Raw genomic sequence first — 116637 nt, forward strand, 5'->3', positions numbered from 1 at the left:
CAGGATGACTTGCAGAAAATCTGTGGACAAGAATGGAACCTATGATATCATCTAGTTTCTCCCCAGAGTTCTGGAAGGATAACTTCTGGCCTTCCTACACTGACAAGATTGGCTTTTTTCCTTGACACCTTAAAGTTATTGCACCCCAAGGAGCCAGCTGTGTGTCTGGAAGAAGAACACATTCCTGCACTTCTCTTGCTTCCTTGTTCCATTCCGATATGGTAGAAACTTCCAGAGCCAGGAAAATGTAAGACACACATACACACTCACACACTCGCAGTCTAGCTGCATTGGACTTGGATCACTGATGGTTGCTGTACCAGTCTCCCGCTGCCCTGATTGTCCCTCTACAATCTACTCTCAATGTAAGACCAGAAGGACCCTGCAAGAGACAAAATCTTGTCTCTCCTCTGCCCCAAACCCTCCAAGGGTTCCCAGTTAGAGTAAAAGGTAAAGTATTTCTCTTGGCCACAGGCCTGCAGGGCTGGGCTCTTGTTTTCTCACATTCTCTGCTCCCCTCTGGCCTTCCTATTTCACAAGCCCACTGGGCTGGATGCCATCTCAGGGCCTTTGCACTGGCTAGAGTGTTCCTCCTGCAAGTCTCTGCATAGCTCACACCCTCTCCTGTCAGATATTTGCTGAAATAGTACACATAAGCAATCTTACTTGATGAACTTTGGAAAAAAATGGAATATCTGCACCAAAATCTCCTCTATTTCTGTGCCTTCCCCCCCCCCCATTTAAATCTGACTTTTTAAAAACATTTGCTGTGCTCATTGTCTTTCTCCCCCCACCCCTCTGCCGCCCTCTGTCTGTCCCCACTCCTCTCTGTCCAGGAAGGCACAGTTTTACAGTGTTAAATACACGGTTGGCCTAGGATGTGGCTCTGTGGTAGAGCGCTTGCCTAGCACATGTGAAGCCCTGGGTTCCATCCCTGGAACTGCAAAAACAAAACAAAAAGCAGAAAAACTTGGGCTACATCCATGGCACCCATACACTAGGCACAGGGAGGGGTTTAATTCATATTTATTAGTGACTGTATGAATGAGTGAATTTTTCTCTTTGCCCCAATTTCACCTTGCTCTCCATGGAGGGGCCTCTTCCCTCGCTTTGACTGATCACATATTTGACTTGATCCCTGGTCCCTCAGAAGGTGACTGTCTGCCATATGTAATCTCTTACCTGAGCTAAATCTGTCCTGTGCTCTTCTTTATTATTGCACATCCATGAGGTGTCTTTGGACCTGGGATACGGGATCCCCTGGATAAGCATCGTGTCGTTTGCTGCAGCTTTGCCCCTCCCTGCTTTACACACATGTACCCTCTGAGCGCTCGAAGAGCCTTCTCAGAGAGCCCAGTCGGTGTAAGCTGTGGAGGCCAGCGATGTTAAGCTGTCTGCCGTGTTGCAGTGATTTCCTTGGGAGAACATAGCGTGGCATGGTGGCTTCCCAAGTGCGGTACCTGTGCTCCATGGAGAATGGTTCAAGTGGGTTCAAGAAGATTTTAGTTACAGGCATACATTTCTGGTTTTGTATTTCCTTTATATGATTTAATAAGCAATCAAACCCAAGGTTTTGTTGGTATTACTGCTTGGGTATGTTAGGTAGTAACTAACAATGGGCAGTGAAATGCACAGCGATGTCACAAAATGTCCTTTAAGTTTCTTTTAGGGTCTTCTTTAAACTACTTTCAAAGTGGATAAGAAAGCGAAGGGTGGTAGTTAATTTGTAGAAAATAAACAGAAGCAAAGGAGCTAATGGGAAAATATGTCAAAAGAAAAAGGATTAATGGGACTAACTCTTGACAGGGTCCATTGATGTTGCTGTGACGTTAGGAATTATGGCTCTAGGTGTCTGGGTTTGTCTGGGAAGGGAGATTCCTTTAGTACCACAGCTGCACTAAGGTAACTTCTGATCAGTTACTGGCTCCAGTGTCCACATTAACATGGGATTGACTTGTAGATGAAGCACCCCCCCCACCCCGGAACCCCGTAAATAGGAAGGCCACCATGACAGTTCTGGAGAGGACAAACTAAGTTCAAAGACCCCACCTCCTGACGTGAAGGAGGAGTTGAACACCTGATTGGCAAAGAGTGCAGCAGGTGGCCCCAGGTCTCCTGGTAAACATCGAACAGTAATAAACTTGGAGACAGTGTCATCTCCTTCATCATTCTCTGCTCAGAGACGGCCCACTCTCTCTCCCGAGAGTGCTCTCTGCTTGAGCCTCACTCTGCTCTTACTTTACTTTCACCTCACTTTCTCTTTACTTTCACTTATAATAAAGGTCTCCTGCATGACTTTTGGTGTCTGCCTTCCAATTTTCTTGTGCTGGAACACCAGAATCAGGGTAGAGTTTCAACTCCCTGCTCTCCTGTGACAGGAATACTTGTAACGTCAGTTTAAAGAAAATCACACATAAGTAACAGTATACATGTTGTGACCTGAAGAGTGTCCCCAAATTCAGGTGCTGGTGTCCCCCAAATTCAGATGCTGAAGTCTTGATCCCTGGTCCCTCAGAAGGTGACTGTTTTTGGTGATAGGGTCTTTAAACAGACAGTGAAGTTAAAACTGGGTCATTCTGGGGGTGGGGGGGGGGCTAGTCCTATGTGGCTGATGTCTTTATAAGAAGAAGTGATTAGGACCTAGATATGTACAGAGGGAAGACGGAAAGACCAGGGGAGGATGGAGCCCAGGGGATAGGCCTCAAGAAATAACCCCGACGACAAGTTGATGTTGGATTTTTAGGCTCTCGGACTGTGCAGCAATGAACCTGCTGTTGAAGCCACACTGTCTCAGCATTTGTTACATCAGCCCTTCAATTGCATACAGCATACAGCGTCTGATGAGCAGCTGTGGGGACGGCTGAGAAGCTGTACGAAGCTCCTGAGTTTGGGGAAAACAGCACTGGGCAGACAGGGGCTTTGAGGGAACCCCAGCTTTTCCAGTCCCTAACTACATAGCCTCCAGCAAAATCGGCCTTTCTGAATCTCAGGGTCTTGTTTTCGAGAATGAGGCTGGCGGTAGCCCCCTTGCCAGGAAGCTGTAAGGCTTGAAGGTGAGGTAACGTGTGTAAACCCCTTGGTGCTCAATACATGGGGTGGGGTGGGGGGGTCTCATTGTGGGAAAGCTGGCTCCAAGGGGGCTGAAGGGAAATGTCCTTTAACTGCAGCACTCAGGAAGCAAAGCCTGGCCTCCTTGCCCCATAGTCCAGGTCACAGAGCCAGGCGGGTCAGTGAACCAAGTGCTTCACGGTGGCTTTAATCTTCCAGGAACAGGCAGGCGGACACGCTTAACCTTTTGTGTTTAGGGAGGTGGAGACACAAGTTGGAGCCATGACTTGTGCTAGGCCACCCACAATGACAGGCCCAGAGTCACAGAGAGCCTGCAGCCCATGGCCTGGCCCCGGCAGCCAAGCTCTCTCCCTGTGTCCTCCTGCTGCAGAGCCGCAGCAGTTAGAAGCAGGCTCCTCCTCTTCCTCCGCCCTCCCTGCCTGCTGGCTCCCAGGGAAGGGGAGGAGTTCTCGCTGGCTCTGATGCCACGGTCACCACGGCAACGCGGCCATACTGGGCCCAACGGACTAAGGGGCCTGGGGCTGCGGCCTACCGTGGCCTGGTGGGCAGAGCTGGCAGCATGGACACCCTCTTCGTGGAAGAGGTGGCAGCCTCCCTGGTCAGGGAGTTCCTCAACAGAAAGGTAACCCCTCGCCCTCTCCAGAGCCCACGTGGTGGCTCCAGTCCTGGAGGGCAGCTGGGGGGGCCCCCCTAGTACCTTTGGGGAGGGAGCGTTCCTGGCCTGCTGCCTGCTTCAGGGATGCCCCCAGGAGAGCGCCATTTTCCCAGGATGGGGGAAACTACATTTCCCAGGAGCCATTTCTGTGGTGGTCACCTGGCTTCAGCCAAGCAGGGCTGGGTCCCCCTGTCCTCTGCCCTCCCCTGGCATCCACTCTCAGTGGGTGGGCAGCAGCTGGGTGGGGAGGGGGGGTAGTTCCAGGGCTGAGCCAGCTCCTCCTGCAAAGATGAGGAAGCGGACCAGAGCCTGGCTGCCCGTCTCCCTGGCCAGTCACCCCCAAGTCCCCCTAGGTAGGAGCTTTCCACAGAGGAGCCCCAAGGGCTGAGGAAAGTTCTGGACAGTCAAACCTTTCAGCCATTTTAAGTCCACAGCAGGAATTCTGGCTGTGGCCTTCATTTTTTCTTTTTTCTTTTGTAGGGGGATTGTCTAAGTTCCCTCCTGTTTTGTCCCAGGAGAGTTTGCAAAGTGTTTACAAGTTGAGAAGGTCCTTAGTCTAACCCACCCTGACAGTGGAGATGGAGATTTGGGTGAGGAAGGCACATGCTGATGTGTGTCTGTTTTTGTGCATGCGTGTATGTGTGTGTGCGTGTATGTGTGTGTGTGTGTGTGTGTGTGTGTGGTGGTGGCGGTGTCAGAGGCATCCAATAGTTGATTCTGCATGAAGTGACTGAGAGCTATATGCTGCTGGTTCTGTGCTTATAGGGCACCTGTCTGGAAAGGAAATACACACGTACACACACACACACACACACACACACACACACACAATGTGTCAAATAGAGCAAACAGAAAGGACTTTGAGATTAGATGGAAGAGGTTCAAGTACGTGCTATTAGTTTGCAGTATGACCTGGGCACATTACTTGTGGCCTCAGTGTACTTATCTATAAATGGGAAAATTAAGACTCATGTTTCACAGGCTCATGATGAGGGTTGACAGTAACACACAGGCAGATCCTAAGCATTATATCTGATGAGTAGATACAATGCACACATAGGAATTTAACTTCATACCTGCTTCCCCATCTTTGATATCCGCCTGTTTTGAAAGTGATTTTGTGGGCTTTTTATAATTTGCTTTATTTTGAAAAAAAACTTAAATGCATTTAACGTCATTGTGTCTGCTTTGAGCTTCCATCACCAAATCCTGGCTGCCCCTTGGATTATCTGTGGCACACCTTAGGAGGTTGACCACAACCATCCTTTAAGTTTGGACTAAGCGAAACCTCACAGAAGGCTTCCTCATGCCCTTCCTTTCCTGGGTACAAATGAAGCCCATAGTCCTTGCTGACAGCCAAGGGTGCCCTATAGCTGGACCCCAGGTTACCCTCCAACATCATTTCTTCCTTCCCCTCCATGTTTTTCCCTGATCTACTCAGGCCCACCCCAAATTCCATTTCTTCCTGAGCGCTCCTCAGCTGACTCTAGCTGGACCGATACTGGTCTGTGTTCTCTCTTTGGTGCTCGTATTATAGTCAATAATCTGCCTGAATCACCTCCTAGGTGGGGCCACAGAGCTGACCCCCAACCCGGATGGCACCTTGGGGATTGTCCAGTCCTCCCAGATTCCTGATTTCCATGTTTTATCTGTACACACTGAGGTCCTGAGAGTCGTAAGGTGTTGGCCCCAGTCACTCAGAAAGTCACAAGAGCCAGCTGCAGCCCAGGGCTGTGCTTTTCTCAGCTCTGTCGGCTCCAGGGCGGAGATCCTGAGCTCCTCACAGGGCTCTGTGTAGGCAGGTCCCCAACAGTCATGACCAAAAGAATTCCCAGGGTGCCAAGCACCTTCTAGATGCCTGTTTGTTTTCTCAAACCTTTAAGGCAGTCCTGAAAGAGAGGGAGTTACAGCATTCCTTTCCATGCAAGACTGCTGTGAGACCAAGAGGCCGAGACACTTGCCCAGGGTGAGTGGGTCAGACCACATCACTCCTCTTCTCAAACACTCCACCAGCTTCCCAGCCTCAGTAGGCCACATGGCACCCCATGTCCTGCTGCCCATGTCCTGGCTGCCCCTTGGACCTCCTCTGCCATGGCCTCCACCACCTTCCAGCCATGTGGGCTTGCTTGAACTCATCAAGCGTGGTCTTTCCTCAGGGAGACTCATCACAGTCTTCAGGTGACACGAGCATCCTTAGAGTTGACACTTGGGTCTGTGGCCCCGCTGTGGCAGAGATATGCCTCCCTCTGACCTCTGTCACCATTTCTCACAGTCATACCCTAGGAGTGTCTTTACCAGCCCAGCGTCCTTTCCATCATCTCAGTTCCAAGCATCCCACCTGTTCTACGTCCAGCTCCTCCCCCTTCTCCAGCCTCTCCTGCATCTGATTCCATTGCTCTTGGCAACCTTTCATGGTCCCCCAGCCCTACCGCCGCTCCTCCCATACCTTACCCACCTGTCATTAAAATTGCCTGCTCTATGATAGGCTGGACCCCCTTGATCTTCTCTCCCTTTGTTGTACTCCCCTGGTCTGGGTAAAATTCAACTCCGTTTACTCCATGCCTGCACCTGCAGAGCTGAGTGGGATTGGAGAAACACACCTCCATGTTGATAGCATCACTCTAAATCCACAGCCACTCACCCCTGAGATTCCTCAGAGGTTCTGGTCCTTACAGGGACCTCTTTCTCTTACACCTTCTTTCCTTCAAACCCCAAGCTCCTTCCCCATTTAATTTCTCAGAAAACAGAAGCCGTCATGAGAAGTGAGCTATGTCCCGCAGGCTCCCACCCCCACACTTCCTGACCTTCCTGAGCCACGCACTCCATCCTGTTCCTGTGAAGAGATTCTCCAGGCCCGGGGCAAGGACATACCTGCGAGGGAGCCTGTTCCCTGCCGAATCTCAAGAACACAGCCCTAGTGATTGCCACCGTGCTCTTCTCCACACACATTCCTTCTCTGCTGAGTATGCACATACTCCTGCAGGACCACACCTTAACCCCCAGTCCCCCCAGTCTTTTTCTTCTCCCTTTTATAATGGAACCTCTAAAAAAACTGTATGCTTTGATTCTAACCCTTCTCCCCACTTTTCCAGACTCATCTGAATCAAAAGTTTTTCTCCCACCAATTGATGGAGACCACGGTCAAGGTCATCATTGACCTCTAAACCCCTTGCCTTTTTTTTTTTTTTTTGGTACCAGCATTTGAATCCAGGGATTCTTACCCACTGAGTCATATCCCCAGCCCTTTTTTATATTTTATTTAGGGACAGGGTCTCGCTGGGTTGCTGAGGCTGGCTTTGAACTTGTAATTCTCCTGCCTCAGCCTCCTGAGCCACTGGGATTACAGGTATGCACCACCCCACTGGGCTCCTTGCCTTTCTTTTTAAATATTTTTTTAAATTAATTTTTTATTTTTCTGTGAGAGTGGAATGCATTATAATTCTTTTTACACATGTAGAGCACAACTTTTCATATCTCTGATTGTATTCAGTGTATATTCACACCAATTTGTGTCTTCATACATGTACTTTGGATAATGATGTCCATCACATTCCACCATCATTTCTAACCCCATGGCCCCTCCCTTCCCCTCCCATCCTTCTTCCCTATCTAGAATTTGTCTATTCCTCCCATGCTCCCTCTCCCTACCCTACTATGATTTAGCCTCCTTATATCAGCATTTGTTTTTTTTGGGATTGGTTAACTTCACTTAGCATTATCTTCTCTAACTCCATCCATTTACCTGCAACTGCCATGATTTTATTCTATTTTATTGCTGAGTAGTATTCCATTGTGTATATATGTCACATTAAAAAAAAATCTATTCATCTATTGAAGGGCATCTAGGTTGGTTCCACAGTTTAGCTACTGTGAATTGTGCTGCTATAAACATTGATGTGGCTGTATTCCTGTAGTATGCTGTTTTAAAGTCCTTTCAGTATAGACAGAGGAGAGGGATAGCTGGGTCAAATGGTGGTTCCATTTCCAGTTTTCCAAGAAATCTTTATACTGCTTTCCACCTTGCCTTTCTTGATTTAACAATTGTGCTTATTACAGTTGGTTTCAGCCTTCTTCTTGGCTTCTACTTCTCCTGTCTCTTCCTCCTCCTTCTCTGGTGGATCCTTCTCAGGTCTTTTCTGGTCGCCCCTCCTTTCTCTGACCTGTGCAGTGCATGCTGGTGGCTCAAAGACTCAGTCTGTTGCCCTCTTCCCTTCCCTTTCCTTCTCTTCTTCATTCATTCTTGAGGCATCTCATGCAGTCTTGTGCTTCCAGTACCATCAATGTGCTGACAATTCCCAAATGCCTATGTTTAGCTGCTCTCTCCCTGAATCCTTTGAATTCTTTCCAACTTCGAGTGCTGCATTTCCACTTAGATGTCTAATTAGCATCTCCACTTGATATGTACAGTGATGTTCCCACTCACAACATTCCCAACGCCAAATTGTGAGTTTTTCCCCCAACCAGGTCTTCAACTTTTCGGACACCAATTGAGTTTCCCACAATTCAACTGCATTCTGACACTAGAGTTAGTGTAGACCCTATAGTAAAGGACTCTTATTTTCCTCGTGCCCCTCACATCCAGCCCATCAGCTCATCTGTTGGCTTTACTATCAAAGGGCATAGAGAATGCAGCCACTTCTTACCACTAATGATGCAAACACCCCGGACTAACCCTCTCCCACCTTTCACGGGAATGGCACTGTTCAGTAGCCTCCTAAATGGTTTCTGCTTAATCCCCTGCCTCTTATATTCTATTTTTAACCTAGCAGCCAACATTCCTTTAAAAATGTTAGTCCCCTATGGTCCTCTTTTCAAATCCTCCTATGTCCCATCAGAAGGACGGCGAAGATGATCTTTGCTTTCCAGGCTCTGGGTGATCTCTCTGATCTCACCTTCTGAGACTTCCCCCCTGGCTGTGAGATGCTAGATGCATTGGCACTTGCAACTGTCACAGGGACTTTGCAGCTGCTGTTCCTTGCCTGGAACACTCTTCTCCCAAGTGTCTGCATGGCCTGCTCTCTTGTTTCCCTCCCATCTCTGCTCCGTTGTCATCTGATCAATGAATCCTTTCCTAACCACCTTTTATAAAATAGCAACCCTTCTCCATGCCACTCACTGCCTGGCCCTTTCTGTCTCACTACTCCTATTATATATGTCCCACCCCCAGCATATTAGACTTGTCTCTTTCCCCTATAGAATGCAAGTTGTATGAGGGTGGGACTTTGATTTGTTCACCTCTGCCTCCAGCAGTTGGACTAGTAGACTAGGGTTTCCCTTCAGTTCATACATGGGGAAGTCAGGAGACAAGAGTGAGCTCAGGAATGATGCTCAATGAAACACTGTGCCTTGTCTTTGCATTCACCCTCCCTGTTCTATTTCCACAGTGGTGCGGTGAGCCGCTGCCCACGGTGCGCGTACCATTCATCAACGGTCTGCTTCCCACAGACTGTGAGCTCTCCCTCCTTCTGTACCTCCTGCATCCAGGACAGCCTGGCACATAGTAGGCTCAGGGCAAATGTTTGTTGAGTGAATGCAGATTCAGTGGCTGGATGGGACTGAAGGCTAGTTGACTCCTGAGAGCACCCTGGGACCCTACCCTAGTGGTTTTCAAATGTTGGTGTGCATCACAATGGGGGAGAGTAAGTGAACCTGGATTTGGTGATTGGAACTGTTGCTGAACATAAAGAGATATCCATCAGAGAGGAAGGCTCATATAGAACGTTCTTTATTGCTTTGACCAGTGGGGAAGCCATGGCGCAGGCCTGATGAGATGCAGTGGTTGCTTTGAGGCCTGCCTCTCCCTCCAGTGGATACTCCCTCCTCATGCAGCCTGGCCACCTCTTCTCCACTGCACACATCCATATTTCTTTGGCCCTTCCTAGGTGCTCCTTTTCAATCTTTGGTTCAAGGTCATGTGTGTACCTCGTTTTCCAAAATTGACCGTCTTACCTAAATGCATGGCAAGCGGTGGGGGGGGGGGTTGGTCTTTTATGGTGCTTTCCCAGCAGGTAGAGCACCAAAAAATTCTGAACACAAAGGCTGGGGGAAGTCGAGGCTTGTCTAGCGCTGGGGGGTCCGGGATCCATCAGGAGCAAGAGATGCTCTTGACCCAGGCCGTGCCCTTTGTGAGGATGTCCTCATCCTGCAGCCATTCAGAGGTCGTGGTGGCTGGTGAAGAGGCAGGCAGCAGCACCAAGGAAGAACCCAGGCTCCTGCTGGGGACAGGGCTTCCCCCACTCATCGTCTCCAGAACCTAGGTTTCTGGGCATTCAGGGTGGGATGATGGACAGCAGCTGTGCTGGTGACCCAGTAAAACTTTCACCCTGGGCTCCCCATGGGCCTGGGTTCCAGAATCATAAGCTCACCGGCTGGGGGAGGGGGTATCAGACCTGCTATGTGATTCCACTGTGTGGTCATGGGTCCCTCAACCCTGCCCCCTCCTAATCCATCTCAGGGGTGAAGGGAGTGAACGTTGGCCTTTTGTGATGTTTTTCTCTTTCGTTTACTTTTGAAGTTTCATATTCCATAGCCACATATCTTACAGCCAAACTCTGGGCCCCCTGAGTTGGTCTTGGGTGAATCAGTTACCTGGATGTCACTCCTTACCTGCTGTCCAAAGGGCTTGACTGGTAGGGAATCCGTGGTGAAGCCCGAAGGACCCACAGGGCCACTGTAAGGAAATAATGGCTGTGAGGCTGGGTTACGTAAAAATGAATTCTTAACTTGCAGTCACCTCATAAAAGCTGGCCAGATGAGGATGATCATAATCAACATCAGTTGGTTTTTGTTTAAACCCTGCGTCAGAGAACGGAAGGTTTTGATTTAACTTGAAGAAGAGTGATTCAGCCTTCTCCCCTCAGGGCTTAAAGAAGACGTGTGTGATCATGGACCAGGAACGCCCACGCTGTGATCTCAGCATAAACAGCAGAAATGATCTCCGCAAGGTTTTGCATCTCGAATTTCTCTACAGGGAGAACAAGGTGCGTGCTTTTTAAGGCATCGCTTGGAGCTGTGGAACCGAGCAGCACTCATGGGCCTGCAAAGGTGACAGGGGTCTCAGGGGACTCCTGACCAACCTCCCCGCCCCCAAAAAGTGGGGAGAAACAGCCAAAACCAGTGCTGGCAGGGCCCACGGCTCTCAGCCTGGGCAGCCCCGTGCTGCCCAGGGGCGTGCTATGCTCCTGTGGTTGTTTTGCGCTCATTTGTTCCGGAGCCTGTGGCTGTGCCCAGCTTCAAGTCTTCCCCTGTGCTCCCTCCTCCCAACATGAGGCATATGAGGCTATTTTTAGCAAGACTGTACTTAATAATATAGTATTCGGTTATACTAAAAATTTCCATTCCCTGCCGGTGTAAGACTTTCCTTCTTTGGTTCTGAGTAATGCCTTAGTCTGCAGTGTACTGTGACATATCATTCAGGCAAAAGTGGGAGTTGGGTTCAGCTTAACCTAGGTGCGTTGGAGTTGGGACAGCAAGTGGCTGGCTCTTCCTTGGGTGGGAGGGGGCTTTCCTGATTTCCCCAGCCTCAGTCCTAGGCACCTGCTGTTACTGGCTTTCATGGCGCCCCTTGGGTTTCTTTTGTGTGTGTTTGTCTCCTGGGTAATAGAATAGTCGAGTGCTTCTTTAATTAGTAACTGTTTCCCCAGGCAGCCAAGGTAGTGACAGCCTCTGTTTACTGTTATGTCCCTGAACTTCATGTTATCATCTGATGATGCAATGAGGCATCCCTTTGTGTTTGTGGGATAAATGAATGAGTAGATGGAAACGTGTCTATATGAGGGAATGAAGCCACAACCCCATCTTAATTAGTAGAATCTTGTAATTCAAAGAATGGGCTCTCGAGAATATGTTGCTCCGTGGTTGGGTGGAGTCAGAAAGAAACTTTTGATTGATCATGTATCAGAATTTTAAAAACAAGGCAATACAAAGACATCTCATACAGAAGCCCAATATACAAAACAAAGAAAGGAAGGCACCTTATTGGAAGTGGAGAGGGAGGTCCTGCCTTCTGGGCTTTCTGGGTCAGACCCCCAAGGCCCTGTTAAGCAGTTTTTAAATCAGTGATGTAATGGGATCCCTCCTGCCTCCAGGGGGAAGCTGTGAGCTACAGAAAAGTGGCTGTCCAGGTTTCATAGTCAGTTATGGGGTACAGATTCCAGTTCCCAATCCTATCACAGCAAAGGTGGTCAAGCATTTATTTCTTTTTAATTTGTAATGCTTTTTTTACAAACAATATCTTAGCTGATTGGATTGTTATAGGGATGAGATCAAGGCTACTCCTGAGACACCTAGTGGGACCTCCGAACCACCTGGAGACCATCTAAATATGTATCGTGGGCCAGGAAGGGATGTAGGCCAGGTTTTCCTCAAAAGAGCAAAGAACAGACTTTCAGGAAAATCTGTACACCCCAACCAGCTGGCCTCAACTCACAGGTGCACCCGGTTGCCAGAAATTCTCATGTTTACCTCTGAGGAGCAAAAGGTCATGGCAGCCAGGTGAAGTCACATCAGAGGCTCAGTAAAGACATCACACAGATGGCCTTCATCCTCTGCATCTGGGGTGACACTTCCCTCCCTTTGTTTCCTGTACGTTCCTGGTTACTCTCCTGTGAGCCATTCTGGTCAAGAAAACTGCTCACCCAGGCAGCAGATATCCCGCCGTCCTCCATCTGCTGGATTCTGAGGCAGGAGAGTGGACTGTGCAGTTTAAGATTTTGCACAGGGGTGAGGTTTGTTGCCCAGAAAACACAATTGTCCCTTCTGGTACAGTGGGATTTTATGGAAAATCACTTTTACCTAATTTATCAGAAGTATCTGTGCGATTGAAGTGATTTCTATTTCCTTACCATATTCAGCCTCCCTAAGATAACTGTTGTCCCAAGCTACTTAATATGTTTTCATCACACTTTGGTAAGTGCCCTGATTATTTGATTTAAATAGTAGTCATTAGCTGGGATACAATGAATGAGAGTCTATATTTTACAGAAAAAATGTGCTCATTAGTCTGCTCGTTGCATGCTAATTTTGACATTCACTCAGCCCAAAGCTAGTGTGATCCTGGAAAGCCCTATAAAGTTAATGTTAATATTCCAAATAACTTGCTTTTTCTCCCGTTGGGTATATGATAGATTAAAATGCCATGGAAAATTGAGGTTTTGAGAAATGGTGTCTAGATTCACATAAACATAGGGTGTGTCTGTTGTGAGCCAAGTGATGTGAAAACCCTGATGTATAATTCAGACCCTCCAGGGCCCTCAATCTCCCTGATTGAGAGAAAAAGCATGCAGGCCGAAATAAGTTAAACAGATTAAATCTTTCCCTCATCTCTCTTCATTGTAAGCTTTAGACTTTGACAAATAATCTTTTTTTTTCTTTTCATCTTTGGTCTCCTACTAAAACAATGAGTAAACAAATGCCATGATTTCATTCCTCTGATATTAACCGTCTGATAAATCTGTTGAGTTTGGTCCTGGTCCATTGGCTGTGGGTCTGAGCATTCTGCGGCATGGATCACAGGAACAGGCAGGAAGGAGCTGACTTGCTCTGAGGGCGCTCTGGGCTCCAGGTGCCTGTCACATGGCTCACCACTCTGACTGCATGACCACTGGGCCCAGGTCAGGCCACCGCTCAGCAGGGCCTGGGTGGTTCCAGGTTCATGGGGTGGTGACTGAGGCATGGCAGCTGCTGAGGCCATCCTGTGGCTTGTGGCCATGTCTGTCCAAATCACTTGAGGGAATTTTAGGAGAAATCAGGGCTCTGATTCTGGCTATTTTGGCTTAGAGGGCCTCAGTGTGTCATGAGAATCTATATTAACTTTCAAAGAGAATATTTTAGTGCAGGCAGTATCATTTATTTACAAAAGCTGCCACTAAAAATCTCATTTGTTTATTATTTTTAGCGTTGGGTTGTAAACTGAGTCAATCTGACTGCCTCTCTTTGCTTTTCATATTAACCTTCTGTTCCAGTGGTCTCTAATCGCTGGCGTTTGGTGCTAAAGGGTTAGGGTACATACTAAGAACCCCAAGTTCTTATGAATCTATTAGTTAGTGTCCCTATGGATTAAGACTTTGTTTAAATTGAAGAATATATATTTTTCTTCTTTTTAAATTTTTATTTGTTCTTTTTAGTTATACATGATAGTAAAATGTATTTTGACATATCATACATATATGGAGTATAACTTCCCATTCTTGTGGTTATACATGATGTGGAGTTCCCCCGGTCATGTGTTCATATATGAATATAGGAAAGGTATGTCCAATTCATGCTACTGTCTTTCTAATTCCCATCTCCCTCCCTTTCCCCTACTCCCCCCTGTCCAATCTGGTGAACTTCCACTCCTCCCTCTCCCCACCTATTGTGAGTCAGCATCCGCATATCAGAGAGAACATTTGGTCTTTTTTGGGGCAGGGGGATTGGCTTATTTCACTTAGCATGATAGTCTCCAGTTCCATCCATTTACCAGCCAATGCCATTATTTCATTCTTCTTTATGGCTGAGTAATATTTCATTGTGTATGTGTATTACATTTTCTTTATCCATTCATCTGTTGAAGGTCATCTAGGTTGATTCCATAGCTTAGATATTGTGAATTGAGCTTGTCACTGTAGTACACTAATTTTAAACCTTTGGGGTACATGCCGAGGAGTGGGATAACTGGATCAAATGGTGGTTCCATTCCAAGTTTTCTGAGGAATCACTGCTTTCTAGAGTGGTTGCACCAATTTACAGCAATGTTTGAATATACCATTTTCCCCACATCCTTGCCAACATTTATTGTTACTTGTAAAGGAATGTTTTTTATAAAGTTATTCCTAGGAGAAAAATACCAAAAGATTTGCTTGGGTAATCCTGGTATAACTGTTCATTGAGTTTCCAGAGCCATGTACTGGATGTTAGTTTTTCTGGGATAGAAATGTTGTCTTCACCTCTGTATCCCTGCCCCCCTCGGTGGGTGCCTGGCGTATGTTATAGGCAGCCAGCTCTTATTTTCTGAAAGTATATACAAGCGAGTGAGAAGTTGATAAGCTTATTTCAAAGAACTGGAGTAGCTACTTTCCCACCCTTCCTTCCCTGGAAGCTGTTCACATAATTAATGTTTCTTTTCCTCTTTCAACGATAGGCAAAAGAAAATCCTCTAAAAACAAACCTTGAACTCATGACCAGATATTTTCTGGATCACTCTGGAAAAACAGATAACAATTTAACTCAAGAAACCCCGATCCCTGCACTCTCAGTTCCAAAGAAAATTAACAAATTGCCGTTGAGATGCTCAGAGACCAAGCTGGTAAATATATATGACCTTTCAGATGAAGACGCAGGATGGAGAACATCATTGACAGAAACAGGCAAAGCCAGGTATCTCTTCCCATTTACTCTGTGTATGAGTTTCCTATTGCTGCTATAACAAATCACTGTATACTCAGTGGGTGTATTGGTAAGGGTGGGCCCACGGCATATAGAGATACTCCCCAATTTGCAATGGAGTCACATGCTGATAAACCTGTTATGGTTTAAAAAAGTCCTATCAAAAATGCATTTAATTCACCAAACCTACAGGACATCATAACTTAGCAACACAGCACACTGTGGAGTGTTGGTTGCTTCCTCTTGTGATTGATTGTGAGGCTGACTGTGAATTGAGCCTTATTGCCACTGCCTACTATTGAGAGAGCATTGTACTGTACATTAGTAGCAAAGATCAAAATGCAAAAATTGAAGCATGGATTCTACTTAGTGTGTATCATTTTCACACCATTATTAAATTGAAAACTTATAAGTAGAATTGTTATAGGCTGAAGACCATCTATCTATCCATCTATCTATCTCTCTATCTATCTATCTATTTCAAAATAGCTTTGTTTTAAGGAGCTGGCTTATGCAATTGTGGCAAATTTATAATCTGCAGAACAGACCTGAAGGCTGGGAACTCAGATGAGGTTTTGTGTACAATCTTAGGAATTCCTTCTTTGGGAAACCTCAAATTCTGTTCTTCAAGTCTTCAATGGATAGAGCAAGGCCCACCTACTCTACTGAGAATGATCTGCTCTCCTCAAAGTCAAATGGTTAGGAATGTTAATTGCATTTACAAGGCACCTTCAGAGCAACATCTATACACAGACGACTCAACATCTGGGCACCAGAGCCTAGCCAGATTGACATAAAATTTAACCACCCCAGTAGCATAAAGCCATAGGAATGTATTCCTTCACAGTTATAGGGGTCAGGAGTTCAAAGTCAGTCTCTTTGGGTGAAAGGCAGGGTGCCTGTGGGCCCAGCTCTCTTTGTAGGCTCTGAGGGAAATTCCATTGCTTGTCCTTTCTTAGCTTCTGGAGGTCACCTTCATTCCTTGGCTCATGGGCCACCTGACAGCATGCCACTCAGACTTCTTGCATCATTACAGCCCCTAACCTCACCACTAACTTTGATTCTCCCATCTCCTTCCAAGAAGAACTCCAGCAATGACACTGGGACCACCAGCTAATCCAGGGGGATCTCCCTATCTCAAGATCCTTAACATAATCACTGTTGCAGTGTATCTCCCGACATGGTAAAGGGGCACACAGACACACACATACATATGCATATGGGCCCTTTCACCACGTCAGGTGACAGATTAATGGATTCCAGAGGTTGGGATGGGGACACCTTTGGAGTACACATTATTTAATTTCTCACACTCTGTTTCAGATATCTCTATGATGGGACCCTGCCGTTTTCTTCTAGAGGCCAAGAGTATGGATCACTTTGGGATGGAGAATACTTAAGCTTCACAAATTGCCTAACTGAAATTCTGTGATTGATTAGGTTCAGGGGCTTTCTTTGTTACACTAACTTACAACCCTCATACCCTGCATGCAGTCAGTTTGATTTTTCTTAAGCACAGAATATAGCATTCTAAAAGGCAATTAAACCCTGTAGAATTAGAGAGGATCTGAAAGATCAGGTCTCTTGGAACTCTTTTATTTATTTATTATAATTAGTTATCCATGACAGCAGAATGCACTTCAATTCATAGCACACAAACGGAGCACAATTTTTCACTTCTGGTTGTACACAAAGTGGAGTCATACCATTCATGCCATCATACATGTACCTAGGGCAATGATCTCTTGGAACTCTTGAAGAAAGCGAATTGGCATTCTTGATGGAACCTCTATGTTCTGGAGAACAGTTACACTCACTTACAACCTTCATACCCTACATGCAGTCACCAATAGTGGATTTAACACTACTACAACGGTCATATATGGCACCAGTCATGATTTCACTTCCAGGAAATGGGTCTTTTGTTCTGATTGGCAGAAAAGCATTTCCTTTCCTAAGAAAAGCTAAATCTCTAGGCCTGGGTGTCAGGCTGCCGAAGGGCAGGGACCATCAAAAACAATTCATTCAAGGGTTCAGATGTGAAAGGTTGTGATGGTGGAATGAAGAAGGTGGCCTCTCCCTCAAAGGCATTTATTCAGCTGGGAAATTAAAGAGTTCTGGTACAGCAAATAAATAAATAAATAAATAGCAGCAAGAAAATGGTTGGAAAGTAGTTGAAGCTCCTGAGTCCACCCAGGTACCCAACTCAGCACCTGGGTGTTCCCCTTCATTCCTTCTTGCTTGCCATTTTCTTTGAGCTCTGTCAGCAGGTCTTTGTCCCTGATAATGTTAGATGCTTTGCCCCTTCCCTGCCCAATTGCAAGGGTCTCACTTCACATTTCCCATCCCCTTTCCCTGCATAACTCCTGTGGGCTCTGCCTTGGCCTCTAGGCCTCTGGTCATCTTCTCCTTGAACTGAGATAGTGAGAGCGTTTTCCACCAAACAAGTGTGGCCAGGCCACTCCCCACAGCTTTCAGGAGAAAACCCCAACTCCTTAGGATAGTTTGCAAAACCCCACCCATGACCAGCCCCATGGCTCATCTGAGCACATCCCACAAGCTGAGGCCTGGGGCTCTCTCTTGGGGGGTCTCCTGTTTACTCAATCCCTTGACTCAGGGCTACCCTTCCCTGAAAGCCCTTTTGCATTTCACCAGGTGGGTTCCAGTCCCTTCCTCTGCTTGCTATGCCCCAGTCACAGCATGCACGACTGTGGCTGTCATGTGTGATCCAGGGCTTGGCATAGAGTGGGTGTCAGTACCCACCCAAGCCAGTACAGTAAATAGGCGAGCAGGAAAGCACTGGCTTCGGAGCCGTCCAGGGTGAGGTTCCTCTTCCCCTGGGTTTCTTGCTTTGTCTTAGTCTTTCTTGCTTGCTTTGTTCTTTCTCACTCCTTGTTTGCTCTCAATGTCACCTTCTTTTGTTTCTTTCTCTATCTCTCGCCCTCTGACTCTCTCTCTCTCTAACATACACACACACACACACACACGCACACACACACACACACAGACATACACTACGTACACACATACATGTTCCCTCTGTCTCTCAAGATAAGGAGCCACAGGCACACCTGCCTACCTTCCCTTAACAGTTGGGGAATGCCAAGTTCACCGTGAGCTTCCTCCACCCCCTCAGAGGACCACAGTGGGGCTGTATCCCAGGGCTCTGGTTTCCCCTATCACACAGGTCCTGAAGACCACGGGTGTTCTTTTGTCTTCCTATTATGGATCATCATCTCTGGCTTTATTTGTTTGATTGCTGGTCTTATTTTGTAAGCTGAACTTGTCCTGATACCAAAGTATTTCCTATTCTTGACCTTTCATGAGAAGGCTAGGGATCAGCACCTATTTATGCATGGGCTGGCTCCAAGTGACTCTTGACTGTGGACTTTCTTGTGGTTAATGGTTCCTCCTGGGGCCTCTGTTTTAGTGGAAATATTCCTTTTCTGCAGACATGACAACCTTGACGGGGATGTCCTTGGTCATCTTGTATCATCCAAAAGGCCCCACCACAAAAGCAAGCCCGTGCACTTGGTTGCAGGTGAAAGCCCCGCTTTGGTGTCTGCGTGGGAGAGGATGGACAAGCTTCACTCTTCAGAGTCTTCCGTGGACATGAAGAAGACTGGAGAGAAGACGAGGCCAAAGTCGGGTCTGATCGTCCGAGGCATGATGGCTGGGCCCGTGGCCAGTTCCGCACAGGTGGGGCTGCTGCTTTTTCTCCTGTTGTTAGAATGGGGAGCGAGAACTGGGCCTGAGGCGCTGCCTGGGCTTATCAGGGCAGCCGCAGGACAGCCCAAGAAGGGGGAATCTGTGCGCAGGGCAGGCAGATCATCTGCCTCTGTTCTCTCCCTGCCTTTATAGTCAATGACCCGTGGGTCCTTAGACAGGCTTCATCTCCTTCCCATCCCTCAGTTTATCCCTCTTGTCAAGGATACCTCGGTTTCCTGTTTCTTTACAGAAAAAAAAAACCACACAATCTCATTTCCATCTTTGGAATCCAGGAGGAGGAACCTCCCCACCTCCAAAGAATATCTTCTTTAAAAAGATGATAGCTCAAAGGGAGTACAAACCCCAGTCCTTACACTCTCAGTTGTTCTGATTTTATTTTTTCTCTTTTAAAAAAGTCTAAAAAGTTGCATCATTATATTAATCTCCTTGAAGGAAGGAACGTGTTATGTTCTCATTAGACAGGGAGATGCCACTGAATGAGAGCACACATGTAAGAGGAATCTGCAAAACATGAAGTAGCAGAAAAGCAAAGCAACATCAAACAAGCGGACTCCAGGGGCAGCATCAGTCACGTCCGGGAACCGGAGCAGACTGAAAGAGCACCCATGGCCTGTGCCCTGCCCGCTCACTCATCTGTGTGTGTGGATGTGGCTGGACACACTGGCTCTATTCTTTTCACCCCTTTAGGATGAGGACAGAAAGAAGCAGGTCCTTTCCCTGCCTCTGCCTGGGTCCTGTGGGATCTTTCCTCAAGGCTTGTATTTCTCTTGTCAGGGAGGTGTCCAAGGCCCCCTTGGGCTCTGGGATCATGCATCTTGGTGTCCAGATCAAGGGGTTCAGGCCACAGCTTGATGTCCTAGTGACTTGTTAAAGAGAGAGAGTCATCAACTGCTCTGTGTCCAGATGAAGGGGCTAGGAAGGTGAAGAGTTTGGAGAAAACTCTAAGATGGTGATATTTAATCTCCAAGTCTCACTGGCAGAATGGAAGAGATTTCTTCAAATATGGAGGCAGGAATAGCCTCCTGCTTAGACCCCGGATGGCAAATATGTGGCTTTTGGACTAAGTCTCTGTGGTGCTGTGCCTGCAGCAGACATTACTAGTTGACCTCAGTTCTCTCTTTCTCTTTCTCTCTCTAATCAACCATAGATGAGACTTTAGGACCTCCTTGGTATCTGCAGGTAGCGGCTGGCTCTCAACGGATGGATTGGAGTGGCATCTTTGATGAGCCTTATTATCCATCTTGGGTTTAGTCCATAAGCCTCCTGAGATCAGGGAATGCCATCACAGGTCCGTGGAGCCCCAGGTGTGTGCTTGCTGGCCTTCGTGGAATTGAGTGGTGTAGACTTGCTTGGTGACTCCAGAGAACACAGTTGGCCCTGTGGATCTAAGGATCTCTATCTCGCTGGAGCTGCTCATCAGTGGACCAGGTTGTTTTGGAAGAGACTGGACTAGTCGTGTTAAGGGCAAGCTACTTAGTTCATGAGATAGGGACACGGATGGGGACTTGTCTGGTTGCAAGTTTAGACCACAGCATTAGTTCTGAGACTTTCCAGCCTCTTATGCTCTTAGAATTACTGAGGAACACAAGAGCTTTTCTTTTTTTCTTCTTTTTTTTTTTTAATGTGGATTGTGTCTGTTGACACTTATTATTATTAGAAAGGAAAACTGAGAAATTAAAAATGTCCACTTATGAAATCATTAAAATAACAGTAGTGAACGTATTATATTTAACACAGTGTATTTTTTAATGAAAAAGTGATATTTTCCAAAATGAAAAATTATTGAGATGAGTAACATTGTTTTACTTTTTTTTTTCAAATCTCTTTAATGTCTGGCTTATAGAACATAATTCAAGCCTCATTTTTGCTTTTGTATCTGGTCTGTTGCAATGAAGTGTTTTAGTTGAAGTATATGAAGAAAATTTGGCTTCAGATAAACAGTTGGAAAAGGGAAAAGGTATTTTCATAGCTCTTTTGGAAAACTAAGATATTCTTCTTTGATACTACCCAAAAACTATACAGCTTTAGTTTCTTTTCTTTTTTGGGAGGTACAGGAACAATTTACTACTGAGCTACATCCCTAACCCAGTTTTAAAAACCTGGCCTTGAATTTTCGACCCTCCTGCCTAAGCCTCTAGAGTTGTTGGGATTGTAGGCATACACCACTGTGCCTGGAAGAACTATAGATTCTTAATATGGAATCTTAACCCATATTCTTTATCAATTTCCATTGATCTTTCTTGCAATTTGAATCTTTGTCCCTGCACCATTTAATAATGTGATGCACTAGTCATTTGGAAAACATTACTGAGTTATACAGGTCTTCCAATCAAGGACACTTTTAATTATATAAAAAAAAATTGCATGAGAAGAGTTTTTAAGTACTGTGAAGACCTCATGCTCACAGTGGCAGATACAAGTTTTCCAAAATCCCAGTTTTTACCTGGCAGCTTATATTTCATCACTGACAACAATGTGCCATTTGTTTGCCTTGATGTGACAGGCTCAGTTTTTTTTTTTTTTCAAGAAATGCCTGCCAAATACCCAAATCTGAATCACTAGTCTGTCAGTGATTCCATGAAAATCAGCGAGTTTGCTCACACTTTAGAAAGCTGCCCAAGCGCTGACCACCATCCTTCACACTTTAGCAGAATGTGTAGGCATAGTTCCCATTTGGTCATACAGAAGATGGAAAAGGTGTGTGCTGCTCTGTCTAAATTGAATAAAGTCAACAATATTTAGGTTTCACCATGGATATTCTTAAGTGAAATTTGCATTGTGTTTAATCACTTTTATTGCAAGCAGGTGGTGATGGAGAATACCTTGAACACCAGTGAAATTTGATGTTGTTGCCTCGATTCATGCTCAGGGACAGCAGTTTCCCTCACTATTGCTTTGTGTGTAAAGTCAACACCATAGAAAGGCCCAAACATTACTGTCTCAGTCAGTTTTCTATTGCTCTAGCAAAATACGTGATGCCCGTTAATCTATAGAGAAAAGAGATCTGTCTAATCAGCTCACAGTTTTGGAGGCTGGGAGTCCAAGGTGGGGAGGGCCTATCTGCTTGGGCCTTCTGGCTGCATCACGGACATGGCAAGTGGCATTGTGACAGGACCACATGTGAGAGAGGTTGCCATCATGGAAGAGGGATTCAGAGGAGGTGCCAGGCTCCCGTATGACAATTTATTCTTGCAGGAATTAATCCAGTGCCATGAGACAAGGGTGTCCATCTCTTACAAGGGTGGTGTCCCTGTGACCTCATTACTGTTAAAGATCCGACCACCTCAATACTGCCACACTGGGGACCAAGCTTGAAGCCCATGAACCCGTGTGGGGGGGCACACTGAAACCGTAGACAAATCACAGTAATTAGTATGCAGGGGTCGGTAGATCCCACTTTGAGGACCAATGGACCAGGTGGTCACCAAGATCCTGTCCCACCACCACATTCCAGCCAGTCCGTTTTGTGCAGTTGAGATGCTCTTGTAACTGTGAGGCGAGGGAGGTGGCTGGACTCACCTTACCACATGGTGTTTCTGCAAACTTCTCCTTCTAGTAATTGTTTTGGAAGGTGAGGTTTTCTCCTGGGGCTTCTGAATCCCGTGAAGGACATGGAAGGATAGGTTTCCAGATTTCCTGGAAGGTGTTTTGTGTTTGGGCCATATTTATTGGTTGCTTAAGAGAAAGAAGCCCAAGCGTGCCAGGCATTTCATCATTTTTTTTACTCCTACATCAGCTCTGCACTGAGGGATAAAATAAAAGGCCAGAAGGTTTGAGTCTCGTTGGGAATGGTGACTAATGTCTCGCTCTGTGCAGGGGAGGATGCCCTGGGCAGCTTTTGGAGCAGGTTTATAGTGTCTGGTAATTTCCACTAGGTCAGAATGTGACAGAATTAGCTCTCCTTATTCCAGCCCAGGCTACCATTTGGCCCTGAATTATTTCTGGACGTGCCGAGAGGTACTAAAATCAAAATCAAGGAAAAGCCCCGTAGGTTTATATTTGTCTCTCCCCACCTAATGGATCATGACAGGAGTTTCCATTTCCTTAGTCAATAGGGAAGCAAGGAAATTTCAGTGGACTCCTTTGGAATTTCTTCATTTTAAAAATTAAGTGCACTTTGAATGCTTGCGAGGCACTGGCGACTGAGCTGAGAGCTCTGTGGACGCCAGAGAGGAGTGAAAAATGACCTCTGCCACTCCTGATCTACTGTCAGGGGTTGTTGACACCAGATGGAAATGGGGAGGGGGGCAAGAGAGGGGGCACTCCTGTGGACTGCTATAGTACAAACTAGAGCCTCATTTAATCCGCACCATGATTTCACAGGAGGTAAGTACTGCTGGCCGAACATCCCTCACCCAAAACTTGTTGGCCTGCTGGGTCTTGAGATCTCGAGTGCTTCTTTGATTTCAGTAAGAAAGCTCAGCGCCTGGATCACAGCCATGTAACGCCCGTGGTAGCGGGATCTGCAGTAGTGTCCCATAAGCAAGTACACAAGGCTTTCTGTGGCTAAGCATTCAAGTCACCCCCTTAAAAAGACTAGAAGCAACCTCACAACCGTGGAAAAGCATTTGCCACGGGAATCCAACAGGAACTTTCATTTTCTGAGGCTTTAGGATTTAGAAATGGCAGGTGATGTACTCTGGACGTGAGGGACAGAGAAGTTCCATAACTGTCACAGGTGATCCAGCTGGTAGGTGGGGACGCAGGAATCAGAAACTAGAGTGGCAGCTTTCCCTGTCCACCCACCCGCTGTCCATCAGGGGTGTGAAGGAGGCCTGGGTGCTCTGGGTTTGTGCAGGTGGGGTGTGTGAGCCTGGGGATCAGGGCAGGAGTGGGGGCCAAAAGATAGGCAGGATTTTAGGGAAAAGAGTTGGTGACGGGGACAGACGTTCCTGGGAGAGGGACCATTACGGGCCAGTGGGTGAAGTATTTTTCCAACTCCCTTGGAAGGGGACCCTCAGTGCCTCTATCCTTCCCATCCCAGGATCCTTTACGAAAGCGCTCTCTGAGGAGGTCCCCGGCCCCCAGCAGCAAGACCCACTCCCAGGAGGAGGAGAGTGAGAAGGTGCCCGAGCTCTCCACCCACACCCCAGCCAGTGCAGCCTCACAGAACAACTCGGCTTCCAGCAGAGGCTCCGTCTGCAGGAGCCCCCGGGGCCCACCCAGCGAGCCATCTGTGGAAAAGTGCAAGGCCACTCCCAGCAGCCCTCCCCAGACTCCCCGCGCAGGACTGTCCCACTGGGACAAGACCAGACCAAGAGGTCTTTCAGAGGACAGCCCAGCAGAGAACGGTCCCGTCGGTCCCATCGAGGAGGAGAAATCGCCCATGAGGTCGCACCTGCCTGGTGGGTTTTCCAGGGTGACCCAGGAGAGGCTGCAAAGAGCATTCAAGCGGCAGAGCAGCCAGCCCCCGCTTCTCAGGTGAGCACGCCTTGCAAAAAGGTGGCACCTTTTCAAAAAGAAATGCCACATCTCACGTGTCGTCCAGCCCCTGATGGCTTCCAGGGGCCCTTCTTTTTTTTTTAAATTTCTATTTTTCGGGTATCAGGGGTTGAACTCAGGGGTACTCAATCACTGAGCCACGTCCCCAACCCTACGGTGTATTTTATTTAGAGCCAGGGTCTCACTGAGTTGCTTAGTGCCTCAATTTTGCTGAGGCTGGCTTTGAACTGGCGATCCTCCTGCCTCCGCCACCTGAGCTGCTAGGATTACAGGCACGGGCCACCGTTCTCGGTTCCGGGGGTCCTTCCTGTCCTAGCCAGTCTATGGAGTAGGCAGGGCAGGGTTGATTACAGTCAACCAGGAAAGGAATGGAGCCCAGAGGTTGCACATCTGGGGAAGCCTCAGGGCAGGGTGGTCTCTCTGGTCCTTCTCACCTCTTCCCAGAGGTGAAGAGCCTTCAGCAGATGGTCCCCAAACATGTAGTGACACAGACGGCTGCCTGAGATGAGAAATGTGGCCTGTGTTTCTAGATCCAGCCACAAATTATATCCCATCAGGCTCCTTTCAGACATTATTTCTATTGATCTTACCCTATCCTTTTTATTTTTTTTCACAACAGGTCTGGATAATTCCTACACTGATTTTTAACGTTACACCAGACTTACACTCACGGAGTAAACCCCACTTGGATACGATGATCTCTTCCTTTATCATTGGGTTTGATTTATTGATAGGCTGTGTAGAGTTTTGGTGCACAAGTTCAGGAAGGAAACTGGCTGACAGTCTTCTCTGGCAGCAGCCTCCTGGGATTCTGGCACCTAGGTTATGTCCTCAGTGGTCGCTGCTCTTCTGTTCTCTTGGGGCTGGGGCCGTGCCTCATGGTGGAGTGCTCTCCTCACATGGATCTTTAATAACTGATTCTCAACTTTCTTCTTTTGAAATATACTTTAAGGCTGCAAGTTTCCCTCTACATAATGCTTTGTCCATAGCCCACGAGTTAATATGTTATATGTTCATATAATTTAGCTAAAATATATTCTCATTCCCCTGGTGATTTCTTCTTTGACCCAGGGATTATTGATACATGTATTGAGTAATTCTAAACATTAGGAGATATTTTTCTGGTTATCTTTTTGTTTGTTTGTTTGTTTGCTTCTAGCTTGTTTCTACTCTGGAGATATAAATGTATTTTTTAACCATTTCAGTTTTTGGATATATCTGTTGAGATTTCCTTGTGGAATAGTCTATATTTAAATCTTATTTCATAAGCAGCATATGCTTAAATTTTTAATCTGGTGTGATTTTTAAAAATTTTAATTGGAGTAGTTATTATATTTACATTTTTCTTTTGCTTAAAAAACTCTCTTTAGTGCTACATTTTTTGAACTAGTTTTTGTTTGGAAGTGTTTTTGTTTTTATTTTTGAAGGTACTTTTAATGGGTATAGAATTCTAGATGGATGTTTTGGTTGTTGTTGTTAATACTTTATGTCACTCCATTGTTTTAGACTTTCACCATCAATGTTGGTAAATCAGTTCAGTTTTATTGCTCTCCTAGAGGTAATGTAACCTCTGATTATTGCCCTATCTCCAGTTTTTTCTAAAACTTTTTCTTTTACTTTGATTTTCAGTGGTTTGACAGTGATGTGGTTTTCTTTGATGTTTCTACTTGGGATAGATAGAGCTTCCTGAAGTTGTGAGTTGATATTTTACATCAGTTTTGAAAAAGCTTTGTCTATTATCATTTTATTTTAAAATTTTTTTTGTTTTTTTAAATCTTTTTTAATTTTTTATTTATTTTTTATTATCATTGTAAATACTGTTTTTGTTTCATCCTCTCTCTTTTTTCCTGGGACTTTAGTCAAAATATATAATAGATCTTTTTACTGTGTTTATGCTCTATAACTTTTAAATATTCTTTTCTTTTTTTTTTCATTTTTTTTCCTTCCTCTCTGTACTTCTGTCTGGGTATTTCTCTTACTCTACTTTCCAGTTCATGTTTCTTCTCTTCTATGATGTCGAATATGCTGTTAGACTTATCAAATACATTTTCAGTTTTTTTTTTCTATTCTTGAATTTTTATTTAAAAAGAAAGATTTCAGTCCTTTGTAAAATTCTCTTCATCTCTTTTATTTTATGGAGCATATTTTTTAATCTTAAAACCTCAGTTACCTAGTAACTCTGATATCTGGATCAGCTCTAAGACTGCTGTAATGGTTGACTTTTCTTTTGCATTGCGATAATTTTGTCCTGTTCTTTTGAGTTTCCCATCATTTTGATTGAATTCCAAATGTTGCTTATGTGTAATTAATTTAATATATTAAATCCCCTTCCTTAAAGGAGATTAATTTCCTTTTGGTAGGTAGGTAGTAATCTCTTGCTCATCTTAGACGCTGTAAAACATCTTCTCTCATTTTGTCATTTGTTTAATAACTTTGTCCGTCACGTCATTTAGTGAACAGAAATCTTTAACTTTGACATAACCAATCTCTCATTTGGCATTTGATTTATATTTTTAAAGTCTACTTTATGAAGTTCTTTCTAGAAGTTAGATTTCAATGATATTCTCCTGTTTCCTTTTTCTATTAACTTTGCAGTTCCAGCCTTCACGTTTATGTATTTCATCCTTTATCTGCTGGGATGAAAAGATTCTTCTATTTTTTTTTTCTCAAGTGAGACTGTTTCCCAGCACCTTTCCCATGGATCGTGAGGCTGCCGTCTGCCTTCACTGAGCTCTGTGTCTGAGCCCTCTAGTTTGTTTCCCTGGTCTTCTTGTCTTCTTCCCCTGCCCTCCTCTGCCCTCCTTTCTGAGCCACATGCCTCCACTTTTGATTGCCTGGCCTTGTGGTTACAGCTAGGTATCTTGATGGGGCCAGTCCTGCTCCTCCTGTTCTTCGAGGGTTGGCGTAGCTACTTGGGGTTCTGATTCTTTCCACAGACCTTTTTCTGTTTCAGTTGGCCCAACACAACAAGCTTGTTCTGACCAGAGGGAGAATCTGCTGGATCCCTTGCTGGGAAGCCCTTGCTCCCAACCATCTCACCACCATTCCTTTCTTGTCTGGACTCAGAGTGGTTTTCTTTGAATGTCTGGGCCTCCAAACTGTTTGACTGTTTTCATGTCACCTGTCATTACTGGAGATTTTTCGTCTATTTGTGACCTCCATGAATGACTACAGGAGTCAGGAAAGCAGGGAACTTTTTATTCCCTGCACTTAGACCCGTGCCACGGTTATGCTCAGTCTGACCTTGACCAATACCACCACTGTGACCCCTGACCATAGAGAGAGCAGCAAGACCAGGAAACTTCAATAGTGGCCTATTTTGTACAAAACACTGTCTTTTAGATAAATTTATTTGTTTAATTCTTATACATTAGTTCCACGTAGGAAATGCCATTATAACCTCCATTTTACAGAAGAGGAAATTCATTCAGAGAAGTGACTTTATTTGCCCCAGTTTATTTATGCATCTAGGAAGAGACAGGGTAGGCATTTGAAACTAGGAAACTGGCTCCGGAGTCTGTGAACACATGAATTAACGGTGCTACCTCTCTCCATGTGTAAAAATCCTCTGCACAGCCTTCAAACGGTGATCGGCTTCTGCTTGAACACCCTAAAAACAAGGAACTCACTGCTTCTATGGCACCTTTGCGTGATTCAAACTATTAAAAAGTCTTCTTCAAGTTGGGCGCGGTGGCTCACGCCTGTAATATCAGTGACTCTGGAGGCTGAGGCAGGAGGATCATGAGTTCAAAGCCAACCAAAAACAACTTAGTGAGGCCCTAAGGAACTTAGTGAGACTGTTTCAAAATAAAATATAAAAAGGGCTGGGGATGTATGTGGCTCAGTGGTTGTTGTTGTTATCACTTTATGTCATTCCATTGCACCCCCTGGGTTCAATCCCTGGTACCAAAAAAAAAAAAAAAAAAAAAAGGCTACTTTACACTGAGTCTTCTTGCCTCTGATTTCATTCAGAGAAGCTTGTTTTGCCCTTCAATGCTAGAACATGTTTGCTCTGGAAAAGGGAAAAACATCTTAAACCAAACAGGTGGGGGCCCATTCTCAGCCTGCAGGCATGTGGGAGAGTGATCCAGGTGAGTAGCATGACTGTGCATCAGGAGGCCTGTGGCTTTGGTCTTTACCTTGTCTGCACTTGTCCCCACACTGTAGTTGACACTGGTTTGATAATTTTCTTTCTGAGCATCAGTGTCTCTGGCTGTAAAATCTGGACAGTGGTAGATGATTTCCAAGCACACTTTCAGCTCACACATCTTGCTGGCCTGAGATTCTTACTTCCAGAGTTATTCTGAACCTTCTGTATGAAACATCAGTACCTTCTGTTTACAGGGCACTTAGGAGGTATGGCACGGGGGCTCTGGAGTCTGAAAGCCTGGGCTGGCAAACCAGCCTGCTGTGACTTTGGACCAACTGCTAAACCTTGAGAGATGGTATGAACTTTGCCTTCAAGGAAGAGGGTAGAGGTGAAAGTGCTTTCTCAGCAACTCTGCCAATCTCAGGTGAAGTGTGACCAGGGATGTTTAACATGTTCAGTAGTGTTGACCTTTGTGCTGATCAATCAGCACTCATCTCTGTGACTCCTTCTCTATTTGGTAGGCATCATGCTGAGCATGCATATATTTTATTTTCTCATTTGCTCTTTCTAATGATCCATTAAGATTATTATTGCTGTTGTTTTTATGGGGGGGTTTGCATTAAATAGTTTATTTTCCTCCTCCCAGGTTCTAGGTAAATTAATGAAACAAAGGATCTAGGGAGATTGGGGCTAGATGTGGAATCTTTGCAATTGTTGAAGGCTAAGAGAGAGGAAGAGCATGTTGTGGCTGGCCCAGGGCAAGGCAGCCTCCTGCAGTGCATCTCAGGCTAGGGCCGGTCCCCTCACTTGACTGCATGGTGGGAGCGCAGCCTGGAAGAGGAGCTCACTCCTGAGAGGACAAAGGGCCAAGCCTAGCCTGCTCTTTTATTTTAACTCAATTCACCCATCAGATAAGTCATACTTCCTCTCTTAGGGTGGAGTTAATGAAGGGGAGGAAAATGACCAGGAGAGGTAGACCCATAAAGCTCTCTCCAAGCTCCCAGAAATCTCTAGGAGTTGGCAATAATCCAACAATTGTTCTCTCTATTTCACAGAAACAGGAAACTGAGGCAGAGAATTTAAGGAACCTGACAAGGTTCTGACTGGGTGGAGGCAGATCTAAGGCTCACATTTTGGAGGGTAGAGTACAGAGTTCGCTCTCGTCCCTCAGCCAGGCATCTTTTTGCAGAGAACAGACTGCATAACGACACCCTGCGCCCTTGATTTGAAACCAGGGCTCAAGCAATCCCACTTGTTAAACATCTGCACTCCCTGTCATCCCCAGTCCCACCCCATCAGTGTCCTTTAACCCCCTGCTGTTTATTTAATCCAGTTTGGTAACCTGGGTCTGTCTGAGTCCTAGTGTGTAGTGGGTGGGAGAGCTCCGGCAGGTGAGACAGACACATACTGCTTCTAAAGCACAAGAAAGTACCCTCGACTTACCATGGTTCCCTTTGTGATTTTTTTTTGACTTTATGATAGCACAAAAGCAATATGCATTCAGTAGAAGCTGCACTTAGAATTTTGACTATCTAGCTTTTCTGGGCTAGCAATATGCAAGATCCTCTGACTCAATGCTGGGTGGTGCTGGTGATCATGAGGGGACACAGTTGGCGCTTTGCCGTGCGCTGGGTTGCTGTCCTGTGATGCTCTGTAGTTTAGGTGGATTAAATGCATTTTTGACTTGCAATGTTTTCATTCCAGGATGGGTTTCCTGGATGTGCCCCGTCGTAGGTCGAGGAGCCCCTGCACAGTGAGATGGCATTGGGACTGGCTCACACACACAGCACCTGCTCCATCTTGCTGCCCTGGGGAAGCTGAAGGGAAGGTGGCTACCTCCACCAGGCTGGGCCTTGCATCAGGCTCAGGACAGCCATGGAGGGCATACAGGGACAGAGGCGGGGGAGTGTGAGCCTTGTCCTGGAGGGAGGTTGCAGAGCTGATTGAGGACATGACCTGCTAAGATGTCAGGAGACAAGACTCTCTGTGAAGTTGGGCCTCCTGGTTCTCATTCATTAGGTCCGACACCAGGAACTGAAGGACCATTTTCTGGTTTGATTTTTGTTTCTCTTCTGTGTTCTTTGATATCAAGACATGCTAGAAAAATATGTCCCTTGGGCTCCCCACTCTGGGGGTTGTAGCTGTTTGGGGACATCTGTCTCTTGTCACTGGCTCATCAGGGTTGCCTTCTTGGGTTCCTCCCTCCACCTCTGAGAGCTGCAGGGGCTCTGCCCTGGCCTTATCCCCTCTCTGCCTCTTATGGTCATGTGGTGTGGCGGGCAGGGGCCTTCCTCTACACATTTATGGATCTCGCTATCATTCAAACACCTGGACTTGGAGTAGCCCCTCAAGAAACCTTAGGTGTAGGACCTTGAACATGGAGAGATGATTCTTTACATACAAGTCTGCAGAACCAGGTGTTCCTAGCCTGCTTGTTCCCAGTGGCGCTGTGTGCAGGTAGAGGTTGTTTGCAGGTGACCCCACTTATGTTTCTTGCAGTCCTCTTTTTCGACCTGCTGGCCTGTGATTGTCTGACAGTTCCTAAGTGTGAGTTCTGGACCTTCAGATGGCCAAGGGACTCTGCCGGGATCAATCTGCTGCAGGCCAGCTCCAAATGTGTCATGCTGGGTATCTGACAACTAGGATGGGGCTTCAGATAATGTTTGAAATTAGGTGCAGGCTGCAGGAGTTCCCGCCACTGGTTCTCTGCTCAACCTCCCACGTTCCAAAATTGAAAAGGCTTGTTGTCCTTCCTTGGGGCTCAACCTATGGGAGATGGCCTCCACCGCAGCAGCCCAGGGTCAATGCCACTGGACAAACCTGAACCCTCTCAAGTGGCTTGTGCCAGGTACCTTGGGACCCAGGGGCACCAAGATGTGATGTCTCAGGTGGGGACGCTGAGACTTGGAGAGGGGCATCGACCTCTCCTGGGTCACATGGGCCATTAGTTAGGAGAGGGGACCCGATGACCTGACAGCATAGGCAGATATGGGGTGTGTTGCTTTTCTATTGCTGGTGTTACAAACTGTCATAAACTTGAAGACAACACGCATCTGGTATCATACAGTTCTGGAGGGCAGAGGTCTGAGATGGGTCTCACTGGACTGAGGTCAAGGTGTCGACAGCACTGTGTTCTTCCTGGAGGCTCGGGGTAGAATCCATTGGCTAACTCTCCTCAGGCTTCCATCCTCTGGATCGCCCCCTTCTGCTTCCCCCTTCCACTGCTCCAGACCCTTGAGATGACACTGGCCTCCTGGAGAACCAGGCTACTCTCCCCATCTGGTCAGCCGACAGCAGCCTTGATTCCATCTGCAGCGTTGATATCTCCTTGCCATGCAGCCTAAGTGTTCAGGAATTCTGGGACTAGGACGGGGTCACTTTTAGAGGAGGAGATTATTATTCTACCTACTACAGAGAACAGCTGTTTTTTGCTGAATTAAAAACATTTTGTGTGTGTGTGTGTGTGTGTGTGTGTGTGTGCAGCTTTTAAAGTGTCCACCTTCTGTCCTCTCGGTCTTCCTTCCTACCACTCCCAGAGTGTTTTTGTGGCTTGACCTTTTCCAGGGTTTTCCCTCTGACTGTCTTAGCTACCTCTTTTTTTTTTTTTTTTTTAAATTTGGGCCCTATGTGGGCCAGGAAGCAGAGAAACCCACAGCCACGAGATCCTAGGGACAACAGGAATGGGCAAGGGCAGCCTTCTGGCTATGGGGCTGCCATGGTGGGTCCAGTGAGCTCAGGGTAGCTTTGAATCTTGTGAGTATTAAGGAACGGATTTCATCTCAGGCAAAATTGGATATTTTCTCAGAATGCAGCTCTCAATTCTCATGGAGTCCATGGAATGGAAGTTTAGCTTTGTTGGACTCCCCCCGCCCGCCCCACATTTTCAATGGAGTGCTGTAAAAAGCAGAATGGAACAGATGCTCCTTCAGGGTCTATTTAAATTCTTAACTTCCTAGGCTGCAGGGCTGGAGAGGCCCTGAGACTCTACTCCCTTCGTTTGGTGGATGGGGAACAGAGCCCCAGAGTGGAGGGGAAACCATCTGGGGCTTGGGCAGGTGCCGAAGGGGCCTGGGTGAGCTCTGTTTCCACTTTCCAGTTAATTACAGCCTCCGTCACAGCCGCCACCGGCCCCCGTGTGGTGTCCTGTTCATGGGACGGCTCTCTTGGCTTTGGGTAGACTTGCTTTCAGATCCTCAGTTCCTGAGGAAAAACAAATCAGGGAAGAGTGAGAGGGAGCCCTGGGTGGGGCTGCTGCTTTATAAAGGGGCAACCAGGGAAAATCCTTCAGCCAAGGGGACACCCGAGAGGAGGAGGGGCCAGGGCTTGCAGGGCAGCAGGTTGCAGCAGGTGGCTTGTTTGCTGTGACAGGAGCAGAGGAGAGAGTGAGAGAGGGAGCAGGGTTCAGGGTCAAGGGCCTGGGAGGCTGGGAACCTTTTGTAAAGGTTATACCCTGGAGCATACCCAGAGGTCATTGGAGGTGGAGCAGAAGCAGGCTGTTATGCAACCTGTGTTTCCATAGGATTCCTTTGGAATGGACTCCAAGAGGCAAGTGTGGAAGCAGGGAGACCTGTTGGAGAGGCCTCTGCCATAGTCCAGCAGAGAGCTGATGCGGCTAGAATCAGGGCAATGACAAACCAAGTGGTAAGACATGGACGAGGGTGTAGATTGGTAGAGGGGATTGCACTCAGGGTGCTCTACCACTGGGCTACATCCCCAGCCCTGTTTTAGTTTTTATTTTGAAACAGGATCTCACTAAATTGCCCAGGCTGGCCTTGAACTTGAGATCCTCCTGCCTCAGCTTCCTGAGCCTCTGGGATTACAGGTGTCTTCCACCATGCCTGGTTTAGGATGTAGCTTCTGTATCTACCCATCTCCCATCGGGATCTGCCCATGGATTAGATGTGCTGTGTTAAAGAGGAAGTAAAGATGACTCCACTCTATTTGTCTGAATAGCTATAGGAAGGAGGTTGCCTTTCCCTAGAAAGGTGAGAGATGGGGAGAAGAAAGTTTAGGCGGGGCTCTTGGGCTACAACCCAGCTCACACCTCTGGTCCATCATGCTGCTTGCTATTGGTCCAGTGGTGTTTGTTGACTGGCCTCTGTTGTTGAGGCCAGTGAGCAGAGAGCTGTCCAGTGGTTCTCTATGCAGGCACTACTGCTGCTGTTGTGGCAGGATGGTCCCCTTCTGGCCTTGGGGTCTTCCTGAGGCTGATCAGGGACTATCTCTCACACAAGGGCTGTTACTAAGGCTCCAGGTAATCAGATTTCTACGGTTCTTCTCTTAGGACAAGGAAAGCAATCCCTGCCTTGTCTTGAAGTCAAACACTTATTTTCCCTGACTGCCAGCTGAATTCTTCCTTGATCAGGGACCTGTGTCTCTCTGGGCCCCTGGGAACCTGTCTGTACATGAAGAATTGGGTGCACTGCTCTACAGCTCCTTCATCTTGTACATCCCTTACTCTACCTTCTACACATGAACTTGGGCATACCTAGGCTAAACTTCTGGCTTCCCTGTGACCCAAGCATCATGATCTTATCAGCCGAACTCTGAGGCTCATCTTGCTGAAAGATGAGCTCATACACCAAGCCTGTTGACTTTGGAGACCCTCCTAGACTGTGGGTGCCTCTGAGCTCTTATAGGTGTATAGTAAAAATGCTTTGGGGCTCAGCAGCCTGGCAGTTGCATAACCTAGAGCATGCGGGTGTGTTGCAAGAGGCCAAGTGACCTGTGTTCCTTGTTGCAGGGCTTTGAGTTGGGAGGCAGGCTGATGGTGCAATATTACGTTCTGCAGTCTCTGACCCTTTGCCTATCACTTGCTGGATAATTTCTGGCTCTGGTCAGGTTCCCAAGAATGGTGCTTCTCAGAATGTGGTCGATCCTGGCCCTGGAGTCTCTACCTCTCCTGGGAACTTGTTAAAGATACTCCTTGTCTGACTGAGTAAGAACTTTGGGGGTCAAAGCCAGAAACTTATGTTTTATACAAGGTTTTACAAGCCCCCTGGGTGACAGAATACATGCCAAGGTTTGGAAATCAATATCCTGGGAGTATATTCAGAGGCATGTCTGTTTCTGGGGGGATGGAGGAAAGTGGAACAGGGCAGGGTAAGGAGCTCAGCAGAGATGTGGGGGCTCAACCCAGTCCCATGGGAAGATGTGGATGGAGCATGAATTGTGCCAGGGGTGCTCCCACTTTTAAGCAAGGGGGTGAGTTTTCTGTCCTGCCATGTCAATCATTGGCTATGGGCTGCCTAACCTGGGGTGGGGTGGGCAGTATTCAGCCTCCTAGATGATTTTGGGGGAGAGTAATTCTCCAGAAAAGGGTGCAGCTCTGAGCCCTTGGCAGCTGATACCAACAGCATCTGGGTGTGCCAAGTCCAAGGTATCTTGATAGGACACCAGTGGTTTCCACCTCTGTTCTCACCATTTCTTCTATACTCATCCAACCCCCAGGTGTCACAAGAACAATAAACAAGCTTCAAACCCCATTTGTGGATGTCACCTTTGGTGACATAGAGCATAGGGTGCATTGGTGGAGGAGGTCAAAGGACAGGCCAGGTTTAGATAGCAGAGGGGGAGACTGGGACAAAGCCCATTTCCAAGTTCATTGCCCACTTCTCCTGTCATGACATGGCCCTATTTGCAAGAGTGATGTGTTTTATCCATCCCCGTCTTTGTGTCTGGGTCATGTCCCATTGTGTCAATCAGACAGGAGGTGACTCTTGAGCACCTCTTGGTGTCTCAGCTCTGCCAGGCCCTGGGGATTTGAAGTATGAGCCAGCTCCCTGCCTCCAGAATCCCATTGTGAAGCTCTATGGGATTGAGTGGTAAATTGCAGCTGTTCTGGTTTGGATATGAGGTGTCCCCCCTGCCCCCGGCCCCCAGAGATCTTGTGAATGCAGGATCACTGAGAGGTAAAATGATCAGACTATGAGAGTTGTGACCTAACCAGTCCATCCTAGTTTCGTTGGACTGTGTGGTAACTGTTGGCAGGTGGGGTGTGACTGGAGTAGGTGGGTTACTGGGAACGTTCCCTGTGGCTCTTTCTCCCTCCTCTCTCCTCCTCCTTCCTGGCCACCCTGAGCTGAGCAGTTGTCCTCCACTGGGTCCTTCCTACCATGATGTTTTGCCTCATCTGAGGCCCAGAGCAAGGGAGCTGGCCGACCATGGGCTGAACCTCTGAAACTGTGAGCCAAAATAAACCTTTCCTCCTCTAAGTTGTTCTTGTCGGGTATTTTGGTCAGAACAGAGAAGAGCTGACTAACACAGTGGAAGACCAGGGAGCAGTTAGGGGGTGTTGTTGAGGGGCCAGGAGAACCTGGGCTTGGGCAGTTAGTGTTAGAGGCAAAACAGTTCCTTGTGAACTGGTCACATTGAGTGATAAATTGCTGTACGTTTAGGTCACAGACCCAGGAGTAGGTTGATTTACTGATTCTGCTGGGGGTGGGGTGTCTCTGTAACCTTGAAACATCCCTGGCCCCAAAGCTTCAGTGCCTCTGCCTTTGTCCAGCCAACAGTCAATTCCAGGAATTTAAGTCCCTCTGACATTGAGACACCAGGCAGATTTTTTTTTTTTTTAATTTTTGCAGGGGACTGGACAGTAGGTGGCAGCAGATCCTCGTCCATCCTCAGGATTCTAGGGACAGTCTGGCTGCCCTGGCGTAATCTTATTCAGCAGCGCTCGGGAGGCCTGGTTTCATAAGCAGGGGTGGGTGGAGGATGAATGAATCCCAAACCCGCCTGAGGCCTCCAGTCCCTCCCAGGAGCCCCCAGATCAGGAGCAGAGGCCGCAGGCGCACGCCTGCCACCGTCCCGAGGAGGAATGAATACCACCACCTGGGGAGGCTTAGTGGAGGATGTGGCATTTGTGGTTTATCGATTGCTCCCTTTTCTGAGCATCTTGAGTCTGACAACATCTGTACCACATGGGAGAAGTAATGGGTAGAACTTCCATTTTAATTTGTCTCTATACATCATCTGGACTTTATGTCAGACTATGGAGGTTCCAAGTCGGCTGCCTTTTGAGGTACGCAGAATACTTGTTGCTGTCCCACCTTCCCGCCATCCCAGGGGAACACATGGCCTGCCTGGGTGCAGCCTCAACTTCAAAACATATTCTGGGGACCTCTCTTCTGTGGCAGGTACAGCTTCCCTGCACCACACATGTTTTGTGCTTGGCCCATTCATCTCCCCACTTCTCAGCCTAGGGCCACATTTTACCCTACACGTGTGTCCCCATCCATAGCACAGCGCCATTCCTCTCTGAGAGATGAGTGGGGACAGCGGGAATGGTATTATGCAGATCCTTTTTTTCTGGGTGCCTTTTTTCTCACTTTAAGATGCCTGTCTGCTGTTCTACCAGATAGCTTCCCCTGGGCCCTGGCTATTGGAGGTCCCCAACAGAGACCTAGATAGAGGTCAATAGGTGAAAGATGAGGGTGAGTGAGGCATGTAGCATGCAAATTTAAGGAGACTGTCACCCCCAGTGTTCTTGGCTGCAATGGGGAGGGAGCACCCAAGAAGGAGGGGCCCTTGAAATTCTGCACCCCAGGGTCCTTGCTTGTCTTATCTTCATCCAGGCTTAATGCTTCTTCTATATTGTTCCATCAGTATCATAAACAATGCTCAAGGTAGAGTACTGATTTAATAACTCATCTTTGCTTCTATGAATTTCCTGAGGTCTGGAATGGGGCCTCATTACAATAGCCCTGAGCTTGGCAGTAACAAGCACTGAACAAATGAGAGAATGCACCTTAGCAAGGAGAGTGGAAAGGGAAACTTTGCTGATCTGTCTGGGACAGTATCATAAAACCTAAACTGGCACTCTCTTTAATAGAATTGGAGCAGTTAGGACTTTATCCTTGGCCTGCTGGTTGGAATTTCTTAATTTATTCATTTTCTTGTTCATGCATTCATTTAGTCAACTCATCCAATTAACCAAACTACCATCTCTCCATTCAACCAATGAACTAGCCAACCAACCAACCAATCCACCCACACATCAAACTGTGATGTCCCACATTTAAGTCATCTGGAATGTTCCCTTCTTCAGGAAGCCTTTCCTGATCACTTCCCTGTTTCTATACTTGGATTCTCGACACATGTCATCGAGAGAGAGTTGACAGGCTACTTTGTTTCTCCTGCTGGACTGTCAACATCTGAATATGGGGATGAGTGGTCATTGACTCTACCTCCTTCAGTGTGGCTCAAAATTGTTCCAATAGATAATGGTGGAGGTGCATTACTGACCTCGCTCGGAATTGTGTTGGGGAGTGAAGTATGAGGTCTTTCCCTCACTCAAGAAGTTTACAGAAGAGCAGGATTTGTGACTTAGCAAATAGGAAGGGTCATCTAAAAATGGCGGCAGTATCTGTCCCAGATAGATAATGCTACTTGAGGTGCTATAGGATCTTAGAGGAATTGGTTTCCTGGATGAGGCAGGGCTGAGCTGAGCCTCAAAGGCCGAGTGGCATTTGAAGGTGCCAAGAGGCGGCCAGTGACAAGTCTTTTGCTGGGTCTGGAACATACTCATGGCTCTTCTCCACTTCCTCCTAGCCTAAGATTTGGGGGAGAGAAAATTGGGCCTATATCACTGGGGTCTCATCTCTGAAGACTGAGGCAGCGTTCTTTTTCTCCCTCAGCCTCTTCTTGAGGGCCTGCCTTGGATTCTGCTACCTTTGCAGGCATTTGTGGATGATGTATAGTTATGGTGGGCCATGGAGAAAGTGGCTAAACTCAGAGCTCCCCACAAGGATCGGAGAAGGGCATTGGAATTAAAAAAAAAAAAAAAAAAAGATAGACATTCTTGTTCCTATCCTGAGCCTAACAGATGGACTGGATACCCTGGGCTCTGGGGTGAAAGGAGCTGAACTCTTTCCCCTGGAAAGTCCTATCCCATCTTGCCGAAGTTGACCCCTTCTCTCACGATTCCTAGCTGTTTTTCCCAAATGGTCCTCCTGGGATGGAATTCTGCCGTGACTCACCTTCAAGGCCCTACACTGGAAAGACGGCCTTTGAAGCCTACTTCTGTCAGGGGCGTTTGGGGCAAAGTTCTTCAAATCACAAAGATGGGCTGCCAGGGCAACTTCCTGTAGAGCTAGCTTCTGCATGTGTGCCTCATTCCAGAAAATTCTGCTTTGTTTTCTCTGCTCATTCCAGAAGAAGTTACTAAAGCCATGGGATTCCTTTCATTTCCTGTTGAGGCCAGTTTTGTGGCCATGGGGCTCTCAGAAGTGGGGCTTTTTCCCTGACAGAGTAAATAGTTTTTGATCTCAGTCTGATACATGGTATTTAATTTTGTTCAACTCAACAAAGCATTTATAGAGCGCCTCTTGCTTGTTCAAATGGTGTTGGGGAGCCCTCAGGAGGCTGAGACAACGATAGACCTGCATGCCACAGGATTGGGGGGCTCGGGGGGAGAGGCAAGTGACAGGGGGACATGGCAGAACACCATGCAGAGAGTCTGGATTGCATCAGGAGTAGTAAAGCTCTTGGTTCTACCTCACAGGCCCTGTTAAAAGAGCTTTAGATGTAGTATCTTATTTCATCCTGTCACCAACTCCAGGTGGGGTATTGGATCTATTGGACAGGCGAGGAAACGAGGCCCGGAACCTCCAACAAGTGTGCATTGATGCAGGCTGTCTGGCTCGAGAAGATTTCTGAGTCCACCATGATCTTCAGGCCCTGCCTGGAGATGAAGTCCTCTTGGGGAGTGAGCAAGGACCTGGAGAGAGAGAGAGAGAGAGAGAGAGAGAGAGAGAGAGAGAGAGAGTGAGAGTGTGTGTGTGTGTGTGTGTGTGTGTGTAAGGACCTGGAGGAGAAGGGACTGGCGGCCTGGACAGGTGTCTTAGGAGCCAAGTTTTCTACTGTAGGTAACAGAAATAGAAAGGTCTTCTGCATTTTGGTTGTGCTGTGGTTGTTCTCTTGCCTGAGGGAGCCATGCTTCAGGAATAGTCATTTCAGGGCTGATGGCTGGCAGTGGGGCCCCAGCCTAGAAGGCAGGCAGGCTCTGATCTTACTGCCGGAGGACTGAGGAGGCAGGGATCTCAGAAGAGGCCACAGGATGTGTACGGGATACAAGGAAGTTTGTGGGCCTGGAGGAGAGGGGCTGGGCACACAGCAGGGATGGGGGACTGGAAAGGGGAGACACTGGTTGGATCAGGAAGAGAAAAGGAGCTTGTTTGTGGACACTTTCAGAGAAGGTTTTTTTTTTTTTTTCCTATAGGTCCCAGGGAACATCAGCTGAGATGCTGGGAGAGGAGGGCCTTTGAGAGGGGCTGGCTTGTGCTAATAGATGAAATACCTGGATGGGCACACTGCCACGAGGGACAGATAAAGGTGCCATGGCTAGAATCCTGCAGTGGGGGACCCATGGGCTTGGTGTGGGACAAGGAACAGTAGTGGTCAGAGTAAGAAGAGGACTGGGGTGTCCTGAGTGCAGCTCAGTAGAGGGGAGGGGAGAGACAGTCTCCAGGAAGCAGGAATTTGGCAACTTTGGATAGTTAGGGGAGGTTAGGAAGGTCACTGGGTTGGTGATGGGGATGGGTTGGGGGATCCTCGTTGGCTTTGGAGAGAATACTTTGAACAGAGTCCTGGGAACAGAAGGTTGACAGTCGAGTGTTGAGGAGTAGGAGGGACGAGGACACACAGAATGGGAGCCCTTCTGAAGAGCTTGAAGGAGAAGGGAGCCTAGGGACCGGGTGGCAGCTCAAGGTGGTAGAGTGTTAAGGGACAGGGCCCTTTGCTCGGGTGAGATGTTTGGCAGCCAACGTCTGGGCGCTAGCAGCGGAGCACAGAAATCTGCCATCCGCAGACCCTCTGGGGAGGCTGGGTGTGTGCTGGTGCAGGGTCCGTGAGGGAGCAGCGCCAACAATACTGGATCCATTATCTGCTGCCCGACTGTAATGATGGGCCTGGGGCATGAGGAATTCCCAGAGTGCCTTTCAAATTTCCAATGAAAGAGTCAATTCTGCTCAGCAGAGTTTCTGAGTCAACTCGAACTTCAGTTCAATTAGGCAAAGCTTTGTTATGTCGTTGGGAACTGCTATTTGGGAAACATGGCATTTTATTGTATTGCTGGACTTTGAAACTCAGCTTACCATCTTTAAGATGTTCAGTAATTCTTGGCACAGAGGGATGGAAAGGGCCTCGGATTTAGAATGGAACAGATTGGGGTTCAAATCCCAAATCTGCCACATATGAACAGGGTGACCTTGGGCAACTTGTTTTTTAACCTCCTTGTAACTGCGTTTCTTCATCTAAAGGATGGGATGGTAGCTGGGTATGTAGAGTGCTGAGCATGCTCACGGCTCTGGGTTCCATCCCAGAACTGGGTGGGAAGTGGGGCGGCGGGTGGAGAGGGATCTAATCTAATATATATATATATATATATATATAAAGTGTTTGGCCCACAATAGTTACTTTAATAAATGTAAGCCACCTCCCTTGCTCTTTTGTTAATCAAAACACCCATTAGAAAAGGAAAGGAGTGGATTCCTGAATAGAGGGGTATTCTAGAGGGAAGAAGCAGGTTGGCAGATCATGGAAGACTGTGTCAGTTAAAGAGGAATACATGTTCAGATTCACTGTGAAGCTGTGGGCAAGGGAAGTGACAGCCTGAGTTCCTCGTCCCTGTGACTCTGGGCAAGTCTCTCCCCAGGCTCCAGGCACACAGTAGGTCCTCCAGGAACATTTGTGGATCAAATAGATGGGCCTTCCTTGGGGCGTTAACTCTTCTTTGCAGTGAAGGTCAAGGGGAAGCAGGGTCTACTTGAAAGCTCTGGCCACTGGCACTGATGTGCCCCCTCACCCCTTCTCTTCCTGAAGGCCTGCCCCTGCCTCGGATACTAAGGCGTGGACCTCCGTCTGGCCTTACTGCTTCTGCCTCAGGTCCAGGGCTTTGTTGGCTTCTGTGAAGGGGCAGGCCAAATGGAGAGTCTTTGAGAGGAGGCTGGAGTTCCTATAAAGTGACAATTTGGCTCCCTGTGGCCTCTGAGTCACTGGGTCGAGCCTCTCCTCCTTTGAGTACGAGTTCTTTTGAATGGGAAGAAAAGACAAAAGTGTCAGGGTTGTAAAGTGGACCCGTACTCGCCCTGTTGGAGGCCCGGAGGCTGTGTTCCAAGTCTCAGAGTCACTTCATTTTTTCAGGTCCATCTCCTCACAGAGCAGCGAGACACTGTTCACATTCCACAGGCTGCTGTTAGGAGGGAAAATGAATTTACAAGGGCATTTTGAAAGGTGCCTAGGAGCCAGTCCTGGAGCTGCCAAGAAGATCCATCCACTCCACAGACTTCTACAACCCAGAGTCTCCCCAACTCCCCCACCCAGCTCCCCAGTAAATCTCAAGTTGCTTTCTAGCCTGGAGGTGGATGATCAGAGATTCTTAAAAGTCAGTGCTCCCCAGGAATATATTAAATGAAGAAAAGAGAAGTTCCAAAGTATCCACCGTAGATACAAAACATAAGCAGATCTGGTCAATTTAATATTTAATAAAGACATGACAACTGATTTATTATTCTTCTTTTTGAAGAAAATAACTCCCAAAGGGCTCATGCCCCAGTTGCAGGGACATGGGAAAACTCAGACAAGGCTCCTAGTTTGGAAAAGTGTTGTCATACAAATGAAGTCCACGTAGATTATGCAGGAGAACATCCTCGTTCTTTGGGGTTCAGGGGTGGAGTGTCATGATGTTGCAATTTGCTTTCAGATGGTTCAGTAGAGCAAAACCCCAACCCCCCACAACCAGTTTGTGTGTGTGTGTGTGTGTGTGTGTGTGTGTTGAAAAAAATGAGGCAGATATCAACTGTCACTGTAACTAGTATGCATTGTATTGTTGCTTGAATTTCCTTATTTTTTCAGTTTTCAAAATAAAGTAAAAGTAGAAAACACACAGAATAGATAGAGAAAATGAATAGTTCATGGAATCTTTCTCTTGTCTCTCTCTGGTAAGGATCATTAAGAGATGTAACAAGGTTAGAGTGTGTGTCATGAAGTGCTGGAATCTGAGTGGGTTGATGGAGTACAACATGGGCTGGCTTCAGAAACTCTCAGGAACCCCCAGATGAAGCCCAAGAGTACAATTATGGTAACTCCTTCCTTGGTTACATAGGAGCATCCATAAGTCCTGTGACTTCCAAGGAGTCAGTGGCTGTCAGAGAATCAACAGTGCTCACATATTTTCCAGATGCACAGAAAGCAGCTCTGTGTTGTCTGGTGCTGATTCCCAACCTCCCTCCCCAGATCCAGCACACCCCATCCACCCTGCTAGTATTGGAATCCTTTCCTGACCCTCTGGATGTTTTCTCCAAACCCCTGATCCTTTGATTACACCCACATCATGAGGTTCAGTGTGACATTTCCAACAGGAGACTGCCCGACGTGGTTCTAGCTGCCTCAGATGGTTTTATATTTGTTCTGGAAAGAGTTCCAGATACCTTTGGTCAAAGCTCTTCCTGTTGGCTGTTTTACTGGAGCTGCTTCTCACCCACATGATCCAGAAGGAGCTGCAGTCTGTAGGTCCCTGCACATGGCCCCATGGGAAGGGGGACCCTAGCGGGAGGGTGCAGCTTGGAGAAGCAAGGACTCCCAGGGAGTTTGCAGGTTGCTTCCGGCCTCAGCCCCTGTCACTTAGATCCCTGACACTTGGGAATCAGGGACAGCAGAACCTTGCTATGGGGTTTTATTCTGCTTTTTTTTTTTTGGAAAGGAAAAAAGGGGTTGTGTTGCTTAGGTTTGTTTTCCCCACTCTTAGGAAATCAGAATGTTGGGGATCTGGGAGGGAAACCTGCCCTTGTGCTAAAATGTTGAATACCTCTGTCTTGACACCTTCATGAAGTCAGTCCTGTGTTCCCCTGCTTTAGGGCTCATGGAGTTTCAGCATTGATTTCCCCCTTGAATGGCTGGATTCCCACCTGTAATCCTTGGTGATCCTCCCACCTGCTGGGCTTCCACTCATGAGCTATCTGTGCTGAGCACCTGGAAACCCTCTAAAGGGCAAGAGGCTGGTAACCTCAGGTGAACAGGAAGGGAAAGGACTCCCAGTCTGGGATGCAAGGACTCTTGTATCTCATTTCAAGTGAAAATGGCTGCCAGGAGAGGCACAGGAGGCAGCCTCGTTGGCTCAGGGACACATCTAATTTTAGTCCGGGGTGTGCTCCTCTCAAGCTGGCCCCCGGCTTACTCATGGAAATTCCACAGCTCTTGGGTTTAATGTGTGAGTGGTGTAATGCTCAAAGTTTGCAAAGCAACGCATTTCTCTCTCTCTCTTAAGAAATGCCCAGAAAACAGTCAGTCTTCTGTGTTTTGAGAGTAGGTCAAAATTTCCTGGAGATTCCTTTTCCTTGATGGGCAGCATGGGGTGGAAGGAAGAGTAGCCATAGGAGCCAGCCTTGGTGTGGCTTTTCTCTGTCCAAACTAGGGCAAGACAAGAGAATCCCAGGGTCTCCCTGTCTGAAAAGACCTTGGGTCATCCACTTGGTGAAATGGGTCATGGACTCTGGGGATTCATGGGTCAGTAGGATAAGTTAATTTAAAAAATGCCAGAGGACTAAGGTCAGGTTCAGAAACAGATTCAGACACCCATGAAACTTATGCATTAGGGGTGGCCTCTTTAAGGGAAAGAATAAAGAAGTATCTCATTTTTGCAAATTTTCCAAAAATGCAAGACCATGTGAATACATTTCCAGATTGTCTTGGAAGGGAAGGTCCCTGAAGTGTAAGCCCCTTTACCTTCCTGGTACAACAGAGATTATTCAGGTTATTATCTGCTGGCAAAGAAAGGACCTTGAAACAGTTTCAGAAAACTTTTAAAAGTTGAAGTAGGAATCATCTTTTGAAATAAAGGGCCAACTTTTTAAAAAAGTGAACCAATGAAGCTTTTTGAACTGTTTGGCCGTGTTGTTTTTTTATTTTCGTTATGTGGTTGTGACCAGTGTGCTGTGGACTGGTTTGTGGACCACCGTCCACTGGTGGGCATGGACACTCTTCCCAGCCTCAGTGTCGTCCTCTGTAAGAACAGGGCTAGCCCATCCCTGGGCTGCTCTCCTCACACGACGTTTGTGAGAATTAAATTTAGAAATGGGCTCTGCAAGCCCTTGGGAAAGGAGAAGGTGTTTTCCAGATAAACAATTAACTATTGTAAGGGCAAAACTATAGTATATATTTAGAACCCCCAGAATGTCACAAAAAGGGAAGTTGAAGCCCAGAGAAGGTGCACAGTTCCCAAGGCCACTTGGAGAAAGTCATGAGCTTCCAAAAAATAAGTGTGTTAAGTGCGTGCCTCTTGACCTTTCTCAGAGCAAAGGGGCCGATGCTCCCCTCTTTCTGGATGGCTATGGGGCCGGCGCCGGACCCAGAGAGTGCTGCTTCAAACAGGCCGAACACAGCTCTTTAGTGAGTGCAGGGTTAGGGGACTGTTTTGTGAGTTGGAAATGAAAAGACTTTATCCTTGAAGTTGTTCCATGTTCCCCTTTGGCCTGTTTCACCAAATAGAACCTAGATGGGTTGGATGTTGGGTGGGACTGGGAGAAAGCCAGCCTCTGTCTTGGTGTGGATGTCTTCCATGGATATCTGGGTTGGCCTTTATCAGGACAGCCAAGGGCAAGTGCCCCAACGTGGTTTCTCTTGGTGGCTCAGCAAACGTGTCCATGTAGCTCTCCTGTCCATGTGGCCACTGGTGGCCACTCTTACCTACCTTTTGGGCAGCCTGTCAGAATCTTCCCTTTCAAAACTCCAAGGATGACTTTAGACTCCTTGGGACAAGGCCAAATTCCTCGAGGCAATCCTTTCCATCTCAGGGAGGCAGGGCTGGGAACCTTTGTCCCTGGTACAGACATCCCCACTCCTTACTCCCTCGAGGCGGGAGGTCAAGCTTTCCAGGAGCCCCATCAGAAGCAGCCACAGTGGTCCTGCTGGCAGGGTGTGTGGTTTGGGTTCTGCTTGCACCTGGGACCTGCGTGGTATGGGTCACATCTCCAGCAGTGGCCATGGTCTTTAGGATCATCCAGCATTTCATGGTGGGTGGACGTGGTTGACCCTGGTAGCCCAAGCTAGCGGGGCAGAGGGGTGGTGAGACAAAGATGGAGGGAATTGATGGGCTTGCACCACTGTGCTTGGTAAGCTGCCTGACTGAGGTGGAAGAATGCTTACTCTATGAACTTGGCACTGTTTTAGGGATGTACTCTGCGGATGACCACTTTTTCCCTCAAGAAGATATTTTTCCTTGGGTGTGACATCACCTCTCCCAACATGCTCACTGTTGAGCAACTCCTGCCTCTGGCACTGGTCACCTTGTGGAGCTGGGCTTAGCCACACCCAGGAAACTTCAGAGATATGGGCTGGGAGGACCACAAAGTCCTGCTGGATTGCATCTGCCTCAGGGAAGAGCAAGGGACCTGTCCTAATGCATTTTGGGTCTGAAGGAAAATGCAAACAGTGTCTCTAATATCCAACCTGGGATGCATGGAAGTAAACTCAGCTGAGGGTCTGCAGCCTGAAACTGTCTGTCTGGCTTTGCCTCCTGCCCAGAGGGTCTTGGGAAAGCTCTTCCCCCTGACCCATCCCCACCAGGTCCAGGGCTGCTGGGTTAGACTCAGTGATCTGGATTGGCTTTCCAACCTTCCAGCTGGATGTGCTGCATCTCAGGTGAGCTCTGAGAACTCCTTGGTTTCCAGAGGGAGCACTCACTCAATACCAGTTGTATGCTGAGGCCTTGAGCCAAATTGGAAGAATGGGAGATTGACATGAGGGAAGGTCATACAGTCTTGTTTTGCAAACTGTGTGCCCTCGAAGGAACCCTCTGAATTGAAGCCTAGGGTAAATTTCTTCTGTGTTCCTGGAATGTTCCAGAAGCCTGCCTTGACTCACGGAATGGATACACAGGAAGGAGAAGTGTTGGACATGGCTTCAGATCTTGCTCTGGCTCTGCATACTTCTTGTCCAGGGAGTGTGCCAAGGCCCGTCAGGAGGGACACATACGGAAAGAGAGTTATGCTGAGAAATCATCACCCTTGAAGAACAATGGTGCAGGAGGCTGAGTACAGCGTGTGTTCTCTCCAGCTCGATGGCCCCAGGCCGATGGCTTTTCCAGGAGAAGGCAGGGAGAATGCAGGGCCATCAGTGGTCCCTGCCCCCCAATCTGTCCTCACCCGGCGATCTCTATCTTTGTCAACCTTCGTCATCATGGACCCGGATAAGAGACTTGGGTAGGCAGCGTAATTCCCAATTAGGGATTTTCAGTAGTTTCAGGAAGATAATTTATTTAGGTTGAATTGTTAAGGCAGATTGTTTTTACAGTATTCCAAGCAGTGAGCTTTCTCACAGGAAATATCAGACCAGGCAATTATAGTCAGGTTTTCCACATCCTTCAAGAGCAAAGGAAAGAGAGAGAATTTAAAAAAAAAAAAAAAAAAGAAAAAAGAGAGCTTCCTTTTATTTTATTTTATGAAGTTCAGCAGTCAACAGTTGGAGAACTGGCAAGGCAGAGTGTCAAACTGAGCTCTGTTAACGTCCCTAGGCATCATGACAGTGAGTGCCCACGGTGACAGCTCCGTGGCCTAACCCCTCATGAGATCTCATGGTCTTCATGACTTGATTTTAAAAATGCCTGCAGATTAAGGCTGAGGGGGGTGGAAGAAGCCCCCCCAGAAGCCTGGACACCTCCCATCTGCCGGGCTGACCGCCCAGAGGTGAAGACACTGGGGGGACTTCCTTCCTCTCCCCAGAACTTGGTATCCTTGTCGCTAACACCAAAGGTCCCGCTAAGTGACTTCCCAGCGCCCCCAAGTCTAACCACACCCCTGTCCCTTGTCTTACCAATAAGAGGTTTGGCTGGGGCTCCATAGGAAGCCGAAGAGAAATGGGAACAGGAAAGTGAAAAGAAAAAAAAAATATTGTTCCTTCTGTGGAGAACTTAGATGTTTTTAAAAAGTCCCTTTCCATCAGCTAAGCCTTCAGGGATGCTACTCAGAAAGGCTTACTACTTCTTCCAGCGTTCCTGAGGGCTGTTGAAATGCTGGGGGCTGTGCCTGGTTCCTGCTGGGAACACAGGGAAAAGAGCACCATCAGCTGACCTGAGGCTCCTCTGCAGTGCTCAGGAGGGGTGGGTCTGTAGGGCCCAGGATCACTGGATATCACGGTCCTTACAGCCTCTCAAAGATGGCCCACTTAAGGCAAGGGGAGACTCAATGGCCTGTTGATATCCATCTTCTCTGGCAGTCATTGGTCCCTTGCTAGTTTGATCCTCGGTTGGGAAAGCCAGACTCTGGCCTGGGGGCTCTCAGGTTTACTTGTCTTTTTGCAGTGCCTCAAGGGTATCTCCTGTATAACATTGAGCTCTGTGGGTACTGGGCATGCTTATCTCCTTACCACCTCTAGTGGGGGTCCATATTTATATATGCACATGTATCTATCAAGTAAGAAAAAGCCTTCCCCTCCCTTGGGCTCGCTAACTTCTTATTTTTCATTTACAGGTACTTATTTTCTGCATCTTTGGAGATTATTTTGCACTTTAAAATTTCCAAACTGTTGATATGTCAATAATATTATTAGATTTTCTACTGCCCTTTTATTTTTGTTGTTCATTTATTTATTTATTTTACGGTGCTGGTGGTGATCCAACTCAGGGCCTCACTCGTGCCAGGTTAAGACAAGAGATCCCACTATTGTACGGCCCCCTCTGCCCTTTTCTCAAATATTCTTACTCTACTCTTTGGTCACGATTTTCTCCAAACTCATGGTTGGTGCAGTTGTCTGTGGTTTTATTTCATATTTCGTAATTAGGTGTGCAAACATTAGGTTTTTAGAATGGAGGTCATACTAGAATTTTCTCAGCAGACCTGAAGCAATTATAGGGAGTTGAGTACTAGTCTCAGCGTGTACTTGGTTCTCACGACCATCAGAAAACTAATGTACAAAGGAGCCTGACCTTAACCTTCCCTGTGGCTGGTACTGCAGGCTCCAGTGTCCAAGGGCACTACATTCAGAATGCAAATTGGGCAGAGTTTCTTCTCCTTGGTGAAACATATCAGTAAAACTATTTGTGTGTATGTTGCATATTTTGGGGTGGGAAATGGGAGTGAATTTTAAATTAATTTTTTTAGATAAGTATAGATATTTTGTTTTGTTTTGTCTTTTTTGAGACAAGGTCTGACTAGGTTGCCCAGACTGGTCTCAAAGTCATGGGCTCAAGTGATTCCCCTCCCCTGGCAGTCTCCTCCTGGGTAGCTGGGACCACAGGTATGTGCCACCACACCTGGCAGTGATTTTTAAAACTGACTACAGATGGTTTCAGATTTTCTGTTTGTTCTTGAATCAACTTTATGATCCTTCTAGAAAATGGTCCAGCCTGTCAATTTTCAAATGCATAGTTTGACCTTATTCATATTCTCTCTTCTTACTGAAAACATTCTACTTTTAATGTTTGGTTTTATTCTTCCCTTGCACTCTTAAGATCAGTAATCATACCCTCCTTTTCTCGTAATCAATTTCATCAAAATTTTGTCCTTTATTAGTCTCTTCAAACAACAAGTTCTGAGGATTGCTGAATCTATTTATTATTGGAATTTTTTCCTCTTGTGTTTATTTTTCCTTCCTTTCTGTTCTCTTGGTTTGCCCTGTTGTCCTTGGGAGTTGGAAGCCTGGCTCCTCACTTATTTTATTTTTTTTGGTACCAGGAATTGAACTCAGGGGCAATTAACCACTGAGCCACATCCCAGCCCTATTTTGTATTTTATTTAGAGACAGGGTTTCACTGAGTTGCTTAGTGCCTCACCATTGCTAAGGCTGGCTTTGAACTTGAGATCCTCCTGCCTCAGCCTCCTAAGCTCCTGGGATTATAGATGGGTGCCACCACACCGGCCTGGCTCCTCACTTTTGACTCTCCATAATTACAGGCACCTCTGTGCTGTGTGTTCCCTTCTATTTACCACCTCAACTGCTTTCCACAAGATTTAATAAGTGTGTTTTTAATGCTGACTGCATTGAAATGTTTTCCAGTTTCTACTATTGCCTCTTTAAAGTTTACTGATACTTAGGTTCTTTTGGGGACAGTGTAGAGGAGCTCTGTCTTCATTGCCACACCTTTTTAAATGTCTTTACAATAAAAAATGCAGTTTGAAATTTTTAGAGATGTGATTTGTGTCCTGCTGTATTACCAACTTTCCTAGGTATGCTGTGTGTACTTGTCAAGAATATGTCTTATTTAACAGTTGGGTTTATTGGATCAAGCTTATTATTTTGATGTTCAAATATTCTTTATTCTTATCCATGTTTTTTTCCTACTTGATCTATTATTTGATGAGAGAGACATGGCTAAAATTTTCCATCATGCTCACAGATTGGACGGGTTCATTCTACTTACTTTTTGGTTCTATGTTTTAAGATTCTGCTGTTAGGAGCATGGAGGTTCATGGTGGCTAAATTTTTCTATTGAAAATTTCCTTTTGTTTTTTCTGTAATTACTAGAGGTTTTACTAATGTTTTAATTCCAAAAATATTTTAATCTGAATATTTAAATTAAATAATTTAATACTTAGCTATATGGGCTTCTAAGTGGCTGATGAAAATGTGGCATATTTCTTTCCCAGGCTTTCCAATGACACTTTTGTGTCATGTGTCTCTTGAAATAGCACATAACTAATTAGAAGCAAAAATCTCATCTGAGCATCTCCTTCTTTTAACGGCAAAATTAATTGATGTTTATAGCAACACAATTCAGAGGGGCCAAGCTATGGAGCCAACCTAGGTGCCCTTTGACAGATGAATGGATAAAGAAAATGTGGTGTATATATACAATGCAGTATTACTCAGCCATAAAGAAGAATGAATGGCATGGCTGGCAAATGGATGGAACTGGAGATTTCATGCTAGGTGAAATAAGCCAGATTCTGAAAAAGCAAAAGTCGAATGTTCTGTCTGATGTGCAGAAGCTAGTCCAAAATAAGAAAAAAGAAAGAAAAGTAAAGTGTGTATGTGTGTGAGGCAATTCCACCAAAATAGAAGAAAGATAAATGGGGTAGAGGAGGGGATTGAAAGAGAGGGAGGAGGGGGAGGGATAGGGCTGAACAGTGCGATGACTCTGACCTCACTTCTCTGTGTGCCTATATGAACACACCATGGTGAGTCTCACCATCTTGTGCATCCACAAGTCACAGTGGGGAAAAAAAAAAAAAACCAACAGTAAGTAAATAGCAGAAAGATCCATAGAGTAGAGGGAAAGGAATTGGGGAGGGATGAGGGGAGAGGAGGGGTAAGTACCGGGGACCGAGTAAGAGCAAATTTCATTCCATGCTTTTACAATTATGCCAGAGTGAATATTAAAGTCGTGTAAAACTAAAAACACCCAATAAAATTTTTGTCTTATCATTACTCATATACTTGAATTCATTTGTCCTGTTCCATTTTATACTTTCATTCTGCCACTCTTTTTCTTTTGTCCTCCCTTCCTTTTCTTTTGAATTGGTCACTTAAAAAGGAACAGGCGAGTGGCATTTAGTGCATTCTTCCTGTTGTGCAACAGCTCCTTCTGTCTAGTTCTGGGACATTTTCCTCTCCTCTGTTGGGCATTGTCAACCCGTCCCTCCTCCCATCCTCAACTCCTGGGCAGTCTGTGATGCTTCACAGAAAAGGAACCATCTCAGATAATATGTGGCCTTTTGTGCCTGGCTTCTTTTCCTTAGCCCTACTGTGTTTGAAGTTCATTCACATTGTAGCAAATATCGATTATTTCATTCCCTTTTGTGGCAGGGTAATATTCCCTTGTATGGATAGATGACTTTTGTTTATCCACTCATGGATCAATGGACGTTTGGGTTGTTCCACCTTTTGCCTATCACAAACCATGCTGTGAACATCTATGTGCATGTATTTATATGAGGCCTGATTTTCATTCCTCTGGGACTAGATACTTAGTAGTGCAACTGCAGAATCAGATGGTAATGGTTAACTTTTTTATGAAGTTTTTTTTAATTATTAGAGCATTATAGCTATGTATACCATTGGGTTCATTTTGAAAAAAATATACATGCATGGGATTTGATTTACTCCATTTCAGTCCGTGGTGCTCCCATTTAACTTCTGTCCTCCCCCACCCCCTTCTCCTTCTTCTACTCTGTTGATCTTCCTTTCACTTATTTGTTTATTTATTTATTTTCCATCTGTGCTTTGTGCATGTACATAAGGGTGGAATTCACTGTGGTATATTTACACATGCACATAGAGTGATTTTGTTAAATTCCTTCTGCATTTTCTTCCTTTTCCAGCCCTCCTCTCTTCCTCCTGATCTCCTTCCTCTACTCCATGGATCTCTCCTGTATCCTTATGATTTTCAATCTTCTCCTTTCCCTGTTATTTCCTTAATTTTGCTCCAGCTTCCACATATGAGAGAAAACATTCGACCCTTGATTTTCTGAATCTGGCTTATTTCACTTAGCATGATGTTCTCCAGTGCCATCCATTAACTGCCACATGGCCATTATTTCATCCTTCTCTGTGACTGAGTAAAACTCCATTGTGTATAGTGACCACATTTTCTTAATCCATTCATCTGTTGATGGGCAGTCGGGTTGATTCCGTAATTTGGCTACTGTGATTTGTGCTATCATAAATACTGAAGTGGCTGTATCACAGCACTTTGCTGATTTAGTTCTTTTGAATGTATACTGAGAAGTGAGATAGCTGGGTCATATGAAGGTTTCATTCCCAGTTTTTTGAGGAATCTCCATACTGCTTCCCGGAGTGGTTATGTAAGTCATTGTTGTTTATAGGTAATTGAACTAATTTGCAGTTCTCCCAACAATGTGAGTGTACCTTTCCCTGTACATCATCGCCAACATTTATTGTTGTTTGTATTCTCGATGATTGCCATTCTGACTGGAGTAAGATGAAATCTTCCTGTAGTTTTGATTTGCATTTCCCTGATTGCTAGAGATGTCAAACATTTTTTTTTCATATTTGTTGGCAATTTTTGTTTCTTTAGAGAAGTGTCTCTTTAGTTCCTTCTCCTGGTATTAGCACACTGTTTGAAGGAATGCCAAACTGTTTTCTAGCAGCACTTTCTTGTGATTAACTGGTCTGTATTTTTTCTTTTCTTTTCTAATTTGGAAATATACATTATGTTTTTAGGGTCTTAGCAGTTATTTTTAAGATTTTGATTAGGATCAGTTGCTGTTGTAATTATTCCTGTTGTTTTTATTGTTATCTCATTATCATTCAGGTTTTTTTAAGTGTCTAGAGTTTCTTTTCTCACCATTACTCCTATTGTAGGCTTTCCTTCTAAGTTCAATTTCCTTCTTCCTGAAATGATTAAGCCCTGTAGCAGTTCACTTGGTAAAGGTCTGTGAAAGTAAACTTCTTTTGTCTTTGCCCCCAAATGTCTCCCTCTGTCCTTATTTTTAAGGATATGTTGGCTGGGAATTTCCAAGTTGCCTGTTATGCTTTCTCAGTTCGCTGATGATGTTATTTCATTGGTTTACAGCCTTTATTGTTGCTACTGAGGTCTGTTATGTAAGTCATTGTTGTTTATAGGTAATTGACCTTTTTGCCAAGATTTTTCTCATTCTCTTTGATATTCTGGTAGTTTCGATATGACTTGTGTAGATGTGTGTTTATTTTTACATGTCTCATTGAGGCTCCGTTCGTTTCTGTGAGGATTCCTGTCTGGAAAACTCTTAGCAATTGTGTTTTCAACTTCTTCTTTTCCAAAATCCTCTTTATCTGTCCTTCCGTAACTCCTTATAAATGTACATTGGGCTTCGGTATTTATGTATTTACATATACACACATTTTTGATGATCGTTTGAAAGTGAAATTCGGGTATCATAGCATTTCACCTGCAAATATTTCAGCATGTATTTTTCGTGGACGAGAATATTCTCCTGCACTATCTCAGTATAATTGTCGCACCCAAAAAACTTCACGTTGATTCAGTAGCATCATCTAACACATAGCCCATAACAAAATTCCTCCCAAACGTCCCCTAAGTGTTCTCGGACTTATTTATTTTTCAATCTAGGATCCATTCAGCGTTCACCCATTATTTTAGTTGACTTGTATCTCGGGTCTATTTTAATCTCATATAGTTTCAGTTTTTTACCAAGAGCATTAACTTATTGTCTGAAGGATGCTTATATTCTAGATTTGCAGGTCTGTCTCTTCCTAGGTTTACCTTAAGCACTTTCTGGGCAGAGACAATGTGTATGTGCTGCTGTGTCCTTCCCATCATGTCACACTAGGAGCTCCTAATGTCACTTTGTTTTATTCTTGGTAATATTAAGTAGGACCACCATAAGGTGGTGTAGGCCAGTGTCTTCATTGTCATAATTTCCCCTTTGCACTTAGTAAGTAATTCGTAACTTTCAAAATACCTTGTTCCTCAAACACCTTTCATCTAATGGTCTATGTTGATGATCTTGTTCCATAAAGGATTAGATTGGTATAAAATGGTGACTTTTCCCATTTTATCCTTCCTTGTACATTTGGTGGTTGGCAGTGTTCTGTAGAGAAGGACTTTTCTGTTCTCTGTCTCTCGAACTCTCCCTCCATATTTCCTTCTCTCCTCCCTTACCTCCTCCTCCAGACTCATGGATTTTTTTCAATATTCATCATGTCATCCATTGCCATCACTATACACCCATAAATCAATTATGGCAGGACTGCATAAGCTGCTTGTTCTTTTTTCATAGTGTCTCTATTCCTTATAATTTCCATTCCCTTTTAAAATATTTTCTCTCATCTCTAATGGACAGTGTCTCTTAGATTGTCGTTCTATTGTCTTGATTTCCCGAGAGCTCTGTGTGCCGTCTGCTGGTGTTTACTCATGGTGGATCGTTCTCTTGCGTGTTTAAGGGTTTTTTAATTTAAGCACATTTTCAGTGGACTTTTTTTTTTTTTAATTTTACATTGCTTTGGTTAGGTGTGCTGGGGGTGTCACTGAATGGGTAAAAATTTATGTTGATTTCCTATATTCTAGATTTTGGGTCACACGGGTGGAGATCCATTTGAACTCCATTGACACTGGGTTCTGATACTGAATCGAGTTTGATAGTAAGTGATCAATATCTTAATTCTAAGGAGTCAACTTTCTTTTGGAACCCATAACTAACTCACCCATGTGCCCAGTGCCGAACGCAGAGGAACAGGGCCCTTCCTCCTGTCTGTGTCATGTTAAGAGCTGGTAGGCTCCTGTGGAGCCTGTCAGGAGACAAGGGCTTGAAAGACCTTCCACAAGACCGTGACCAGGGCACGCCAGTCCTTCAGAGTCCCTATGTTCCATGGTGAGTAGAGACCTCAGGCTTCGCCCATGGTACTACCCAAGAACCTGAAACCCACAGAGGGTAAGTGACTTGCTCAAGGCCATGTAGAGTAGGGGAGAGCAGGGACAAGAACCCGCTTCTCCTAGTGGCACTTTTTATTCAGGCAAGAACTTAGTCACTCAGGAATTGAGTCCTGATCCTGTGTAGGCCTGAACACGCTGCCCTGGCCCTGGCTTCTCTCTATGGGGCACAGAGAGGAACTGGAGTCGGAGGTGGAGACCTCAGACAGAGCAGGGTGTCTGCTGCCTGGGCCCCGGGGACTTTCTAGACACACACTTTGACACAAATCTCTGGGCCGTCTGCACAATTACACTTTGAAAGTGCATTTGAACCCCTTGATTCTTTTTGTCATTGTTGTTCATAATAGTGTTCACTCAAAGGCAAGAACATGCTTTTAAACTGACCTTCTAAACTCAAAGCTGACACCACAAAGGGACACATGAAAAGAACAATAAGCACAGTCTCCATGGGTAAATGTCACTTGAAGGCTCCTCCGGGGAGCTCTATGGGAAACAGGCACAAAGCTTCTAAGCTGCCCTCACAGCTGATGGATGGCCCTCTGGGTGGAAGTCTTGTGACCAGGGAGAGGCCCCGCTGTTCCCTCTGCGCCAGGAACATCATCCCCACCCTCTCCATCATGGCTCAGGGCCACCTGCCTGCCTTCAGGAGCCCAGGGAACAGTAGGGATGGTTACATTTTATCCCATGGAAGCTTCTGGGCAGGAGGAAGACATGCAAATAGGAGGAGAGAGGAAAGTGGAATATTTGAAGCCAGCGGCCTGACCCAGGGTCCTGGCTCTGTCACTTCTGAGTCGTGAGAACTTGTGTAAATCATCAAGCTTCTGTGAGAGTCACTCAGGCATTCAACACGCATTCATGGAACGCTGGCCACAAGCTGGACCCCCGGGGACCTGGGAGACCATGAGAGTTCTTTCTTCCTCCTTTACTTTCTCCTCGTTGCTGTAGCAGATTACTAATGACTTTACACTAGAATTTATTATCTCACAGTTCCAGAGGCTGATGTCTGAGATGGGTTCCACAGGATGAAGGAGCTGGCAGTCTGGCTGCGCTGGAGCCTTCTCACCCCTGGCACCTGCCTGTCCTCTTCTGCCTGTGGCCAGTTCCTTTGCCTGCAAAGCACAACACTCCTGTCTCTCCTATTATCATCACATCTCCTCCTCTTCTGTGTCAATCTTCTGCCTTTTTCTTATATGGGTCTTCAGGACTCCATAGGTCCCTCCTGGAGAATCCAGGATGACCTACCTCCCCATCACAAGATCCTCCACAATCCCATTTGCAAAATGGCTTTTGCCATGTGACATTTGCAGGCTATGGGGATTAGGACGTGTGTATCCTTGGGGGCCAGCCCACCACACCACGTCCTGGGCAGCTTATGTCTGTTCATCGTACACCTCCGGGTCTCCCCTGGGTGGGGAGATAAGCCTGCCTGATAACCCCACACAGATACTGGGAGGGTGAGTGCAGAAATGAGTCCCGACATGCTTTGGAGTTGAGAAGGAAGGAGGGAACATTCCAGGTAGGCTTTAGGGGATTAGTATGAGCTTGTCAAGGACATTCTACATGGAGTGAGCAGCTTATGGAAAGGTATAGGGGCCTGGGCTCAGATATTCAGCATAGAAGAAAAGCAGGTAGAGTAGAGTGGCCCAGAGGGCGATGAGGCTGGGCAGTAGGTGGCCAGGTCATGGAGAGCCTTGGAGGCTACCTTCATGGACCGGGTTTTATTTTATAAGGAAACTCTATGTGTGGTAGTTATTGCCATTACCTTAGGAGTCATTGTTTGAGTTTACACCTGTGCTGCCATTAATTTGCTATGTAATCCTGGAAAAATTACTAAACCTCTGTGAGATGCTGAAATATCTGCTTCGTCAAGCTGTTCTGAGAAGGAGGTGAATTCTGAGGTTTGCAAAGCACTTAGCAGAGTGCCTGGAACGGTGAAGGGAGCCAAGGGATTTGTTGTTGTTCTTATTTGCTTAATAAATATAATCGTCATTGTTGATGGCAATGGTGGCGATGATGGGGAACCCTTGGAGCATTGCAGCCAGGCTGCAGTGTCGTGGTCCGACGTGCTTCGTAGAAAGATGACCAGTGGAGCTCTGGGGGGCTGAGGGGTGAGCCACACTCATGATCAGAAGAGCAGCAAGGTGAAGATAATCCGGGTGAGAGATGGAGAGGCTGAGAGCATCGGTGGGTTTGAGGGAGACGCTGGTGGACGTGGGGTGGACGTGAGCAGGCTTTGCCCCTGTTGTCCCCCGCCTTTATTGGAGGCCATCTAGTGCTGTTGCCTCTGTGCTCACTTTTCTGACAGGGACACTGAGGCACAGCAAGGGGATGGTGCCTTGCCTTAGTCTCCAGATGAGACCATTCTGAAGGGACAGGTCAGGGGGCTCAGGTCCCCAGCCAAGCATGGTGCAGCTCAGTTCTTCCTCGTGGCCATGGGCTCCCTCCCCCACGCCCCCACTCCTCCATGCCTTAACCCCTCTTTCCAGCCCATCCTCCTCCCACACCCCATCAAGAGCACCTGTAGACTCCTGGAGGTGTTGGACTGAGGGGATTTGGGGTTTGAAGGGAGGAAAATGGCAGGGCTGAGTGGCGAGGTCTAGTGGAGGGTGGGGCTGCCGGGGAGGGAGGTGGCCCGGGTTAAAAGCAGCCCAAGAAAACAGGAGTCCAAAGCAGCACGTGCTCTCGGGTTGAGGACTGGACGTCCTCTGTGGTCTTCCATTCACACCCTCCATACATCTTCAGGAGGAAACCGGTTCAATAGAGTGTACTGTGGCAAGACTCCGATTGTTACTTCAATCATCTCTTACCCGGCACGGATGTTAGAGGAAGAAATATTTCAATGCCACGTTCAAAAGAGCCGTCATTTTGAAACATAGTGAATGGCTTTCAGAGAGTGATGTAATGATGTAATGTTGTTATTTTTAATGGAGTCTTTAAACAAAATTATTTTCCTTTAGTGTAGATGGATGCATGCTCCAGGACAAAAATAATCTAAGGGAGCGACCGACCATACAGGTGGACCATGTTAAGGAAGCAACAGGTATAAACTCAAATTTACAAATCAGAATCACAGGTCAAATTTTCAGGTAACAGAGGGATAGATACAGGGCAGGTTCCTTTAAACGTGTTGGTACATCTCAGAGGTCTCATACATGGCAACTGACGACTTTGCAAGGACACTCGGGGAGCGAAAACAAACAAAAAGCTCATAGAGATTAGATGAAAAAAGTCTGTGCAATGATTACAAGACTTGATCTCTTTGTGTGTCTCCCTGCAGTATCATAGTGACATCAGTGAAATGTGTTGGCATTCAGGGCTTGGCAGGTGTCAAATGATGGAGCTGACTGTCCTATGTCGGCTGGTGTGGTTGCCTCTTTGTGAGAACAGAGCATTGACAGGCACCTTGGAGGCCATTTGGTGGTGTCATTGCCGTGGAGCCTGTGCTGAGAGAGGGGAAGCCACACTCTGGGTGACCGGGCCAGAGCTGGAAAGAACCCCCACCACTGGACTCCCACCAGCATTCCTTCCAGTCTCCTCTACTGTTTGCATTTCTCTGTCATTCCCCAGCACATTGACCTTTTCTTTTTTCCAGGAAAAATCAACCACTGGCGTCTGACAAGGTGGATGATGACCTGGGTGCCCTGCAGCTTGGTAGGTGTGGCCAGTGCCTCTCTGCTGTGCCCATCAGAGTCCTCTCTAATTGCTCTGCCTGGGGTGGTGGGTGGTAGGTGCTCTCTCCTGGCTGGGGCGGGGGCCCCTGTCATGTCACCTGGCCTCAGGAAGCAGGGGTAGGCTTCTCTCCTCTCTGTTGATGTCTTCTTTGGCTACTGACTTTCTCTCCTGGAGAAATCCTTTTGGGAAAGCTGGTCACTTCTGGGTGCAGGCTGGGGTTGGGGGACCAGGGAAGCCCCTTCTGCATTTGCAGTTTCTTTTAAGATCATTCAGAACCTACTGAGGTTTTCAGAAGACAGTTCATGGTTAAAATATGAGTATTGCTCTGCCTGGAGAGGTTTATCCTTTTAAAAAATGTATAAACAAGGGGGAGGGAGACAGAGAGGGAAAGGGGAAGAAAGAGGGAATGAAATGGACCAAATTATCCTAGGCGCATGCATGAAGATACCTCAATGCATCCCAATTTTACATGTAACAAGAAGGCATCAATTTCAATAGAAGTGCCTGGTGTGGTGGCGCACACCTGTAATCCCAGTGGCGTGGGAGGCTAAGGCAGGAGAATCATGAGTTCAAAGCCAGCCTTAGCAACTTCGTGAGGCCCTAAGCAACTTGGCAAGACCCTGTCTCGAAATAAAAAATAAAAGAGCTGGGGATGTGGCTCAGGGGTAAAACACCCCTGGGTTCCATCCCTAGTACCAAAAATAAACAAAATAAATAGGAGGAAGACTATAGAGGAGAGGAAGGGAACAGGGGGAGGGAAGAGAGAGGAAAAGAGGTAGTCCTGGGGATTGAAATGGAAAAAACTGTGTTATATGCACTTGTGACTATGTCAAAATAAACCCCACTATTGCGTATACCTATAATGCACTAAAAAGTTTATAGACATACTATCGAGGTGTGAAATACAAATACCCAAGTGTATAAGGTGCACGTACCCTCAGCGTTCAGCCCTGGGCATTTCTTGTGAGGATACATCTGCGAAACTGCCCTCCGAGATCAAGATAGGGAACGTTTTTTTCCACTCTAGTTTTGAAGCAATTTTTTTTCTCTCTCTGCAATTCTGTACCCTCCAAGACTGAGGGCTTGGCAAAAGCCACTGTAGAACTAAGGACAACGGGCCAAGGACTGGACGGGAAGGGATGGACTCCCGTGCTGTTGCCGCTTGCTCCCCTCCTGGAAGCCAGCCGGTTACCTACTGGGCCATTCTGGCTGACGAAAGCTGTTCTCAGATGCTTTTCTTCTCCATTTTTTAAGCATTCCCTTTTAAGCTGCAGGAAGAGAGCAATGCCCCCGTCAGAAGTTCCTCGTGTGAGACGTGCGCCCGACAGTCTGCTTTGATCAAGTTGAAAGCCAGGGGCAGGCCTCTGAACTGTGCAGGCAGGGCTTTGTTTATTCTGCTTAACTCCCTTCAGAGGTAACGGAGCCTCTGAGTTTTAATCACCAGAAATGACTGGTGGGGATCACTGGGGCCTACCCAGGAAGGGCACGTTTCTGAACCTGGCTGTGCAGAGTGAAGGATGGAGACAGGAAGCCCTGGCATTCAAAGCCTTCTGGGAGGTGCTGTACTTGAAGATTTTCCGGTGAAAGCCACTCGTGTTTGGACACAAAGCACAGCAGCTTCTGGCCTTCAGAACCCAGAGAGCATCTATTGGAAGGAAGGCCTTTAGCATTCTTAGAAGCCAGGTGTTTGAAGTGTGAGTGCGTGTGTGCACGTGTTTCCTGAGACAGGCAGACACCCTCGGCTACTGACTCAGCTAGAGGTGTAGAAAAGGTAAAGGGAAAGAGACCAGTGGACCCCGTCACTAAGACAGTTGGTGGATTTTTTTTTTTTTTAAGTACTAGGGATTGAACCCAGGGGTATTAACCAGTGAGCCACATCCCTAGCTCTTTTTATTTTTTATTTTGAGACAAGGTCTTACTAAGTTCCTGAGGCTGGTTTTGAACTTGTGATCCTCAGCCTTCCTAGCTGCTGGGATACAGGTGTGCCACTGCACCGGGCCCCACTAAGAGAGTTTATGGGAGACAGAAGAGTAGAGTTGGCTTGGGGGAAGGGGTTGCCACAGTGGTGTAGAAAAAAAGTGTTAAATTTGGTTACTGGCAGGGCACCCCCTTCCCCACCCTGATGCATTTTTTCTGTGGTTCAATTCAGTAAAATTTTGCTAGCAACTCCTGCCTGCCAGGGTGGGGGCGAGGCTCCACTGAGGGCAGACCCAGCTGAGCGAAGGACACTGTGCCTTCTTGGAAGACAGAGTTGGGTGGGACCAAGGAGGAGAGGTGTCTTCTCACAGCAGCGCATGAAGCACATGAACAGTGTGCTCGGCTGCCTCAGCAGACATGGAAGCCAAGTCCTGTGGTGGGTTCTGGAAGTTTCCATAGTGAGGTGGCATTTAGATTGAACTTAAAGGATGGGCAAGGTCTTGCCACATAGGCATGGGGCAGGAACCACATGGGCAATAGCTTTTGGGGGGGGGAGAGAGAGAGAGAGAGAGAGAGAGAAAATGAATTTATGGCTGGAAGAGAGTGACCTGGAGGGAAGTGGGTGGTTGGTGGGGACGAGGCTGGAGAAGACTGGGGAGGCAGAGAGGACTGTTGCTGTGCTAAAGGGGTGCACGGGAATTTGCTGGGCAGGAAGGAGTCCTTGAACATCTGTGCTGTGCCTTTAGGGCTCTCTCTAATTTAGATATAGGATGGATTTTAGGGTAAGAAACCGCACACTGGAGACTGGAGAAGGGCTCTTGGGATAGTCTAGAGGTGTGATGAGGCCCCTATTCTTTCTGGGAAGACCTCTGGGTACTTCAGGGGTCTGTTCAAATACCATCTCTATGGGGCTCTTTGACCCTTTATGGCAGAATTCATCGTCTCGCCCCTGAAACCTCGCACTCGTTCCTATTTCTGCACTTGACCCTGTTTTGTTACAATTTGGCACTGTCTCCCTCCGGGTAGGGGTGGTACTTCTTCGTCTCTGTACCTCCTCTGTCCCTCACAGAGTCATCCGAGAAGCACCCGAGACACTGATTCCCATAGCATTGGAGGAAGGAAGGTGGAGGGCACACACAAGACATTCCGGAGGCAGAAAAATCCAGAGGCAGGAGCAACGCAGGGTGGGAGAGAGTTACAGTTTCAGCCTGGGGCACTGGTGGAGGGCGATGGGGTCCTTTATCAAAACCAGAGCCTGGCAGATGGCTGAGTTTCTGATGTTGGATGCTTCTAGAACATATCTTGACCCACTAATATAGATGTCACATTCAAATTGCTCATACAGGAAAAGAGCTACATAGCCCATTGTCTCTGTAGAATCCAAAGGATGAGCATCTTTCTCCTTGGTATCTTTGACTCCTACTTGAAATACCATATATATGTGTGTATATATACATATATACATATCATATATATACATATATCTATGTATAAACATACACACAAAAAGTTTTTATTTCATTTTTATTCCTCCGCCGGGTAGATTAAACGTTGGTATGGGAAAACAAAGACCCTTGCTTCTTTCCTTTTCCACCAGACATTTATATGAGAACCTTAAAAATAGCATTCGCAAACCACTGGCATTTGCAGCTGGTTCAGTCGGCTTGGCCAACATGTCATTCCGGAGCGCTTTGTTTTTCCCTTGCACAGCGGTCTCGCCACATCTGGGCCTGAGGCCTTCTATGTGGTCCTGAACCCGCTCCCTGCACTGGGCCAGTTCCTCCCCGTAGAAGCCTGCCCCCTCCTGCCTGTGCTTCATGGAGCCGGCTTCCCTGGGCTCCCAGCCTCCACCCCGGACCACTCTTGGCCTAGGGAGAGCGTGTTTCAGACCGGGCCTCCTCCCTGACAACCCCAGACTAAACAGAGGCCCCTCCAAATAGGCTTACATACCACCGCTTCTGCCGCTTCTGTGCCATCAGGAAGTAGCCTGGCCTGGTCACCACCAGGAGACCTTCTGGGCCTGGCAGTCACTAAGGTTACTCTGCCCCTTGTCTGGGGCCCCAGGTTCCCAGGGTGGAATTAATTACAGATCTCTGTTCTTCCAGCCAATGGTCTCCATGTCAACCTCTGCAAAATTCTGCCCATCCGCCTCCCTTCTCCCTCTTCCTTTCTTCCTGCTGATCTCTCTATCTCTCTTTATCTTCACCAACCACCGTCTCTGGAACTTCTTCCTCCAGGAGCGACCATTGCTCAGGCTTTGCCTGTGTCTTTTTCGCTTGTGTGTGTGTGTTCTCACACGTGGTGTGGCACTATAGCTACCTGGTATTGTGTGCCTTGCTGGGTCTCTGACTTTCTCCACTGGGCACCATGTTGTTAAGAGCCATTTCTGTGGCCGGGTGAAATGAAGACATCTGTTCTTTATTATTTCAAGTTCCTTTTATAAAGCTATGGTCACACAGGGGTTGGGGTTGTGGCTCAGCAGTAAAAGTACTTGCCTAGCACGTGTGAGGCCCTGAGCTTATCCCCAGCACGGCCAAAAAAAAAAAAAAAAAAAAAAAAAGAATAAAAAAGCTATGGTCACAGGATAGCTTTTACAGAGATTCCCATTAAGATGGCTTATCATTTAAATTCATCTTTTTATGTAAATTCCAGACTTTTTTTGGAGGGGCTGTACCAGGGATTGAACTCAGGGGCATTCGACCACTGAGCTACATCCCCAGCCCTATTTTGTATTTTATTTAGAGTCAGGGTCTCACCCTGTTGCTTAGCACCTCACTTTTGCTGAAGCTGGCTTTGAACTCACGATCTCCGGTCTCAGCCTCCCAAGCTGCTGGGATGACAGGCGTGTGACACAGTGCCCTACCCAGACAACTTCTTTTTTTTTTTTTCAGCCCAAAGGTAGAATCTGTCTCCTCATTCACCGAGTGTCAGGCATTTGCCTTGTGCTATGGCTAATTCTCCCCTACAGGAAATAAGGAGGCTATAGAGGAAGGTGTAAGCTATGTGTCCTGGGGATATTGACCTGTTGACACCCCCCACTCCACAATAGGCCCACTGTAGCTGCATGTGTAGGGGACCGCATTCACAGTGCCTAGCCTTGGTGGCCTCCAGGAGTGCATCCTGCCCAGATCTGCCCTGCTCAGCTTCACCAGCACACTTGCCTTGGGATGGTTTCTCCCTGGGTCCCCTATCTGAGTGCTCTGGTAGATACAGTGGCAGTATTAGAAGGGCCAGTTTTTTGGGGCGGGGGGGGGGCAGGGGCTCACCCAGCTAGAAATTTACAGGCTGGTGCTGCTGAAGACTTTGGTGGAGGCTCTCAGGGCCTCCATTGCTCCAGCTGTAAGAGGACTATATCTGAAATCTGGCTTAGCATCTTTTCTGGCAGGAGATCCAGGACAGGTAGGAACCTAGGATGGCTGAATGGTTAGCAGTCGGCCTGGGTCTATATCCTGTCTCTGCCACTTCCCATCTGCCTGACTGGTGGTCAGTGACTCCCCAAAGTCTGTCGTTGGGGGTATTCATTTTATTCTCTTGGGCTGAGGGTGCAGCTCAGGGGGAGAGGCTTGCGTGGTGTGCACGAGGCCCTGGATTTGATTCCTAGAACTTAAAAAAAAAAAAAAAAAAGCACGATTCCTTCGTTGGGCCATTATGCAGGTTAGGTGACACAATCCAAGAGGCCAATAATGTAAAGCACAACAGTAATAAACTATGACTAGAGTTATTTTTTCAGAAACGCTTCATTTTCTTTCCTAATTCTGTCCTCCTCGTGTTTTTCTCAGGGTGAGCGATGTGTGCATCGTGCCTGCTGTGGGTAGGAGTGCCTCTGAGCTAGGCTTTTTCTTGGCCGGGCTTGGGGGCTCGGGTCCTAGGCATCCATTCATGCTGTATCCCCACGTGGCATTTCCTAGTGGACCCGTTGCTAAGTATCACCCACCCGTCGTATCCTTGTGGCATAACCAGGGAGGGATCATAACAAGGAGCGAGGTTCCTCTTGATCTGTTTTCTTTCCTTCTGCTGAAGCCCTGAGGCCTCTAGCAGAGGCTGGGGTGGAGGCTGGAGGAGCCATCCTAACCCCCAAACCTTCTCTGGACTTGTCATACAGCACCACTGACTTTATGTTCTGTTCTCTGTGAGTCATGACGTGGTCTATTTTTCTCCCCCACCCAGAGGATGTGGATGATACGTCGATAAAGGAAGAGGTCATCCTGTCCCCAGCCCCATCAGTACTCAAGCTGCAAGTAGCATCAAAGCCAATTGACCTCTCTGTAGCAAAGGTAGGTGTCCACTTGGAAGTGTCAGGAGAGTCCCACGTTAAAATACTGATATGGGTGCGGTGATTTTGATCTTTTTGGTGCAGTCCTTCTCATTGTAATATCTTGGTCATTGTTGAAATGGAAATTTGGGTGTGATGTAGAAGAAAACCTTACTCAAGGGTCAGGAAAATGGTTCAGGTCCTGTCGAGCTTCCCCTAGATGGAGAAGGGTGGGTTACGTCCTCCCCGTCCAAATACCTCAGGACCCAGTTCCTCATGTGGCTCAGAGCGGCTTTACCGCATCCCTAAAGGACACCCCCAGAGTGGGGTGGGATCAGGGTAATTGTTCTCATGAGGTTGGTTCTGATCCCAAGCCAGCCTCCCACACTGGGCTCTGGCTGGGTTGCCATGAGGGAAGGACAAGGAGGGCAAACGATTCCTCAGCACGGTCCAGGTTCACGCCTGGGGCCTCCTGAAGAGGTCAGTGGTCACAGGACACAGGGAGCCGGTCCCTGGCCTCAGTGGCTGCTCTGCAGGCTGTCCTGGACTCCCTGCTGTGCTCAACCACCAGCATGATCTCACTGCTCCCCTTGGCCAGAGGCTGTCCCCCATGGGCCTTTCAGCCAGGATCCAGGAGGTAAAACAGGCCCTCCTGGGGACACAGCTGGCTTCCTTCTCTTCCCATTTACTACAGATTGACTCAGCAGGTCACAGGTCACAAAGTACAGGGTTTTCCTAGAGGTTTGTCCTTTCCTTTCCCGTCTCCCTCCTCTCTGCCTCCCTTTCCTTCTCTTCCCAGAGGATGGAGACATACTTCAGGAGCCCAAAGCAGGGAGTGGGTGCTCTGGCCTTATAACCACAAGGTCAGAATTCTTCGCAGAGGGTACTCCCTTTTGGGGTCAGACCTAAAGATCATGTCCAAAAGCAATGAGAAAAAGGGAGGCCGACAGAGAAGAGGGCTCAGGACACACGGCCTCCATGGCAGGTAGAGCCCAAATTGCAGGCTGTGGGCTACACTGTGCTGAGCCTGAATCATCTGTTGCTCAGACAATGGAGATGGAGTTTAGCCAGAAAATCCAAGTCCTTGTAGTTGCTAGGTTCTTGAGAAATGAGAAACGCAGTTTAAACACATGGGGGATTGTAGTTGGCACAAGAAAGGGAACTGGCCATGAAAGGCAAATTCACACATTCAATGTGTCATGGGCCCACATTTGGTGACACAGATGCTTCTGCCATAGAGATTTCCCTACACTCAAGGAAAGAAATAATCACCACTTCTAGTGGAAAGTATTTGGAGACTATAGAAAAAGCCTGACCTGAGAGTTGGAGAATCTACCTGTGGGTCCCTGAGGCTTCAGGGTCCCCTTGGATCTAAAACCCTGGCCATGAGAGGGCAGTCCAACATGGGGGTGGGGAGGCTCTGCCTTCCCCTCTGAGGGTCTGAGAGTAGAGAGGGGTGGGTCCTTCCTGCGTTCTGGATCACAGAGCTTGGGTTGATGGGAGGTGGACAGTGAGCTCAATATCATCTCGGAATCTAAAGACAGGACTCTGAAAAATGAAGGGGCTGCGGCGTTTGGAGCCCCTTCTTGGGGTGGTGGGATGTTCAAGCAGAGTTCACTGGGGATCACTCAGAGGTGGCCCTAAAGGGCTAGACAGTATATATTTTTTACTTTGCGTGCCCCATGGTCTTTATTGCAAATACTCATCTCTGCTGTTGTAATGTAAAAGCAGCTGTAGGCAAAATGTAAACAAATGAGCACCTCTGTGTATCAATAAAACTTTATTTACAAAAACATGGAGGCCAGATTTGGTTTGTGGGTTGTAGTTTGCCAACCCCATATCAGAGCACTGGTTCTCAGACTTGGCTGCAAAGTGGAATCACACGGAGGCAGTTTGAAAAGTACTGATAGTCGGGCAGGGGAGGTGGCTCAGCCTGGCATGTGGGGAGTTCTGGGTTTGATCCCCAGCATTACAAAAACAAAACCAAAATAAAACCAAAGATGCTGATAGCAGAGTCCCTCACTCAGGAATTCAGACTTAATTGGAGGCAGGTTTGTCAACTTCTAATCTTTCCTATGGAAGTTCAGAAGACTTCCAAGGTCCCTTGCAAAATGAAAATCTTGTGTTTCAAGTCCTCTGTAAGGCACCTATGAAGACCTTGGCCCATGTCAGCACAGCCTTGTTTGGCTTACAGATGTGCAGAGGTGAGACCCTTAGGGCCGGGTTTCTCTTCCCTCAAATATGAGAAGAATGGGCTTGCAAAATAAAGGGAGCCCAGCTAGCGAAGGCACTGCCCTGCTATAATTTGAGTCCAGCTGAGCACCGAGCACTGGAGCAGTGTTTGCTTTTAAAACAACCAGTAAGTCTTTCTTCTCTCCACAGGAAATAAAGACCCTTCTGTTTGGTTCTTGCTTTTGCTGCTTCAATGAAGAATGGAAACTTCAGAGTTTTTCCTTCAGTGACACGGCTTCCTTAAAATATGGCATTGTGCAGAACAAGGCAGGTTGACCTTCGGGTTCTCAGGGGGCTTTCCGCTGGGTCACTGTGGTCGGGGTGGGGACGTCCCCTAGCTGGGGTAATGCCACAAGCATTGGCTGGTTTATCCAGGGCTGGCTACTTCATGTTGGACAAGGTATCACTTGGTGCAGGAACTTCCCCGTGTGACTGGTGGGGTGAGAGCTGGAAACCCAGACCTTCTTCTTAGCAGTCATTCTAACCTAGCACCCACTTGCTAGGAGTGGTCCTGGGTGAGGGGGAGCAATAGGAGGCCCTCAGTCTGCTCAGGTGCACTGCAGGGGCTGTTGATGCTGCTCAGTTCCACAGACCCTTTTGGGAGGTGCTACAGGGGATTGAACTCAGGGGCACTGGGCCACTGAGCCACTCCCCCAGCCCTATTTTGTATTTTATTTAGAGACAGGGTCTCACTGAGTTGCTTAGTGCCTCACTTTTGTTGAAGCTGGCTTTGAACTCACGATCCTCCTGCCTCAGCCTCCTAAGCTGCTGGGATTATAGGTGTACACCACATCACCTGGAAATTTCATGTTACGGTATGTGAGGCGATAAAGTCACACCTGGAGTGCTGAGGTGACTCACAAGCTGAGCTCACATAAGCAGATGCTGCTGAAGGGGCTCACTACCAACTGAGGTAGTCAGGAAAGACTTCCTGGAGGAGACGGCCTTAGGATAGGTTTCAAGGACTGGGTAGACAGTGTATAGCCTGTATACATTGAAGCATTTCCCTGGATGACAGGAAACCTATGGTGACACCTGTGGCTTCACACCTAGCTGGTTATGTTCCTCCCCTGACACACTGTAGACTGATCCCTCCTCTGGGGGCCTTGTTACCCCCTCTCTGTGACTCAGGGTCAACGTTGACTGCAGACAGTCACATGTCAGGGTCCTGTTTGTGAAGGAACGGAGCAGTGGGGGCTTGGGCCCCATAACCTGGGCCAGGGGGCTGGGGGCTGGGGAGGTGGAGCAGAGCTCTGCCCTGGGCGCCTTGGCCTTGGTGGTAACACGCGCTTCTCTGCAGGGCGGCCCCTGTGGGGTTCTGGCGGCCGTCCAGGGCTGCGTGCTGCAGAAACTCCTGTTTGAAGGCGAGAGCGGAGCCCGCTGCGAGCGGTAAGTCAGGGTTCATTCTGGCAATCGCTTCCTTTCCCAAGGCTTCTCCGGAGCATCCAGAACAAACAAGCAAGGAAGCGTGTGTGTTCCCTGATATTTCCCGTCTCCTGGAGGTCACGGCAGTGAGTTAGCAGGGTGGTGCTGGCCGTGTTAAATGGACGTGCGGGCATTCGTTTCTGGGCGTGGGGAGGATTGGGGGGCGCCCACATGCTAGGCACTGCTGGACAGTGTGGAAATGGGGCCTGCTGCCTCCTCGGAAGGGTCCATGCCATCCACACCCACGTCGATCTGCTGATCCGTGACCAAGTCCAGGGCTCCCCTCCCTCCCACGTTATCTCCCCTCTGCCAACGGTCAGAACCGCACATTCCAGCCGGCCCCACAGCACGTGGCTTCCTCTCCCTGCAGCTGTTTATTTTCCATTTTACATGCTAAGTGCTTGCACCTGGGCACCCCCATCTCCTCCCCATCTTGCTGGAACACCTCTATGCAGGCATGATGGATGCCTGGGAGAACCACATGCATGTCTCCTCCCCAGAGATACACCATGAATGAGGTAACCCTGTACCATGGTTGGTGCCGAGAGCAAAGGATGGGTGAGGTCCTGGCCGATGCCAGAGGCTGGCGAGGCCTCCCAGAGGAGGTAGTGGTCATACCATCTCCTCCTTGCATCCCAGTTTTTAGCTCATAGCAAGTCACCCCAGAGTTACCCCACTTCTAGCATTCACCCTTTGTTTTTCCTTCTAGTTGAAAATATTATACATACAATTAAAAGACATTTTACCCTGATACCTGAAGGAGGAAGAGAGTCCTGGATTCCCCTTCACACGCGTCCTTGAACGTATGCAATTTCTCAAGAGAGAAAACATTCCCAGGAGTCCCCTTGCTTCAGGTTACAGTCCAGTGGATTCTGAAGCCATAGCTTAGCTCTGCCAGTTCCTGAACTTTATTGAAAGATCGTTGCTCTTTGAAATAAGTATTAAAGAGCCTTCTAAAAAGAAAAAAAATCGGGTTAGGTCTTAGGTGTTGTTTAGATAACAGGGCCCACTCCCCTTTACTCACAGGTGCCTGGGAGAGATTCCAAGCTCAGCTCTCAAAGGAGACACGTTTCCCCGGCATGAATGATTTGACCTTGACAGGGTCCAAGTGAGGGGAGCTTTCCACACTTACCGTTTTATAATTCTTCAAATAGTTTTACAAGATAATCGTCAGGTGGTTTCTGTCAAACCCAAAGAAGACTGCTAAGCACAGGCACAGCCGCCATTGCAGGATCGCACCCCTCTTCTTGTGTCTCTTTGCTTCCCACCCTGGTCTGTGCAGGGTCCTTCCCCTCTGCCTGTTCTGGAAGATTGGCCCAGCAAGATGGTACCCACCATTCATTCCTGGTGAGACCAACACAGTCCTCAGTGCCCAAGAACACTCCTGACTGGGTGGCATCTGATAAGTGAGAGTCCTCTGGCTGACTTCAAAGGGTGCAGAGGCTCTGTGAGCACACAGGCCCTTCCTTCCCTCCCTTTCTAATTTGCCCTGAGAGAGCATGCAGAGCATGCCTTCCAGGTGTTTGGCAGGGATACAGGGCCCAAGGAGACACATGTGGCCTTCCCCTTGTGGCACTTAACGATTGAACAGGACAGGTGGTGAACGGGGACATGCAGGCTGCTAAGGGGTCACCCAGACGTGAAGTGGGTGAGTGCAGGCTTCCTGCAGGGGCACATTTTTATCTTAGTGATAGCTGAGGGAGGAACACAGCCTCGGATTCCCCATCACACACATCCCTGCACACTCTGGACCCCCACCCCTCATCTCTTCCCCTCCTACCAGGCAAACACCCTCAAGTCTTCCAAGTCAGCAGGCCTGTGTGCTCAGATGCTCTGCCTGCCTGCTGTTCTGACCTTGCCTCTTGCCTGGTGACCCCAGTTAGGATAAACCAGGCCCTGCCTCCGGTAACTCCACCAAGCCGCATCCTGTTCCTCAGTGCCCTTACCTGTCACCAGGTAGTGTCTGTCTCTCTTCTTTCAGCAGAATACAAGTTCCACGAGACTTATATTTGAGTTGCCTGTTCTACAGCGTGTCCCTGGCATATAGCCCAGTGCCTGGTCCACGGGAGAGGCCCTCAGGATTTTTGTTGAATGAACACATGTACTAATGAATGAGTTATCCAGACAAACAGGGAGGGGAGGCGGCCTGGTATTCCAGTAAAGAGAACAAGATGTGAGAAGGCCTGGGGGCAGGGAGAAGAGCAGCTTGTGGCCTGGGGTGGCCTGGTGGTGTTTGGAGGGGCAGGGTGTGACCTGGGGCTGGGGGTGGGATGCAGCTGGGGCTGCCAGAAGGGCTCCAGGCTACGATCTTAGAGCCAGTTTAGAGCCAGTCTTAGAGCCAGTTTAGAGCCGAGGAGAGATGTCCCGTGACTCATTTCAGCCCAAAGCCCCTTCTAAGTTACTTTTGATCTTTAGCTTTGACATCGGGGAAAGTCATGGATCACTTCCCAGTAGTCAGGATGGAGCATTTCAGTAGGAAGGGCCCGTTCTGTCCAGGACCTAAGGCTGGCGCTTGATTCCTTGTCACCCACCACCCCACTCCCTTAAGGGATGCTGAGCTCTACTTTCCACACCAAAGAGGGCATTGGGATTTATGGGGACTTGGAAGGCAGAAGAAGCCCATCCAGCTTGGGGGAGCAAAGGGGGCTCTGGGTAGACAGAAAACCCTACCAGGCTGTGAGAAGGCATGTTCTTTTCCACCTCCCATGGCTGGCCAGTCTGGCTCCTGCTATCCACTGACCCAGGCCTCAATGTCTATGAACAAGTGTCTGTTTAGGCTCCTACTAGACATTTCCACCAGGGTTCTGCTGGGGAAGAGTGGGGCTACAGGAATGCGGCCTTTACCCCTGGGGCTCCCCGTCTGCTGCGATCTGGGCTAGTCTGGTTCGCAGTCTCAGAGGTCAGGCTGCTTGTGTCTGTGTGTGGAGGACAGTGGGGCTCAGAAGGGTCCTGTGGCCAAGAGGGTGCTCAGGGAGGAGGAGGGAGGCTGCCACTGGGGTTCTGTGATGGGTGACGGTGGCACTCTGCTGGGGACTTGTGTGTGTGGGTGTGCCCAGCTGGGAGCTGGGTGGGAAGGCTGCCTGGCGGTCCTGGAGGAGTCCTTTGCCAAGCAGCTGGTCAGGGCCGCCTTCTCCTCGAAGTCTGGAAGCATTCATGCTGTCCCTTTCCTTGGGGCCCTATAACTCTGGGTGCTGCTGGTATCCCGCCCCCTGCCTTGCATCCCCGACCTCTGCCGCCCCCAGGCCACACACACAGGGTGCTGCGTAATGTGGGGTGAGCTTTGCAGGCCTGAGAGGTTCCAGTGACAGGGAGGTGTGGGAGCTTGGCTTAGTCCCTGCACTTTTTGACGGAGCCTGAGGGCACTCAGGGAGAGGTGGCAGATGGGGTGAGCTTGGAGGTCCCCAGAGACCCTCTCTCTGACCCAATTAGGACTCCCCTCCTCCTCGTTGGTGGGTGGTGGGCAAGGGGTCCAAATGCCCTCCTCTGCCCTCCTACCTGCATCTCCTCCTCAGCTCCTCTCCCTGGGCCTGCTACAGGGGCTGGAGGCAAGTAAGGCAGGGAGCAGAGCCCTCCAGGGGCTTGGGTTAGGCCAAAGGCTGGTGGATGAGGGGCTGCCTGGGGCCAGGTCAGAAGCCACAGGAGGTCCTCACTGCCAGATGTGCAAGTGCCCAGGAAGTGGGAGGAGGTGGGGGGGGAATGGGGAGGCACTTGGGACCTGGATTATGATGGGATGAACAGGGACCCCACTTTGCCACCTGTGAGTTAGGAAGTCATCTGTGGCTTAAACCCAACTCAAGATGAAAATATAAACAGAGCCCTTTGAAAATCTCCATGGGCTGTGTAAGCAAGACCATTGCACTGGGCAGATAGGGAAACTGAGGCTCTGTGAGGGAGAGATGCTCGTTCAGGGTCACGCCTAGCACCATGGCAGAGCTGAGCCGGCCCGGGGGCCCTGTCTATCACACCACGCTGCTGTCCCACAAGGGCCAGAGAGGGTAGGGGGGGCAGAGGCTGAGGGTCATGGGTTTGAAGCAGCTGATGACTGGGCACCCTCTGGACTCTTGGAAACCAACGGTGGCTCTGTTTATGGAGGAGTTGTTGGCACAGACTGCCTTTTGCCCTAATTTAGCAAAAAAAAAAAAAAATCAGCACAGTAGAAAAGAGAGTGACCGCAGAGGCACGTGGGCAGGTGTGCAGGGACCTTCCTCCACTCCAGCTCCAAGGCTCCCACCGACCTATTTGGACTGTGTCGATATGGACAGATCGGGCCATCCGGGTTCTTCCATGGGTGGCATGTGCTGGGCCGATCTTGAGGCTTCAGCCGCTCCCTTTCCACTTGGAAATTCCAGGATTTCAGTAAAATTTTTTTTGTTGTTTTTTTAAAGGAGGTCAGCACCTCTGCTGTGTTCAGGATACTGCCTCCCCGTGCAGACCCTGTGGTCTGCAGACCTTGAGGACAGGGCAAGGGTCCTGTGGAAGTGGAGCAGGGGATGCGCTGGCACCTCCAGGGAAGCCAGGCTGAAGTAAAGGTCTCTTGGCCGCCGCGCTGTTCTCCCGCAGGACTGTCTGGCTTCATTAAGGCTCATCTATCGGGCTGGCAGCCCGCCGCTCTGCCATCAGCCAGGGAGAGCCGGGCGGTCGGCCACGGTGATTTTCCACTCGGGAAGGGCTGGAGCGGCTGGGCTCATGGGAAGAGATGAGGTCTCCATGCCCTGCAGGCCTGGAGAGGGCCCCAGACAGGGAGGCCCTGCAGAGGCCACTGCAACTGGTATGGTGGGGGGGAGGGGGAATCCAAGGATGGCATCCTCTTACCCCCGCTTTCCTCTCTGAAATGGGGCTGAAGGCTCAGAGAAGGGGAGACACTTGTCCTCGGCCCCTCTGGACATTGGTGGTAGAGCCAGGCTCGGAACTCAGGCCCTGGGGACCCTGGCTAGCCATCTTCCTGCCTTCTCTTGACCCTGGGAGGGAGCAGAGAGCAAGGACTCTTGGGCCTGCCCACACTGGACAACTGTCTCCTGAACTTTCTGTAGACTTCATCTCCATAGGCCCATCTGAGGGGACAGGTGAGGCTGTTTTGAGATAATTGGGGTAGAATGTGTCTTCCCTCTGAAACACTCGGACAGACTCGGGACGTATTATGGCCCTGCCCTCCCCCTCCCCAGACAGACCTCTTCAGGCTGCCCTTCTCCTGGAGGAGTTGGACTCTTGAAGAAGCTCCTCCCCGCCGAAGAGCCCTGCCAGGTGCCAGATTCCTGGTAGGAGTGTGGCAGATGGGTGTCAGCTGCTCAGCCACACAGGACCTCCACAGTCACCCAGGTGTCCCTGTGAAAGCTACAGCGAGCTGTGTGGTGAACCCGGAGTGTGTGTGGTACAGGCAGGCTTGGGTGACTTCCACTGTCACCGCCTGTGGGACAAGAACTTGTGCCCTCACCCTCAGCCCCGTCAGCCCTGGGGCAGGTTACATGACAGATGCCAGGGGCCTCTGACTCAGTGCCCATGTTTCCAGGTGGGCATGGAGGCCAGGGTGGCATGGGGCTGCCCCAGACCTGCAAGTCAGGAGTCAAACCCAGGCCTCTTAACTGCCCCACCGCTGCACACCCCAGCTCTGCTGTTTCCTGGAAAGGCACATCTCAAACAGAAGAAGGGGAAGGCCCAGGGAGGGTGGAGAGGTCGGAGACGTTACTCCACAGGGAGAGTCCGAGGGGCTTCGAGCAAAGCCCCCCAGATGGGGAGCTGGGCCACCTCAGGAGCAAGAGCTCTTGATTGTGTGCTGAAAAGACAGGCTCTGAGGCAAAGGGACATTGGCTCCGGAAACTAAGTGCCCGGGACAGTTGGTTCTGCTTTCCTGGCTCCCCTCCCTCCCTCCTTTCCTTCCTTCTTCCTCAGTGTTTATTCTTTCCTAGTTCTTACCAACAGTGTGACCTTGGATAGATCATGTAGTGTTGGGGCCTCAGTTTCCCCATTTTAAAAGGGGATGATAACAGGTCTGACCTCGTGGGGTGCTTTCATGATTTGATGTCATGACATAGAGCATACCACACCCACTCAATATGTATTGGTTTTTATTTTTTATTTTATTTTATTTTTGAGAAAAAAGGAAAAGAAGTTTTATTGCTTTGCTAGCGAAGGAGAAACAGAGGGGACTCCTGTCCCAGAGGCTGATTCTGCCCATCAGCAGGAACAGGGGGCTTTTAAAGAGGTGATTCCGAGGCTCATTCCACAGGGTCTCTGTGGTGCTTTGGCTTTTTAGACCTTCCTTTATTCTCCACTGACGTTTCCAACCGAGGATGACCTGCTCCGGTCGGTGGACACAGAGCACAGGGTTTGAAAGGCTTCCCTTGATTTCAGACATGGAGGTTTTGCAGCACAGGTGTGAGCCTCGCACACCTTTGCTCAGCTCCTACCCAGGTCAGGTGTTCTAATCAGGAGCAGTGGCTATGCCAGGAGGGCTGTGTTGTTGCCAGAGGTCCCCTCCCTGTATACACAGTGAGTAGGTGTGACAGGGACAGGAGGTGGGGCAGGAGGGAGCAGGAACTCTGGCGGGCACCATCGGCAACAACTCAGCTGTGGGCAGGACCCAGAGCAGGACGGACATGAGACTCAGATGTGCGATCGACAGGACGTGGCAGGACATGGAATGACCCAGGATGTCAGAGGCCACATTTGTGGGTTCTGATTCCAAAGAGATAAACGTTCAATTCTTTCTCCTTTGTCCCACAAGCTCTGCTCTCCTGGCCCTCTTGTCCTTGGCGTGGCCTCTCTTGAAACCTAGAGCAGTGTTTTCTCAACGTTGTTTTCCTCATCAGCGGGTGACCTGGGCCGGGGCTCCCGATAGCTTGGGTCGTCCGGTTTGGCGATCACACCGCAACCGTTTCCTGTGAGGAACACGATGGGCTTCCTGAGCCCGAAGGAGCAGGCGGTGTGCTGGTTCACTTCCCCGAGTGCCTGAGTGCCCGTCTGAAGGGTCTCCAGGGGCAGGAGCTCAGGGCCAAGTTCACGCTGGATGCTGGGGTCTCCCCTTCTGTGGATTTGACCCCAGCGGGGACTTGAGTTTTTCACAGGGCAATAGTGATGGGAAGTGTTGGTGACAGGTCTCGAGTCAGGGGCCTTCCAAACATCATCTCATTTAAAGTTCCCAGCACTATCAGAGAGGAATCACTGTTGTTGCCCATTTCTGGATGGGGAAACTGAGGGAGCCTCTTATTTTACCTTAGTGGGGCCACAACAGCTTGTCTGTGGAATCCTTGGCTCTATGTCCCAGGCACTGGTCAGCGATGGCTTGCTGCTCACCATGGTGGCTATGTCCTGGTCTCCTGATTCCCTTCTTCTGCCCTGGACAGGAGGGAGAAACGCCGCTACTCTCTCCCTTGCACACTGAGGTATGGAGCTCAGATGAGATTTGGTGCCTGGAAGCCTGGAATCCCCCACTTTGCACTCCTCTGACCCCAGGAGAGTCTTCTTCAAACCCCTTTGTCTGTTAGGAAGAGAGAACCAGTCACACTAGCTTTTGTATGAATTTAGAAACAATTCCCAGCCTGCAGGAGAAGGCCAGACAGAGCTCTAACAAGCCCTGGAAATGTCAAATGGAAAGAAACGTCTATATTTGGTTGTCTCCCGTCCACCCTCTCGTTCCCTCCACACACCAGGAACCTCTTAGTCACCATTTTTATTGCAAGAGAGCTCTGTAATTTTGTGTGTGTGTGTGTGTGTGTGTGTGTGTGTGTGTGTGTGTGTGGTGCTGGGGATTAAACCCAGTGCCCAGTGCCTTGTACATGCTAGGCAAGCCTCTACCACTGAGTACATCCCCAGCCGTTTCAATTTTTTTTTTTTTTTTTTTTTAAATTTGGAGACTGTGTCTCACTAAGTTGCCAGCCTGGACTTGAACTTGCAATCCTCCTGCCTCAGCATCCTGAGTAGCTGAAATTTCAGGCATGCTATGCTGGTTAAAGTTCTTTTGTGCCTAGATTGTGCCATGCCTGGTCTCCTGTTCTGCCCCACCTTTCTGACCCTTCCTTGTCAGCCTCCCTGGTACCACAAATGGAACTCATCCTTGGCCACTGCCCCTTCTTCATCTTCTGTCTGGGAAATCTGTGCTGAGTCCCGCCCCCCTTCTGTAGTTCAGTGGGTCTGACATTCCCCCTGGGGATCCACGTGCACCCCCTGCTCTTTAAGTCAGAGGTGCAGCATGTCACCGCCCACCACATCTGCCTCCTCCAGCCACATGCTCCTTATTGAGGCTGGTGGCACCAACGTGTAGCCCAAAGCCACAAGGGTCAACCTGCCTCCCCCTCCCCCTCCTCCCACACTCTGTCTCTAAGCATCCAGCAAGCCAGGCTGCACCACGTCTCCTGTCCTGCCGGCACCCTCTGGGCCCTGCCAGGTCTCCTGGGTCCCCTGCTCCAGTGCCTTGGCTGCCTCCACCAGCACCCGGCTCCTGGGTCCTCCCTGGCTCTCATCCACAGAGGGCCTTCCTCCCCGGGCGTGGCCATGAAGTTCCCAGGCTGCAAATGATCCTCTGGGAGCCAGGGGAAAAGAGGCATCTGCACAAGGGCTGCCTAGGCATCCCCCTGGGCTGGGCCACCTCTGCTTGATGTGCTGTGGGCATCGATGCATTCCTGCTTGCTTGTCCTTCTTGTTCACAGGCAGCTGCAGCCTTCAGACACCCACAGGACCCGCTGCCTCACCCTGGCCATCGCAGACATCCTGTGGCGGGCTGGGGGCCGACAGAGAGCTGTGGTGGCGCTGTAAGTGGTTCCGAGGGCCATGCCAGCCGTGGTGGCAGGCCAGCTGTTTGCAGCTCTCCTGTCTGTGGGGTGGATGGACTGTGTGTTTGGGGAGCCCCGGGATGGACCAGGGCACAGACCCTCTGCCCAGCTCTGCTGACTGCCCGGGCTGCAGCCCTCACCTGGGAAGGTGCGCTCCTGTCTGCGAAGCCTGCCTCCCTGTGGCCCAGGTACCCACTTCCCCGCTGTATTCCCGGAGACCTTAGAAACAGCCCCTCAGGTTGACCCCGCTGCTCTCCCTGGTCCCCCCAGGATTGCCCTTTCCCTTAGAGGGGTGAGCAGAGGATGGTGGAGCCCAGGCCCTGGATGCTGTGCCCTGATCCACCTGGGCCCTTCCCTGTGGCCTCCGTCCTGCCCCACACAGTCCACAGAGCTCACTGGCTGCCTCTTCTCCTCGACCCCTCAGAGCGGAAGCATCCCTTGTCCTGGCCCTACCACTGCGTACATTCCCAGCCCTTTCAACTTTTTTTATTTGTGGCTTAGCTTTAGCAAAGGAAGTAATTTGGGGGGCCAAGAAGCACACTCTGGGGCGCATGTTGGTCACTGTAGCATAGGGTTTATGAGAAGGGACTCTCTGAAGCTGTTGCTCATTGGCTATGTGACCTCAGACAGCTGACTTCACCTCTCTGAGCCTCATGTTTACTTGTTTAGAAAATGAGGATGATGGTGATGATTACTTAATAGGATGGTTGTGAGAACTAAATGAGTCAATATAAATAAATGATATGTAATAAATATAATAACAATGTTTATCTGAATCATTTATCAGTATAAATTGGTGATCAATAATAAATGTGAAGTGCTTAGGACAGCACATGGCACACACTAAGCATCACAAAAGTAGAGGTGAGGTATCATCGTCATTATTGTTGTTGTTTTTTTAAAAAAATTTTAGTTGTAAGTGGACACAATACCTTTATTTGATTTATTTATTCTTATGTGGTGCTGAGGATCGAACCCAGTACCTCACACATGCTAGGCAAGCACTCTGCCACTGAGCCACAACCCCAGCCCCTATTACCTGTCTTTTGTACTGTGTTCCAGGGAGCTTATTCACCTAGGCCCTTAGCATCTATTGCAGCAGCCCTAAGAGCAGATGAGGTAGGAATTGTATTTCTGACTGTGTTAGAGATTCAGAAACAGAAGCCCAGAGAGGGAAGGTGGCTGGTCCATGGCCACACAGCAGCTAGTGGTACAGAGGGTCCCAAATCCGAGCCCTACTCCTGTCCATGCCATACCGCTCTGCACACCAAGGGAAGTTAACCAGGGGGTTGCAGGGAGGAGGCTCCAGAGGCAGAGCTGGGATTCCCCCCATCAGTGGACGTGAGGGCCGACGTTGCCAGCCAACATTCCCATGGGCAGGCAATCCTCAGTTGTGGTGGGAGTCAGGCTTCCCACTGCCAGGGTGTGGGTTTGGCTGTTCCAAGGGCACCCCCTACTCTTTTTTTTTCCATTTTTTTCTTTTCTCCCCTTCCCCGTGAGTCCCCTGGACCCAGGCTTGGGGGTGAGTCTGCAGCAGAGACACCTTTGGCTCCTTTGTCCTCTGCAGCCACCTTCCATTTGTCCTCACGGGAAGGCACATGCGGTCAGTCCTGTGCTGGCGGGAGGGCGTTCTTTCCTGGCAGAGAACTCACACACTGTCTTTTCCTTTTTAGGTCTTCGGGAAGCGAGCAGTTCAGCCCAACGGGGAAATACAAAGCCGACGGAGTCTTAGAAACAGTACGGCTTTCTGGAAAGTTATCACGCAAACTTTGGCTTTGTTTGGGGACTGTCTCCTTTCCTATAAGTAAATCTGCCCCCAGCTGGGGATGCCCGGGCCCTTCCTGTAGCCCAAGCCCACCGTTTCCATGCCCCCGGGTTGGGGAGGGGACAGAGGTGTTTGGCCTTGGGGGTGGGCGCTACCAGCGCTGGCTCTGTGGCCGGTGACTCCCGACACCTCAGGGGCACGCAGGCCTGGGGTCCCCAGCAGCCTGTACACAGCACCCCGGGCTGAGCCCCAGCCCTCCCCCAGGTCCCTCTTCCTCTTTCTCCAGCCTCTTTTCTAAGACCTGGGGGGGGGGGGTGTACCATGGTGCCAGTCTGCAGAGGGGAGGCAGTTAGAAGGTGGGGAAGGACTTTGATAGCATGGAGCTCTTGCCACGAAGCCAGACGTGGTACAGAGTGAAAAAAAATGAGAAATGTACTGTTGGTTGTTTTGAAAATATGAAAGCAGTGAAGTTGAAAAAAAGTTTAAAAAGTTTAAAAAAAACAAAAAATCCTGCTGTCTGTTTAGAATCTTCTGTTTTTACTTTTTGGCACCAGGGATTGAACTCAGGGGCACTCGACCACTGAGCCACATCCTTAGCGCTTTTCTGTATTTTATTTAGACACTGGGTCTCACTGAGTTGCTTAGTGCCTCGCTTTTGCTGAGGCTGGCTTTGAACTCGTGATCCTCCTGTCTCAGCCTCCTGAACTGCTGGGATTACAGGCGTGCAACACTGCCCCTGGCTAGAATTTTCATTTTAACCCACTTGTTTTATTTGACCTACCTGTGGGCCAATGTGACCCTGGGACCCTAATTAAGGGCCTCACTTGGCTAATTTTTTTTAAAGCGTTTTTTTTTTTTTTTTTCCCCTCTCAGACCTGCCTGAGAAAATAAAGGGGACTCATATTTGCTGCTTTCCATTAACTCGGGGCCTGGCCTGTTGGGCTCCCCTAGCCTGGCATTGTGATTTAGATGTGCTAGCCTCCTCAATCCCCGGACTCTTCTCAGCTATGACTGGCATGCAGGGTGCAGCCCTCCCTGCGGCCATGTGCAATGCTGGGTCCTGTGCTTAGTCCCACAACCTGCGACACTCTTGGGGTTCTAAAGGTGGGCCCAGGGCTGCTGCTGGGCAGACTCACCCCCAGAGATCCTGGCTGTTCTGGGAAGCCTTGAGTTGTACTAGATGTGGGGCATGGCCCAGCGCCAGCTCTGCAGGTTGCTACTCTCAGCCTAGGGAGGGTCACAGTGGGGTGTGTAGTGGCTGAAGCCAGGGCCACAGGCTCTGACAGGGATTGGGATGGGCTTGGCCCCGAGGAAATGGCAGCTCACAAGTGTGTGTTCCTTCCCAGCTCACACTGCACAGTCTGACCTGCTACGAGGACCTGGTGACTTTCCTTCAGTACAGCATTCATCAGGTATGAACCGTGGCGTCTGTTTGTGGGTTGGGCAGTGTTGAGCCTTCTGGTTTCATTGTGGGAGAGATGCTGGTGACCTGGAGCTGTCCTCTCCATCAGCCAAGATGGCAGGAGGGCACCTGGGCCTCTGGGTGGTGGCGTTGAGGATGATGGGTGATGTGTCTGGAGAAGGGTGGACTTGGGGCAGGGGTTCCAGGCTTTCCATCGCATCCTTGTGGGCTGGTCATGGACACAAGTTAGCTTTGGGGCTGCAAAGAGCAGGGCTAGGACTGGTGGGGTCGGAAGAAAGAGAAGCAGCAATGAGATGGTGGCTCTGCAGAGCTGTCTCTGTGTCCAGGAGCAAGCACCCTCCTCTGGAGCTCTATGTCAGTGGGTGTGTCCCAGGACCAGCTGGGAGAAAAGGAAGTGGCTTCCAAATCAGGGTTGGAGGGCAAGCAGTGCCCATGGGGACACTGCTTGGGACAGGACCTCACCTGGTGTCCTGGGGAGCTGGACTGGCCCCAGCAGGGACCTTGCAGTGTCCAGTCTGTAAACGGTACACCCACTCTCTACTGTGAGCTAGGAGGGACGTGGCCAGGGTCAGGAGCAGTGCAGCCAGAGGGATGTGGGAGTTCCCAGTGGGGCTGTGGCAGCCTGGCTTTGCAGAGGAGGAGGTGGCACTCTCCAAGGGCAGAGGACTCGGCCTCCAGAGATTATTGGCCTGAATTTGGATCCGGGTTAGCTCCCTACTAGCTCTGAAGCCTCAGACAACACATGGAGCTCCTCTGTCCCTCAGTTTCTCCTCTGCCAGACATGGGTAATGGCAGCATCTGCCTCAGGGCCTTGTGCAGCATGTCAGGCCTTGAGCAATGTCCTCCTTCATTGTGGGCGTCCATTGTCGCCGTGGTTTGGGGCCACCTTGGGATGGGTGAGCCATAAACATGTAAAAACAAGAGGGAAATCTTACAATATGAGCTAAGACCAGGAGACTGGACGCCCTCTGCCTTCTTGCTTGCCCACATGCAGCCTTGCAGAGGTCCCTGGGTCTCAGTTTCCTCATCTGGAAGGTGAAGGACTGCAGATTCCAGCTCCAATAGGGGTGGTCAAGGAGAAACTTAGACACTGGGAAGCATGTTTTCCAAATGGAGTGAGTACAGGCAGTCTGAATCAGCAGGAAGGGGTCCCCTGTTCAACCCAGAGTGCACCTGAGAGACTTAGGAACCCAGTGTGTGGACTCCACCAGGGTGGCCAGGACTAAGGTCACACATGTCACATCCTCAGACGAGGCAGGGCCTGGAGCTACCTAATCAGACAAGGGAAGTGATGGCGGAGGCTTCTGGGGGCCAAGGAGGGGCTCCAGGGAGATCACTCCAACGGCTCATGTTTGGGAGGCCTTCTAACTGTCCCCAAAGGTTCTGGCTGCCCAGCAGTGCCAGGGCCTCTGTATCCCTACCTGTAACATGGGTCTCACCCCTTGGCCTGTGTCCCCAGGTTTCAGTGAAGCCTAGGCATGAAAATGACTGTGAAAGGGACTTGGAGAGTATGGCGGCTGCAGGGAGAGAGACCCTCAAGGCCTCTGGCCCCGAGCTGTCCGTCCCTGGCCAGCTTTGGCTCTCTGCTTCTGCCGGTCCATTCAGTATTTGGCCCTTCTCAATCTGGCAGCTGGAGTCTCCCCCTGAAGCTTGATTTATGTTTTTGCTGGAAGCGGCGGAGCTGCCTCAGCACTAGGTTCACCAAATCCATTTTTCATGGGCTGGATCTCAGAGGGGCTCCTGGTGCCAGGCCTGGAAATGTACACCAAACTGTCTCTGCCCAAAATAAATAGCCTCCTTGCTGGGTTTTCATTACTGCTCACCTCTGGGCGAGGTGTCTGGCAGGCCCCGGGCTGGCTCGGGGATACCCCCCTCCCGGCCCACTGAAGTCCTTTGGAGGGCTCAGGTCTCTCCAGGGCCGGAGATCTGGGGTGGAAGAATGGCCCCTTCTTCCCGAGTGGCACCAGACATGGTTCCGGCCCCTAAGTGAGGTTTCCGGACCAACCGCCTGCCGGGGCTCGCCTTTCCAGCCGGCGCCTTGCCCCGTGGTCTCCCAAGTCTTGGCAGCTTGAATTTGATAATTTTAATCAATGTTTTCAAAAGCAAAATGGCATATTGGTGCCATTCACTGTGTTCTGGCAAGGGCAGGAAGCCCCAGGTGGGGTTCATCTCCCCAGCCTCTGCAGAGGGCTCAGGGTAAAGGCTCTGGAGGGCGGGCCAAGGACTGGGCAAATGCCCACCCAAACCCTCCCCTTAGTTTCGCAGCCAGCTAGGGCTCACCAGGACTTCCACGTCCTTCCTCATCTCAGTCCTGTGGACTGTAGGTATCACAGGCAAGTGGAGGGGAGATAGTCCTCAAAAGTACCAGGGCTTCCCCCAAACAAGGTGTGGGTCCATGGCAGAAGGGCGTAGGTATTCCAGAAGGAGAGGCCAGCGTGCAGGTCAGCAGCAGAGCTGTGACACAGGTCTGCAGGTCCAAGCCCCCCCCGCCCCCAGGTATGTGTCCTCTTTTGCAGGACATCCACATAACTCTGCAGTGGTCAGAACATGTCTGCAGACACTGGAGAAACTGAGAGTAACAGAAGTGAAGCAATTGGGTTGAGATCACAGAATTCAGGGAAGGGTAATTTACGATGGTCGTGGATTCATCCATTCATTCATTTAGATTTCCCCAAACTGGGCTCTTCTAGGCCCTGGCACAGTGAACTTGCCCGCTCTTGCTCTGGGGCCTGTGCACTCCCATGCTAGGAGTGGTGTTCACTTCTCTTCTGATTCCTGGGGTTTGTATTTAGACATCAGGCCTCCATAATACCTTCCTTGGGCCTCCTCCCTCCATGAGCTTGATGTCTGTGGAGGCCCTTCCTGTGTGTTTCCAGATGAGCTGGCCCCAGCAGAGCCCTCTTTTCCAAATGCTCACTGTTCTTCCCTGCCTCCTTCCCTGAGAGGGCAGATCTATGTCCTTCTCCTGTACAAGTATAGCCTGAGCAGGGAGCATCCGCTTGGCTCAGAAATTTCACTAAGTAAGCTTTGAAGATTACTGATGAACGGACTACTTGAATAACTAGATGAAAATAAAGACTATATTTTGAGAAAAATGAAAGATGATTATATCAGAAGGTTGAGCAGTTGTAGTTACCAAAGGGGGATGCTACATTTGGCTCTGAGCTTCCTGGCAGCCAAAGCAAAATGGAAATATAATAAATTATATAGTTCTCATGATAGTACTAAGAACAGAGGCTCCCCCCCCGCCCCCCCCCCACCCCATTTTAAATCCAAAAAGAAATTGATCACACATCAGGAAGACTGACTATTTTAACAAGCAGTTTCTGCAACCACAGTTCATCATCCCCAGTGTGGGATGAGTAAGGCCTTCACACTGGCTTACACCTGGGAGATAGTGATTCTTTTGGGAGCAAACTATCATGCCTATTGCAGAGGCCGTAGCCAACTGCACTCATTGGATAGGCAGACAGTGCAGAGCTAGCATCATGGTAAGAGCCAACACAGATGCCAGGCCCTGCTCTGGGTTTACAGAGTTAGCTTACTTAATGTTCACAGTGACTCGGTGAGGGTCTCCTATGATTATTCTTATGTCACAGTTGGGAAGACTGGGGACAGAGGAATTGAGAAACATTCTCACGGTTCATATAGCTAGGAGTGACAGAGCCAGGATTTAAACCCAGGAAGCCAGGCTCTAGGAAATGGCTCCAAACCAGGATCGGAACTCGGGGAGAAGCATGAGATGCTTGTTTGGGCTGCAAGGTGCAAAAACTTGGGGTGCACGCCTATAATCCCAGCTTCTAGGGAGGCTGAGGCAGGAGGATTGTGAATTCAAAGCCAGCCTTAGCAAAAGTGAGGTGCTAAGCAGCTCAGTGAGACCCTGTCTCTAAATAAAATACTAAAAGAAAAAGGGCTGGGAATGTGGCTCAGTGGTTGAGTGCCCCTGGGTTCAATCACCTGTACCCCCAAAAAAACCCATACCCCCCCAAAATCCTCAGAGATCAGTAGAAATAGAATTTTTAAAAAATCAAAATTAGTTAAAACCAATCCATGATCTTAAAAATGTCAAAATGTACAAAGGAGACACTCGCTTGCCCTTCGCGGCCCACCTGCCTTGCCTCACCTGGTCTGACCCAGTTGCAAACCTGCACTGGGCACAGGAGTCTTCTGTGGAAGGAGCCAGCATGAGGCAGAGTCCCTGGACTCCCTCTGTGCTGCTGAGGAGCTGTGTGACCCAGGACCAGTGGCTCAGTTCCTGACATTGCAGAGAGAGAGAAAAGAGTAAACATACCAGTCTGTTAGTGTGTGAGGTGTGACAGTGGCCACAAGACCCTTGCACCATCATGGAGGCGCTGTGGCTACCTCAAGGACTCCAACATCATGGACATGCTCTGTGGTGCCCCTGTGCTTTGCCCCTGCCGTCACTTGGGCTGGTGTATCCCTATGCTGAAGGGATCTGGCTAGTGAGATCTGCCCAGGGTCTGTCCTGTGGCCACCTGATGGGAGGCTGTGAGTCCAGGAGCCCCCAGAGAGTGTCAGGCTGAGGGCTGGAGGTGTGTGGAGGATACTCACTCCCCTCTCCTCTCCCAGTTCCAAGCAGGCCCCCATGGATGCATCCTGCTCACCCTGTCTGCCATCCTGTCCAGGTCCCTGGAACTGTGAGTATCTTTCTCTGTCAACTCTCTGGATTGGGGCCATCTGTGTCTCCTTGGGCTCCTTCCCCAGAGCCCAGGGCAGGGCTTGGTGCTTAGTGAGGCAGCAGAGGAAGGGAAGTGCTGGTGGAAGAGCAGAGCAGGCCCGTCCTACATATTCCAAGGTCCCCTTCTCTGTGGTGTCCCCACTTGTGCTAGGGACAACTCAAGAGGGACCTCTGCAAGCTTGCACGTAACTGCTGTGTGCACATTTAAGGCTCTCATCCTTGCTACTTGTGCAGGGGTGTGGGCAGTGAGGCTGAGACCTGGGAAATGGCTGCAGACCCCGAATGCAGGGCAGGGTCTCTCTGTAGGCCAAGACCCTCCTGCAGCCACCAGCAGCCTGCTGGGAGTCCTGGGCCGTACCCAGAGGGAGAGGTAGGAATGCCAGTGGCCCTGACTTTTTTCTGCTGGACCCCGGGCTCCTAGGCTGCCCTAGAGCTGAGCTCTTCCATGAAGCTGATTCCCCTGGAGTCTTCTAGGCCTCTTGTCTGTATTTACCACCTGGGCATCATCCCTAGGGTGCACAGCAGGCGAATAGTACAGGGAGAGTTTTGTAAAGTACACTTGGCGGTGGCATCACTTGGCAAGCAGGCGGAGCTGAGAGATGGAGATCCAGGGGAGGGGACCGTCCTTGGGAAGGTGCTTTATAGGGAAGATTTGGGAACAACTCCCAGCAGGTTTGGGAAGTGCAATGTCCCTGGGCAGCTTTGAGGTGCACAGGCAGGAGAGGCCCTGGCAGAAGGACATGTTTGCCCTCCTGCCCTGGCTGGGCCCCACTGGCCTGTGGCTGCTCCCCCAGAGCCTCTGCTGCAGGCGGGAGGAGGACTGCGGGGCTCTGTGGGACCTCGTGTGCTGGCCTGCCTGCTGCCTGCTGCTACTGACCTTATTAAATCGGTGTGTGCACAGCGCTTTCTAATGGCATTTTTCTTCTAATCCTGCCATAATGATATAATTCATTCCTGGCGTGAGCTCACGTGCATGGAGACCATAAGCCGCCCGCCCTCTCCCTGGGCCTGGTTTGCTAATCCCTGGGCGGGAGGTGTTGTCTTCTGGCCTCACTGGGGAAGCCTGCACTCTCAGGTGGGCCAGGCTTGGTAGTGCTGGCCTCAGCTTCCCCATCTGTGCAGGGGACCTTCTGCCCTGCATCTGGGCTCCGAGCTTGAGTGATCACAAGCAGACCCCGAGTTCAGGGTCTCCTGTGTGGAGTCTTCTCTTTCTAGATGGGGCCTTGATGCCCCCTGTCCAGAACACTCTTCACATGGGTCAGAACTGGAGGTCTTAGGCTGCTGCTGCCCCTCTCTGTCCCATCCAACAGAGCTGGGCAGCAGTGGTGCCCTGTCCAGATTGTGGCACCTAATGGGCATCAGGGTGGGGAATTCTGCCCCACAGCCTAGACCTGCACAGCCTCATGTGCATGGCCTGAAGTCACAGTCCTGTCAACACACACACACATAGAGGCATAGACACACACATCGACCCACATAGATGCAGTCCAGCTGCTCCCTCAGGGCCCTGAGGACCTACTATGGGCCCTGTAGCAGGTATCCTGAGGCTCTGGGTGCAGGCTGGGCCTCCCCAGGCCTCTGCCTTCCAGAGGACCCCAGATAGAGATCCGCTGTGATGTTGGCTACACAGGTAGGTTGTCATTCCTCTGTCTCTCACCTTCCCCTTTCCTTAGAGGAAAGTCCAAATACAGAGGAAAGTCCTATTAGCAGTAAGGATAATGGCAACCAGCATTATGAAGCTCCCTCTGTGCCCAATCTTTTTCTTTGAACCCTTTGATCCTCCATGAAAACCAGTTAGGCGGGTGCCACTGTGGTCCCCATGGCTCAGGGAGGGGAGTGGTTCCCCCCAAGGTTACACAGCAAGTGAGCCTGACAAGCAGAGTTTCCCCACGCAATCTGGCCCAAGCCAGAGCTGAGCTTGAGAGTAAGACAGGTTCATTAGGCTTGGTCACTCCTCGGGCTCTTTCCTCGGGAACCAGGTTATCATGGCTCCTGCAGGGTGGGAGCCTTTAGCAGTGGCCACTGCAGGACCATGAGCTTGTGTGTTTTCCTGCGTTTTTCTTGCCTCTGGCTTGTCTTGGTGCCCCAGGTGGAGGCTACCAGGCCTCCCCAGTAGATGCAGCCATGAGGATATGCCAGCCAGCTGGGCGTAGAGGTGCACGCCTGTAATCCCAGAGGCTCAGGAGGCTGAGGCAGGAGGATCAAGAATTCAAAGCCAGCCTCAGCAACTTAGTGAGGCCCTGAGCAACTCAGTAAGACCTTGTCTCAAAATGAAAATTAAATGGGGATGTATCTCTGTGGTTAAGTGCCCCTGGGTTCAATCCCTGGTACCAAACAAACAAAAAGATGTCCTGAAGTTCATGGTGGTCCTCTGTGGTGATGTGGTGAAGTGGCAGATCCTTCCTGAGCCTCAGTGGGCTTCCTGGGCACTGGGTACCCTTGCTTGGTTGGACCTGCTGAGGGGTAGGTGGAGAGGCCCAGCTAAGGACCTGGGGTAGAGGCGAACTTGAGCACCCAACTCTGATTTGTTCAAGTTCAAGAAAACATTTTGTTAGACTGAGGGCTTCAGGTTGGATCCCGACCTCAGGCCGCCCAGGGGGGTCTCTGGAGCTGCTGCAGATCTGAGCTCTCTCGTGAGCACTGTGCTCATGTCCACAGGGCTGCTCAAGATGGGGCATCAGCTGGCCCTTCCCCCACCTGTGGTCCAGGGGCTTCCTGAGGAGGAAAGACAGGGATGACAATGAGCACAGGGGCAGCGGCAGCCCCGGTGCTGGCCAGATCCTGAGTCCCCCTGGAGCCACTTCACGTAGCCCGCGTACATTCTTGGCACTCACAGAGGCTTCCGTGAGGAAGGAGTCCTCTCACCTTCCTAAACAGAGTCCCTGCAAGCATCCTCTCCCCATTATAAACCAGTCACATTGCACAACCACATGGGTCCCTCAGTCCCCTGGCACCCCACCTTGGCCCTCTGAAGGCTTCCTGGTGGCCATGGCAATGAGGACTGTCCTGAGACTGGGAGACCCACTTCCGGCCTGCAGCCTCCTGTGAGCAACAGGCAAAGACCTTTCTTATGGACATTGAGACTGGCAGGTGCCAGTGTCATCCTGCTCAGTCACCGTTTGACCTGTGCAGAGACACCCAGCAGGGTGACGTGTCACATGAAAGCTTCCACTTGGTGACTTTGAGGTAGCATCAGGCTGCCTGGGTCCCCTTCTCAATTCAGCTGCCCTTGCCCAAGCCATAGGCTGACTCAACCTGTGTCTTAATTCTTTATTTCCAGAAGGTTGGGCTAGTACTTTGTGGACTCCTTATTGTGAAAATCTGATTAGTTTTTAAAACATCTATTTAAAGGTCAAGGAGTTAAGAAAATGCCACAGGACGACTTTGATGGGTGCAGATGGGATAGGGACGGGGAGGCCCCTGACTTCCAATAAGGCATCAACACCTGCCCCCTCCCCCCGCCATGGCCCAGGGACCCCTCTTTGGAGAAGCCCCAGCTCTACAAACAACCCAGCTTCAAAACCTTGGGAGCAGATGATCAGACTCTCTGTGGAGTCCAGAGTCAGCTCTGCAGAGAACCCTTTGATGCTGCTTCCGACTGGCCTGTGATTACTTTGCACAGTAGTTGAAAACATGTCCTGGGAACCCAGTGAGATAACAGAATCCAAGATCAAATGCTGTTCCGCCAGGGAGAAGCGGAGTGGAGGGCTGGGCAGACCTACCTGATCCCTCCAAAGGCAGTGTGTGTGGATGGGTGACATCGCGAGATTTGTGGCTGGATGGGAGGTGATGTGGGTGTGGATGGTCAGCTGGAGATTGGTGAAGGATGACATGATTGTGAGCGTGTGACAGAGGACCTGAAGCCCGGAGGCCGCCCTGCACCAAAGTCAGTGCTCCTGGCTGAAGGCCATTCCTCAGCCAGAACAGAGCCAGGGCCGGGTGCCATGGCAGATGTCGTCCCCGCCGAGCACAGCCCAACCACTCCAAAGAACAGTCGAGAACAGGCCTTTGAGGTTTGTTTACTCGGGCTGTGTGCAGAGTCTTGCAAAGGGTTTATTTTTTTTCCACTTGATTTCAAGCCGTTTATTTTCTTTCTTAAGATCTCCAGTTGCTTACAGTAAATCTCATGCCTGATTTCATGCTCTCCTTGGTCTGCTGCTTCCCCCCCACAGACATGGCTAGAGCCTTCCCCAGGGAGCTCTCACAAACCCAGGATGCTCAGGGCCCTGGGGTCATGGCCAGCTCTGAGACAGGACCGGGCAGCCCAACACAGGGGGTGCAGCTGCAACCCCCCGGGGGGGCACCCAGACCTGGTTTACCGTAGACTGATGCTCATGGGTGGCTTGGGCCTTCATTAGGAAGGTGGGGAAGAAGCTTATGCAGAAGCCCTTCCCCATGGCCTTCAGTCCAATGACCACCCCAACTGCCCAAAGGCAATTTGAAAAGTCCACAAAGGATGTTAGCTTGTTATTGGCTGAAGGGTTGGGGGAGGACCCATGCAGCATCTGCGCCATGGTGACTTGCTCTCAAAACTTTTGAGAGATTAAAAACAACAGGGACAACCAACCAATTTCTTTCTTTAAGGAAATAGCCCTGAAATGGATGACAACTATGAGAATTGGTTGCTAAGGAAAGTGAAAGAAACTCGTTTCCTACCAGTGCAACCAGAAAACCAAGCCACTGTTATCAAATACCTGGACTTCAGGAGTGGCTAGATCTAGGAAGTACATACCGTGCCTGGGATTTGTGTCCCTTCTCTGTCTCCTTGCTATTCTCCCCTGAGTCCCAGCTGTGTTCTCAGGAAAGCCTCCTGCATGGGGACTCCAATAACTCCATAGCCTGCCAGGTGCCAGGCACCGGATGCCATCACCGTGGCTGGGCCTGGGCTGCACCTATCATGGGATTTCTGTAGGAATACGTCCCTAGACTGCCTAGGAACTGGGTGCTTGGAGTCAGGAAATAGAAGTGCAGGAGGTTTCACATGAAGGAAATGTAGGATGTGGGTTTGAGGATGGGCTGGACAGAGGTCCCACAGGCTCTTTTCAGAAATGGAAGAGAGTGACCACCATGGTTTTCATTCCAGGGTGGAGGGGGTGCTGGCCCATCAGAGGCCACCTGGCGGAGGTGCTGGCTGGGGGTCTGGGGTGTGAGGTTTCTTCAGGGGCAGCGGTCATTGAGAATCCCCAGTTCTTGTCAGTTCCAGATGTGTTGTGCTGAACAGAAGGGGGCGCTCTACGGTGTCCTTGGAACCCTGCCTAAGCTTTTCCATCCCAGAAGAATTAGGGTGTCAACAGAGTCACCCACACCAGGAGCCCTGACTCGCAGGCTTGGTGGCCCTCTCTTGCCTGGTTTTCCCCATCACACATGAGGCTGGACCCAGTAGGCAAGGACCTTCCTCACCTGTACATGGGAAACCAGAGGAGAAGGACTTCCTGAGCGAGCTCCAGCCCCATCATAACACTGATCCGGGTGACAGGAGGGTCCACGCTAACACTTCCAGCAAAAATGTCCCAGACCAACATGACAGTGGAAGGGAACCTGTGTGGATGTCTGTCGTGGACTGGCAGGCGCCCTCCTCAAGCCTTACTTCCTTCTGCCCCTCTGCCGCGGGCCCCCCATCAGGGGGCCACCATGGACCTTCTTGCCCTGAGCAAAGTGGAGGCTCAGCCAGACACAAGGCCCTCACTGCCACCTTGGGCTTTTGGGGTCTTGTGGCAACCCACAGGACAGGCCTGCAGGCCTGGGACCATCATCCCTCTTTACAGATGTGGGGACCTGGAGAAGGGAAGGGTGAGTCAGTGGCACAAAGCCCTATCACCCCAGTCTAGTGGCTTGGTCTAACACCCTGTGCCAGCATCACCATTACCGGAAGGGGAGGGGTGACGCCTGCCACTCAGCAGGGTTTGCCCACATAAAATGGAAAATGAGGCCCCCAGTAGGCCTGTACCCGACTGGGTGCTAGACCACCTCCTCTACCCCCTTATGATTTCAGCTGGCAGGGTCTGCTCTGAAACAGGCCCACACTGCTGGGCAGGTCCCCGGGCTGCTGAGAGGGCAAGACACAGCCAGCGAGTGCACCCTGGGCCCAGCTGAGTACAGTCCTTCTCATGGCCCCAGCCCCAGGGCTGATTGGAGGGGCTCACTCCCTCCCACACCTGAGGAGGGGACCAAGCTCAGGCCACACTAGGGTTAGTGACTCTCCAAGTAGCAGGGCATCTCGTACCTCTGGCCACTCACCTAAGGACTATCACTTCTTATTCCATGAAGGGCTTAGATGCCCAGATTAGGACGATGGGCCTTGGGAGGAGGGAGATGCAAGAACCTTCTGGAAGGATTTTCTGGGCCATATCTGCCTCAAGTGTGCTGGTGGGTGGCTCACTTCCACCTGCCTCCACCCCCCTCCTGGGTCCAGCTTCTGGAATCAGTCCCACGGGGCCTGTGGAACCCAGCCTCTCCTGGGATGGGGGTGGGAAGCTCAGGGTGGGGGTGTCATTTGCTGTGCACTTGTGTGCCTTATTCTAGGCACCAGGAAACCAGACAGATATGACATTACCTGATCTCGAAGTCCTTGCTGACCTGAGGGACAAGACAGGTGCATGGAGAAGAGATGGCATGGGCCCATGGGTCCTCAGGAGAGGAGAGATGGGCATTTCTGTCCCTCCTCTCAATGGAAGAGGAGGCACTCGGCAGGACTCTGAGGGGTGGGCAGCAAGGGTCTCGGCAGGTAGCAAGGACAGAGTAGGCACAAGCCACTGGTGAGGGTTTGCAGAGATTGATTGTGTGGGGTTGGGAGGGGCGGTCCTGGAGTTGGGCAAGATGGCAGGTGCTGAGAGGAAGACAGCTTGGGAAGGGCTTTGGCCCGTGGCTGTGGAATCTGGGCTCCTCCTCTCTTCCTTCCTCCAGGCACAGTCTCCCACCAAGTTCTCACTGCCTGGACAGGGGGATGGACATTGAGCTCTCCAGCCCTGGAGCTGTCTGCCCTTTGCAAAGCCTTCTCAGGATCTCTTCCAGCAAGCCTCAGGAGTGGCTATGGTTATCTTCGTCAGGGAAAGACACACCCAAGGGCTCAGAGATAGAGAGCCATTTGCCAAGGCCATGCGGCACAGGTGGCAGAGGGGCCAGACATCCAGGTCTTCTGACTCATTGTCCCTTCCCTCTCTGCCTTCCTGGGAAAGCAGTCAAAATCCGCTCTCTCCAGACCCTTTTTCAGATATTCGCAGCTACCTTTCAACCTCTTGGAGGTCCCGATTTATTCTGGGTTCTTGGCTGTGGTACGAAGAGTTAAGGTTGCAGGAATCATGACCTCTTGGTCATTGTTTTCTTGTTTTAATGTTGTTATCGTAGGAAAAAGGAAGTAACATTTACCAAATGCCAGATGCTTTATATAGTTCATCCCATCCAGTTCTCACAGTGATCTCTAATAGCAGGAGGCGTCCTCATACCCATCAGGCAGGTGGGGACACCAGGGCTCTGAGAAGGGGACAACCTGTAAGTGGCAGCACTCGGGTCTGAGCCCAGGGCTCCCTGCCTTTAGAGCCAGGTTCTCTTGGTCTACCACAGTTGCCCTTTCATAAGGCAGACGCTCCACCTCTGCAGCTGGGTAGGGAAGTGCTGTTGGGGTACAGCCTCTGGGAAGCCAGGTTAGCTGACGCAGTGGGACGTAATTGCTCAGGGCTTGATGTCCCAGTGGACAGGTGGAGGCAGGACAGCTGGTTGGGTCTTCTGGCTACTTAACTGCCTATGAGAAGCTGGATGTCTTAAGATCAGAGTTAGGAACCAGACACTTGTTGCATCCCAGGGGGTCCCCAGGGATCCTTTGCTCTAGGCCTCTGCTTCATCTAAATGAGGACTCAAGCTGAAAAGAGGTGAGGACTTGCCTGAGGTCACTCGGTCAGGCCAAGGCTGAGCTGCCCACTGACACGCCTTGCGGACATTTGTTTTAAGTAAATGGCTAGACACTGGCGCCATGCCTCTAGGCCACTTGGGCATATTTTCCTTCTTATTCAGAAACTTGTGTGCCAAATGCCACGTTCACACGGGGAGGCTTTTAGGTGAAGGGACAGGCCAACGGGAGCCATGGGCAGTGGAACTTGGGTGGGGCCTCAGGGCTCCTGGGCCTGCCTGGCTTCTGTCCTTCAGCTTTATGCCTGCCTGCCTGCTCAGGCTGTTCAAGAGTCCCCAGGACTGGCCCCCAGGGGAACTGTGAAAAGGACCCCCTGCCCACAAGACTGGGTGGTAAGTCAGTCCTGGGGAAGAGACTGCCATGGTTTGTGGCTCAGAAGCCCACAAGGGTAGGAGCCCAGAACTTGGGGGCCCCTTCCATGGTTTCAGCTTCTGCTCCCAGGATGCGTGGGACCCAGAGGTTCCCCTGAGAAGCCACAGGAGCTGGTGGAGGGAGAAAGTGATGGGCAAGGCCCAGTACTGCCTTCAGCTAAGTAACACCACCCTTCATAAAACAGGCTTTTACATATAAGATTTCATTAAAAGAAAGGGCTCTGAGTCTAAAATGACATTGGAGCCACTTGTATAGGAGTCCTAGGCCTGCCGTCACAAAGTGCCACCATCTGGGTGGCTTAAGCACAGAAATTGATTTCTTACACCTCCACAGCCTGAAGGCCAAGATCAAAGTGCCAACAGGCTCAGTTCCTCCTGAGGCTCCCCTTCTAGGATTGCCGATGGCGACTTCTGTGTCTCACATGGCCTTTCCTCTATGTGTGCACATCCCAGGGGGATCTCTTTGTGTGTGCAAATTTTCTTAGACACCTTGTCTTATAAGGACACCAGTCCTATTGGATTAGGACCCACCTTAAGAGCCTCATTTTAACTCACTCACCCCTTTAAAGTCTTTATCTCCAGATGCATAAGCTTAGGTATGCTGGGGTGGGGTGGGGACAGGGACTAAGACTTCAACATATTAGACAGTTCATGCCAGTACACCTCTCATCTTGTCCAAGACTCTGATGTTCCAGAAAGACAGACTGAGGCCCAGGGGCAAGGGGTTTGTGGCCTTGCAGCAGGCCAGGGCCGGAACTAGGGTCTGGTGCAGATCCTGCCTGCAAGCTGACTGCCCAAGGACTCTTCGAGCTTAGTACTGCAGCAGCTCCCCTGGGGGAGGCCTGAGCATCCACATGTGCCAAAGTTGTAAATCTCTGAAGCCACGAGCCACTCCTTGGCGTCTCTCGAGTGCCCTGATGTGAAATACAGATGTTCCTCTCTTTTAAGATGCAAGCACACGTCTGAATTTCCCATCGTGTTTGCACCTAAGGATGCAATTGCCATTTCCTCCCATTGTCCTTTCTGCTTGTCCCTCTGCTCCCAGCTGACGCAGGCTCTCAAGCCCGCTGGGTGAACACGCGGCTGTGAGCTTATGAAGATCGGACCCGCTTCTGAAAACTGCGGGTGGCCTGAGGCCAGCGATGCTTATCGGTCCACCCAGGACTCCTTTGAGGTTATTTTCTTCTCATCAGAAGATGCTTGTATACGCTGAGGAGAACGTTTCCATCAATTCTTCTGCCTGATCTAGCGCCAGCCGAGTTTGGTGCTCCATGAGTCACCCTGGCTGGCTCCCTCCCAGGCCTGCTGGGCTGTCTCTGGTGGGTCAGCCCTGAGGGCCTTCCCAGAGGACCCCATGCCTTTGCGGTCTGCAGTCCCCTATGACGGTGCTCCCAGGACATCTCATGTGGACCATAAACCTTCCCCATTTGGCACAGTTACTAAAAACCACAAGAAAGCATTATCTCTGCAAGTATTGCGGAGGCTGAATTTCTGAAGTTTGTTGGGAAAGGATACAGGGCCAGGGTGTGTGTTTTAGGTTTGTGAGCTTACGGCAGACCTTGGATCTAGGGCATAAATTGAGACCAGGTTCCCCTTCTCTTCCACCAAAAAGAAAAATGAGCGATCTGATTGCTAAACCCTTCCAACTCCTGGTCACCGCACAGTGTTCTCTCTGGGGTGTGGATAAAGGAAGCAGGCCAGGGTGGGGATACAGTAGTTCCCAATTCCCAGGGGTCCTGGAGGGTTGAAGGTGCATCTGCTGGGTACAGTCGGGAGACGGTGTAGCTCCTTTACTCTCTGCTGGTTACATGGCTCCGATCACAAGAATGCTTTGTCTCCCGGAGCTATTTACTTTGAGGTCTTTGCTGCTCCTTTTAGGAACCACGTGCCACAGTGGGCTTCCCAGCATGGTGACAAGCTGAGGAGGACTCTGAAGTTCAGGGAGGGCTTTTTGCCTCTTAGTGTTCATCACCCCACCCCTCATAGGGGCAGGGTCTCAACGATGGGACATATCCTGAATTGTTCTGTACCCACTGCTGCTCAGCCCTAAAATTCATTTCTTGTGGTTTGAGGAACTTACTCTGCCAAAGGGGCTTTTCAGTCTATGCCTTTTGGAGAACCCCCTTTTGAAGAAGGAGCCACAGGGGTAGCATGGAGGGGCTCTAGGCTTTGAAAAGAGACTGCCTGGAGGCCCTGGGCCCAGCAGCTCTGGGTAAACCTTTTTATTTTTTCTTTCTTCCTTTTTTTGTGGTACTGGGGATTGAACTCAGGGGCCCTAAACCTCTGAGCCACATCCCCAGCCCTTTTTTATATTTTATTTTGAGACAGGGTCATTGAGTTGCTTAGGGACTCACTAAGTTGCTGAGGCTAGCCTCAAACTTGCAATCCTCCTGCCTCAGCGTCCTGAGCTGCTGGGGTTTCAGGCGTGCGCCACCCCACCTGGCAGCCAGCCTCTTCTTGAAGCCCCCATTATCTCCCTTGGTCTTGCAGAATGATGCCTGCATGGTACCAGGTACTGGAGCTATAGCACCGTTGTTTTGGAATCCGAGGAGGCTGCATTGGTCTATTTTCTATCGCCAGGAACGCCATCCCGCGGACTGTGGAAGTTTTAATGAGAAGAAGTTTATTTTGATTGATGGTTCTGAAGGTCCAAGGTTGGGGGCCACATCTGATGTCAGCCTCCTTGCTGGCAGAGTCTTGAGGAGGTGCAGGGCATCACGTGGCAAGAGACAGGGAACTTGTGCCTGTCTATTCAGGTCTCCCTCCTCATATAATCTCCAAGATTCAATTGTGGTGGCTCCACCCCATGACCTTACCTAATCCTCATCTCCTCCCAGAAGCCCCGCCTCTAAACCATAGCTGAATTAAGTCTCCACCCTCTTAATATAAAAGGGAAATTAAATGTCAACACAGGAACCCATGGGGGACACACTCAAGCCATAACCAAATCATCACAGAGCATTCGAGTCTGTTCCTTCCCCTTCACAGATGGGCGACTGGGGTCCAGAGATGGGAGAGGTAGCCCCCACCCCTACTGTTAATAGCAGTAGTTGGGATGTGAAGGCAGGACGTTGGATTCCCAGCACCAGGGACTTTCTCGCTGTATCAGTCTTCTCTCGCCATCCTCTGGTATGGCCAGAGGCCTGGGGAGGCCAGAATGGAAGCCGTTACCCAGGGAACAGGGTGACTGTGGCTCAAGCAGGCCTGGGTTTGAGCCCAAATTTCTTTGGAGCAGGGACCACCTCTGTGGACAATGCTGAACACAAGATATGCAGGTTCCCACCCAATCTGGAACCCTTGGCCTGGGTCCTACGGGTGCCCGATCACCCAGTGAGGTTTGCCCTGGAGGCTTGGGTCAAACAGAGGCTCCTTTCTGTGTTTTCCAGGGTTCGCCAGGACTTTGATGTTCCCACCACCCACCTGATTGGAGCACACGGCTACTGCACACAGGTCAGGGGTACTGTGGGGCCCAGGGGCAGCCTGGAGGTGGTTCTTCTTCCTCTGTCCCTCTCTCCTTTGTCCCTACTGATACCCTCCCAGTGCTTTGGTGTGCCTATCTCTGTTGGGCTTCCTGGTCATGGAGACTTGGAAAGAGATCACAGCTTATCTTCTCTTTGGGGAGTACTTGCTGTGCTGTAATCGGTGTGCTTGGACCCACGCAGAAGAAGTGGGATGGAGATCCAAGTGCTGCCCTGCCCAGAGCCCAGGCCACAGGGAGCAGTGCCCCTGGCATAAGCTGAGGACCTTGGCTCCAGAAGGGGAGACAGCAGCAATGACACCCTTTATGTTTGTACAGGGTGTTGTCTTCATGACTACCCTTCTAGCTGCATTTCTACAAAGGGACCCCCAGGAGGTCTTGAGGGGGTGCAGGAGAGACCCAGAGCACAGATGCTTGTCCTGGATCCTCTCAGTCACTCACATGATGCCAGGAAAGGAAACAGCTCCAGATCCAGTCATGTGAGCAGGAAGACTGGCAGCTAAATCCCACCCCTAGTTTCTATCTGTGCCTTTCTCTGCACGGCGAGGCCTCCCACAGTGGCCACAGGGACCACAGTGACCTCTGACTCTCAGTTCACACAGATTCAGCTGGATCTTGCAATCCAGCTGAAGACCCAGTTGCCTGGGGTCCTGACTCACTCGTGCCCAGCTCTGGAACTGTGCCTGGTCACTATGCAGGTGCAAGCTTGGGGCTATGGTTTGTCAGTCAGCCACAGAGGGATGGGGTTGGCTGTTGTCCTCCTTTCTGAGAGAAGGTCTCAGGGGACAGGCCACTCTCCCTCTGAGTGCTTTTCTACTCCATGGGAACTTCCCTTTGCAGAGGGCAGAGAGTGATGTTGGCCACAGGTGGGGGGCCGTCAGGTGTTGGCAGAGGATGCCAGACCAGAGTCTGGGGCTGGGTTCAAGGACTGTTCTCTGGTACACCCACCATATGAGCTGGGCCACCTTCTTCCCCACCCCAAGCTGCTTAAGCTTTGACCTGCACATGAACCCTCGAGGGTCCTATTGTAGAGCAGGCTTGGATTCAGGGCACTGGGCTTGGGCCTGAGGCTCTGGATTTCTCATAGGCTGCCCCAGTGCCCATGGAAAGGCAATGCTGCCGGTTCACAGACCACATTTTGAATAGTAAGGAAGTAGATGGGGAGTTGGAGATGCCCGGTACTTCTTTCTTCCCATCTCAAGAAGGCTTTCTGCTAGGTGGAAGGTTCTGGACACACCCTTGATTAAGGAGCAGGGCCCTTTTTTCCTGTTGAAAACCAGATGGAAAAAACTTGAACCTGCCTGATCAAGGCTGTACCCTTCTTAGTAGCTGCTGCCCCTGAGGTGCAGTATCTGAGAACAGATATTTCCTCCAAATTCTTTTCTCATTTCCTCTGCTAGGTCACAATGAGGCCCCTTCGTATCTCTGTCCAATGAGGGCTCCTCAGAGGCCATCAACCAAGACCTCTTTTACTGTCACTGGGGCAGGGGTGTTGGTGTTAACAGGGGGAATTATTAACCCCGGACGTTGTTTTCACAATTCAGGGGAAAACACTTTCATAAACTCTGCCATTTAGGAAAGGGCGGCCGTGGCCATTCCCATGTGCGGCAGCAGGGCTGCCTGCCTGCTTGACTCATGGGCAGTGCCAGCCCTGGTGGAGATGGGTGAGACTGAGACCTGCCTGCCCAAGTGCAGCTTGCTGGACTCCTTCCCCAGGGGGCAGTGGGCCCTTGGAGGCCACCACCCTGCATCTTGAATGCATGTCCAGGCAGGGGCTTTCATGAGTATAACGAGGGGTGGGGACAATTGAAGGGAAACCAGACAGATGTTCAGAGCCAGCAGATGTGGGTGGAGGTTCAGCCCTGGCACCCACTGTGTGTGACCAGGGCAAGTCCTTCTGCATCTGTGAGCCTCGGTTTCTCCATTTCTAAGAGGAGGTTGGACAAGGAGGCCGTTGCATAAAGAAGGTCCCTTCCAGCTACAATGATCCACTCTGGTACAGGGGACCAGGCTGAAGGAGACTGCAAGAGAAACAGTGCTCCTGCTGCAGGTCCTAAGGTCACGTGCTTGTTGCCGTGCTGGATGGAGGCATAAGTGATGGGGCCACTGAGTACATAATACTTGAGGCAAGGTGAAGATGGGCTTCCTGCTGCCCCCTGCTTCTGCTCTTCCTGCCCCTGAGACATCTTGCCCTGCCCTCTCACCTCCATTGAGACCTTGCTGTCCCTGGTGAGATTCAAATAGGCCTGGAGTGCAGGTGGCCCTGCAGCGCTGTGAGTTTCCTGGTTTTTATTTTTATTTTTTAAATTTTTGTATATTTTTAAATTTAGAGACAGGGTCTCACTGAGATGCTTAGCGCCTCGCTTTTGCTGAGGCTGGCTTTGAACTCACAATCCTTCTGCCTCAGCCTCCTGAGCTGCTGGGATTAAAGACTTGCCCTACCATGCCTGGCAGTTTCCTGATTTTAAGTATGTGCTCGGCTTCTGGAAGATGCTGTTGTCGGGGGAAGCTGGGTGAAGGGCACAAGGAACTCTATGAACTCTTTTTATGACTTCTATTGAGTCTAAAGTTATTTCAAAAATCTAAAAGTCTATTTAAAAATTAACATCCCAAAAGTCAGTCTACAAAGACACTTTTACTCGGTCATGTGGCCTTGTGTCCTGTCCATCTGGGCCCTGGAGTGCTCTACATGCACATTTTTTAATAGCCCCAGTCACATTCTATGTCATGCTTCAATCCCATGGGGACACACCTGACCCCCACCCCAGTCTGGACTGAGAATGGAGTCATGTCTTACCCTTCTGAAGTTCTCTCCAATGGTTTGGGTCCTTGAACAGGGTCTGGTATACAGTGGTGCTCAATGAATGCTTAGAGAATAAAAGTTGATGAGTGCCTGGAGTCACTCAGATGAGCAAAGATGACAACTTTCCCTGCAGGGCCTGCCTTTGATTTCCATCTCTCTCTCCTTGCTTGCTTTCCTTCTCCACCCCCAACCCCACCCCCCTTTTTTTTCTTTTTCCTAGTCTCCCCTCCACAGCTGATTCAGAGACTTGACGTGGCTTCCCCTTCTCATCAACAGGAACTTGTCAATCTGCTCCTGACTGGGAGAGCTGTGTCCAATGTTTTCAACGACGTGGTGGAGCTGGATTCTGGGAACGGGAACATCACCCTCCTCCGGGGCATTACAGCACGTAGCGATATTGGCTTCTTGTCCCTCTTTGAGCACTACAACGTGTGCCAGGTACCCACACACTCACGTTCTCCAGACCCTGGGGAGCCTCGCTCCCTGGAACTGACAAGAAAAGAGCTCAGTGGCAGGGAAGGAAAGCAGGCCTGCCCTTCCCAGAGTGGCCGGAATTCAGGTCCAGCCTGAGTCACCGAGGATCTGGGAAGACGTGCAGTTTCCCTGCCGTCCAGTAAAGCACGCCATTCAGACCCAAAGCCAATTGATGCTGAGTTCTGAGGAAGGCTGTCTGGAAAGTACCTCTAGGAATTTATAGTGTGATTGTGGGTTGGCCTTGGCTGCCTCTGGGCCGTGTGTGTGTGTGTGTGTGTGTGTGTGTGTGTGTGTGTGCACATGCACTGTAGGAATGGGGGTCTTTTCCAGGGATAGGAACTTGAGGTCTGAGGCCTTGTATTACTTTCTTAGGGTTGTCACAATAAGATGCCACAAACTGGGTGGCCGAAGCAACAGAAATTCGTTCTCTTACAGTTCTGGATTCCGTAGGCCTGAGATCAAGGTGTCTGCAGAGCAGGGCTCCCTCTGAAACCCACAGGGAGACTTGATCCTTGTCTCTTTGAGTTTGGGGTGTTTTTTTTTTTTTTTTAATCCTTGGCGTTTCTTGGCTTTCAGATGAATCACCCCAGCCCCTGACTCTGCTATCCCACAGTGGCCTTCTCCCTGTGTGTTTAAGATTCTCCTAAGGACCTCAGTTGGATTAAGGGCCTACCCTCCTACAGGAGAACCTCATCTTAACTAATCCCATTGGCAGTGATGCTATATGCAAATAAAATCCCATTCAGAGGTCTCATGTATCTTCTGGGGAACACAGTTCAACCTCTAAGAGGCCTCACTGGGTCTCCCTGCCTCCTATCTCACTGAAGCCAGGGTCTCAGGTGAAGCTGGACAGTGTGTGATGACTGTACCCTCCGGGGAATGTGGACAGGGGCTGAGGAGGGCTGGCCAGGGGTTCACTGACCCTACCTGCTTGTCCCAGCTGCCACAGAACCTTCTTTGAGCCCTGCTTCTCGTGACTGTTCTGTGGTGGATTATATGGGAGCATTGTCCTGAGGGTGGCAGGAGCTCTGCCTCTGCCTGCAGGTTCTTGGAGGGCCGGGCTAGGTCTCATGCATCATGTGTCCCAGGACCGGGACACAGAGACCCTCCTGATGGGAGCATCTGGAGAATGCTGGGAGGGAACCCAGATTTTCATCCCACCCCTCCTGCATGGCCACAGGTTCAGGGGTGCTGTCCCTTACTAATGAACCACATGGTGCCACACTCTCCCCTTTCTGGGTGATATTCCCCAGCTCACAGAATGCAGAATTGTGGGATCAACCAAAGGCTGGGGGGAGAGCAAGGTGGCTCCTCCTGATTGTGCTGGTGTCGGGAGGGAGGCCAGGAAGGTGGCCACGCGGCCAGTGAGGAGTGCCAGGGTGCAGGAGCATCAGACCCTGAGTGGACTCCCAAAATCTTCAGCCTGAAACTCTAAGAAAAGTGACCGTGGCCAGGCTTGTGGACTCTCACCACAAGTCCTCATTTCATTCTTGCTGTTAGGGTGTTGGTCAAAAAAATAAACTGCTTTCTTTGGGTCAATGGAGGGAAATCGATGGGACTCTCAGCCAAGATCATCCTTCCCCTACAAAATGGCGGAAGACATCCGGGCCCTCCAGCTCCCTTCCCTTTTTGGATCCTAGGATCCACAGAGACCCTTTGTTGACCTTCCCTCGGCTGAGACTGGGAGTTTCATCTCCCTGCGTGAGAGGGTGCCTGGCAGAGGTTGCTCAAGTCTGTCTGCGTGCGCCCTGGTCCAGCCGCCAGCGCTGGTGGTCGGACTTCAGCTCCTGTCCCCACTCTTCCCCATCCTGTCCTTTTACGGAAGCCAGCGTGTCCTTTAAATGAAATCCTCACCCCCAGGGCCTTGGAATGTAGCTGTCGGTGGAGACCGGGATGCAAGGCAGTGATTAAGTTACAATGTGGTTCCTAGGATGGCCCTCATCCAAACGAGGGGTGTCATCGTAGGCAGATGACAGGACACTGAGGGAAGGCCTTGCGGAGACATAGGGAGAAGACAGCCATCTGTGAGCCAAGGAGAGAGGCCTCCAGATCTAACTCAAGTACCTCCTCCATCAGACTTCAGCCTCCTGAACTTGGAGAGAATAAATGTCCATTGCTGAAGCCGCCCCCGTCTATGGTATTTGTTAGCCCAAGCTGACTGATACAGGGACTAAAATCCCAACATTCCCATGACCCCCACAGCCTATCCCTGCCTTCCCCTCACCTCACCTCACCGAACTCTGTCCCATAGGCACCGGCTTAGGCCACACTGCACCCCCCCTTCCTGGGTTCCTTCCTTCCCATCTCTGGGCCTTTGCACCTACTCTACCCTGAACCTGCCTTGCTTTTTCTGCTCTTCAAGTTTTTGGATTAAAAGTTACTTCCTAAAAGGGAGGGCTTTCCTGCCTTCAGCCTCACTCTGCCTGAGTCGGGGTGTCTTCTCGTGCCCCCCCACTTCCGTGCACCTCTTGCCACTGTCATTCTCCATATCTCATTGCTTTTAGGAGGTAAACGTTCCCCATGTTAAGCATTTCTGAAATGATAATGTATTATTGCAATTGACAGCGTGCCAAGCGTGGTCAGCTTTCTGTCTTTCTTAGTGACACGAAAAACTGTGGCAATGCCGAGCATGGTGGCACACACCTGAAATCCCAGCGGCTCAGGAGGCTGAGGCAGGAGGATCACGAGTTCAAAGCCAGCCTCGGCAACTTAACAAGGCCCTAAGCAACTTAGTGAGACCCTGTCTCTACATAAAATATTTTTTAAAAGGGTTGGAAAATATTTTTTAAAAGGGTTGGGGATGTGGCTAAGTGGTTAAATGCCCCTAGGTTCAATCCCTGGTACAAAAAAAAAAAAAAAAAAAAAAAGAAAAGAAAAGAAAATGAAGAAAGAAAATAAAAGTGGCCAATCTGGTGGAGTCATAGATTCAACGAGGTATATAGCACAAGCTCATTGTGTGTTAGATTATTTGATTCCTCTCTGTTATCCCCCTTAATCTGGTCAGTTCCACAAGGACAGGACTGTTCTTGTTTCCTTCCATGCTGTGTCCCCACTGCATAGCACAGTGCTGGGTATGAAAGTATAGATCACAATGAACAATTGTTGCCCTTATGGACACAATGGTTATCCCGGCAGCCCACCTGGCTGATGGTCACTCACAGCTTCTGCAGATTAAGACTTACCATTTGAAAGCAATCTCTGACTGTGCGCAGGCCCCTCCAGGGGGAAGACTGGACTGTGCCGTGGGGAGTGTGGGCCCTTGCCCCAGCCTTTGGTTCCCTAAGAATGGGAAGGAAGCAGATTTCATCTCTGGAAAATGTTACCCACTTGGAAGGGAGCTCCTGAATGAGAAAACTCATTGACAAACTCTTACCCTTAACCTTTTGACAATTATTTATATGTGGCCAGCCGCCCTGGTGTCCTCAGTTGGAAAATTCAGGGGCTGATTGTGCAAAGACCTGCTCCCTGCTTGGCTCGGGGCTCTTTTCCTGCCAGGAGGGAGCGCTGGATCCTGTCTTCCAGGCTCCCTGTTTGCGGGGCAGTGCCAACTTTGGAAAACAGGACAGAAACCGAGTTGGTAGAGGGATTTGTGTTTTCAGACATCTCATTCCCCCACACCCCACAAGGAGCAAGCCCCAAAGTCCCTTGAGGGCCCAGGTGGCGAGGGGGGAAGGGATACTTGGACAATAAGAAAGTGAGGAGCACATTGTGAAAGATGGCCCTCCTGCCCTCTGGAGGAAGCCACTTTAATGGACAAGTCTCACTGGACATTCTGAGCGTGGCTCCTCTGCCCCTGCCACCTCTAGCCCAGAGTCACCTCTGAGTAGGGGCTGCCCAGCCACTCTTCTGTGACAGGCCCTGGAGAAATTCTGCCTTTCTCTTCACTGGAAAAATAATTCCCATTCTTTCCTTAATCCACAGGCAGCGGCTGTAAATACCTGAGCATGCAAACATCTCCCTGGGGCCCATGGGGATTAGCCTGAACCAGCCTGGACCGTGGCGCACACAGGGTGGAATGAACCTGGGCCCCTGGTGGGGAGAGGCACTGCCCAGGGGACTCACAGGGGACAGGGAGAGAGCCTGAGGGGCAAAGCTGACCAGGCCCTTGGGGGCCTCTCCCCTTTGCAGGGAAAATGGTGGCATTGCGTTGCAGGACCTGCTGCCTGCTCTGTTTTCTCTGCCATGAGATTCCCTGGCTTGGAACTTTTTAGAGAATCCCTCCCCTGAAGGAAGTTTCCACTCCTGATTCTGGAACTACCCCAACCTCCTCTTTCTTGCTCCTGTACTGAAGCAAGGAAGTGTCCCCCCTGTACCTCCGGTTTCTCTGGCCGTTCCTTCTTGGCTTCGCCCACAGACTGCCCACCCAGCCCCTTCCCTCCTTACTCCCAGTTCTTCCTGTCTTGGAGGCACAGTTCAAGTTCAAGTCCCATCTTGCTCAGAAGAACCCTCGGTCATCAGACCACTCACGCCTGGGCCCTGGCTGCTAGGGTATCATCTGGCAGGCTGGTGGGTGGGTGTGGCATCACGAGGGAGGGAGGGGATGCACTGTGGTGCTGTGGCCCAGGAATCTGGTTGCCAGGTGATGAACCCCTGGGATCTGCCAGGAGGAAGTGATCGCTGCCCCCTGATTGGGTAGCTTGGGTGATGCAGGCTCTCCAAGGAGAGGAGAGCTCTAGATGGTGGATAGAGAACGTGAAGGCATGGGGGCTTGGTTAGCAAGAGAAGCCTGGTAAGAATTGGTTAGGAGGTCCTTGCCATGGTCCAGTGAGGCGGGGGAGTGGACCTGGAGAGGAGAGGTGGGAGCGAGGGAACTAAAAGATGCAGCATGGGCATCACCCTGAGCTGCTGGACATGGAGGGGAGGAAGGGATGAGGCCCCTGTTTCAGGTCTGTGAGCCGTCATCCTGGGGGGGGCAGGGCAGCTCTGGGCAACTGACCAGTGGTCCTACTAGCAGGAATGGCTCCCAGCAAAGCACACAAACAGGATTGGGCCTCTCAGAGGTCCGTCCTGCCCTGGTTTGGACTGAAGAAGCCCCAGCTGCTCTCTCTGGGGATGGCAGGTTCTATCAGGTCTCTCCCTCCTCCAGGTGGGCTGCTTCCTGAAGACCCCACGGTTCCCCATCTGGGTAGTGTGCAGCGAGAGCCACTTCAGCGTCCTCTTCAGCCTGCAGATGGAGCTCCTGTCTGACTGGAAGGCCGAGCGGCACTTTGACCTGTACTATTATGATGGCCTGGCCAACCAGCAGGAGCAGATCCGGCTGACCATCGGTGAGACACCCCCCAATCTGTACCCTAAAGGAGCTTCCAGACCCCTCACAGACACCAGACTTCACATCCCCCCTCAGGATACTCGAGAACAGTGTAGACTCCGGTGCCAGGACTGGGGTGATCAGAGAACAGATCTTAGCAGGGCCCCTCCACCTCAAGGGATCCAGGGATGGGCCTTGACCCTTGATAGCATCAAGCCTGTAAGGTGAAGTGGAGGCCACATGGGAAGAGCCCCAAACACTTTGCTGACAAGTCTGGATTTATTCTTCAGGCAAGAGGGAGCCATAGGAGGTTTTAGAGCAGGGCATGATGGGATCAGATGTGTTTTTATTAAGAAGGTTTTGGTAGCTGAAGCAAGGCACAAAACTGGGATCGAGACTGGACAATGAGAGGCCTGTGAGTTGTCCAGGTGAGAATTTAGGGCCAGCCATGAAGGTGGATCCAGTTGGAATGGAGATGAAGGCATAGGTACTCCGAGGGTCGGGTCCCAAGAAAGTTGTCCGCGCTGACCACAGGTTCAATGCAGAGCCCTGGAGTGACGTGACTGTGCCTCTCTTTCTCCCTCCTCCCCAGATACCACCCAGACCAGCCCCGAGGACAGCCACAATGACTTTGTCCCTCCCCTGGAGCTCTGCATCAGAACCAAGTGAGTCGGGCATGGCTCTGGCTTTTGAGCCTCTTCCTGAATGACCGGGAGGTGTGGTGGTTGGGGGCGTCAGGCCTGCAGGAAAGGAGGAAGGATTTTCAGATGGTTCCAGGCCAGCGGACTGGTAGGTGAGACCACTGCAAGCTAGGTGAGGTAGGTGAGACCACTGCAGGCTGGAGAGACCCAGTGCTCTGGGGCTCAGGCATAACCAGATGTCTTCCCTTGTCACCGTGGCCCAAGCGGAGGCATAAGTGACTCGCACGTCCCCATGGTAGGATTCCAGAGCCTCCCTTGAGCAGCCACCTGGCCTGCCGAGTGCTGTCAGGCCTGAAGGAGGAGGGAGAGCTGTTCACTGGGCTGGAGCTGGAGGCTGAATCCAAAGTGGAAGGGGGGATGGCAGGGGCTGGCCCAGCCAGGGTGTGGCAGGAGGTGGCCTGGAGCAGGAACACCCTCTGCTCCAGGAGGAGGTGGAGAGACAGCCTTGGCCACCATGAACACTGAGCAGAGGTGCTCCTAGCTCAGAGGCAACTAAGCTAGGGACTCCTCCATGCCGCAGTCTGGCTGCAGCAAAACAACCGGGGGGTGATGAACAACTTGTGTAGAGTGATACAGCAGGAGTGGGAGCCGTTTATTGTAGGACAGGAGGGGTATATATACATTCCACACAGCTTATCTTAATTAACATAAACTAGATACAGCAGTCAACCAATAAGGAATCTCCACACTTAATGGCTCCCTGGCGCCACCTCACAAACCACTCCCCCTCCCCTGGCAAAATGCCAGGCTCCATCCTGACTTGTTTACAGACTCTAACACCTCCACCCAGCCCTCCTGCGTTTAAGGGGAGGGGAGGGGAACACCTAGTTCACGGCGCCTGGTGGAGGCTATGTTCCCTTCCCTCATGAGTTCTCTGAGGGGCCCCAGGGCTGGGGCAGTGCTCTGGAGGGGCCCATGGGTTGTAGCTGTTGGGAACCCCCAGCTCACTGTGGCAGGCCCTTCTTAAAGCCTGGGGGTAATGACGGGAAACCTCAGTGTGCAGAGGGGAGAGCGGCTGGGAGGGAGGAGGTGTGGATGCTAGCTAGGTCCTTCTTCTAGGGAAGCAGCAGACATTGCAGTGGTGATGAGGTCTGGAGCCAGGCTACCTGGGTCGGACCCCTGGCTCTGCAGCTTGCCGGAGGGGCGCTGTTGATTTCACCTCTCTGTACCTTGCTTTGTCATCTGTCAAATCACTCATGCCCTCTAACGTTCACTCTCAATAGGATTGTCTTAGCCACTCATGATTCAGTGTGGCCTCACGTGGAAACTCCGTTTTCCTGTGACATTGGGGGTGGGGGGGGGTGAGGACACCACCCAGGCCCTGAGCTTCTGACTGCCTGAGGTCCAGATGGCACACCTGCAGCCCAGGGTCTCTGCCCACCTGTGAGAGAGAGAGAACGCCATGTGCTCAGAGGGAACGTCAGGAAGGGGAAGTGGGAGGGATGCCCCGTCCATCTGTCCGCTGGTGCCCCCCCCCACTGGGCCAGGGACACAGCATTCTTACAGGGTCATGTGCCGGAGCTTCTTTCATCAGAGGATTAAGGGCACACGCAGGTCACTGTCCTTTCATGTACAAAGCCACTCATTCAGGGTGATGAGAGAAGGGGAAAGGAGATGACCCTGGCCTGGGCACCTTGTACAGAACAGCCCAGGAGGCCACAGAACACTCTTCCTGCAGGGGGGACTCAGGGTTCAAACTGCATCCTGGACACAGCCTCTGCCACCTCCGGACTCTTGGGGCCATTGATGGAGCCTCTATCTGACTGTGTCTCTGTACCCCTCCCATGGCACACCAGCCCCTCCATTGCCTTTCTGGGAAGTAACTCTTCTATTGCCAAAGGCCGTTCCACTACATGACCACCCGAGTACCCCCAGTACGGGCCCTGATTGGATTTCCTGGGCTCAGCCTTAATTGGCATTCATTTGAGAATGACTCGGGGTGGTGCCTGTCCCAGATGAAAGGTGGCATGATGTGGAGCTCAGGCCAAGTTCAGAGGATGGGCATGGGCCTTTTCTGTCACCTGCCTCTCTCCTAGGACTTCTTCCCTTCCCACACCAAACCCACCATTGCCCTGTCCTGGTTGACAGATGGGGGAAGTTGGAGAGGCTGCTAGTGTCAGGGAGTGAGCCTGGGCCTGGGAATGGATGGTTCAGGCTGCAGCTTGGCATTGCCCTCACCTCTGCTCACAGTCATGGGCCTGGACAAAGCAGAGCTTGGCATCTCTTCCAGAAATGTTCACCAATTCACATCACAGAGGCAAAATAACCCCATTTATGTAGCACAGAGTTGGGGATAGCAGGTCTGGAGACTCTAGTTGTTCCAGACCCCACCCAGCTCCCTGATGGCTGGGGGAACCTAATATCCATTGATGACTCTCCAATTGGAAAGTCTTGCTCCTGAGCAAGGTCTTCAAGCTTCAGAGTCAGCAGAATTTTCTGGAGAATGAGTAAAAACACAGATCTCTGGGCCCTCCAGTGTCTGGCTTGCATGACATACTAGGCCAGGGGAACCTTCTTCCCAATACCAGTTTTCTTCCTGTTTTACTTCCCCATTGTGACCCGCCATGATGGATCCACTGGGCCATGATGAGACATTTCCCAGTAATTCCTAGAAACACTGAGTGGTGAGTGAAGAGTGGGTTCCTGGGTTCCCTGCCCCTCTATCCATCAGATAACATGCTGCTATGATGGAAGACAGCAGGCTGGATCTTCTGGAATCTTATTCCGAAGGGGTAGATTACAAAGCCTTTGAGTTTTGTTTTCATCCCAGATTCTCAAATAGCTCAAAGGAGCAATTTGGGAAAGTGGCCTCCTATGTCACTGTGAGGACCTGCTGGAATAGGTCTTGTCTTTGGGGCTGGCTGGAGGGACTCCTGCTGCCTGTAGGCAAACCCACCCCACGAAGTGGGTATACGTGGTGCCATGTTTTTGCTAAGTATCTCTGAGGCCAGCATCTGAAAGCTCATGGCTGTCCTATCTGTCCTGCTGATGGGTTGGGTAGACAGACAGACCACCTGGTGGGCAGATAGGTTCCTCCTCCTGTTACATCAGCCCTGGGAACCTCTAGGTTGGAAGAAACGGCTGGATAAGAATTGATTCCTGCACTTGGAGGGTTTATAGTTAAATGGAAGTCAAGTTCAACATCAGTTTTGCTCTAATCCAGAGGAAGATGCACCACCCACTCTTAAACCCAGCTCTGCTGCCCTGCAAAAAGCCCCGACTCACAACTGACCCGAAAAGAATACATTCCCCAGCTGGCCATCTAGCAACTTGCTGGAATCTACAGAAATGTCCTTGGATACCATCTGATATAGACAGAGAAGTGGGGTCTCCAGAATGGAGGTCTGTGTCCCAGCCACACTTCAATCATGAGCAATTCAGTGGCCCAGCCCAGTGGAAGGTCACTTAGCGGGCAGTGTGTCCTCCCATCACCTGGCTCTGTTGCCATGGAGACATTGCACAAGCCCAGACTGCTGTGTTTGCCTTCGGAGAAGAGCGTCCTAATTAGAACCATCCCTGGGTTCCCATGCTGTTGCTGCTCTTTGGCATGATGCATGTCTCCACCTCAGAAAGTTATCTTTACTGTGTCTGGAATGTGGGACATTGCTGTCCCCTCCTCCTGATGTTCTCCAACCATGACAGCAAACCTGACTCATTTAGGGTCATTTCCAAACAAGACAACACGGTGACCTCTCTCATGCTTCCATCCTCTCCGGAGTGAGAGAAAATGAAATAATTGTCAGCTGTCCAGAGAGAAAAGGAAAGAACTCACAACTGGGCTGGGGCTGGAGCCCACATGTTTCTCTCTGGAGGCTCAGACATGAAATTGAAAATGTAATTGCAGCTGGAATCCGTGCCCTTGAGGGCCTGGGGCAGAGCACCCACCTCCGTCAGTGGCCCCTCCACCCACTGAGGAGTCCTGGCTTTTATCTTCATGCTGACACCCTTGCCTGAGTCCCTGTCCACAGCACCTCTAACCCATAGGAGGGACACTCCCTGGGGTTCCCACTGCTCCATTGTCACACCAAGTACCATCTGATACCCTGCTGCCTGCACATATCCACCCTGCCCTGTTTCCTGGCCTCAGTTTTCCCACCTGTCAATCATGTCAGAATCCCTTCCCTGAGCTGTTATGAGGTTGAGGGAAGAACTCTAGAAGCACTCCCTCTCCTTTGGAGACCACAAGGGGCTCTACACATGTCAGGGAGGCAGAAAGATCAGGTAGTGGTAAGTAGGGCAAGGACCTGGGAAGAGGCCAGAGCAGGGGACAAGGGAGTGGCAGCGGGCCGTGGGTAGGGTTTTGTGAGCACCTAGATCAAAGGGAAGGAGAGTGAAGTGAATGAAGACCCAGGATCCCTGGTGGGTGCCGTGGGGGGCAGTGGGCTGCCGACAGGTGTCCAAGAGGAGCAGCTGGTATGGATGGGGCATCCTTGTGCCATAGTAGCCCTGGGATGGGGGAGACTAGCTCTGTCCTGGGTCTGATCCTGGGGAAAAGGGGTCTCCAGGTAACCTGGCAGCCAGAGGAATTCTCAATTTGATCCTGCAAGGGAGCAGGTTGGTGGGGAGGATAGCCGTTCCAGGCAGAGGGTGGAGCACAGGCCAAGGTTCACAGGTGAGCAATATCCCAAGTGGCTCATTCTAGAACCTTTGGTTTCAAATGGCTAAAGTGCAGGAATATAAACTTGCACACAGGCCTTGTATCTCCATCAGTCAGGAGCTTTGAAAGCAAGCCTGCTCTCTCCTTGTGGACTTTTTTAGGTATCTTTCCCCAATGAAATCCACCAGTTTATCAATACTGAGAATCTTCGGGGGCAGGTAACGAACCCTCTGTTTGGGGGGATTAACCCTGGGAAGCAAAGGGCCTCATTTGTAGCCACAACATGGCCCTCTCTGTGATGCTGAGTCCACCTGAACTTCAGGGACCATGATGTTTCCACCAAACTCAACCTTGAAGCAGGTGGTCCTCAACAGAGTGATTTGGCAAAGTTTGGGGATGTTTTTTTAGTTGTCACATCCAGGGACAATGCATGGACTGATCCCCACAATAAAGAATGGTCCAGCTCAGATGCTCAAAGTGCCGAGGTTGAGAAACCCTGCTCTAAGCTGTCATGCTGTCAGCCACCTCCAGAATTAGCGCTGATTAGCGAGCCCTGGCTCTGATCTGCCTCTTCCGCTGTGTGAACAGAGGCCTTTCCTCCCCCTTCTCCATCATCCCTGATTGCTGTTGGTTGCATAGGAAGAGCTTTTCTTCCTTGTCCTTGTCATTGATTCATAGACATTCAGAACAACATCTGCCGAATTTCAATCCTTTCAATTTTTAAAGACGTCTTTGATTTTCCGCTATCATTGCAAACTGCTTCTCTCCAGTGCTATTTCCTGCCTTTACACCTGTTGGCTAGGCTGGGAAGATTAGTTACCTCTGTAAATAGTCTCAAAACCAAATACAAATCCAACAGTCTGACAGTCAGGCTTAGTGACTGATGTGACATGAATGTTTTCTAGGGGTAGATAAGAATACTCACCCTGCAGTCATACTTATAACTGCACATTTTGCCAAGATCCAAGAGGTTTAAGGACTCTTGGGAGGAACTTGGTTTTGCCTGCAGAGTGGGAAGGGTAAAGGCTAGTGGGAGGGATGGAGGGCAATATCAGTGAGGACCCCGAGGACAAGGCTGAAGGCAAGAATGTCATTCTCCTTTCTGCCTCCCTTCTGTCACCCTCTGGGGATCTAGATTCAGGAGTGTTCCTAGAGCCTGCGTCTTCTATGCTTACTTACATATCTTAATTGAACAATAAAAGCTTTCTAATGATATACTTCAAAACTGCAAAGACAATCAACAGGAACAGAAAACTGAACGTCTCAAATAGCAGGGTGGAATCCATTAAACCCTGCATTAGGTTGCTGTAGATGGCTGAAGTACCATTAAAACAGATGCAAGAGATCAGCCCAGTCCTCAGGAACCTGAGGGTCGGCATGAAGCCTTCCCCAGCTGTCTTACCTCTGGTACCTGCTCAATTGTGCAAGTCAGAGCAGTGGCCATTGTTCCTGCTAGGTGGACTCATATTAACTCCCCTGGAACATCATCAGACTCCAACCCCAGGTAGCACCAGCAGCAGGCACTCACCACCCAGAAGCAGTCTCACTTTTCCAAGCCATGTCAAGTTGTCTCCAAATACAGTCCCAGGGTCTCTTCTTCAGGCAGTGAAGGATGAATGCTATGATGCATGGCTCAACCCCAAAGTACCTGAAAGGTTCCTCTGGATCTGTCTGACACGTGCAGAAGCTCAAGAACTAGTCTAAAGCACCTGGAGACCACACGGTCACTTAATTCTGCCTGAGAAAGAAAAGAGAAAGGAATTCAATGGAAGACTGGGTTATGTGATAAAGATGGAGGATGTTGAGTCTATGATGAATCATTACTAATAGTCATTCTTTGGTGTCTACAGAGGTTCAGTTCCAGGACCCCTTGAGGATTCCAAAATCAAAGGATGCTGGAGTCCTTTCTAAAAACTGATAAAGTATTTGTATATAGCCTATACACATCCTCCTGTATCCTTTAAATCATCTTTAGGTGACTTATAATACTAATACAATGTTAATGCCATTTATATAGTTGTGGTATTGTATGTTTATGTATTAATGAAAAGATAAAGAAAGGTCTGAACATGCTAGGCAAAAATACAATTTCCTTCCTTCCTTCCTTCCTTCCTTTCCTCCTCCTCTTCCTCCTCCTCCTTTTATTTAGGTACCAGGAATTGAACCCAGGAGCCCTTAACCACTGAGCCACAACCTCAGCCCTTTTTATTTTTCATTTTGAGACAGAATAATTCTAAGTTGTTTAGGATCTTGCTAAGTTGCTGAGGCTGGCTTTTGAACTTGGGATCCTCCTGCCTCAGCTTCCCAAACCACTGTAATTACAGGCATGTGCCAGCTGTTTTTCTCTTTCTTTTTTTTTTTCTTTTTCTTCCCTCTTCTTCCACTCCTCTTCTTCTTCTCCTCCTCCCTCTCCTCTTTTCTCCTCCCCCCCTCCTCTTTCTTTGATCCTGGTTGGTTGAATCTGCAGATATGGAAACTGTGGATGAGGAAGACAACTGCACTGTCCCCGCCCAGTGCTCTCAGGCATTCTGTTGGGAAACACAACAGGGTGACAGTGTTACTTGGAGAGAACCTGCTTGCTCCCTGACTGCAGTTTCATTCTTAGGGACACTAAACTTTTCCAGGCAGGTATACAATTTCATAATTACCGTAAGAGAGATGGCTTTCCTTTCTTCCTTCTCCATGGTGGTTAGGATTTTTACTTTAATCCTGATAGCTAGTTCTGCACAGGTGCTTCTACTGGGCCACCATTCAGCACCACTAGAAAGCAGCTGGGTCCAGATGTACACAGATCACTTACATCAGCCGAGGCCAGAGTGCCAGGCACCAAGTCACTCCTGTAGCAGGAATGAATGAGTCACCTGCCCTCTGTCTTCTTCATCACTCCCCAAGGTCCTGGGTGTATTTCAGGTTTTGAAAGCAACATGGCAGCTCCTTCCCCAAGCTCTACACTTTAGAAAGCATTTATAAATCCCAGTCTCCCACTTGGAAGCCCAGCACTGCTGTGGAGCTATGCAACCTCGGTGGCCTGGTTCATACAGTCTTAGGTTCTGCATATATAGAGGAAAATACCCAAAGCCAGACTGACATAAAATCTCCATCTGCTGGAAATATGATTCTTCTTGAGTTATTTCAGAAGATCAGCATTATGAATTAAAATCAAGTGTTAGGAAATTTTATTCTCTCCTCTATAATAATTTTTATGTTGGAACTGAACTACTATTAAATTGTTTCTCACCCTGGACTCTAGTTTAATTCTACTTGGTGCTTCTTAGGCTTCATAAAGCACATTTTTAAAAAAAATCTGATATGTTCCTGTGGTGCTCCTCACCCTTCCCAAGCTTCCTGTGGCTCTTAGAGGAACTTCCAGAATCCTTACAAGGCTCTGCTGGGTCCCCGGTCCCCTCTTACACCTCTCTCCCATCTTTCTGGGTTTCAGTCACTGGGACCCTCCTGAACTTTGGACATCCCAGGCTATCTCCATATCTAAGTCTGCACAGGTGCCTCTACTGGGTCACCATCTGGCACCACTGGAAAGCAGCTGGGTCCAGATGTGCACAGATCACATCGGCAGAGGCCAGAGTGCCAGGCACCAAGTCAGCTGTAGCAGGAATGAATGAGTCACTTGCCCTCTGTCTTCTCCATTGCTCCCCAGGGTCCCAGGTGTATGGGTGTATGTGTGCTTTGTAAAGATATAAGGGGGTGCCGGCCGTAGCACATCCCTGTAATCCCAACGGCTCGCCTATAATCCAGTGGCTCGGGAGGCTGAGGCAGGAGGATCGCGGATTCAAAGCCAGCCTCAGTAACAAGGAGGCACTAAGCAACTCAGTGAGACCCTGTCTCTAAATAAAATATTTTAAAAAAGGCTGCGGATGTGGCTCAGTGGTCAAGTGCCTCTGAGTTCAATCCCTAGTATTCCCCCCGCAAAAAAAGAACCCAGTAAGGGTATATGGGCTGTGCGTGAGTGTGGAGGGGCGAGGTGGGCAGGGTGGAACTGGAAATTCTGAAAGCCTCTAAGACAAAACTCCTGGTAAGTGAGGACAAGCCAGGGCTCCTGCCTGGGCCTCTGCAGCTCTAACTCTCCTTCTCTGATCGATCCATCTGTAGGTGGAAGGGGGCATCCGTGGACTGGAACGGCTCAGAGCCCATCCTGTGACCCTTGGATGCATCTAAATCCTGTGGCTCCACTGCTCATCACTGGGGTGACTCCTGAGACCTCGGCGGCAAGTCTCTGAGAAGGGCGTCACCCCCACCGAGGCCAGCATGGCTATGGAAGCATACAGGGCCTCTTGCCCCTTCTGTGAAGGGCTGCCCAGGACTGTGAGGCAGGACAGTGTGCTGCTGAGTTGCCTCCCAGCTGACTGTGACTGCCAAGGACAGGAAGGAGGCCACCAGTGGCTCCGCTGCCTTTCCACTCCTCTTGGGTTTCCCACTGGGTCACCCCTTGCCAAGGCCTCTGATGAGGGTGGCTCTGGGGACCCTGGTTATTTCTGGTAATTGGTTTTCTATAAAGCAAGTATCCAGCCCATGCCGAGGGCCAAGACTCCTCTATTCTGTGCGTGTGAAGGGAGCACAAGGTCGGGCTGTGATCCTCATGGGGGTGGGAGGGGATGGTGGAGGCCCTCCTGGGTCTCGTCTCCTATCAGAGTTCTCTGGGATGGGCAATGCCCTCTGCTCCAGGTTGTCCAGTCTGCTCTCTCCCGTCTTCCTCTTGATCAACACAGGTCCAAGGCATCAGGCTCCATAGACTGTGCTGCCAGGAACGGCCCAGACCCCAGGGACCCCATTCCAGGGCATATCTAGATAGTCCAAGAGGCTCCATGAGGATGGGTGGGCCTGGGGAGGCTGGGCCTGGTTGAGTGGATGTGGGAAAAAGAGCTGTCCACGGAGGGGGTCAGTGGAGCTGATGGGATGGGGACACTCAGAGGAACCGGGTGTGGTCCCCTACGTGGCTATAGGGAAACATGTTGGGGCAGAACTGACTGAGTATGTGGATAAGGAGAGTTTGGAGCCCCTCACATGCCAGAGTAAAGATGGAGAGGCTGGACGGGAAGAATGCCATCCTCGCTAGTGAAGAGAAGCGGTTGGGTCTGAGCCTTGTCATTCCATGTATACCCCGAGGGCTTCACAGAGGAATGTGAGAGAATGTAGAACTGCCATGGGAGACTGGCAAGGAGGCTGGGGGACAGAGAGGGTTGAGTTGTGTCAGAACCAGAGTCAGGCACTGCTCTGTGATGGGTCATCAGAACCCGGTGGAGTTAAGGGGCCCAGAGGCATAGCACCAGCCCCCAGGAGTTCCTGTCACATGGCTGTCCTCTTGAGAAGCTAGGAACAACATAATGACAAAGCCCGCCTGGAGCCGCCCCATCCCTGTATCTGGCCCTGTCTGAGCCCAGAGAGCACCTTAGCTGTCCCTCTGGGCCATGCAGAGGTAGGCGTTTCCACATGGGGACCAGGAAGCACATTCCGACTGTCTGCTGTGGCCCAGAGAGAGGGCTAGGGGAGTTGCAAACACTGGACAGCAGCCTGTCCCCAGCCTCTGTGTGCCCCCACGGGGCTTAGGACACAGGCTGGTCTAGGGCTGTGTCCCTCGGCAGTGTTGGCTAAAAGGAGACCCCTTTGATTTGGGGAGCCAGGAATGAGACTGGCATTTGGTGGTGACAGCTACAGAGCTTGTCTTGTGTTCCTGTGGATGGGGCACGTGCTGTGGCCTGGCTGTCAGTCTTTGGGGAGAGGCAGGGAGGGGTCAGCCAGGCCAAGAGGAAGTGGGAGGGCAGGGGCGGCTTTGTTCAGGCTGAGCAGAGGCCCCAGAGGGGTTTGCTATGTAAACGACAGCAGCTATTCCCAGCAGGTTTCCAGCAGAAATGCTTCCTATATGTCCCCGCAATGTTTGTGCCGTTATTTTCCTTGGCCAGGGATGGGCCGCTCCAGCTGAGCACCCGGGCTCAGGAAGCCAATTTCCCTGCGGCCGTCTTACTTATCGACCTGGGGAGGAAAAGTGTGTCTTTTCAATGAAACTCACTTAACCTCCTGGCCAGGGTCTCCTTGGCAGGGCTACAGAAAACAAACTGTTCCCAGCATTGCTTGAAAAGTTCAGTTGCAACAAAGTACAAAGCAATGACTTTTCTAGAAGCCTACACGCAGGTGTGCTAAAGCGTGCTGCCCTGGAATGGAAGGTAAGCAGAGCCCAGCACCTCCTGCTAGAAGCTACAACAAATCCATAGTATCGCTACCAAACAC

The 116637-nt window shown here is 49.8% G+C and overlaps 1 protein-coding gene across 1 annotated transcript; it reads left to right on the forward strand.

Annotated features, from left to right (window-relative positions):
* Positions 1-3565: 3565 nt before the first annotated feature.
* On the forward strand, positions 3566-114867 carry Mindy4 (MINDY lysine 48 deubiquitinase 4). The gene is made up of 18 exons (XM_026401552.2): positions 3566-3691; positions 10585-10704; positions 14844-15079; positions 18541-18787; positions 23802-24238; positions 58265-58323; positions 64429-64535; positions 66896-67012; positions 68046-68134; positions 76813-76914; positions 78609-78672; positions 80047-80112; positions 84714-84781; positions 96483-96546; positions 99654-99815; positions 104938-105118; positions 105692-105764; positions 114505-114867. The coding sequence occupies exons 1-18, from the start codon at positions 3629-3631 to the stop codon at positions 114551-114553; spliced, it is 2304 nt and encodes a 767-aa protein (XP_026257337.2). The 5' UTR covers positions 3566-3628; the 3' UTR covers positions 114554-114867.
* The last annotated feature ends 1770 nt before the right edge of the window (positions 114868-116637 follow it).

This window comes from Urocitellus parryii, chromosome 3 (assembly GCF_045843805.1).
Source record: "Urocitellus parryii isolate mUroPar1 chromosome 3, mUroPar1.hap1, whole genome shotgun sequence".
In the NCBI taxonomy this organism is placed as follows: domain Eukaryota; kingdom Metazoa; phylum Chordata; class Mammalia; order Rodentia; family Sciuridae; genus Urocitellus; species Urocitellus parryii.

Coding starts and splice junctions, on each gene's coding strand:
- Mindy4 (XM_026401552.2), top strand. CDS start 3,629: ATGGACACCCTCTTCGTGGAAGAGGTGGCAGCCTCCCTGGTCAGGGAG. Junction 3,692..10,584: donor GGGAGTTCCTCAACAGAAAG/GTAACCCCTCGC, acceptor TTCTCCCCTCAG/GGCTTAAAGAAGACGTGTGT. Junction 76,915..78,608: donor CAGAGAGCTGTGGTGGCGCT/GTAAGTGGTTCC, acceptor TTTCCTTTTTAG/GTCTTCGGGAAGCGAGCAGT.